Here is a 137,965-nt window from a genome sequence, read left to right as displayed (position 1 = left end):
AGGAAACACAATTCTAACAAATTTGGGAAATGTGCTTTCACATCCCCAGGTCAAAACCGATCCCCGCCCTTTGAGACTCTGAGTCTTGATTGTTCTCATACATCACAAGTCCGGCTGGGGCCAGTTCTGTTGTCTCCTAGCAGGAGGGAGTGTCTTTCTTGCTCCCATTGTGGCTCCACCAAACCTCTGCCTCTGAGCAAAAGCCCCCGTGGCCACCTTCAGGGGACACCCTGACCTCGGAGTTCCTCATGTGCAGTGTCCTGTTTTAAATAATGATGGGACTGGGGAGAGGGAAGAAAAGAGACCTAGACACACAGTTTTATAAATCACCCCATAACACAGTCGGGATGTGAAAGGCACTCAGCCAGGGCTTGTGGAAGGAAATAATTTTTGTTCCCAGCCTTGAAAATTACATGAAGTAATAAAACAAAAACTGCACTCCCCAGAGATCTGCTCAAAGTAAAACGGAGAGAAAAATGTGAAAATCACAGTAAGGGCCTAGACGGAAGCAGGGCGGAGCGCAGACTCGGGGCCCAGGCAGCTTCCGCACTGCTTCCCGCCTGCGCTGCCGCGGGTGCAGGAGCGCCTCCTGCAGCGGAGAGGGTCCGAAACGGTCTCCCAGGCCTGCGGTGTGGGGACAGCGGGTGGAGAAGTCTCTGTGGACTACTCTGCACTCAGTGTCGGCGAGAGAAAAAAAGTTATATATATATTAAAGAAAATCTTAAGGGCACACAAAATTTGGTGATTCATGCTTGCTAGGACCTTTCTTGACCCCAGAGGCATTAACTTTCAGCCCTTCCCAGAAGGGCATGGGCAGAACCTGACTGTCCTCAGCCATCCCAGGAGCAGGAGGTAAACGGAAGGAGGGAAGAGTCGAATTCCTTGTTTCATCCTACTACACAGTGACTGTGTCTTATCTCTAGAAATAGGCAGGTGTGGCCCCTAGTTCCGCAAGGGTACAGCAACCAGGATTAGACTGAGAGCAACGTGCAGAGTCAACAGATGTGGTTCTTGTCCAGACTGCACTGCCCAATGGCATGGTATCTCAGTTTCACCTGCTATAAAATGGGGTTAGTGATAGCTGCTCCACCTGCCTCACATACGTATTATTGGTGGTGGTGGTGGTGGTGATGGTGATGAGGATTCATTGAAATACAAGAGGACAGAGGTTAATGTGATACAATAATAGGAACTACTAACATTTATTGACCATCAACCACATGCCAGGCATTGGCCTTGCATGTATGTTATACACTATTTCTGCTCCGGGCAGCGACCTCGTAATAAGACAGCTCTTTCCAGATACTTGACAGATAAGAAAACAGAAACTCAGTGATATTCAGTGGCCTGAGACCACAACACTGGTGCTGGTGAATAGCTTAAGCAAGACACATGCTGTCCTGTGTTATTACAACATCAAAGAAGGCAGGATAGCCTGTAAGTATGGACCTTGGAGCCAGATACCAGGTTTAAATCCTGGCTCTACCATTTACTAGATTGTGAGTTTGAAACAGTTGCTTAACATCTCTGTGCCTCAGTGTCCCCTTTGTAAAATGGGGCTGATCAGGGGACCTGCCTCATAGGGGTGTCATGGGGATCACAAAGAGCTACCAACACTCAGTAAGCCCTCTTTAAATGCCAGCAATTTTAATTTTTTTAGATGCTCCTATTAAGCAGTCTCCCTGCTAAACCAGTCAGGAAAGATGATCCAGTTCACAATTCTTGTGACTTTCTCTGTATGCTTTCCTTCAGAATCCTTCGCTTTAGGTCAGTTGTGAGTGAGAACCCAGCCCAGGACTATGAGCCTTGTTAAGTGGTAGCATTGCCCAAGAGATGAAGACCAGAACAATTGTTTGGTGGAGTGACAGCTTTTTGTGTTGTTTTTGGAAGAAGGGCAGGAACCTGGGGCCTCAGCTCCTGGCCGTTGGCTTGCTTTGCTTCCTTGGCCTCGGTAGGATATGCCAGTTTAGTGCTCAGCCATACCTCCAGTTGCCAGAAATTGTGAAGCAGGTGCCTATTCCTAGTTGAAAATGGAGAAGAGTTCGTTCAATGTTTACTATGATTGTAATAACCATTTCCCACTATAAATGAATGACTGCATCCTGCACTTGGTATCCCCCTGGAGCCAACTATTTACTTTGGAGTGAAAACACTGGTGGAGGCAAACTTCAGGTGCCCAGGAATCTAGCCAGGCTGCCAATGTGCTCTGTGAGCCCCCGGGACTCCCAGAGCCCTCAGGAGCCCCTGTGCCAAGCTGGGATCTGCAAGAGTCCACAAAGGGCAGAGCAGCTCATGATGCCTGCTCCTCTACACGCCTCTGCAAGCACTATGCTCTAACGCCAACCTCTGCTGTCTGCTTGATATCCATCAGCCAGACCTCTGGCTATCTCTCCAGAGAACACAGTTTTATTTACGAGCAGTGAACGCCTTGCTCAGTAGGAAAGGCAGAATGACTCCAGGCTGAGCCCCACTTCAGCCTTAGGATCTTCCAGGAGGGAAACCTTCCCACACCAAACACCTCTTAGGTTCATTTTACCCAGAACCCTATCTGGCTCCAGCCCCCTCAGCTCGCTCCATCCCAGGGCACAGCCCAGAGACATGGCAGACTCTGATCCAAGCAGATGGCTAGTCTGGCTTTGGACCTGGTCCAGCAGGCCAAAGGCTACTGCACACTCACAGGCCTCTAGCCCATGAAGAGAGATGGAGATTTTCATTAGTAAGAACTTGAAAACACTGTCCACCATCCTTCCCCAAAGGAGTCCAGAGCTTAATTGCATGGCATTTACAGCCAGTGCTGCCTCACCTCCCAACCTCTAACACACCAACCCTCTGGATATAGATTCATGAATGTGGGCAGAAGGGATGAGAATGTGAGGGGTCCTGTGCGTCCCCTTTTTCCTTCCTTGGTGGACATCTGAGTCTGGTTTTGAATGCTTGGGCCTGGCCAGGGGCTGGCCTCTCAGCCCTCTTCTTGGCTATGGCTGGCTCATTCTTTATAACCACCCAACTCCCCCACCTCTTCTTTTTCACCCCTTCTTCTTTTCCAGCTTTCTTTCAGCTCTAGTTGTGTGTGAGAGAAAGAAGGCAAAGCATGTGCCTGGCTGAGGAATAAGATCATATCTCTCCCTTCTCAGCGGGCTCGCTGTCTGCCGGTCAGGGTTATCGGGAGAGAGCAGGAAAGCGCCATTGCCACAGAGAGCCATCTGGCTCCACCAGGCTCACGCTAATGCTAATCTGTTGGTTTCTTTTTCTTTATTCTTCTTTGTTGGTGGTGTCGTTCCCAAGGACTACTTTATCGCAACTATAAATTCAGATCTGGTCCGTCTGAAGGCGAGGGTTCAGTTGGCAACATGCTCCCCCCCACACCCCCATCCCCTTGTAGGTGTCAGGACGTCATTGTTATCATTGGTGGGTCTATGTAGTTGTAATGTCAGGGCTGTACTTTCAAATGGAAATCAGGCAATTACGCTCCACATGGAGAAATGTGACAGATGCAGAGGTTTTACACCACTGGCCATGTCATGGGGACAAAGGCAGCCAGTGCTCCCAGGGGATGGTTACATAAATAAAATATGTTTTGAGAGCACAGAAAAATCCAGGAATAATTAGCTGCATGATGAGAGTTCATATATCCTGTGGCTGTTTAACTTCAGAATGTGATGATATGTCAATGATCCTCTTAACTCATCCTTGGAAGGCGGCATCGGAAAGCTGATTACAATGTGCATTCAAGCAGAGGTGGACGCTGCTCCTGCATCTGTTTTGCAGTTTCCAAGTGCAAAGCTTCAAAGTATTTTAATTTGTTTCACTTCCCCCACAAAAACTGGGGTGGGGGGCCCTCCAGTTGGTTTAAAGGCAGAAAGGGCTGGTCTCAGCCTGATGTCTACCTAATGGAGCAACATCCTGTCAACATTTAATGTAGAAACATAGATGATTGCACAGAAAAATATGGTAACAGGAGCATGGCTACTGCTTCGGTACTTGTCATGTGCCAAGCCCCAGCCAAGTGCTCTAGCCTGAGAGGGTATGAGAGGTAGGTACTACTATTATGCACTTTTACTGGCACTAGAAAGTAAGCTGGAGAACTGGGTTTCAGACATAGCCCTGCCTAACTCTGGTTTCAGGTCTTGGCCACGGGTTTGCTCCCAGAGGCAGAGTTAATTGTGAGTGCTCCGAGCGCGCGCCCTGGGCCCCGACTTCTGAAGGGCCCTCAAAACCCCAACTGTACACTTTTTCTTTTTTCTTTTTTTGGCAGAGACAGAGAGAGTCAGAGAGAGGGACAGACAGACAGGAAGGGAGAGAGATGAGAAACATCAATTCTTTGTTGCGGCTCCTTAGTTGTTCATTGATTGCGTTCTCATATGTGCCTTGACCGGGGCGGGGGAGGGGGGCCTACAGCAGATCTTGCTTGACTCCTTGTTTGAACCAGCGACCTTGGGCTCAAGCTGGTGAACCTTACTCAAACCAGATAATCCCACGCTCAAGCTGGTGACCCCGGGGTCTCCAACCTGGGTCCTCCACATCCCTGTCTGATGCTCTATACACTGTGCCACCACCTGGTCAGGCTACACTTTTTTTTTTTTTAATGACATCAAGTTTGGTTTCATATGTGCAATTTTAACATTAATAGTACATAATATTTTTTATTTATTTAAAAATATGGTTAACATGTATTTTTATTTTCCCAGTCTCTCTAATTTTTTTAAAGGGGCCCAATATTTTCTTATGGGCTCGGGACCTCACCCAACCTTAATTCACCTCTGCTTGCACCCTCTTTAATGTTTCAGCAGATAATAAAAAGATACATACTCACTCATGCATTCTTTATCAAGTACCTGATGTTAGACACATAGAGCTGGAGTGAACTGAATAGGAGAGACCTAAATAAAACTTAAAACTTAAGTTTTCCTTTTAAATATCCAGCTGTTCAAACAAATGTTTAACTTGGAGCCTGAAACCTGCAGTAAGATTCAACACTCAGCGTGTCCAAAAGTGGATTGCTATTACATTACATGTACAAAAGGTAAAGTGCTCCCAAATCCTGGCCGTTTTTCTCTTTTGTTCCCGAGGAAACAATGCAGAGCAGGCTTTGTCTATGGCTTTGGATCTGAGCAGTCCCTGAGTTCCTTACTCCGCTGCCTGGGACTACACTGCAGCTGATTCCGATCAGAACAGAGAAAAAAAGGGAAGACATTTTATCTCTCAGAAAAAGTATTTTTAAACTAAGCATATGACAAAATAAATAAAAAAGGTTTACATAGGAATCTCTAATGCTTTCTCAGATCAACAAGTTCCATTTGAATGTCTGTGAGGCCCTATTGTAGCTAGAATACATTCATCAAATAAAACCAGAAGTTCCAAGAGACAAAATGTCTACTAATTTGCTGCTAACTCATAGACACTGGTCACACACAGAGCACCCTCTGTTCATGACCTGTTTTACCTTATCCAAAGGTAGAAAAACATTTAAGGAGATAAGACTGCTTTAGACCATTAGCTTTGTCTTATGTTAGAGGAAAATTAAATTTCTGCTCATGGGAAAATTACCTTGTCTGTTTTCATCTCTATTCAACAAATTTTTTGAAAGTATTAGAATAATAAGCTCACATTGCAGAAGTGAATGGTATCATTAAAGTACACTCTTTATGAAAGATCTGAATTAAAAAGAATTGAAAACACTAGCGACAAGCACAAAAGAGACTGAAGTCACAGATCACTCGAGAAGGGATCACTTGGGAGCTCAACAAAAGCAACAGAAGCGTCAGCCATGGGCAGGGCCGACCAGACTGAATCACCCACCAACACAACAAGGCCTGGTTCCACAGAGACCAACGACTGACTCCCCAAGAGGAGAAAAACCAGAGCGAAGAAAATGGAAAAAACAATTAAAAATCAGAAATTTAAAAATTAAAAAATCAATAACTAAAACAGAAGTTAACAACCTCACACTATATATCATGGCTTATGTCATTCAATTAGTTAATGTTTGTGATCAGTTATTAGCATATATCTTTCCACAAAGAATTTTGTTGAACAAATTCATTCTAAGTTCTTCAACCATCAAAAAGTATTTTAAATCGAACATTTGACAAAAATAATTCATTTACAGAGAAATTTCTAACACTCTCACATACTGAAGAAGTGCTGGATTGAAAGTTCAAGATGCCCAAATTTGCAAAGATGATTTATTAACTTAACCTAAGGTGTCTATTAATTTGCCTGTGATTAACGAGCATCAGAAACACACACACAGCCTGACCAGGTGGTGCAGTGGATAGAGCTTTGGCCTGGGACGCTGACAGTTTCAACATTTTAAAATTGCATTTTAAATGGTAGTTTGACAATGAAGTAAAATAAACCCCACATTATACCCTCAAACTAGCACAAATATGACAAATAATTTGTAGGCAATTACTCTGATGGGGGTTGGTAGCTGTAACTAAACATATAACCAAACGGACCATTTTCTCGGTTGATGTTTATTATAGTGGTGGTAAAAGGTAAGATTCTTTGGAAATTGATAAAACTGTAAAAATAGGATCCGTTATTACTTTCCCAAATAGCTCCAGCACCCTGAGGAAATGAGCAAGGTTGAGCATCTTTGGATTTCTTTTTTTTAAGATCCAAGTATTTTCTTTTTCAATTCATTTCAAAAATGCTACTTTTATGACATACTTTTAGTATGCATATGGGCCTATTTGTAGTATTTTTACTATTCTTTATTTATTTAATACCACACTCAGTTTTTGTAAGTTAAAAATACATTTTAATATCTGAGATGGCTAGTGTATGCTTTGTTCTTGTTTTAAAGAATTCTTATGAATATTCTTCCTAATTAAGTTTCTCATATAAATTTTAGAATCAACTTGTTGAGTTACAAAAATGTCTTGGTAGGGCATTAATTGGAATTACACACAAGGAGATCTAATTTAGGTAGATTTAGCATCTTTGTGATATTCACTCCTTTTACCTGAAAATATGGTATGCTTTTACATTGAAGACTGCAGGATCAATTTAAAGTTTTTCTCATATAAATATAGAATATTTTTTAGGTTTATACTCAATTATTCTAGTTTTTTTGTTGTAAAAGTGTAAAAATGCCTTTTCATCTTTTATATCTTCTAACTACTTGTTTGAATGTATTAAAGCTTTTGAAAATATATACTGACTTTTATATTAAGCCACCTTACTGACTTCTTATCTTTATAATCTTTTCAGGTGATACTCTTGGGTTATTGAAGTATTCAAGTATATAATTTACAAAGAATGATAATTTTTTTCAATTTCAGTTTGTTCAATTTCTCTCTTTTCTGTTTATAACATTTACACTTTATCCCTGACTTAGTAAGAATGCTATTGGTATTTCTCCTTTAAACATAATGTTGACTTTCAATTAGGTTTATTAGGGAAGTATGAATCTATCCTTTGTGTGTGTGTGTGTGTGTGTAACAGACAGAAAGAGAGAGAGAGACAGATAGGGACAGACAGACAAGAAGGGAGAGAGATGAGAAGCATCAATTCTTTTTTGCGGCACCTTAGTTGTTCATTGATTGCTTTCTCATGTGTGCCTTGACCGTGGGTCTACTGCAGACTGAGTAACCCCTTGCTTGAGCTAGCGACCTTGGGCTCAAGCTGGTAACCTTAGGGTCTCGAAACTGTGTCCTCCAGGTCCCAGTCCAACACTCTATCCACTGCACCACCACCTGGTCAGGCGAATCTATTCTTATTTCATTAATTTTTTTTAGATCAATAATGAAAATTCATTTTACTAGGCATTTTTAGGCATCTAAAAAGATAGATACATATTTTTTCTTAGTCATTAATATGGTGAATTCACATAAATAGACCTCCTAAAATTGAATCATCTTTGAATTGAAAATTTAACATTGTCACATTGTATAAATCTTTTAATAAGTTGCTTGAGTCTATTTTTTAATATTTTGTTTCATATTTTTGCTTCAGTATTTTAAAAGTAACTGATTTTTTAAATGTCACAATTATTACCACGTTTTCCTATCAATATCATGCTCACTTTTTATGTCCCATTTAATAAATCTTTCTTATATCCATTTTATTTTGTTTGGTTTTCTTGTTTTCATCCTCTCAGCTCCTTCCTGTCCTTTTATTATTATTGTCTGTTTTCCCTTTAGATTTACCCTTATTTCTTTGATGTTTTGTATTTTCTCCCATTTTTACCCAATCTCACCAGTTCATACATTGTGTGTTCTCACTCTCACTATCAATGGCCTGCATCTTTGCTTTTGCACCTAGGCTTCATAGAGGTAACTGCTTCATTAAATATTTTACATTTGCAGTAAAATACTTTTTGCTATTTTCATCTGCTCTTTGGCAACATTTTATCTGCCACTCACTTTTCCTGTTTTATTTCTTGAATCCTTCCAATAACTTGAGTTGGTTCTGTTGGATGCCTCACCTTTGAGGCAGATGAGTTTGTCTTGGACTAAATATTTATAAGGCCACATCCCAGCCCAGTAGGAATCTTCTTTATGAAGCAGGTTTTTTTGTGCATGAGTTTTAGATCAATTTTCCCCAGCCAATAAAGTCAGGCAGCTATGGTTTTTTTTCCAAACCCGCTTTCCTCTCTCTTGTTTGCAGATGGGGCATTCCCTGCAAATATGTGACTTTTTAAGCTCTGTAATGACTACTTTTCACAACTACATTGGGTTCAGGAGAATCCTGCTTCTCTATTTGTTTGTTGTTTCTTCTGCAGTAAACACTTAGATTCTGTTCCTCGCCTCAGCTCTCCCCTTTAAGACAGTACCTCACTGACTCACTGATTTCTGCAACCGTGTGCTCTTCTCGGCTCTGACTCCGCTACGCTGCCTGGCTTTTTGCAGCCCTTCCATCTATTTTGTTCTCCGTGGTTTCAACTCCCTTCTCATTTTGCTGAAAATGGACATTTTATTTTCATTTCTTATTTTTCTTTTTGCTTTCCACACTTCACAGAAGAGAAGAGAGAGACAGACTTCTTACCTTCTTCAAATAAAAGAAATACATGGACATCAATATTTCATATTTCAGTGTTAAAAGTCTAAAGGATTGAAGTAGCTAATATTGGAAATACGGTAAAGAAAACCAATATGGGGTTCACTCTCTGGAGCATATAGATATTTTGAAGCTTCAACGTGAAATTAAAGTATTCAGCTTATTTTCTTAGTTTTCATTTGGGCAAGTCATCTTATCTCTCTGGACCTCATTTTTTCCATTGAGGGGAAAGGATCTCTAAAGCCTTAAGACAGAGTAGATAACCAAACATTCAACTCCAAGAAACAAATCGAAACTGGAAAAATAATCAGCAGGTCCGACTGCCTGCTGACGAACACTCAATACTGTAATTGCAGGACCTGGGCTGATGCAAAGGAAAGGTGTATCCAAGTGCTGGCCACCTGAGGAGATGGGGGAGCTCGTGTCCACAGAAACCCTCCTCCCTCTTTCGGTGCAGGGTGGTGGATTTCTATAAGGAGGGACAATGAACAAAAATAGCACATGGGATTAAAAGGAAGGGATCGCAAGCCCTTTGCGAGGGGACTCAGGCCCAGAGTACTCAGGTAAGTGATCAGAGTTCCCACATCTCTCAGGGCCAGCACATCTGAAGTTCAGGGCCGGTTCTGGCGGTCGCAACAGGAACTGAAGCTAGTCAGTAACTTGTAAATTAGGGGTTTTGTGTCTACAGATCCCCACCGTCAGGCTGTCCTCTTGGCCTTGAGGGAGAAGCAGAGCGGCAGCCTCCGCGTGGGGGGAGCAGGCGAAGGGGGCGAGGCCCAGGCGCATGCGTGTCAGCTGGGGGGAACAGGCCTGTTAACTGCAAGGAGAGCTTGGCCGGAGTGAAAGTACAGGACTGCTTATACACTTGTGATTTGTATGTTATAGAATACGTAACTGTGGTCACTAAACTGGTAACATTGTGTCATGGCTATACGGGCCACAAACTGGATTTACCATGTTACAGAAATTCTTTCATATGCTTACTGTGTTAGTGCATTCTTTTAAGCTCTATTTTTTGGTTAGTGAGACTAGTATCAGTAAATTAGTAATATAGCATATTGATCCCCGGGTTACAAAATCGCTGGTGCTGGAATTTAGGCTCGAGGATACTTGGTCGGGAGCCAAGCATGGCCCGTGCCTCCTGCTTTCCTTCTCATCACCTTGGCAATTAATTAAAAACCAGGCTGCTTTTTATTTTATTTATTTATTAATTATTATTTTTTAAAGACTTTATTTATTCATTTTAGAGAGGAGAGAGAGAGAGAGAAGGGAGAGGAGCAGGAAGCATCAACTCCCAGATGTGCCTTGACCCGGCAAGCCCGGGGTTTTGAACCGGCGACCTCAGTGTTCCAAGTCGACACTCTATCCACTGCACCATCACAGGTCAGGCCAGGCTTCTTGTTAAAAAAACATTTATTTTTCAATTACAGTTTACATTCAATATTATTTTGTATTAGTTTCAGGTGTACAGCAGAGTGGTTAGAGAATCACATACGTGACCGCCCTCTGATATTTCCAGCACCTACCTGGCACCACACATATTACATAGTTATTACGATATTGACTATTATTGACTTAGTCTCTAAGCATGAAGGCAGCCAAAATAACTAAATCCACTCTGCTGTTAGTCTCCTGAGGACCAAGCCCAGGCTGAATGAAGGTAACCATATTCTACCTGTTCAGGCTTGAGCTCTGGAAACTACTCTCTAAACAGCAGGTTATTCATTTACTAAAATTGAAATACAATAATTTTAGGCAAATCATCCGTTTAAAAAATAGGTCAAATATCTTTGAAGACCCAAAGTATCTTTTACCCAGATCATTTCTTAAAAACAAGACAAAACAAACAAAAAACCCACTGGTGTTTTTCTTCACATTAAAAAAAAACCCCAGATACTGCATTTTGATCATTTTCCACTGTTCATCAATGAAATCAATGCAAATAACCTTCATATTTGCTAAAAGAAAAAAACAGGCAAACAATTCAATTCCTAAAATTATATTTTCTTAGACATTCTTTTACGTTATGAACCTCCTTGGCCTTATAAACCTGTCAGCAGAGCAAACTAGGAGCTAGTTTCCTGTAGCCATAAACCCCACCGCCCTTTTCACAAGTCTTTATTCTTTGGAAGTGTTTGGAAGTGTAAACACTGGTGTTGAAAAGCATTCACTAGGAAGATAAATGAGCAGCAAAATGATTTGTGTCCATTTAGTGATTAGTTACCTCTGGTTTGGCTTGTTAACGATGAAAAGTGACGTAGTGGGCTTTGAAAGCTGTCGTCTTTCCTCACACCTGGGTAGCGCAGGTCTCCTGACTGCTCCCGCCCTGCCTGGGCCTGCCCAGCAGCAGGGCCTTGGGACGGGCCAAGCCCTGGTAGGCCTGTTAGTCAGCCCTGGTGGGGCCAGTGTCCTTGGAGCAGAGGTTCTAATCATAATTTCTCTTAGCATTTCTGCGCCAAGGCCACAGCACTGGGCAGCGAAAAAGTAAAATTCTATCCCAGAGATTCTGCAACCCTGTTAGAGCCTCCTCCTCCTTCTCCTCCTTCTCAGTCTGCGAAGGGCCAGTGGGCGCCCGGCAGGTGCCTGTGCTGTCAGTTCCCTCGACCCCCTGGACTACACCTGCCTAAATCCCAGTTATTCTTGCTCAGGCCGACCTCCTCCAGGAGGCACACGCTTCTATACTTGGCAACCTGATTCTCTCTCTCTCTTTTTATGGCTTTTCTATTCTGTTTGAGAACCAAACATTTCCATCCACTTCAAAGTCCCCAAATAACCTCACCTCACCCAATTTATTATCCACTGCTCCTGCACTCCCTGAGCGGGCACAAGAGGTGCTACAAAGGAAAGTTAGATCACAGCTCTGCCAATTAACAGCTGATGAATCTCAGTCCTGTCTTCCCCAGAGAAGTTACAAGTGGATATAGATGTGTTTACACTTAGTGGCGGGGAAAACGTCCCCAAGACAGTAGATGACACATGCATCCTCATCACTGTTAATGAGCTCTTACCAAATATTCAAAATAAAATGAACAAACTTCATCTTATATACAAAGTGAAGTGTATATTGGGGTGGAGGTGGGGTGGTGCTAAGTGAGGTATAGACCAGTGGTCCCCAACCCCCGGGCCGGGACCGGTACCGGTCCGTGGGCCATTTGGTACTGGTCCATAGAGAAAGAATAAATAAGTTACATTATTTCCGTTTTATTTATATTTAAGTCTGAACGATGTTTTATTTTTTAAAAATGTTCAGATTCCCTCTGTTACATCCATCTAAGACTCATTCTTGACGCTTGTCTCAGTCACCTGATACATTTATCCGTCCCACCCTAAAGGCTGGTCCGTGAAAATATTTTCTGACATTAAACCGGTCCGTGACCCAAAAAAGGTTGGGGACCACTGGTATAGACCAGTGGTTTTCAACCTTTTTATCTTTGGGGACTAGTAAAAATAGAATGATTTTGGGAGCTGCTAAAGCAGAAATCACCCTGAGAATAAGTAAATTCAATTAAGATCACTGGGACTATAATCCTCATACAACATCAGGGTGGTTAACTCTTTCACAGAACGGTAGGAAATTTCTGACAGTTGGTCCATGGACTGGAGGTTGAAAAACACCGGACTGCTGGTCATTGTTAAAAATAACATTCTCATGAATGACTTTGTTCTGCACTACAGGAATGTTCTTACCAGCTGCCTACTCTGAAATCGACTTGATGTTTAGTTTTGAGTCTTTCCACTGCCTTGTCCCGTGCTCCCTGCTTCTTATGCTGTTCAGACACACGGTGTCCCTTCCTCCTGTTAGTGTGCCTGCCTGTCAGCTGTGGACCAGGAAACCAGAGTGGGAGTCTGTGAAATACAATTGTCAAAGACAGGGATGGGGAGGGGAGAGGAGAGGGGAAAGTGGGTGGGGTGTCAGCAGGGGCTGCACACTGACATCCCTGTGCCCAGACCACTTATATCAGAATCTCTAGGCCTGAGGCTCGACGTCAGTGTTTTTTTGAAGAGCTCCCAGATGATTTCCAATGTGCAGCCAGGTGGAGAAGCACGCACTGCTCCGATCCCAGGCAAACTCTACAGGATGGGCTTGGCCAACACTGCAGCCACGTGGTGGGGAGGGGAGGGACAAGAAAGCCGGGGACCTCCCGTGGGGCAGAGTGAAGGTCCTGGCCCACAGCTCGCCACCCCTCCTCCAGTTCAGAAGCAGGAAATTCATCTTCATGAAAAAAAAATTCTCATGGGTTTGGACCTACTAGATTTCCTGAAATTATTCCTTACTTTATTCTGCCTTTCTCAGAAGAATGTACATTCTTTATTTGGGTCATTAGGAAGTAGTTGATAAATTATAAGAATTTCCATGGGATATATTTAGCCTTAGTCCTCTGAGGTCATTTTCATTTCAAAAACTAAATAATAAAGCACTTATTAAATGTCAAATACTGAGCATGGTTCTGGGGATACAATGGTGTGCTGAGGGTCCCATGTTGGAATGCCTGCTATACAAGATCATGTGAGTCAGCACATAGTTGTGTTCACTGCTAAGATTTACCTACTGCAGTGGCCTAGTCAGGACACACAGACGAATCATGCAGGAAAAGGATACCAGTGGAGTCCGGAGAAATCACGGGCAGGCTTCCTTCTGCTCCCTCCCTCCCGCCAGCGGTCACAGAGTACACCCCAGCAGCAAAATGCAGCAGCATGCATGCAATGTTTCTGCCCAGGAAAGCCCACTAGAAACTCTGGCCAAGGATTTTATTGGGGCCTGGTCACACAAGCTCCCTCTGCCTAGCATGTCCCGAATTTCCAGATCCCCCGGAGGAAAGCAGGCATTCAATTAGACACAGTGGGCCACTTAGATCATATTGGTGTAAGGAGGTGTTACTAGCCAAGTTCTCAGATATCATCCAAGGGCCAACCTTGCAGGAAGGCAACAGCAGTCTCAGCCCTGCTATCTTAACTCCTTTGCACACGATAAGCTAAAACGATCTCTGCCTCCTTGGAGCTCTGCCCTGTGTAACTGGGGAGAGAAACGTTCATCTAATCACTACACCTGCGAACATAAACACATCTCTGTGATAGTTGCAGGAAGGAGAGGCACAGAGCACCGTGAGAGCTCACACAGGGTCTGCCCCAGCCGCAAAGCTCAGGGAAGGCTCCCTAAGAGTTCCAGATGGCGAACGAGGGAGATCTGAACTGAGGGGAGAGCAGGGCTGCAGGAATAAGAGAGGGGCTTGCTGAGCAGTGAGGAAACAGTGCGTCTAGAAGCCATGTAGCCAGAGTAAGCAGAGTGCCACGGATGGTCTGAAAAGTTAGTCTGGCTGTAACAAATGACAAGATTGGAGCTGTGCACAGCTCGTAAAGCCTTGAGATCACCGGGAGGACTGGGGGCTTCATCCTAAGAGCAATGAGAAACAACTGAAAGGTTTTAAGTGAAGCTGTGTGTGTGTGTGTGTGTGTGTGTGTGTGTTTGCGCGGCGCGCACACGTGTGCGTTGGGGGGGGTTACTACTGTAAAGTTAAACAATTTAGTCACAATCTGCTAGAAAAAAACAACGCAGCAAAAGCTGTATATTAACAAAGGTGAGACATTATTCTCTGCTCTCTTCCTTTAGTCGTGTTTTTGTCTTACCTTAGTTTTATAGACAGGAATAGTATTCTCAGAGATGGTAGGGAAATACCCAGAGCATTTATTTGCAATGATCTCTAAGGCTTTTAGTAAATCTTCACAGCAGAATTAGTTTCACCATCCATACTCATGTGAAAACACATACAGTTTAAAGCAGTGGTAGTCAACCTGGTCCCTACCGCCTACTAGAGGGCGTTCCAGCTTTCATGGTGGGCGGTAGCTGAGCAACCAAAGTATAAATAAAAAGATAGATTTAACTATAGTAAGTTGTTTTATAAAAATTTATTCTGCTAAACTTAGCGAAAACCCGACATAAAGTTCTTGGTAATTATTATTATTATTATATACTTTGACTTGCTGTAACTCTGCTTTATAAATTTTATAAAGTAAAGTGACTTCCCTACTTTATAAATCACCATTACTGTGGAACCGGTGGGCAGTTAGAAAATTTTACTACTAACAGAGATACAAAAGTGGGCGGTAGGTATAAAAAGGTTGACTACCCCTGATTTAAAGCAAAACACATATTTTTGACCAGGTAAGGGAAGCCTAGGAATTAAGAGCAGGGATCTAAAACCTTTCAAGTTTTGTAGATAGACTAACAATTACTTGACTACTTTTGGTATTTGGTAAGCAGCCACTTGAATACTAAATACAGAACAGTTAAACATAGGTTCTTCCTCTAAGAAACTTACTAAATTAGATGTTAAGATTTTTTAAAAATTATAATTTTGAGAAATTTTAAGAAACTAATGGTATAAATTAACTGGGTATTTTTATGGTTATTGTATTAATATAATAGTAGTATGTTTTTATCATAGAAGAATTCTGACATAAGATAGGCAGCCAGAGAGCCAAGGACACAGTTGATAAATGGAGTTTGTAGAAGATGCGGAGCTGTTCCAACAAGCCTTTCTCAAAGCGGGGAGCCTCACACCTGTGGGAGCATGGTGCTCCCTGAGGGGAGTGCTTCTGGAGGAGGGAGAGAGAGAGGACAGCTGTCACCCTGGCCAGTGCTCTTGCCTGAGATGTGGTCCTGAAAGGTTAACCAGTTTGCTTAAGGATACACAGCAAACTCAGAAGGAAAACGCCAATGTCGGCAGCTGCTTTGGGCCAGAATATACTGTGAGCTGAAATGGCAGTATTTGGGACTGGGCAAGGACAGGACAGAATAGGCCAAATTTTGATGCCATAACTGAATGCTAAACAATGGGCCAGGTTCTTGATTCTCACCCAAACCCAAAACAGCCTGGATTGGAACAGGTAATGTCCTCTTGAAGGCCTGTAATAGATCCCGAATTCCACAACTGCCTTCCTAGAATGGGGTTTTCGGAGCAAATTCATTCACCAGCTACAGAAGCAGGGAATGTTAAAAGTCTCTCCAGATTAACAAAAATTTCTATGTGTGAAAGGAGGTATGTCAAAAATTTAGAGTACTTTCCAGAACCAGGTTCTACTTACCTGATGGCGTTAGAGAATCAGAAACAATTATTTCCTGTAGGAGAGGTTTGGGATCCCATGTGAATGCAGGAAGAGCACCTGAGTGGCTTCAGCCGTATTCCTCTTGTGTGGTCAGTAGACAACTCAGCTCAAACGCCTGGGCATACCTGCACAAAGCCCCCACGACCCCTAAAACACGCTCACTACGTATCAGAATTCCCCACACTAACTTCCTTTTTGGCATCAACTTCCAATTTTCCCCCATGTCTTATGCCCTCACTCTAAAAAAAGTAATAATACACATACTGGACAAATCTTTTAAAAATGAAGCAATGTTTATAACTCCAGCAGATTATAAAATGCACATGTTCAGATATTGTTATGAATTAGAAGCATCCATTAAAAAAAATAAGTAACGTTAGAAAGCTGGTTCATCAAAAAGCTTTTAGTGTCGAATCCAAGATTACAATCACCACATATGCATGATCACCACATACCTAACACATACTTGCCTAAGTCCAGGAAAGCAGAACAGGAGAACTTGGTCCGGCTTCCGGAATGACCTGGATGTCACAGTGAGCCTTCTTCCCCCCATGCTTTGAAATCTGAAGCACTCTTTACTGTGAAGACCCAGCGTTCTATGGGGCTAGGCCTGGGGCAGAGGGGTGATGTGGCTTGAACCCCTAAGAGGACAGACAGGTTCACACTCGGGGGTGGCGTTCAAGTTCCATGAGGGACTCTCCTCCCAGGGATATGCCAGTGGTCTTCACACCAGTGCAACTGACCAGAGAAAGAGGACGTTGTGTGTAGTTCTTTAACCTACTTCTTTTGGCATTTGGTGATTTTCTAGAAAATGCAGAAGTGAAAGCCGTAGCCCCTGGGGAGAAGCAGCCCAGCCTTGAGTGGACCTGCTGTCACTTGCCCCTTTTCTGTCTCTGTGCTGCAACCTAAAGAGAAAAGGAAAACATGTTGTATCCTACAGAAGAAGGAGCTGCCCGAAGCCCCAGGCGCAGGCGCAGCGGCACCGTCTGGAACAGGAGGGCGGCGGCTGGCGCAGTGCTCTAAGGATGTGCAGGTTTGCTCCTGAGAGGCCTCGGGGAAGGAAGGCTGCGGCCGCCTGCGCCTCATTCTCCGGCTCTGGGAGCGCGGATGGGTATGAAGCATATTTTCTTTCCAATGTTCAAAGGGAGTGAGATACAAAATAATGTGACGGTTGCCCAAATTTATGGAGCAGACACCATCATTTTAGAAAAAATAATACATGAAACATACAAAAACAAGATTCTAACATAATTCTTAAAGCATTTCTTTTCCCTTTGTTCCTATTTTTAAAAGTACAAAGTTTTATGTAGAATTCTAATGTATAAAAAAATAGATAGATAGAGACTTGCTTGTGGAAGTGGTAGTCCCAAACCTCCCTCTGAACAATGCCGCTGAGCGAGGTTATCACTATAGCTGGTTTCTTACTGAGGACAAAGTCAACCATGCTTGATTCTGGAGCTGGAAGCCCACAAAAACAAAAGTTGATGGAAATCAGATTTCTACACCATAATGTGAGTAAGATGTCACAGGGATTAGACCTTCCCTGACTACCACACTTCCAGGACCCTGCCCACCTTCCCAGCCCTGCCTTCCCCACAGCCCCCAGCCTTCCCCACAGCCCCCAGCCTTCCCCACAGCCTCCAGCCTTCCCCACAGCCCCCAGCTTTTCCCACAACCTCCAGCTTTTCCCACAGCCCCCAGCTTTTCCCACAGCCTCCAGCTTTTCCCACAGCTCCCAGCCTTCCCCACAGCCCCCAGTTTTTCCCACAGCCCCCAGCTTTTCCCACAGCCTCCAGCTTTTCCCACAGCCCCCAGCCTTCCCCACAGCCCCCAGCTTTTCCCACAGCCCCAGCCTTCCCCACAGCTCCCAGCTTTTCCCACAGCCCCCAGCCTTCCCCACAGCCTCCAGCACTCCCTGATGTGTGCAGCTATCTGATCCCTTAAACAGAAACTTCTTGAAGGCAAGTATTTTGTCTGCCATGTTGGCTGCATTTCCAGTGCCCACAACAACATTTGGCACATAGCAGGTGTTCTTAAAGGAATAAATGAACCTAAGCTTATTCCTTGGCTTATATTTCCTTTTGAAAAAAACTACTAATATAACTAACTATAATTTTACACATATTCTGATTAAAACATATAAAGTAACAGTTCTTTTAGTGTCTGTGAAGTTGAATCCTCTGTAAATCACATTTGGTGCTATTACCCTTCTCGAAGAGGCCTGATGAGTATGAGGCCATTGAAATAACATTTATTAATTAAAGTACAGTAAATCCTAAAAAGCTGACAGCTGAATTAAAGGTTTGCCATTCAAATACACTAGCCAAGTAAAAGCTTTACTTAAGTTCTGGCTCACCACTGCTGCAGTGAAACTGACCTGCAGAGTTCACTATGAATAGGGCAAACTGAAGCAGAATAAATCTGATTCTTTCTTCCTTAAAATACAAGTCACAACGAAACCAGACTCCTGAAGGGCACAAGGCCATAAAGCCACACAAAGCATGGTATGGAGGAGAATCTCAGGGAGGCAAAAAGAGGCCTGGGCCTGAGGAGGACAGGCACACCGCCAAGCCACCTTCGGCGTGTGTGGCCTCGCTCGGACCATCCAGGAAACGGAGAGCCCCTCTCTGGCCTGCCTGCAGGGTTGTTGTGAAGATTAATTACACTGCTGATGTGGGCTGGCTGTAGACACGGTAAAGTGCTATTAAACACAAGGTGGGAAACCTTTCGTCAGTCTAATACCCCTGAGGAGTGCATAAATCTCTGTATAAATCTAATCGTTTCTTCAGACAGGCTCAAAACCTGTGGCCATCTTCCCAGGACACTAAGGAAACTCTCCTGCACTCTCTGCCTTCCGAGACGGGGCTCCTTGTCCGCTGCGGAGGGCTGATGCAGCTTCCTGTCTGGAGATCTCCAAATTCTGGATTCAGTCCAGAAGAAAGGGCTGTTTGGGAGAAAATATGTGGTACATAGTGGCAAGAAAAGTGAGATAAACTTTAAGAACAGAGGAACTCAACCCTAACCTGTGGGAAGAGGCTGTCTTTCCAATCTGTTGATGGGTAGCTCCCCAGATGTAACCGAAGCCTCTGAGGAAAGGCAATTTGGTGCAGAGAGGCTAGAGGTCCCGAGGGCCTGAGTCTAAGTTCTGGCTCAGTTCCTTATTAGCTGTGTAATTCACGTGAAAAATGCTTAAAAGTTGCAAAGCACTTTTTCAGTGTTTATTTCTTTCCAATAATTGTGCTCTTTGCATTTTTTTTCCACTGCAAAGTCACAGAATCCATGGAAAATGAAGAAAAAAGTACATATGACCTGACAACCCCCCAGAGCCAGTATAAACATGTTGGTGCATGCACTTCCTTCAGAGCAGCAGCTGAGATAGGTAATCCATCTAGAGTTAGAGGCACGCCTGATGCACAGGGCGGGGTGCTGGCTCTCAGGGTCTCCTCCGCATGGCTGTGAAGGAGGCGAGGCTCCCTGAGCAGCAGAGCGCGGGCGGACACAGATACTCACGGGTCTAGTCTCGGCTCACACAGAAGGCAGGGCTGGTGGCAAAGCCGGCCGTTTGTCCATGCGTCACAGAAGTGAGGCGATGGGACTGCCACCAGGGATGCTCCAGCTACTGGACTGTATTGGTCTTTTTAGAAAAATGACTTCTACTTTTTAAAAGCAAATTTTTAGTTTGGTTTGAAACATGGTTGGTCATTTTTCATTCCATTTACATTTTGAGATTAGAATTCCTATTAATTTGCCAGTTTGCATATAATATGGACAACACTATACACTTAGAAAATAAACAGTACATTTGAGTTTCTCACTGCGGACTGCCCTTGTGCTCTGCTAAGGCTGGAGCACCAGAAATACAATCCTGGGAGTAGACTGCAGAGCACTAGAAGTAGACCCAACCAATAGAACACAAGCCCACTCGACATTGACACCAAGTCTGGTGGAGGAGCATGTCCTTGGGAGTGCGAAAGTGTAGATCTTTGAAGATAAAAGAGCCTGAGCCATAGTACAAGTTAAACTGAAACTGAAGATAAACCAGACATAAAAAAGAAAAGAATATTGGTAATCTCAGATCAGTTTGAGAAATATGTACAGTTTGATGAAAAAAAATGGGGGCTCTTATATGTGCACAGTGACTTTATAGTGTGCAGATGGTTCTTAAAGCTTTCTGCAAACTCAGCACACCAATAATAATAATAATAAATAATAAATGATTTAAGTAAGAGAATCAAAAGGCAAAGTATTTAAGCTCAAGTATACTAATATTTAGTATAACAAAATCTAAAAGGTTTTAGTTTAAAATTCTTTAAAGAATTTGAAAACACAGACATATATGTGCCTGTGTACATGTGTGTTTAAATGTTTGTGCATATGTGTGTCTATGTGCATATAAGTGCATAATGTATATATAAGCCTGTATTGATTTGTTCCTGATATTGTTCCCCCAAGAAGCACTTGGCATGTGTAACAGCTAAGTTGTTCATTCTTCAATTACTATTCAACTCCCAGTAATGCTGTACATTGCAAGTGAGATTAGAATCTTCATCTTGGCATCAAAAGTAAAGTCAAAGATGAAAGAAAACAAAGTTGCTGATTTCCCAAATTCCCATTTAATCTATAGCTAGGGCCTAATGTGAGTTCTCATTTAAGGCTCCTGGGAGCTAACATACAGCATGATGACTACAGTTAATAATACTGAATATGCACTTCATGTTTACTGAAGTGCACTTTTTGTTTACACAAACAAAAAAAGTAACTATGTGAGGTGATATGTTAGTTAGCTGCTTGATTGTGGTAATTATTTCACAATGTAAACGTCTATCAAAAATCATGTTGTATACTGTAAATACATAAAGTTTTTGTCAATTATACCTCAATAAAGCTGGGAGCAAAAATAGAGCTCCTGGGAAGACAAGGAGTTTATATAACCACAATATATTCTAAAACGCAGTTCAGGTTGTGGACTTGATATAATAATCTCTGAATGTCACATAAAGCTTATTAACATTAGCAGGGCAATACAGATATAAACAATGTATGCTAACTTCAGATCCTAAGATACAGATAAAAAGACTAGAGCAGGTACAGTTCAAACCACTGACAAGAAATTCACAGCTCTTTATTTACAGAGATTAAAGATTGTATCTATTTCTATTTAAGTTTCAGTCTATATAGAGCTTAAAAATAAGTTTATGAATATGTCCTTGGACATCAAATTCTGCAGCATCAAAGAAAACCTACTCTCAGAATGAAAGCTGAGTTTCTACTTTCAACCATAGGTTTATCAAGTACCCCAGTTGTACTGCATAATGTTTGTCTGAAGTATCCTTTACAGATTACTTGCTTGACTATCTCATGCAATAAATATTTATTAAAGGTCTACTTTGTGCTGCCCCATGTAGGTGCTGTGAACATAACCGTGCACCAGTCAGACAAGGTTCTGGGAAGAGGGTAGGTAGGAAATGGGATGAAGGTACGCCAGTCGTACAAAGGCACCAATGTAAGAACAACCTGGCGTAGCCGAGGACCAAAGAGAAAGCCAGATAAAAACTTAGACATTTTAAAAAATTGAACTTATTGGGGTGACACCGGTTAGTAAAATTACCTAGGTTTCAGGTATACAGTTCCATGACACATCATCTGTACAGTGTCCTGTGTGTTCACCACCCAAGTCAAGGCTCCTTCCATCACCATTTACTCCTCCTTTACCGTCTTTACCTCCCTCCTCCCACCTTTTCCCTCTGGTAATTACCATACTGTTGTTTGTGTCTATGAGTTTTATGATTATGTTTTTAATTAAATTATTTTTTTTTCTTAAGCCCTTCACATTTTGAAAAACAAAGGTAGATCAAGATTCTGACTTTGACCCTTGGAAGAAAAGTCAAGTCTCACTAGTGAGGACATTGGTTAGACTCTTCAACCTATCTGCCTAGCATGTATCACTTTACCAACTGCACAGTCTATGCCCAGCACTGGGCAGGACCCAGACTTGAACAGTACCGAGTTCCTGCTGTTAGGTAGCTCACCTTCAACAGAGGTGAAATTAGAATGTTTCAATAGCTGTTCTTTTCATCCTTTGCCCTCTGGGTTGGGTGTCACTGTCCTGGCTCCTATGGCACAGTGCCCTATAACTATAGCTGTTTTGGAAAGTAAATGTTATTTTATATAAAGTGCTCATAATTGTGCCAAACACATAAATGCTATACAGTGTTTGTTGTTAATAGTATCATTAGTAATTGATATGAAATCATCACGTGAAAATAAGGAAATTAACATAGTTTCAAAGTATCTCAAAAACTAAGGCATTTTATAAAATAAATTATCTATACTCTCTAAAATGTCAAGGTCTCTGAAAACCAAAGAAAGATTAAAGGACTCTTGCACATTAGAAAAAACAGAGGAGATACGACAAATAAATGCAATACAGGGTATAGTAATGAATTAGACTTTGCAACAGAAAAACACAATTAGTGTAAAAACAGGTGACAAATAAGGTGGTAAATTAATTAAAAGCATTATATTATTGTAAACTTCCTAGTTTTGATAATTGTGCTGTGGTTAGGTAAAGTGTTAATGCTAGAGGAAGCTAGATAAATGGTAAATGAAAGTTCTATATTGTTTTTGCAGCTTTCCTATAAGTCTAAAAATATTTCAAAATAAATAAGTAAAGAAAAAAGAAGAGAGAAATAGGTCTAGAAATGACAGGACATTTAAGCAGCTACTGTAGCTCTACTGAAGTATTTAAAAGAAAACATGAGTATAATCAGGAAAAAAATGGGAAGACATAAAAAAGAACCAACAGAACATCTAGAACTAAAAATTACAATTTTTGAAATAAAATTCACTGAGATTAACAGAAGATAAAACACTACAAAACAAATTAACCTAAGTATCCATGCACAGATGAATAAAGATGTAGTATTAGAAATATACAATGAAATACTACTCAGTCATAAAAAATAATTAAATATTGCCAAATGTCACAATCTAAATGGATCTTAAGGGTATTATGCTAAGTGAAATAAGTCAGACAGAAAAAGACCAAAAGAAAGTATGATTTCACTCATATGTAGAGTAGCAAACAAAAAGTAACAAATGCACTAACAAAATAAACAAAACAAACTTACAGGATGGTGATTACCAGAGGAAAACAGGGCTGGAGAAGCATGAATTGGGGTCAAATATGTGGTGAAAAAAGGAGACTAGATTTTTGGTCGTGAGCATACACTAGAGTAGACTATAGAACAGGGGTCCCCAAACTTTTTACACAGGGGGCCGGTTCACCGTCCCTCAGACCATTGGAGGGCCTGACTATAAAAAAAAACTATGAACAAATCCCTATGCACACTGCACATATCTTATTTTAAAGTAAAAAAACAAAACGGAAACAAATACAATATTTAAAATAAAGAACAAGTAAATTTAAATCAACAAACTGACCAGTATTTCAATGGGAACAATGCTCCTCTCACTGACAACTAATGAAAGAGGTGCCCCTTCTGGAAGTGCGGCGGGGGCCGGATAAATGGCCTCAGGGGGCCGCATGTGGCCCGCGGGCCGTATTTTGGGGACCTCTGCTATAGAAGATACTGAAATAAATGTACACCTGAAATTTATGATGTTATTAACCACTGTTTCCTCAATAAATTTAATAAAAAAACCAAAGCAAAAATAAGACATCAATGATAAAAATAAACTTGAAAATATAGCAAGAGAAACTGTTGCTAGACATTTTAACAGAATATTAAAAAAAGGACAAAATCAGTAAAAATGACCTGCACAACAATATCAAGTGGTCTAGTGCAGTGGTCCCCAACCATTTTTGGGCCACGGACTGGTTTAATGTCAGAAAATATTTTCACGGACCAGCCTTTAGGGTGGGACAGATAAATGCACAAAATAAAATTATGCGACCGGCGTAAAAACTGCGGTACTTTTAAATATAATTGTCAAATTTACGAGACAAGTGTCAAGAGTGAGACTTAGACGGATATAACAGAGGGAATCTGGTCATTTTTTAAAAATAAAACATCGTTCAGACTTAAATATAAATAAAACGGAAATAATGTAAGTTATTTATTCTTTCTCTGCGGACCGGTACCAAATGGCCCAGGGACCCGTACTGGTCCGCGGCCTGGGGGTTGGGGACCACTGGTCTAGTAAACATGTAAGTGAAGTCTCAGAAACTAAGGGGGTGTGAGAATAAAAGATGGGGGTGGTGTGGAAGGACGGGAAATGTTTGAAGAAATACCGACCAGAAAGTTTCCAAATTTGATACAAATTATAAACTCAAAATTCAAGAGTCTCAATGGATGCACAAACTAGATAAACACAAAGAAAACCACATAAACAAATTATAATCAACTTGCTGGAAATTAATAATAAAGAAAGAAAAACTTGAAAAGAAGCCAGGGAAGGAAGGTGACACATTTTACGAAGTAGAAGAAATACAAGAATTATCACAGATATCTCATTAAACATTATACCAGCCAGAAGACATTGATTCTTTAAAAGGATCAAAGAAATTAATAATCTGACAACCTTTCAAGAAAAGGCACATTTCTTAAAAGATATAAATTACAAAACTGGCACAAGAAAAAGGAGAAAATTAGAATAACTCTATCTAAATTAAAATTGATTTATTAATTAAAAACTTTCTCAGAAAGAAAATTCCAGGCTCAAATGGCTTCACTGGTGAATTTTGTCCAACTTAAAAGGAAGAAACAACACCAATCTCACACAATTGTTCCTTCAGAAAACAGGTGATGATGGAATATTCCCCAAGTCAATTTATAAGGTCAATTTTACTGATACCAAAACTAGACAAAATCGTTAAAAAATAAAGAAAACTACAGACCAAAATCCCTCATGAACAGAGATATGACAACCCTTAACAAAATATTAGGAAATCAAACACAACACTACATACAAAAATAACAATACACCATGACTAAGTAAGGTTTATTTCAGTAATGTAAAGTTTAACACTCAAAATCAATCATTATCCTGCACATATGAAAAGATATTCCTTTATTTAAAAAGCTACATGATTATCTCAGAGGATACAGAAAAATGGTTTTTACAAAATTCAATATTTATTCATGATATCTTAGTGAACTGGGAATAGAACTTCTTCAACATGAAAAAGTAAATCCATAAAACCCTCACACATATAGATCCATAATAGCAATGAGCATACCTAGACCTTGGTTTCTATACTCCAAGGACCCTAGCTAATTCTATAAGAGGACCCTGACATAGCCAGTCCCAGAACAAGTGAGGGAGTATGAAAGAATGATAAGAACATAGCAAAAAGATACAAGTGCAACTTGAAGAGGCTCCCAAGGCCCTTCTGGGACAATAAAAGCATTAGAATAAATTTTAAGATAATATAACCCACTAGATAAAATAAAATCTTCAGGTCCATACTGGTAGAAGTTCATATATGAATGAATAAGTGGAGAAGGAAAAGCTCTTCCTTATAGAAAAAGTTGACAAATTATCAGCAAAAGTGAATATACAAGAAATAAAAAAATATTAGAAATGATGGAGTCAGAAAAATCATGAGTAGAATCTAAAACTTGTATGTGAATGTTTGATAATATTAACCACTGTTGCCTCAATAAATTTAATAAGAAAACCAAAGCAAGGAGACGACATTAATGAAAAAAATAAACTCCAAAATATGGCGAGAAACTGTCGTTAGACATTTTAACAGAATATTAAAAAAAAGAACAAAATCAGCAAAATGACCTGCAGAACAATATCTAGTGGTCTAGTGTGCATATGAATGTTTAATGTTTTCCAGATTAAAAGCTGTAACATCATCAACAAAAAAGGCAAGGTTCAGTGCTAGACAGTTTCACCACTTAAATTCTTTATAACTTTCCAGAAATAGATGATTATTATGTGATGTTATTCCCTCCAGAACAATGGGAAAGATGAGAAGCTAGAATAGTTCTGATATTAAAACATAACAGCAATACTGCTTTACAATACAGATGAAAAAAATCCTAAATAAAAGCCTTGCAAACAAGATTTGACAACGGCTAAACCAGATAGGGAACATTAATGCTGTCCTTTTTCTACTGTCAAGTAGGAACCTAACACAGTTTCATAGTGATAAATACTCCGTAGGTCTAGATGCCAAAGACATGGTTGAAGCAAGACACACGAATTACTGAGTTAAACTTTAAAGAAACTTTAAGTATGAAAGTAAATATAAAAAAATTGATATTTTATCATCTTAACAGCTAGTGTCAGAATTAATGGTCAGGTACATTAATAAAATCATAAATTAGACAAAGATGACTACTATTATTACTCTACAACACTAATCTAGATAGTCTTGTCCATGGTAATATGATACGAAACCTATAAAAGAGGCAGAACCATTAGAAGGAATTGCACACAATTTTTTCAGAGTAAGATTATATACTTTATTATGTATTGCAAAACTCAATATGAACATGAAAAGAAATTTAGGTTAATAGTTTAGTAAATTGGTTATTTAAAATATAAATATATAAAAATGTAACACTTTACCACAAAATAGCCAGTTAGTAGAAAAAAAAAAGATTTCAATTATAGCAACACAAATACCCACAAGAAAGAAGTAAACAGAGCTTATGTGAAAATGAAGAACCAAATGTTAGTGAAAGGTATGATTAGGGTTTTAGTAAATACAGAGAAATACTATATTCCTGAATGAGAACACTGAATTTAGCAAAGATGTCTGTTTTCCCCAAAATTTTATAGGTCTAACAAAAATATCAATAAAAATCCCAGTGGAACTTTCTCATAAAACCTGACAAAATAATCCTGCAGAACTAATGGAAAAATAAACAGGTGAGAAAATAATAAAATTAGAGCTTTTCTCATAGGATATTTAAATATAAATTCTCTAGGTAATTTGAGTTAATTAAATATAAAGCAAAAGGTAACTGTTAAAAAATTAAAAGAAAGTTAAGTGACTAGTAAATGTCCCTGTAAGGGAAACATCTAAGTATAAAATTATAGAATAGTCTTAAGAGTCAATTAGAAAAATACTGACATTCAAACAGTTTAACACAGGGCATAAAAGGATAATTCTCTCTATAAGATGACAAATAATCAGTAAATGTGAAAAAATGTTCGATATCATTACTAATCAGGAAAATGTGAATTAAAATGACAATAAAATGCCTTTTTCCACTTATTTGCAAAGACAGCATTTAAAGCTAACAAGGCGGTACTGAATAAGATGAGAATTCACACCACCATTTGTTAGAATACAAGATACTATAAACTTTCTGCAAAATATATCCCCACAAATATGTATCTGGAGGACTCAGTTATAAACCAGTAAGCCTGCATCTAAAAATCCACTCTAAGGAAACAATGAAAGTTGTGGACAAATATCTCATATAATCTGGTTCTACAAATAGTGAATAGCTAAAAATAATCTAAATACCCAAAACAGAAAGTGGGTTACGGTTACTAAATAATCAAATATCCAAATAATTGAAAGTTACTATCATTTAAAAAGCATATTGATAGCCTAAAAAATGCTCCCAAAATGGTGTTTTAGAGGAAAAGATTATAAAATTATAATTCCTTTTAAAAATTATAAAATATACCATATTATCTTTGTGTAATAAAAGTTGGGAAACTATAATTTTTGTTTTATACTTTTCTCTATTTTCTATAAGGAACATGTATTCATAAAACAGAAAATACTATTAAACAAAAGCCAAAAACTAAAGAATTATAAGAAGTAGTAGTTTATCAGTTTTGCTATCTGATTTCACTCAGTATATTGAAAACCATATTGCTATAGCTATTTGACAAAATTGCATTAATAAAATAACAGGCATACACTCAAACATTGTCACATGTCATTTTATTAAGGAAATTGAGATCTAGAGGTTAATTCTAGTCACTTGATTACTTTTCAGTATGTCAAAGAAGACTCCAAAGTCCATAAGCCATTAGGTACACAATTACTTTCCCATATTTTGTTTAGGAACATAAAATTCAAATACAAAGAAATGTTCAAGTGACACTAAAAACTGCTCTTTTTCAAAGGGTGGTGATTAAGGGTAAGGAATACAGCGACATGGAGGAAAGACAAAAATGCAACATGTTAAAGACAAATATTTTTGCTAGATTTCATTTTCAAAGTTTCAAATTTTTCCAGCTTTTTTTTTAGGTTTTGCACCGAAAAAGGAGTCAATACTTTTCATTCCAGTCTTGTCAACTTTAGCCAAAGCCTTTTGAGCTGCGGTCATTTTGCTATTTTTCTGTTAATGAAAATAAGAGAGAAAAATTGTTTCAAATGCAACAGTTGTAAGTCACACATGCAAATCAAACCAGACCATGCACGCCTCAGGTTCATTAAAGAAGGTAAGCATTTGCTAACATGCTTCATAAGGGAGTGATTATTTTTTTAAGTTCTGATTTCTATTCAGAATTCAGACCTGAGAGATAAAATATTTTAAAAGAGGCATGAAACAAACTGATGCTTCTAAGAAATAGAATGCTCCTATAGCTTACTTCAGGGAGGAATAATTCTAGACAGTGCATTAATTAACTACAGTAACACAAACAACAGAACAGATACAGACAGCAGTTGTCAGAGGGAGGAATTAGTCTTGTATGAATATATATACATATTTACCGTTTGATTTTATTCAGAGGCTCTATGGGAAAACTGAAGACAATGCTATTATATTCAAAGATAACCTGTATTGCAAAGGATCTCAGACCAGCTACCTGGCCCACTTTCCCTTCAAAAACCAAAATACTTTCCAAAAGGCTGACTCCAAATATCTCTGCCCTGTAAATGGCTTTTTTTTTTTTTTTTTTGCCAAATCCTAGCAGAATGTAAATAGCAGCTGATTTGATTTGGATGTATCACAACTTGTTCAGCAGAAGCATAAAAAATGGGAATCAGCAAAGAAAAAACTCAGTGGCCTCCCTGGGAACTGTGGGACAGTCATTGCCAAAGTATCTTCTAAGGGCACAGCATGTGATTCCTGAAATTTTCTTCTCACATACTGTCACTTATAATTTAGTAGGCTTATTTTTTGACTGGATAATAAAAAGTGACAGTCTCTCAGATAAGTCATCCCTGCATTTAACTGACATCCTGGTCCACCCCTTATCTCACTGGTGCCAGGCCCAAGGGGACATAATGGGCAGTTAGAAGAATGGGGAAGAAATAATTCTCACGAGAAACTTAAAAACGCCCAGCTTACAGAAACCCTGGAGAAAACTAGCCATCTAGCCTATCTCCAAATGGATTATTCCCTGACATCACATGCCCAGATAAATTACATACAGATTTAAGAATAAAATTTACTTTAAAACTTTAAACTATAAGGGAAGTAAATGCCGTTAAAATCTAAGTGGAACTTAACTCATTTGGGATGGCCAAGGTCTTACCTTCTAAGCATAAAAATAATGAGAAAATCATAAAGAAGAGTCATTTCTATATTTAATCCTCAGGAAAACTTAAAGCTATTTAAAAATTAAATAAAAAAGCTAAACACATATTGGGAAATTCTTTGTACCTGATATGTCATGAAAAGTGTTAATAGCCTTAATTTAGAATGAGCTCTTACATATCAACAAGGAAAACATTACTATCCCAATATAAAAATGGGTAGGAGGCATGAACTGACATTTTGCAAAATTGCAATTAGCCAATAAACATTTGAAAAATCAACTAGCTTTCTAGTTAAAGAAATATAGCTTCATCACACAGGCAAACATTTTCAAGAATAAAAATAATATCTGACATTGTCAAAAATGCAAGATGAATACTTATCAGAAATAATGGTTGGGAGCACAAATTCCTACTACATTTTTGAAAAGCATTTCATATGTATACCTCATTAATTATGGGAAGAGCTCAGGTTTCCTAAGCTCTTACTCTTAGTTCTAAATTGTGTTTAATGTGATAAGCAGAGATACAGTCTATAAATAAGAATGTATACCACTACATAAAAACAAAATATAAAAAAAGAAGTTAAAACTATGTATCCAAAAATAGGGGAATAATTAAATAAATTATATTTCATATGGAGAAATAAAATAACATACATGAGTGAATATGATAAAAAAAACTAATACATTTTCAAAGAATGTTTAATGATATGAACAGTTTCATAATATGATGATCAATGAAAAGGGCAGAACTCCAAACTATAATATATATTATATATATATTATAATGCCAATTTAAAAACATGGATATAAATTCCTAACACATATATAAGATAAAACTTAGTAAGAAATGTTACAAAAATATTTGTCAGAGTGATTACTGAATGGCGGGGTTATTGACAATTTTTGTCATCATAATAATTTCTGGGAAGCTTCTGGGCAGTAGAGTTAAGAAAATATTACCTTTGGCAGCTCCTGCCCTCTGCCCCATCCTATCACTCTAAATACACGCAAAATTTAGGCATGTTCTTGCTAAGTATACTGCATTTCTTTAGTTCCTAAGGCTTCCTTGCTTGACATTTTCATTGCCACTCACAATTATGAGTTGCTGATTAACTCATATAAATAAACTTAAGTCACTAGTTAATAATTCTTTGTGGCTAACATTATAAGATCACAATCAAGCATGCAATCATTCCCGATGTCCCCATGTGGCATCCCCCACTGGGTCTAAGAGGATGCCATGACATCAGGACACACATACCTTTTCAGTCTTCAAATCTTTAGTATTAAACTTAGTGTAATCTTCTTTTGCTTCTACAGGCCCATCTGATAACTTTACTTTCTGCAATGTTAGAGCAGTGAAGTGAAGTAGTGTAAAATGTCACCTTGACTCATCAATTAAAAGGAACCAATGTGCAATTTGGTTCCTCTATTTAAAAGGAACCAATGTGCAATTTGGACCCACACCGAGGCCAAACGAAGTAGCTGGCCCTGCAAAGGGCTGTTTTTCCAAGCCCCTTTACACTTTGATGATTATCTAGGGAACTAAACCACACAGCCCTTCTGGGGAGCAGTTTTGGTCACAGAGAATATAATTAGGCAAGTCCCAGCCCCAGCCTAGGCAGTTGAGCAGTCTGAGCACACACTTTGCATGTATCAGGGACATGCTGACTTCTAGGACAATTTAAGGGGGGGTGTTGAATTCAGGCACAAAAGCAAAGATGAGAATTCCCTTTAAGGGAACCAGGTGTGCAGGGCTCATGTAATGTTCATTTAGGAGTAGCGCTTATTATCATCTTTGTATAGCTCTGTGTTGTTACCTTCTTTCCATTCAATAATTTCATTTAATCCACATAACAGCTTTGCAAAGCAAGCAGCCAGCAAAAGAAGGAAGCACAGAGAGGTTAAACAGATAACTTAAAGCCACTAGTAGAGGACTTAGATCTCATGTCTGTACCAGTGCTCTTTCCATAGGCCCAACACAACGAAGTCAGCCTTTACTTCACGTTTTCACCTTTCACACGAGTATTTTGCACCAACAAATGTGAGAACCTTGTCAAGAGCTAGACTAAGCCATGATGTTCACATTAGGGAAGGAACCCTGTCACATTTATTATGCAAAGGGCACAGAGCAGGGCAGATAAGTCTTTAGTGTGGAACACTGACTACACAGTGATCACAAGTCAGAATTCTGCAGATCTGTAAGCTCTTTGTGGACAGCAGGTTGACAGGACCAGCCTGGATCCAACCTAGGAAACACAGACTGTTCCCACCTTCACTAGTCACAGCCCAGCTCTTTCTAAACGAAGAACTGGTAGAACTGGTGCTAAAAGATGCCACAGTGCAGGTGTAACAGGGGATAAAACAACATGTCTTGAAATTCTTCACTGGAACAAGCAGAGGGCTGTCTGGGAATGTATTACATCCTTCTCTTGGCTACACTGCAACTCTAGCAAGTGAATCTTCAAAAGAAAAAGACTGTTCATGTATGAGTTACATACCAGCAAATGTAGGTGAACAAGCAACTTTCCTAAGAATCCATGTTTCTACTAAAATTAAGAGGATTAGGTGACACATTTTTTACCAGGAAAGTTACTTCACCCAGGAGAGTAGAACTCACAGGTAATGATGAAGGCTATAATAGTTTCACAATGCACAAGTTTATTAAAACTATAAAGATGCTTCCTTCTCCCCTGTAGCAAATGTTCTAATACAGGTGTCGTCATAAACACGTGGGCATATTCACTTTTCACTGATGGGTCAAATAAAAAATATTAATGGCAAGAGCTTCAGATGAAAGACGCTTCCTCATAAATAGTAAACATGTAATAAGATGACTGACTTGTTCAAGTGCTTTTAACAGCTCACCATCAAACAAGACACGAGTTATAAGTACTTACATAAAAGAAAATGATTGTGGCTTAATGTTATTCAACACTGTTGAATATGTTGGGGGGAAAAAACCTTAATTGTTATATTTACTAATATTTTTTGTTATTTAAAAGACTGAATCACTATGGATTTGGAGAAACGTTTCAGAAGAAATAGAAACTTGGCTCAGAAAGACAGTAACAAAGAGTATGACTGAAGGGGTGTAGTTTTGGAAAGAGAAGAGGAAAAGGCAGATCACCGCAGGAATTAATGCTCAGATGGATTGGTCTTATTATCATTCTTACAAATGATTTCCAAGGAAGAACTCAGGAACATCTCCAAAACCACTGCCTGCATTCAGCTCTGCTAGCTGACAGTGATACATTCAAAAGATGGAAGGGGTGAAGGACGGAAGCTGAGTTTCGATATAGGCAAACATATGAAAATTAAGCAAAACATATTTAGGATTACAGGCTCTATGCTATCAATTACAACACAGATGCCTAAGAGCCACTGGTACGTTGTTTCCTAAAAACAATCAACTAGATTACTGAAAAAAAATATCAATCAAATTCTGGACACAAACAGGAAAGCTAGCAGAAGACATTGTCCTACATTTGTTTAAACTGTAGTACATCAGTTTCAGTGTGAATACTGGAGCCTCAGGAAGACAAAATAGAGTAGGAGGCCTTGAAAAGCAACTAAAATAATCTAGGAGGCAAGGCTGAGATTTAGGAGAAACCAGATGCCACGATCTAAACCAGGGCTTGGCAAACTGCTGTCTGTGGGTCAAACCCAGCTGACGCCTGCTTTCACAAATGAAGTTTTTCTGGAACGCGGCAGCGCTGGCTCATTTACGAACTGTTTGAGACTGTCTTTGCCCCACCACAGCAGAGCGGAGTAGTTGCGACAGAGACCATCTGCTTCACGAAGCCTAAAATGTTTACTCTGGCCTTCCCAGAGTAAGTTTGCTGAACCCTCATCTAAGTCATAAATGAAGACATCACAAACAATTTAAAATTTTTGAAATCAAAATAAAAAAACAGAAACCTGGGTCCAAAAATAAATAAATAAACATAAAACGTATCACTCCAGATAGAATCAAACGCTAAAACCATCAAGAAGAGTTTCAGATTCTTTCATGAACAATCTCTAAGTTACCAAGGTAGACAGATATTTGGGAGAAAGAGATATGCTTAGTTTTTGGAGTGAGAGAAATAAAAAAGACACAAATACACCTCTCCTCTCGGACAATTCTCTGTCCCCTAGTGCCACCGTCAGAGACAGTGACTGCTGGCCTGGGAGAAGTGTGGTCTGACTCCTACCCAGCGCTACTCCTCCAGAGTGAGAGGTGACCCTCCCCTGACAATCAGCCGACAGTGGTCCCCAGCTCCCACTGAGGCATGGTACATTTTCCATTCTTTCCTAATAAATACTTTGGGAGCTACCATCACTTCCAAACAGGACATGTTAGAGAAACATCTTGAGAATCTTGGCCACCTTGAGGATAGGGCAGAGAGGAAGTTGTTTAACATCCAAAACATGTCCACTTCACATTCTAGGGCTCCTGTCACTTTGCTGGCAGGAGAAAGACCTCACCAATGAGCTGGTGCTTGCTTATTTCCTGTCTCAGGGGTCAGGCCTGGATGGAGGGGCACTACTGTGTGCCACCAGGTGTGGCTGGTGACTGGTTTCTCTACTCTCCCAGTCTGGGGGACAAACACCAGCTGCAGCCCCCTGGTGCAGAGGGGCTGGGGCAGTTTAAGAACGTCTGAAAGAGGAAAAGGTTTTCCACTAACAGATAAATACATATTATACATTTATTGTGCTCGATCACTTCAAGAACAGAAAAAAAAGTACAGATATCCTTGCTCAAAGGATTCTTTTTTACAAAAATCATGCTCCATTCATCTCTGTGCCAGTGACAACTAGTTTAGCAAAATGTAGTATTCCTGGTAATTATAAAGTTAATTACAGGATCTGGCTAACAAGAATAGTGAATTATAATTCTATACTATTTCTTATATAGGTATATGGTTAACTAACTCTTATTGGGTTTTGAGAGTACTTTATTATTCAGGTAACATATACAATAAAAAAATCTAAAATAAAAATAAATACCGATGGAGAGAGAGCCCAGTGCAATCTTTCTTCCACATGATATTACTCCATGCAAGGTGGATTTAATACCCTTTCTACACTACAACAAACGAAAGTTATATGGTAAAAGTTTTACATTTTTCCAGGTCCCCCAAGATATCTTAGCCACAGCTTCTTACCTTTGATGGAGGGTTTGGCAATGAAGCTGGAGATTCTGGAAGCCTAAGGAGTGAAAAATAAGAATTGTAGTCACAGTTTTTCATAGACAAGCCGACAGAAAGGCTGGACCAGCTTAAGGTTCGGTAAGCCTTACTTTCTTCTGACAGCTTCACCACCATGTATCTTATTGTCAAGCACCTTAGTGTAAAGAATGAAATTTATCAAGTGAATAAACCCTCATCTCACTACTTAATTCCTTGTATTGGAGTTGTCTAAACTAAAAAATAAAATTAGAACTAATTTGCTGAGATTGAATTGCTTTTATTTAGCCTTCATAAATTTGAGTCTTGGCATTGTAGTATTTTTTTCTTGATAAAACAATGAATCTAGCATCTATTTAAAAGTTAAAGTTATATTAACTGTTAACAAAAAGCCACACAAAATTTACCTTTGTTCCACTAGAGAAGTTTAACTGACATATCTTTCTCCCCATCTTTAACCAAAACTTAAAAATTTTCAGTGGAAAGAGAAGAAACTAAAAGAAATAATGAAATACAAAGACACAAGGTCTCTGTTATAGATAAGCAGTGACTAAGTAATCTAGGGAAATAATAAACAGAAGGGTGTGGCTATCAATTTAAAGCTGGTGTTCAACACACTTTAACTACCACAGGAACCAGTTTCTGCTAATTGTTTTTTAAAGTAGGACCTACGCATTTGCTAAAAACAGCAACTATATCTATTAAAAGGTCATTTTATCTACATATGTCAGAGGAAAAAGTTATTACAAAAATAAGGAAAAGCTATTAAATTATCACACACATAAAATCTGAACAGTTACTAAAATCTAGAAAAACATTTTTTCAGCCCCTCATAAAGTCTTTATATTGTATCAAAGATCTTTACGAAGGAACACAAATCATGTCATTCTTCAATCCTCTGCCCTCAAAGACACAGACTGTGTTTTTCCTTTTCTGAATTCCAAATGCTGGGTATAATAAAGGTACTTAGTGAATATCTAATGACAGTGAAAACAGTAAAAAATCTGTAACTGTAACTTTCAAATATATTCTACACTCATCTACTTTTTCCTTCCCACCTTTATTTCTATTAAAATGATCTCAAAGAACCAAATTTGTTAAGTCTAACTGAGGATAAAATTTTAACATAGTTTACTATCTAAAATCATACCAACTCATAATTCCAATCCTAACACAGTTCCCATAGTCAGTATTCACTAAATCAATTCGTTTCTATCAATAAATGTCCATTAAAAATTACCTCCAAACCACAGTCTATGACATAACTCAAGAATCTCTTATCAGAAACAGTGCTGTGATAAGCCTTACAGAAACACCGTTGCTGGAACACCAAGAAATGAAAACATACTTAATCATGACTGAAGAAGAACAATACTCACTTTAAATATTTAGATAAGTCATCACTTAATTCTTTAGGGATGTAATCAGATAACAGACCATGGGCATAACGAACATAGTCCTCTGAAATAAATAAAGAGTGAAAGAAAAAAAATTGGTAACAATTCTAATAGATTTAAAGTCAAACTAACCAGAGTTCAGATTATGGCTCTATTTGGCCTTAGGAACTCAAGCTCTTCACCAGTTTCCTCATTTGTAAAATGGGGATGCTAGTGTCTATCTGTCAGAGTAGTGAGATGATATGATAGATGAGATAAAAGATATCAAAGGTATGATCATATAATACAACACAATAGATGCCCATTAAGTGACAGTTAAAACCAAAATTTAGGGTGGTTTCCTTAGTTGAGGCCCTTGAATACAAACAAATAAAAACAAAATCAGCTGTACCAATATGAAATACTCATGTCTTTTGAAAAAGACTAATTGTTTTTAGGTCTGTTTTAGTATAGAATAAATCTAATTGAACAGTAATGAGTATGCTTATTTAAGAGAAATAATATCTCTATTAAGTTCTTGCTATATAAGTGTACTAAACATTATAAATACTTTAAAACTAATAAAATGCTTTAAATATGTAAAAACTAAACTAAGCACAGTACATAATTATTAATTCTAAAACATTTGGATCCTTAGTACTGAGGATTAATTAAACACAGTTACATAAGATAATACAATCTGTTTTAAACCCTGTTAAATATTTTTATGTAGAATACTAGGGGACAAATTTAATAATACAATGGGATAATCACACAGGGATATAAGCTATCAATAACAATAACCCAGGTCTGTTGCTGGGATATTTATTCTCTTCTTTTTTTTTTCTGCCTTTCAGTTAAAATAACACTTTTCCTGAGTATTAGTTAGAAAGTATCTGCTTTTTGGACACAGTCTCAAGAATCTCATTCTAAACTGAGATTTACAGGGGTCAAGGGAGATCATTTGTTTACACTGGCTACTCAGTAAAAGGCTTGGCACACAATACACCCTCAATAAATGAAAGCTAGAACAGTTATGGTTATTATTATTAGTGCAAAATACATATTTTCTGAATGAATGATATAAGTATCAATTAGTGACAGAGGCAACCTTTGGCAGAAACATTACTTGGTTCTGCAGCAAAATGCACAACTGCTACAAGAGGAGAAGACAATGACAGGAACACGAACCTTCTGACATTAAGACTTTAAAACTGTAAGAGAGGCATTCCAGAAAAAAAAGTCCTTTTTTAGCAAATTATTTACTTACCTTCCTTGTCCCTGGAAATCTGGTGACCAGGGAAAAATGCAGTTGACTGCACCCGGGCACCAACATTTACGTGGTTGGTTTTTAATGCTGCCACAGTCCGGTTAACCTGTGAAATAAGCAAAAGAGGAATACTAGGGCATTCTGAACTAACTCTAGAAATCCACAGCTTTCCAGATAGTTCCCTATCCATTTAAGAGTAGGAAGGAGTATTTCTTCAGCAGATATCAGACAATGAGAAAAGGCTGTGCATCTGGAAAAAGGCTGAGCAGCTGCTACCACATTTTCGGATGATCTCAGCACATGGACTTCGGGATGACCTCAATATGAGAGCACTGATGCCAGAATCAGGCTGTGGGGCTTTGCTCTGTGACCATGGGCTAATTACTTAACCCCTCTGTGAAATGGGGATAAAAATAGTACCTACCTCATAAGATTTTTATGAAGATTAAATGAGCTAGTGTACAGGATGGGGCAAAAGTAGGTTTATAGTTGTTCATATGGAAAATAATATAAACATTAATAAATAATGATATGAAAATAAAATTTGTGTTTTGCATATTTGTAACTGTAAATCTACTATTGCCCCACCCTGTATGTAAGACCCTTAGAATAGAACCTGGCATAAAGTTTATATGTAGCAATTTTCTAAGCAAAATAAATATAAATTTCCCAGGAAAGTAAACACAATAAATATAAACTTCACTTTGCTAGTCATGTCATTATTATTTGCTACTAGCAAAACTAAATGTCAAGACTCTGTTCAGTATTTACACTCATTCTTCACCTACACAGACTAATATTAAGGCAAATGAAAAGTAAACATGAGGCCCTTTTAAAATCTTTTCACTACCCTGTAGAGTAGGTGCCTGATTAATTCCACAAAGTTCAGTTCCATGCCCAGTAACATATGATGCACAAACATGTTTTTCACAAGACGAAAGACAGGAGATACAAGAGAGAAGAGAATCCTGGGAATCAGTACTGTGACTACTAGTATCACTGACTTGCAAACACTTTGTCAGCAATAGAGCTCCTCTGGTGAGATTCATAATCAACAGGAAAGCACACCACCTCCTTACCAATGGCTTCAAAGTAGTTTTTGTGCTGTTGCTTTTTTTTTAGCCACAACCCACAGTATGAAATATATAGCAAACCAATAGTGAAATGCATATACAGTATAAATGTTGCATAGCTATACTTCCTACTTGCTCTTACTCTGTTAAATTTTAATTAACATCCTACCCTACCCTACTCTATTCCTATCCTATCCTATCCCATTCCAAGAGAAATACTGGTTGTCATTTATAAATCAATTTGAAAACACTGCCAGACTTTTTATGCAGTCTACTTCTTAAGATCACTAAGGTACAGGGTATGTCTGGAAGAGGACTCTTCTTCAGCATCCAGACACAGGTTGGGACACACTTCCTCTAAGCCTGAATCCAGTGTGCCCCAGGCCCCGCTTGGCTGTGTGCGAGCAACACTTCCCCCTGAGGCACTGTGGACTGGCTGCAGCACATGCACATTGGACAAGGTATCGTCTACCTTGGAAGACTCAAATTTACACCAACACAGAGCAAGAACTTCTTTCATTAAGTGGTGAAAATCAGGGGGAGATGGAGATGCAGGTCAAAAAAAAAAAATCCAGTGAAGTCCAGAGACACACAAGTTAGGAAGGATGGAAAGTAAAAGATTTCTTTTCACACTGGATATTTTTATACAGTTTTCCTCTCTCAGTTGGAAATTCAAGATGGTCTTTGGATGAAGACTTACCACATTCTCTAGACTTTTAAAAAGGTGCATTGAATTTTTCTGCCATACTGGAGAGGTACTATACCTTTTTTTCCAGCCACTTTAATGTCTTCTCTTTGCTGTACTTGTAATATTTTTTTTGGTCTATTTCTGGATTAAATTAAAAAAAAAAAGATTGAGTACAGTAGATTTAAAAATAAAACTCATAAGGTTATATGATGTACAACAGTGCTCCCCAACCTTTTTTGAGCCATGGACTGGTTTAATGTCAGAAAATATTTTCAGGGACCGGCCTTTAGAGTGGGACGGATAAATGTATCACGTGACCGAGACAAGCATCAAGAGTGAGTCATAGACGAATGTAACAGAGGGAATCTGGTCATTTTTAAAAAATAAAACATCATTCAGACTTAAATATAAATAAAACAAAAATAATGTAAGTTATTTATTCTTTCTTTGCGGACCCGTGCCAAATGGCCCATGGACCGGTACTGGTCCACGGCCCGGGGGTTGGGGACCACTGATGTACAAGATTATTTAAAAATACTTCCTAATAATGTATATTTTTGAAAAACTCAATTGCAAACCTGAGAGTACACTTGGGACATTCAAAAGATTCCTAAACAGAATTCAAGTATTTCAGCTTTCATGCGACCATTAAATAAATGGGAATTTATGTAACTCCTCAGATTAATCAAGCAAATCTGTAGAAGGTAATTTTTAAAACAAAATTAAAAGTGAAGAAAACTTCATTTTTTTGCATACTTTTAAATTCATCTCAATGTTTTCAATGAACGATTACTTTTCTAAAATAAAAACAAAATCCCCCCAAAGAAAATTAAGACTAAAAGCAGATGTCTGTGAACTTCATTCCATACCAATACACATAGATAGCTACTCAGTACTGTTGTGGTGGGATGAGTGGAGAAAAAAAAAAAGATATAGCTCTTTCTCCGTAGTACACTATTATCCATTGCTGTTTCAGGGGCGTTTAGATTTATGATATGCTCGACCTGGTCATTTTAAAGGGATAAAAGTTTCATGTCTTATAAATTACACTTCCTGTCCTCAAGATCCACAGGGCATTATCTACTGTGTCACTGAACCACTACTTCCTAGTCACACTTCATTCACGGGCTTCTCGGTTTGCATGCATTCAGCAGAAGTAGCACTTCCACTCGTAGCTTCCTGCTCCCCAGGGAACCTGATCTGTGACCACTGGGAGCCCTAAAGGCAGAGGGAAACGCCTGCGTGTGACCCTGCGAGAGTCGTCCCAGGTGGTTACATAAAATGACATTTTCTCTCTCTCTTCTCTATAACCATAGTGGGAAGTGCAAACTGCCTATTCAGGGACTGGATTTTTTTTGCAGTTTGTTAAATTGCTTGAGTTATTCCAAACGGCTTGCATGGGGGTGGGGATGGCAGGTGGGCGATAGGAGGTGGGCTAGAGTGGGATCTGGACCTATGCACCCCTCTTCTCACGACTTGTCACCGAATAACAAAGAGGAGGCACTGTTGCAAATGATACCATCAGAAGTTTGAGAATTCCAAGATGCAAGGTCTGCTATCCCAGGAGCCACAACTACCTGGACCAACAGGTGCCGCAGAACCACGGCGGAGGAAACCAGACTTGATTTCCCTGAAGATGATGGCCCAGACCATGTACATTAGGGGACTTCTAAGAGCATACAGCAGTCATTCAAGAAATTGTACTCTGTTCAACGTATTTTAGAAGTGCTGTTCATTGCCTGAGACAAAACATCTCCAAAAAGCTCAGGGCTCAGGTCTCTCCTAAGACCCTGACTAGTCACTCTCCTCTTGTCTCTACATCCAAATTCCCTGAAAGAACATTCTACAACCTGTCAGTTTCCTTCTTCTCTCCCACTCACTATGCCCCCTGCAGTCTACTCCGTTCCTTTTTGAAAATACTCTCTCAGGAGACACAGGCCCTGAACCAATCTTCCTGGGTTCCCATACATGTAGCTCACGATGTCACCTTGGGGAGTCACCTATTAAGTTGGACAACCCATATAAATTCAAGAGCATAACACCTGGCACATAATGAATACTTAATATTAGTTAAGACCAAATGAGAACTGACAACCTGTTCACTTTAACAGCATCAGGAACTAATGTGCATTCAGGCCTCTGCTACATTCTTTTTTTTTTTTTTTTTTTCATTTCTCTGAAGCTGGAAACCGGGAGGCAGTCAGACAGACTCCCGCATGCGCCCGGCTGGGATCCACCCGGCATGCCCACCAGGGGGCGATGCTCTGCCCATCTGGGGCGTCGCTCTGTTGCATCCAGAGCCCATTCTAGCGCCTGAAGCAGAGGCCACAGAGCCATCCCCAGCGCCCGAGCCATCTTTGCTCCAATGGAGCCTCAGCTGCGGGAGGGGAAGAGAGAGACAAAGAGGAAGGGAGGAGGAGGGGTGGAGAAGCAGATGGGCGCTTCTCCTGTGTGCCCTGGCCGGGAATCGAACCCAGGACTCCTGCACGCCAGGCCGACGCTCTACCGCTGAGCCAACCTGCCAGGGCCTCTGCTACATTCTTTATACACATTTTCTCACCGAATGCTCAGAATGAATGGCCAGTGAAAAGCATTATTTGGTCCCATCTTAAAGGAATGGGTATGGGTAAGTTCAATGAATTGTCCAGTCACTGAGCGGGAGCACCGGGACTGCTCAAGCTGACTGCAAAGCTGTGGACCTGATGTTCATTTTACCGAAATCAATGAGATTTTCACTCGCCTCAGTACTCCTGAACCTCGTTTTGCGTGGGTAAAACCTCTCCCACGTGGTTCTATAAAACCTCTCTCTCAGTTTTTTGACATCTCCGATGATTCTTCCTCTGATTCTTTTCTAGTGTTACTTCTTCCTCCTCTGAGGGCAATTGTACCTTCCTCTTGGTGTGACTTCAGCTTATCTCAACAAGGCTGAACAAACCCAACCAGGAAGCCCACAGCCCTGAGATGAGACCTTTTAGGCCTAAAGCCAAACTGTCCACCTTCCTCCCAAACCACCCTCCTGAATGGCCAGGCTCGACTCTCAGAGCCATTACTCACTCCTGCCTGTCTCCCCACATCCTCACTGGACTCCATGGGAGATGGGAAAGAGCCAACATTATCTTTAGGGGACAGTGGGGGAGGAAAAAGCAAGCAAACAAACAAAAAAACTCAGAAATCTAGAGGCTTAGCTTCTTATGCTGGATCAGCAACCACTTCATTTTTTAAAACCAATTGTATTTAGCAAGAATATTCATATGATAAATACACTCATTTTAAGTGTACAATTTGAGAGTATAGACAAATGTATACAACCAGCCATGTAACCATCACCCAGAAAGTTCCTCTGCGCCCTTTTGCCATTAATTCTCTCACCCCTGCCCAGACCTCAGGTGACCACTGATCTGCTATCATTATAGATTAGCTTTCACTTTATTCCAGAACTTCACAGAAATGAAATCACATGATGAGTCCTCTTTCGTGACTTTTTTTTGCTCAACATAGTTTCTTTGAGGTTCCTCCGCTTTTTTGCAGTCAGTAGTGGTTCTTTCCTTTGCATTATGGAGGGCATCCTGGGTATGCTTTGCCACATTTTGTTATCTACTCACCTACTAAAGGATATTTAGGTTGTTTCCAGTTTTGGGCTATTTTGAAAAACTTGCTCTAAAATCAAAAGGCTGCTCTGAACATTCTTGCATAAATCTTTGCATAGATCTATGTTGTCTTATATCTTGGGTAAATATCTAGGGAGAAAATTACTGAGTCATAAGAAATTTCCAAGTGGTTATACCATTCTATGCCTCCACTGGCTAGATAGGGGAGTTTCAATTGTCCACAACTTACTGTCTGCTCTTTGTGTTTTACTCACTCTTGTGGATACTAATGATATTTCCTCCTGGTTTTAATTTCCATTTTTCCACTGACTAATGATATTGAACATCTTTTCATGTACCTAATGGGTTATTTATAAATCTTCTTTTCTGAAGTGTCTGTTCAAACTGCTTGCTAAATTTTTCTGGGTTGTATATCATTCTACTATTGTGTTAAAAGAGTTTATATATTTGAGGTATAGTTATCAGATATATGCTATGTAAACATTTTCTTCCAACTGTGGTTATATGTTCTTGTTTTCTCAATGTTGTCTTTCAAAAAACAGAAGTGATTAACTTTGATGAAATGTATTTATAATATTTTCACTTTATTTTGTATTGGTTTCAGGTGTATGCCTAGTGGTTAGATAATCATATAGTTTACTTTACATAGTGTTCCCCTCGATATTTCCAGTACCCCAACTGGTGCCATAGATAGTTATTACAATATTATTGACTATATAATTATTTTATGGTTAGTGGATTTTGTGTCCTAAGAAATTTTCCTATCCAGAGAAAGGTTTTCTATGTTGTTTTCATTTTTGCATTAAAGTTAGTGATCCATTTTGAATTAATTCTTCTATATGACAGTGAAGTAAGAGTAATGTGAATTGTTTTTCCTATGGAGGTCCAGTTTTTCCGGGTCATTTGTTGAAAAGACTATCCTTTTGCCCACTGAATTATGATGATACCAGTAAAAATGATCAACTGACTCTAAGTGTAGCTCTACTTCTTACAGTAATGACACACTTGTCATAATTATTTTAGCTTATAGTAAGTCTTAAAATCAAGTATGTAAATTCTCCAACCTTTTTCTTCTTCAAAATTGTTTAGGCTATTGTGGTCTTTTGCATATATAAATTCTAGAATCATATCAATTTCTGCTAGGAGAACTGGGTATCTTAACAATATTGAGTCTTCTAATTCATGAGCATGGTATATCTCTCCATTTATTTAATTCTTCTTTAATTTCTCTCACCAATGTTTTGTAATGTTCAGTATACTGGTCTTATGCATATTGTGTTACATTTATTCCTGGGACATTGTGATTTTTAATGATATTATAAAGGGTATGTTTTTATTCCATTGTCCATTATTTACTGCTAGTATACAGAAATACAATTAATTCTTATATATTGACCTTGTATCCTGAGACTTTATTATTCCTAATGATATCTTTTTTTTTTTTTTCTTTTCATTTTTCTGAAGCTGGAAATAGGGAGAGACAGTCAGACAGACTCCCGCATGCGCCCGACCGGGATCCACCCGGCACGCCCACCAGGGGCGAAGCTCTGCCCACCAGGGGGCGATGCTCTGCCCATCCTGGGCGTCGCCATGTTGCGACCAGAGCCACTCTAGCGCCTGGGGCAGAGGCCACAGAGCCATCCCCAGCGCCCGGGCCATCTTTGCTCCTTTGGAGCCTTGGCTGCGGGAGGGGACGAGAGAGACAGAGAGGAAAGCGCGGCGGAGGGGTGGAGAAGCAAATGGGCGCTTCTCCTGTGTGCCCTGGCCGGGAATCGAACCCGGGTCCTCCGCACGCTAGGCCGACGCTCTACCGCTGAGCCAACCGGCCAGGGCCCCAATGATATTTTTTGTAGATTCTTTCATATGCAAGACCATATTGTTTATGTGTAAACTGTGTTACTATTTACTTTCCAAACTGTACACCTTTTATGTTCTTCTTATCTTAATGAAACTATTAGGACTTCCAATTCAATGGCGAATAGAAGTGGTGAAAGTGGACACTCTTATCTTGTATCTTATTTATCTTAAGAGAAAAGTGTACTGTCTCTTACAAAGAAATATGACGTTAAGTTAGGTTTGTCACTGATGCTCTTTACCATACTGCGGAAGCTCCCTTCCATTTCTTAGTTGCTGAGAATTGATAGTATGACTGATTTTGCCAAATGCTTTTTTGGCATCTACTGAGATGACCATACAGTTTTCTTATATAATATGTAAATATGGTGAATTATTTACTGATAGATTTTATAATGTTTAACCAACTTTGCAATACTGTGGTAAACCTCACTTTTTCCTTTTTCTTTTTTTAATAACATTCTAGGTATATAGGTGAAGATATGAACACATAAAACAGACACAACACAAGCGGACACTGCTCCTCCCCACGTTTCCACACCGGCGGACTCTGCATGGCTTGAGGTAGGGAATCTCATTTGGCAGGCAAGGGACTCCCAGTCTCAGAGGCCAGTGCCTGCTGCCACCTGCCCCGTCACCTTCCACAGGAGCATGAGCAGAGCTTAAAATTCAATGATAGTGAGTTTCCCAGCAGTTGGGCCCAAGCTTGGTTATAATGTATTAACCCTTTTTATATATTTCATTTGCTAATATTTTGTTAAATTTTTTTCCTGTCTATTATCATAAGGGATATTGGTCTAGTTTTCTTTGTATAATAATTTTGATTTTGCTGTGGGGTAATTCTGGCTTCATAAAATTAGTTGGGAAATATTCCTGTTTCATCTATTTCTAGAAGAGTTTGAGTATCTTTTTTTTTTTTTTTTTGAGCACTATTTCTTTCTCAACAAATGGTAAAATTCACAAATGAAACCAGCTGTGGCTGGAATTTATTTTCTAGGAAGTTTTTAATTAAAATTTATTTAAAATGGAACATTCCCCGGACATGATGGTCATTAAGAAATATTAAGCCTGAATATCCCATAATGTTACAGAAGAACCAAGTGCATAAACTACTGATTAACTTTAAAATTTACAAATTTTTATAAGCAAGGGGGTTTAAAATACTCACAAAAGTCACAGATCACCCATAATTATGAAAAATACCACAACACATTCGTTCATGCCCTAGATTTAATATTTGTGAGCATTAGTGAGTTAGATAATCTGCACATATGCTGGAAAGATTTCTCTCCTTAATGTGTCTGGTGCCTATAAAACTGGTCTCAAACATCTGGAAAGATTGGGTTTACAAAATAAAGATGGAATGAAAGTGAGTCCACAATTAAATAACATGTTCAGCAATTGGGTAATCTGTTCGCAAACCTGAATTTCCCTGATGGATTGTTGAACAAACTGCCTAGAGCACATTTTCACATCTACTTTCTCAATGTTTTCCACACCTGAGAAACTCATATGGTCTCTTTTTCTCCCTGCCTCCAGGGGATAGGAACTTGGCAACTGTACTCAGGGCATTTTAATCAGGTAAGTTTTCCTGGCTCTTCCTGTTAATCACATTGGACAGCACAGTGCAGCTTTTGCCTGCAATATGAAACAGTGTTACACTCAAGATGAAGTTCATAACCTTTTATTAGTCCTTGCCCCTGTCATCTCTCCACTGAATGTGAGCTTCTCTGGCAAGAAACGTACTGAGCCCCAGAGCTAGCAAACAGACACATCATTTCCTTTGCTAATAAAGCCGGCTGTGCTAACTAAGGTCACTGCCATCATCATTCAGGATACAAACAACCATGGCTGGGTTTATTTGGCAGGGAGAAGGCAAGGGGGACGGGGAGGTTTTCATAAGCTTAGCAGGCTTAACCTGATTTGTAATGCCACAGACTTTTAAGAAAGCATCTGGAGTCTAATATCAAAATAGCTCGCTGGGGAATTTGAGTATTTGAGGTTTTACTCTATCTGTACAGTGCCTGTGGTGAGGGTGGACGTTAAAAAATAGCAGCTTTCTTCTTCATCTGTGCTCCCACCATGGGTACTACCTGACTACTCTTTAGCAATCTTCTTTGTTTCTTATTTAAAAATCCTAGCAATTAAATACAGAGAATGGAACCAAATTCTAACTTATAAATGGACAATAACCCCAAACAAATCGCAGCCAGCATCCACGGAGATCACTGAAAGAGGGCAACACAGTGCCTCAAAAACAGAACGCTCACAGCTAGGGTCAGAAACACTGCCTGCTCCTTAAACTGCTGAAGCTCTCCCTGTCTCCTTTCCTGTCCCCCTCTTCTTGCCTCACAAAGGGAAATTATCAAGAGGTGATACAAGATATAAGAAACTTTAAAAAGTTTCTATTTTTACATGACAGCACCTGAACACTCTGAGTATTGGGGAAGTGTTACACAGTTATAAGGAAGAGAAAGAGTTGCTGTCAGACAGAGAGACAGGAGTTCAAATCTTGATTCTACCACTTCAAGTTCTATGATGTTAGTCAACTTACTTAAACTCTTCCAGCTTCAGCTTCCTCATTTATAAAAATGTAGGTTATAATAACAATGAAAAGGAATTACTGCAAGGATTCAATAATATATGTAAAACAATAAATATAGAGATGGTATAGAATAATTTCTCAATACATGTAAGATATTTTATTCCCTGTTATCCCTAGTCTCCTATTTAAACCACTAGTATATATATTAATAAACAGACCATCAAACAAATGTGTATTGGTCACCTACTGTGCGCCTAATACTTAAATATCACAAAGAATTAAAAATGTCTAATTTGGCTGACCAGGCGGTGGCACAGTGGATAGAGCGTCAGACTGGGATGCAGAGGACCGGGGTTCAAGACTCCGAGGTTGCCAGCTTGAGCGCGAGCTCATCTGGTTTGAGCAAAAAGTCCACCAGCTTGAACCCAAGGTCACTGGCTCAAGCAAGGGGTTACTCGGTTTGCTAAAGGCCTGCAGTCAAGGCACATATGAGAAAGCAATCAATAAACAACTAAGGTGTTGCAACGTGCAATGAAAAACTAATGATTGATGCTTCTCATCTCTTTGTTCCTGTCTGTCTGTCCCTGTCTATCGCTCTCTCTGACTCACTCTCTGAATCTGTAAAAAAAAAAAAAAAATCTAATTTAAAAGCCTTAATAGCACAAACATTTATTGAGCATTTACTACATTCCCAGCACTTTCTGAACATCTATTTACATGTTATTTCCATTAACTCATGAAGCATCTCTTTGTGGTAGATACTACATACTATTAACTGCAATACTTAAATAATATTCAGATGTTGATCATTCAGAAATCTCAACACTATAAAGCTAAGAGAATGAAAGTTTTATTTTATGATTTTGAACAACTTTGCAGAATACTAATTATAATGTGTGACAGAATATAGGTGATACTTTCAAACCTTCAAACTCTTCATCTGACAGATACAGGATGCTGAAAAGATTGAATTATTTGCTCAAAACCACATACAAAATATATTTTTAATATTCCTTGTAGATAATCAGGTCCTGATCAAATTATCAGATTGTTCTTAAAGAAATTATTTCCTCAAAAGAGATATGAAGCAAATATAACAAAATATTAACATTTTTTTATTATTGAGGTTGGTACAAATATTTGTAGTTTTTTCCTCCAAGTTTTTCTGGACGTTTAAAATTTTTTAAAAATTGCTTCATCTGCTTATATAAGCAGATATATTATCAACCTTTATATAAACCAGATTTCTAACAACTCTAGGCCTCAAATTTTTCTTTCTTTTTTAATGACACTATGGCAAAGCACAAACTAACTGAGATTAAATTTCACGCCGTAGAAGGTATGTAATTCTCTAAAAGTCCTGGCAGTTTTCTTCACAAATTCTTCCCCTAATGATTTGGTCTATAAATCTCAAAATAATTGAAGGTTTAGAAACAAAATCAAAACAAGAAAAAAAAAGAAGAGAAATAACCTTTTCATCAAAATACATAAGCAATCCCACATTACTTGCTTTGTCTCCAGACCCAAAACAAATCTGTACGGTAGTTTTCTTTATGTGGGTTCTATGTACAAGAACAGTGGGAAGCTCCAAAGTGTACAACTGGTTACTCAGAGCTGGGCAAACAAGGTAAGTGTAGTGCACGCACTTCTTGTCCGGGACTTCCAAAAGCTGGGCAATGTTTTCAAGTGAAAGAGATTAGGACAGGAGCTCAGATGATTCAATAAGAGGTCAGGGGGTTGGTATGCAAGAAGGAAGGAATTGGAGAGGGGAAGCTCTTGTTCTGAAACACAGGCTGTAAGCTGTGCATGAACAAAGGCCAATGCATGAACACCCGCTCTGAATCTGGGTTTCTGGGTTTGGGTTTAATAGTTCTTATACAGCTAATGTAACAATTTTAAATAATGAGTTAATTGCATTTTCAACTGTATTAACTTGACAAAATTAAAATGAATTGCAATTATTTCCCCATTACCTTAGCTTTCAGTAATGGTTATGAGCTACTCATTTGTCACCAGAGAAGGACTGCTGTCTCCCGCTGGGCTCAGCATTAGGGGATGTCTTTAATGGACTGCTTTGATAAAACCTTGGCCCCACATACCCCTCAGGTACAAAACGGAGCATTAAGTCTAGCCAAGTGTGAATTTAGTAGACCCCTCAAATGTAAAATGCAATCAGTGAGGTTCTCCCCTTTCCCACTGTAGGCTTACACTTCTTGGAATCACTTTTTTTGGTTCCCGAAGTGTAATCGTTGGCCAAGCTGACTGTGACACCAAACAATAACAACAACTTATCAGTTTATTGCTTGGATTCCCACCCTGCTTGCACCCTGAAACTAGCTGGATGATTACTTGAAAGATGGATACTAAGTTTGCATAGTGCTTTTGACTAGTAAAAACACATCCACACACACTGCCTCCCTTCCTCCTCTCAAAATTCATCTGTTTGTCACCCAGCCAGCTCCTCCCCCCACCTCTTCTGACTGTGGGATGCTACCACTACATACCCCTTGGTCAAGGTGCAAACCCAGAAGTCATCCTGACTCCTCTTCTCTTTGATTACCATCTAATCACCAAATGAGGTTGGTTCTACCTCCAAATCGCTGCTTCCTTCTAGTTTCCTCTCTCTCCTGGCGTCAGGTGCCATCATTTCCTGCTTAGACCACTGCTGCAATCTTTGTGAATCTGGCCTCAGCTTCTCCAATATTATCCACACTGCTTAAATCTTCGCTGACACTCCAGGACCATTCGGTAAAGTCCAGACAAACATATGCTCTTTACCACCTGAACCCTTGCCCTGCATTCCCACCCCATTTCTCCCTTACCAACTTCAATCCGTCCCTGGCATGCTATACTCTGGCCACACTGGGCTCTTTGGCATTGCTTGAATGTGACAGACTTTTCCATACATCCATGCCTCTGTCATGCTGCTACTCTGACATAGCCTTCAGATCTCCGGTTAGAGGTCATTTCCCTTTTGAGAGCAGCACAATACACACTGAGCTGCACTCCCACCCAACATAGTCTGTGCATCCCCAGAAAACCCAGAGTTCACCTCCATTAGTCCCTGCTGTTTGCCCTACTTGTCATCTGCTCCTATCAGACTCGAAGCTGAGTGAGAAAGAATAATGTCTTACAAGTACCGCTAGAGCCTACCACCAGTGCTCAACATAGATGCTCAATAACTGCTTCTTGAATCAGAGGTATAGGTTTTATGGAATATTAAAAATGAGAACTATGAGGCAGAAAGCAGTTAAAAGTCAAGGGCTAATTCAAAGAAGAGCTAAGGCCCAAGCCTTGTGAAACCTGGCCCTTAGGACACACGGCACCACATTTCACCAGTTGGAAGGTCAAATACTGAACAATCCAAAGCAACAGAGGACTAGAATTGACAAGTGGGAGCAAAATTTGAATGACATCTTCTGCTCCAATCCACACAGAATAGCATTACATTCAGTGGGTCTTCAAGCAGCTCTATTCTCAGACAGACGCCCACCTGTTAGCAGCCACCAGCCTGATTTCAAAGGCTATATTTACCTTTTTCCTCTGTCACATGTCGAAGTAACTTCTCAAGTTCAAGAAATTTCAGTAGCAAGATGCAATTTGGAAACATGTCATCCACCACAACTTGATCTAGAGGCTGAAACTTTCCCTGAAAAAAGACTTTAGTCAGTTAGAATGCAAACGTGACAGTCAACAAACACACATTTAAAGAGAGAGAGAGAGAAAAAAAAAAGATACATCACTGTGTAGCTGGACTTCCAAACTAAGTTCAAAGCCACTTCTTCCACCTAAGGAATCCCTAACCTGGGACAGGCTCCAGAACAGACTCTCAGTTTCCCTTTAGGAAACTCTTGTGAGGGTTCCAATCTTAGTACAACCACTGGAAAAGAGGGCGGCAAAATCCTGGAGAAGTATGGAAGCTTGCAAAGACGGCAGAGATTGCCTAGAGCGGGTTCAACCCATTCATTTGAAAAAGAACCAGCTGAGGTCACAGAGCAGGAGTCCTGACAATCATCCAGGAATCAGCCTGGATCAAGGCCGGAGTGTGCCTTTCCCCACCCATCCTCACTTCTCCAGGGCCTTAAACATCACAAGCAAAAGAAAAATACCCCAAGTCAACCTATTCCTGTCAGTGGTCAGACAGTGTTTACAAATTTAGACCATAATAAAAGAAAAGATAGTTAGAGGGGTAAGTACAGTGAAGCTGCAGGCATTAAATCAGGCTCAGCTAGATAAGTGTATCTGGCCTGGTGGCCAATGGGCCAGAATGCAAAACACAGAAATTCAGAACCATTTTCTTCTCAATTAGGTTTAATTTTTCTTACAGCCCTGGCCAGCTGGCTCAGCGGTAGAGCATCTACTTGGCATGTGGATATCCTGGGTTCTATTCCTGGTCAGGGCACACAGGACAAAAGACCATCTGCTTCTCCACCCCTCCCCCTCTCGCTTCTCTCTTTCTATCTCTCTCTTCTCCTCCTGTAGCCATGGCTCAGTTGGAGCAAGTTGGCCTCAGGTGCTGAGAATGACTTCATGGCCTCGCCTCAGGTGCTAAAATAGCTCAGTTGCTGAGCAATGAAGCAACGACTCCAGACGGACAGAGCATTGCCCCATAGGTGTTTGCTGGGTAGATCCCAGTCAGGGTGCATACGGGAGTCTGTATCTCTGCCCACTCCCCGACTTCTCACTTAAAAAAAATAAATAAAAAATAGGTTTAGTTTTTCTTAACTTTACTAGTGGTATGCAGAGAAGTTTGTCTAAATTATTAGTCTCCTGACTTGGGGATTATCAGACTTTTGTATGGTTTTGCCCGTGGCCATTTCTGGCTCACTCTACTTTTCTGTTAGTGACAATTCCATTTGTAGACAGAAAAAACTGAGTCTGATCAGTTTTCTTTCTGAAAATACAGCTTTCTTTGTTTTAAGGGGGTCATTTTCTCATTCATTTGGTAGCATATCTGATAGTTTGTCATACTGTCTGTTAGCTTAACAAGTGGCAAAAAATGCCTCAATTAAAATGTTCTCTTTGCCCTCAGACAGTAAAAATAGTTCACAGATTTCCCAAGTCTTACTGTTTTTAGATTTCTACCTTAATTAATAGTCTTCTATGATCAACTAATATTTTAAATATATAACTATTTTAAAACAATATTGTACATATATATAATGGAGCATTTGGTCATAATATAATTTCATAATTAATGTTTCATTGTTTTTATCATATATATATGAAAAGGAAATGCAATAAGCAACTTGCTTTAATATAATTAATAACAGTTGGAAGAACTAGAATAAAGAATTATTTCTTCTGATGTTAAAATAAATCTTATAATTAAAAATGAGTAGTCGCCTGACCAGGCGGTGGCGCAGTGGATAGAGTGTTGAACTGGGACAAGGAGAACCCAGGTTCGAGACCCCAAGGTTGCTAGTTTGAGCGCGGACTCATCTGGTTTGAGCAAAGCTCATCAGCTTGGGCCCAAGGTCACTGGTTTGAGCAAGGGGTTACTTGATCTGCTGTAGCCCCCCTACCCCATCAAGGCACATGTGAGAAAGTAATCAGTGAACAACTAAAGTGCCGCAAAGAAAAATTGATGCTTCTCATCTCTCTCCCTTCCTGTCTGTCTGTCCCTATCTGTCCCTCTCTCTGACTCCCTGTCTCTATAAAAAAAAAAAAAATTAGTAAGTCAACAGTTAAAAAGTGTGAGCCAATATTTTTTTTTCAACCACATAGGAAAACATCATGTCTAAAACATAGGGAAGGAAATACCTAAATATCTCATTGTTTACTTTAAAGGGCATTTTTAGTATTTAGAAGAGAAAGATGGTTTACAATGAAAGCCAACCACCACCTTAAGCAGGATTTCTGCTTCATTCTGCATCTGTCAATTCAAATGAGCCATAACATCCCCAGAGATTCCAGAATGGCAGGGTCAGGATTAACCCACCAATTGTGGTCTTAATGCAAAATAGGGAAAGGCTCCCAAATATATGAGGGTGGGGGACTTTAAATGTTCATCAACGCAGGTACTAAGGCTTGTTCGTGGCTTTCTTTCTGTTAATGTAGCCTAGAAAACAAATGGGAACCAACTGAAGTTTACAACCTCCTTCCTGAACACTGCCAGCCCTTCCTGGGGGTGAATGGACCATTTGCATTCATTAGAGATCCATGGCTCACTAACCTCACTGCTGGTCTGCTCAAATTACACTATCAGGGTAGCTTCCAGATAACGGGAAATATGATTAAACTAAGGGATAAAACTTCACTAACCCATACAAAAGGACAGAGGATATAGAAAAGGATAAAAATAAAAGAAGCTAAGCTGCACTATGAGAAAGCATGACTTAAAGTTTTAATTCAGTTTTATTATATCAATATTTATAGCAAACTCAAAGTGACAGTCCCACAAAATAGAAGTTTTGGAATTTGGTCTAAGAATTAAATGAGACAAAACCGTAAGCATTTAAACTATATGCAAACAGTAGAATGCAAAAGAACAGATTCTTCTAAGCAGTTTAAATAACATTATTTGTTGAAGTTGTTTAAAGGTTTTCAAACTGTGGTTGGCAGATCCCTGGGAGTCCCCAATATCTTTTCGGGGGGCCCACAAGCCCCTCATATTCTTGATCAAAAGTAGGAGCAATTACTTTTATTTAAATTCTTGAATCTTAAGTGCAAATCTCTTAAATTTTAAATGCTCTGTGTGATAACAGTAATGTTGGGAAAGTGCGTCTGCAGGGCTGTCTCAAGGAACACCCGGGGCTAGCAGAGAGCTGCACCGGCTGCTCTTCTCAAGCATACCATTTTTACCTAAAACACCCCAGAACCCCACTATGAACTATGGTGACTCAAACTTGGGTATCTGGCAGAACCTGTCACAGCACAAAGGGACTGACAAGACTTGTAGTCAATGATAAAATTTTAACTTTCAAGCAAAAATTAGAAATCTAGAATATCTATCTGCCTCTGCCATTACGACAGCTCCCCAATAGTTAAGAGTTTTCTGGTAAGATCAGTGCTGATATCAACAAAAGTGAGTGTGCATGTGTGTGTGTGTAAAATGAGATGTGTCACCATTTGGAAAATCAACATAATTCAGTGATGCAATACTTTCCAAAGTTATGTATGGGCGAAAGATCCATTCTCAGTGTAAAATAGACGACAGATTTTTTTTTTTTGTATTTTTCTGAAGTTGGAAACAGGGAGGCAGTCAGACAGACTCCCTCATGCGCCCGACCAGGATCCACCTGGCATGCCCACCAGGGGGCGATGCTCTGCCCATCTGGGGCATCACTCTGTTGTAACCAGAGCCATTCTAGTGCCTGAGGCAGAGGCCATAGAGCCATCCCCAGGGCCCGGGCCAACTTTGCTCCAGTGGAGCCTTGGCTGCGGGAGGGGAAGAGAGAGACAGAGAGGAAGGAGGGGTGGAGCGGTGGAGAAGCAGATGGGTGCTTCTCCTGTGTGCCCTGGCCGGAACCGAACCCGGGACTCCTGCACGCCAGGCCGACGCTCTATCACTGAGCCAACCGGCCAGGGCCTGGACAACAGATTTTAATGTAACAGAGCAGGGAAAGTTCATTGACAGGGTCTCAGATTCCACATTGCAGCTAACTGTTAAGAAACTATGCCTTGTTGACTTTTGGAGTAGTGTCAAAGAATATCCACAATTGTCTGAAAAGGCTGTCATACTACTCCTCCCTTTCTGACTACACGTCTGGGCCAGGCTATTCTTCATATACGTCCATCACAACAATGTATGGAAGCAGACTGAACACAGAGGCAGATAGGAGAGACCTGTTGTTGTCTCTTAAGCTACACATCAAAGAGACTTACAATAATCTAAAACAGTGCCACACTCATCACTGAATTTTACTGTTTATTTAATTAAAAATGTATTATTTATGTTAATGTGTACTGGGTTTATTTTTATTTTAAAATAAATTAATAAAATTATTTTTAAAAATTTCTGAATCTTAATTTCTAATGTAGTAAATATTGATAGATAAGATTCACAGGAACAAAAAGCTCTATGGGATCTAAGAATTTTCAGTAGTGTAGAGGTATCCTGAGACCAAATGTTTCAGACCCTCTGGCTAAAACTATTACTATTAATTAACCTTGTCTTCGTATCATAAAGGTAATTTTATCTATCTGGAATTCCTTAAGTCTTAACTAGAGCTTCCCCATTAATGAGCTTTTTACTAGACAATCCCTAGTTTACCTATTTCACGATCTCTCCCAAATAAGAAAATGAGAAACGATAGTATCTTCTTTCTTCTCTTAAGACCTGAAATCAATTTCTTAACATTTGTATTACATTTCAAAGCTAATGAGTACTTAATGATAACACCTTTCCTTGCTAGGCTGTGTCAAACAAGCAAAGTGCACAGCACAGCGGGTTAGGAGACTCTTGGAAGTCCCGGGTAAGCCAGGTCAAGGTTCATGTGCTGGTTCTCAGGTCTCACTAGTCCACACCGGCACATACGGTACACGTGTTCTATACCAACCGATCTAACTCTGAGTTGTGAGGAATCTATATTTGGATCATGAAAAGGAGAGAGAGGAGATCAAGCAATAAAACAATCTATTCTGGTTCCTCACTGTTATTATCCCAAACTGGGAAACTCACCTCTTTGTCAGCCTTTATAAGGTAGTGGAGGAGCAGAAATAAAGGGTCCATGGGTGTGGCAAAGTGAAGGAGACCTCCTACAGAGTAGAAAGAGAACAAAGAGAATTAACGTCTGAACAGAAAACTTAGGCATTTCATTCTAATCCCAAAGTGGAAAGAATTCATTGAAAACTCTATGTGAAATTCCAAATACAGAAGCTCTCCTGACAGGCCCAAAGGTCTAGGTGATTCTCTCAAAAGGCAGAATGTGGTCAAGATTTTACTCCAAAGAGCTTCAAATACCTGTGTGCAGTCAAGACTCAGACACTGAAATTAATCTTTAACTTTCCATTTCTCTTTAGAAATAATTTTTAACAGAAGTCCTCCCCACTGCCCCCAAAACACAGGGTCAGAGAAAAATATGTACAGAATGTGAACCAGGCAAACAGGAAACTTATGTAAGTCTATCTGTAAACTGCAGTAAAATGGAATGTCCTGTGTTTTTGAAGACAAAGCCATGAGAAAGCAGTATTACTCTCTCGGCACATAGCTCCTACTATGGTACGTGGGCTCACAACTTTGAATTACTGGTGACTCAAAGCTCAGAAAACTGTTTGACACCCCAGGCCCTATCCCAAACCCCAACCCCAAAGAAAAAGGCAAGAGGGCAGAAGTCTATCTAATAAGACTGCACATAAGAAACTGGACACTCTGCTGTAAAGGTGATGGTGCTTTCCAGGCTAAAAGGAAAAAGACAATTCAAACAAACTAGCCTAACTGCACTCTGCTTTACTTTCCTATATCACATTCCCCTCCAAGCTTCCCAGACCTCCTCTTCAACAGAAATCAATCAGAAGAGGTATTTCAAATGGAACAATAATTCATTTAGCACCATGTTTACTATTTTCAGGAAATATGTGTTCTTACTTTTATTCTCTAGTAGAGCAATCTACCTATAGAGCTAAGAAATTCTAACCCTGAATTATATATAAATCCATTTCATAGTAAGAAAAATAAATTAAGGAAGTAGTTTCGTATTATAATATTAGTTGTATATTTTTTCCAAGTAGAAGAGAAGTTTATTTATTTTTTTTTTAAATTTATTTTTATTTTATTTATTCATTTTAGAAAGGAGAGAGAGAGAGAGAGAGAAAGAGAGAGAGAGAGATGGGGGGAGGAGCAGGAAGCATCAACTCCCATATGTGCCTTGACCAGGCAAGCCCAGGGTTTCGAACCGGCGACCTCAGCATTTCCAGGTCGATGCTTTATCCACTGCGCCACCACAGGTCAGGCAAGAAGAGAAGTTTATAAAACAACCTATCAGATTCTCTGATTCATTTTTTATAAGGCACCCATTCTATTAGGAATAGGAATAGGAATAGGTTTGTAGGTTTGAAAACAAAATCCTAGCAGCCATTCTTAAAAACAGATCCTTAAGATTAAGTTTAAAATAAGACAATCATGAAAAAAGCAGGAACTTTTGCTGTGAACCTAAAACTACTCTACTTAAGGGGGGGGGGGGGGGCAGATACTGACTCAGTCCAGGAGAGACGATCGATATTTTCCAGTTCCATCTGGATATTACTGTGCTTATCTAGCTAGACCCAACTGCAAGTGTACGTCTTATGTCACACGTTGGAACTCTCACATGCTGCCAAATGAACAAGCAGAGCAGCAACACCAGAAGGGAATTCCTGTGTTCCAGCTACCAGAGTATGCATAGACTACCACTGCATTTTGGCAACTCAAAAGCACTTTAATTCTTCTCAAACACATAGGTATATGAAATTTATCAGCAGCATGAAACTATTCTTCTGGAATGCTCTAGAAGAAAGGCAAAATGACCTTTCTATCTTAGCACAAAGTAGCCTCATACACAGGCAACAGAAAGCAGCGCTCTCTGGAAACAGTACGGACAGGCAGAGGGAATGCAGAGCGCGTCAACTACCCTATAACTCCCTATCCCCAACCCCACCCCTGCCTCACAGAACCATCAGAAAAACGTGAGGTACCCTTTTTCCTGCTGAGTCAACGCTACTCCAAATGAAAGGAACATGAAAAAAATTAGAACTTTGGTATTGAGGGTGTGTGTTCAGGGGAGGGGGGGAAATGGCAATAGTAATTTATATAACAAAGCATTAAAAAATCTGTTATATTCTATTCTTTTTTAGAAGCTATGTCAGTATCCATTTTCAAGGAAATAAGATGTGTAAAACTTGAAAATCCTCAAATGTGGCTAATAGAAGAACAAAGAGCTTCTAGACCAAGGGTCCCCAAACTGCGGCCCCCTGAGGCCATTTATCCGGCCCCCGCAGCACTTCCGGAAGGGGCACCTCTTTCATTGGTGGTCAGTGAGAGGAGCATAGTTCCCATTGAAATACTGGTCAGTTTGTTGATTTAAATTTACTTGTTTTTTATTTTAAATATTGTATTTGTTCCCGTTTTGTTTTTTACTTTAAAATAAGATATATGCAGTGTGCATAGGGATTTGTTCAAGTTTTTTTTATAGTCTGGCCCTCCAACAGTCTGAGGGACAGTGAACTGGCCCCCTGTGTAAAAAGTTTGGGAACCCCTGTTCTAGACAAAACAAAGTGCACTCCCTGGTACAAAAGTCCTCTACCTTTTGAAAAGGATGTCAGGGTTTTAAAGTTGTTAGGTAAAAATTTCCTACCATCTAAGATACATAGGTATTGAGATAAACTTGCTCAAATTATCTTTCCTTTCTTCTGATTAACTCTACTCTGACGCCAGTGAAGAAAAGCACATCGACCAGACTCCAACCCAAGAGGGCAGACCCATGTGCCCGTGAAGGATGGAGAAGCTGGAGCATGCTGTTTAGTTAATGGAATATACACACTAGTCACTTACCTGATTGAACTGATTGATTTATAAACCAAGAATGGTGTTTTTCCTTGAAAACTTTTATTTCAAACAGCTGCTGTAGACACATATTGAGCAAGTAAAGGGCTCCTTCCCCTGTTAAGAGAAATCTGTTTTTTATTTGTAAGTTTTCACACACACACACACACACACACACACACACACAAAATCAAAAGACTATCCAATAGTTCTGAGGAATGTTCCTAATATAAACATAAACATACATAGATATACATTCTAAACAAACTGACTCCAAGGAAAGCTTATAGCTATTATATACAGATGCTTGTTTTCCAGTTCTATAATCTTCACTGAACTTAAACCAATAAATAATAAAAGGCAAATTACTTAACTATTACAAAGCCTCTTATTGAATCCACCATCAGACCAAGAGGAAAAAGCCTTTCTTAAACCACCCAAACCTAATGATTCAGCCAGATGAGCTGAGCTGGCAAGTTTGTCCCAGAACCCAGGATGGCTGCATGCCACCCCTCCCCCACCCCAAGATAAGGACTGAGCCTGTAGACTATGAAGGCCAGCTCCTGAGTGAGAAAGGCAAGGGCCCTTTAACGCATGACATTTTCTTCTATACACAGAGAAATCAAGGACTTCGAATCTATCTCTACCACATGCTAGGTATGTGCCTTTGGAGAAGTTATGTGAACTTTTCTGCACTTCTGTTTCCATATCAGTGAAATGGGAGCAATCATGAACATACCTCACTGGGTTTTTATAAGGATTAGAAAGAGAATACATGCAAACTTCTTAAAACAATACTTGGAACAGAATAAATGCACAGCAATATTGGCCTTTTATTTTTTCCATTGTCAGTGTAGCAAATACAAACATTTGTTCAAAGTTCTGTGGTCTATGGACATTTAGATAAAAAAGAAATTTTATAAGAAGCCCGACATTTTTATACCTTTACTTGTGTAAAGGCTTTAGAACTTTTGCTGCTATCTAAAACTTCTCTTCAAAAAATATTTCTCACCTCAACCTAGTCTTATGCATAAGAATGAGCTCCAGATAATGTTGTGGACAAATTATACTTAATTTCATATTGAAAAAAGAAAACTGGAGGAAGCCAAAACTATTTTTCTCTTGCTGCTTCTATTTTATAGTTTTCCAACAACAATAAGGCACACCCACTGGCTTCCCTTGCTTTTACTCTTCAGTATTACAGTCGCCAGGAGAATGCGCTAATTTACTAAGTAGCCAGTATCTACCTACAACCTTATAAAATTAATAATAATCTTTTAACATAAATCTTATAAAATAAGTTAATGGAAAAACAATTCCATATAGAGATAAATAATATCATTAATATTACTACCTATTTATGGTATATTTTAATATTTTTGCCTAAAAATTAAAAGACAAAAATGGAAAATACATTGAAATATTTTACTTCTGATAAAATATGTATCTCTTTAATATACAATGTTTTTAATACAAAAATAAATCACCCCTTGACAGGAAAAAGATATGCTACTTTCTGGTCAGCTACAAGGTACACCCAAAAACAAAACCATGCCTGATCTTGGCATGTCAGGTAAAAAGCCTTTTTTTTTAGCCCTGGATGATGGTTTATTACTGTACAGGAGGCTAAGTATTCTAAGAAAAGTTGGCTTAAGAAGAGAAAATTATTCTGTTTTCAGAGAGAAATCAAACATGTCACTTTGTTTTGCCATCATTTCTGAAGAATGAATAGGTCTATGGACTGAAATTATAAGAATGAATAACAAATGTCTACCTAGGTCCAGCGAATCATCTGAGAAGACTAGTAATACCATTAACTTACTTCTGTCACCCTGCAATGCCACTTTACATTTAAAAACTATTCAGTTAGAGCATACAAAGGAAAATAAGTACATACACACTTTATAGCCACAACATTCAAAAACCATTCCAGTTACATTAAAAAAAAAGTCATTACTATTATCGGAGGGGAGGGGAGAAGTGAGGATGGGAGAGAAAGAGAGCTTACCTGAACATGGATTAACCAATTTTACAAACATAAGCCCACTTTTCATCTTCTTTGAAGCATCTTTTAAATATTCTGAAAAGAAATAGTGAGTTTGTAAAATTAAGACATTTACTTTATTGCTCTTCTAATATACTTTACCCTGATTTTCTTCTATTTACATGATTTTTCTTCCTAAAAATTTCAATTCAATTCTACTGCTTAGTTGCTGTGTGACCTTGAGCAAATTATCAATTTCTCTGTCAAGTGCAGGAGGCTTTTAGGCCATTTTAATTTACTTCTTTGAGAAATGATGAGAAACAGGACTTGAAGTCAGATGGCTTGAATTATAACCTGGGCTCAACTACTTGATAGTTTTGTCATCTTGGGCAAGATTCTTCTTGTCCTGTCTCAGTTGTCACATCAATAAAATGATAAAAATATATATACTTGCCTTTCAAAGAATTAAATTAGCTAATCTTCTGAAAGTTCTTAACATATCGGACAAACAGAAACATGATCTAGTTTTAATTACTAGTATTATTATTTTATTGTTATTATTATGAAATAGAATCCCTTAAAAATAAATATTTCCTGAACATTTATATTTTTTGCCCCTAATTGTAATTACATAGCCTTGTCCTCTGCCCATTTTTCAAGGGGGGTATTCATCTTTCTTTTACTACTTTATGAGTAGTTTTTATACAGTAAAAATATGAATTATTTGTGTCATACTTAGAAAGACCTTCTCTTTCTCTAGATTATATTTTCTTCCTTATATCTGTAACCTATCTGACATATATGTGGGTATAAAATATGGGGAGGAGGTTCAACTTTAATTATTTGACAATGGGTTGTCCAATTGTATCAACACCACCTACTGAATGATCCATCATTAAAATAATTTCTTAATGCTCAATGTTTAAAATACATTTATAAGTCTGTCAATAGACATTCTATTTTAATCCATTAATTTGTGTCTATATTAACATTAGTACTTTAATATTTTAATTATCATAGCTTCAAAATACATTTTAATACCATGAGAGGTAGGTCCCCTCATTATTATTTCTTCTATAATATTTCACTGTCAAAGTTTTAATCATATAGCTTAAAAATCAAGACCATGACAATGTTATTTTTAACATCCTCTATACATTTTGAATGGCATATTCATGGAACTCATTGAAAGAGCTCTCTCTCCTGAAGGAACCAGAGGGCTTTTAATAAGGAAGAACAACAACCTACCAAAGGGCAAAACAGAAAGCTTCAAGGAAAGAAGGGAACTTTCAGTCACTTTTATTTTTTATGGTCCCTGCTCCCTTTACCCCACTTCAGATCTTCATAAACTTATATATAGTAAGCATGTTTAGAAATCAGCTTCCTCATGAATGGTTAAAATACAACTTTTTTTTCCTGAAAGTAATAGTGACATTAAATATATAAAGAAAAATACCCTAATTTTAAGATTCCTACTTGCAATCAAGTGGAACAATAGAAACTCAATTACCCTCTCACCTGGTGTAACCCCTAAAAAGACAAAAATATACAAAACAACTATTTCTTTTTTTTTTTTTTTTGTATTTTTCCAAAGCTGGAAACGGGGAGAGACAGTCAGACAGACTCCCGTATGCGCCCGACCGGGATCCACCCGGAACACCCACCAGGGGCGAAGCTCTGCCCACCAGGGGGCGATGCTCTGCCCCTCCAGGGCGTCGCTCTGTTGCGACCAGAGCCACTCCAGCGTCTGGGGCAGAGGCCAAGGAGCCATCCCCAGCGCCCGGGTCATCTTTGCTCCAATGGAGCTTTGCTGCGGGAGGGGAAGAAAGAGACAGAAAGGAAGGAGAGGGGAAGGGGTGGAGAAGCAGATGGGCGCTTCTACTGTGTGCCCTGGCCGGGAATCGAACCCGGGACTTCTGCACGCCAGGCCGACGCTCTACCACTGAGCCAACCGGCCAGGGCCCAAAACAACTATTTCTAAGACAATGGAGGCTGAGCCAAGCAGAACGGTGATCTCTGAGAGATGGGAAACAAGGTGAGCCCTGGGATCACCCCAGTTTACTGCCTTGAGAGTTTCCAGACCATGGAGCAGACTGGGAGAACTGAAGTAAGCCTGGAAGATCCCCGGAGTTGAACAGAGGAAGCTGAGGGTGCTGGAGACACCACAGCTATAGTTCTCAGGTCAGTAAACAGAAAATGAGAGAGTTAACAAAGAAAGAAAACCTCAGAGGTCTGCAAAGGGCACCGGTCAGTCAGTGAATGCATATGATGTAACTATCTGAGGGCTAGGAGAAAAATCATCTGAACAGGTTAGATGGAACAGTACCTCACACTCACTCAGGGCCTTAAATCTGGTCTATTCCCAGACAGAATGGAAAAACCTCACAATTCAGAGGGCACTGGATAGAGTAATCAAAGGGTCTTCCCTCAGCAGTAGGGAACAAATAACTGTAGATTAAAAGCTGCCCTGGTTCCCCTGAACTAACTTTACAAGTGAAAAAACCTAAAAGGATCAAACTGTTTCCAAGGCCCTTCACTGTATCCCAGAGTGAAGTTCAAGATTATTTATAGGAATACAGAAATATTCATCAGCCAAAAAAGGAAAAGTCACAATGTCTGGCTTATAATCAAATATTACTAGGCAGTTAAAGAAGCAGAAAAAGATGGCCTATAATAGGAAAAATAAGTATATTATTGAGAAATTGGTATTAATATGAAACACATATCTTACAACAAACAGATAAGAGCATTAAAAAGAGTGTTCCTCACATACAAAAAGTTAAGTAGAAACAGAGCATTTTTTCAAAAGACCCAAGTTGGGATGAGATTAATGGCAGAAGAAAAGATTAATGAATTTAAAGACTGCAATAGAAACTCTCTAAAATAAAAACACATTTAAATTAAAAATAATAAAAAAAATCAGTTAACTCTGGGACAAGCATCCTAATAATAGATATGTAACTAGAGCTTCTAAAAGGCAGGGGCAGGGACAGAAAAAATATTTAAAGAAAGTATGGTTGAATATTTTCAAATTTGATGAAAGCTATAAACTCACAATTCCAAAAAAGTTTAATAAACTCAAAGAAAAAAAGAATAAAACCATACATAAAAAATAGTTCAAAACCAGTAATGAAGAGGAAATCTTAAAAGCAGAGAAGAAAAAAGACATTATGTACCGAGACACTAAAAATGACAATAAATTTCTTGTTGGAAACAGTGCAAGCCAGAAAACTATGGAAAAACATCTGTAAAGTACTAAAGAAAACATGATAAACACAGAGAAAATATCCTTGAAAAATGAAGGTGATAAATAGACTTTTTCATACATACAAGAGCGGAAAACAATAATCGCCAACAGACCCATGCCATAAGGAGTGGCAGACAAAATAAGACACCAGATGAAAATATGAATCTCAACAAAGGAATGACCAACAACAGTAATGGTGACTGCAGCGATAAATAAAAAATAATTTTATTATTATTTAAATCACTGACTAAACAAAAATAACAGTAATTTAGTGCAGGGTTTATAGCATATGCATAAAGGAAATGTATGACAACAGCAGCATAAAGGCCAGGAGGAGAGAAATGAAAGCATACCATTGTCAGTTTCTTAGGCAAATGTGAAGTGGTAGAATATCACTTAAGTGGATGATTTAAATGTGTACAACAAACCCTACAGCAGCCACTAAAATTACAAAACAAAAAATGCTGTCACTAATAAGGTAACAAAAGAGGTAAAGTAGAATCATAAACCAAAAGGTAGCAGAAAGGGGACAACAGAAGAACAAAGAATTGATGAGACAAATGGAAACAACCAGCAAGATGACAGACTCAAACCTAACCATGTCAACAAGCACATTCAATGTAAATGGCTGTTCACCGGTTCAACTGCAGTGACTGTCAGACTGGATAAAAAAGTAAATAAAACTACAGGGTGGGGCAAGTTGTTTAGAGTTGTTTGTATGAAAGGCAACACAATGATTAATAAATAATAATACAAGAATAAACTGTTTCATGTACTCACAACTGTACACCTACTTTTGCCCCACCCTGTATATTCTGCCTATAAGAAACACACTTTAAAGATATATAAAGACACAGTAGATTAAAGGAAAAAGTCATAGTATGCTTATCATGCTAACAGTAATTAAAAGAGAGATGAAATGGTTCTGTAAATAACAAAGATTATTTACAGGGATGAAGAAGGTCATTTCATAATCCTAAATGTTCATGCTCACGAATACAGAGCTTCAAGATGAGCAAAGTGAGAATGGACAGAGGCCCTCTGCCCCTTCTCTCACCCCTGGCAAACACCAGTCTGTTCTCCATCTCTGTAATTGTCATCTTGAAAATGTTACACAAATGAACCATACAGACTCAATTTTAAGAATCTTTTAAGACTTTCATTTCTGCAACTTATAAAAATGTAAGCACGAAGTTTAGCACTGTTAACAACTTTCACAAGAAACGAACACAGGCTACGGCTTTCTCTCCTCTCCCTCGCTGCTTCTCACTTTTCCAGTATCACATAATCTTCATCTTAAGGCACAGAAAGGGGACTTCTTTCTTCTTCGCATACACCCTTTATTTTATTTCAGTACTACTGTAAATCTTTTAACTTTAAATTGGTAAATTATTGATTTTTCTGTTTCCTTTTTTTTACTTCAGTAGAACACTTTAGTTCTAGTGATCCTTGCTAGTTCTCCTTCAGCATTCCTAGTCCTCCAGAACTTAAAATAATTAAAATTTGCAAATGCCAAGTCTAAAAAGATACGTTTAATAACTACACAAGGAAAGCAGTGTTTCCATTTTTCCCAGGAAGAGCAGTAAATCCAGAGGATTAGCTATAGCTTAAAACGTCAAATTATAAGACCTTTGGAATTACTAAGTATTAATAAATACTGACATTAATGTGTTCTATTGCAAAATGCCAGTGTTCCCTGAAATAAGCTTTGAGATATGTTAGTGTAGATAAGACTGAAATGTCTACTTAGTAGGGGGGAAAAGTCATTTTTCTCACTGTGCCGACAAGACCTTGCTGTGGGACTGAATCTTTCACAGAATTCCTCTGCTTGTTTTTGCCTCTCTTTTACAGTAGAATGCATTTCCAAATTAATCTCTCCTGCCCACTTTATTCATTTGTTAATTACTGATTTAGCAAATACAGATCCAGCCCTTATTCATGAGGAGTTTGGGGATGTTCTGTGGTAGAGACAAATACTGATTCAAATAATCACATGAATGTAGACTGCAAATGTAACAACTGCTGTGAGGAAGAAATACATGGGATAGGAGACCTTGACAGAGGATGCAAGCATACACGAGGAAGTCTGGGAAGGCTCCCTGTGCCTAGCTTGGTTAAGTTCTTTGCTTTGATGGTTAAGGAGTAAACGGAATTATGCATTTGTTTTGTTCCTGAGCCAAACTCAGTCCACAGAAGGGCTGATACGCACTTTTTGAAACTTTGAGATAGGTGCCAATATTTGAAAATCAGGTGATTTTACATAAAGTGCAGACTTCAAGCATATTTTCCTAAATATAAAAAACAATTAGGGGCCCTGGCCAGTTGGCTCAGTGGTAGAGCGTCGGCCTGACGTGCAGAAGTCCCGGGTTCGATTCCCGGCCAGGGCACACAGGAGAAGCGCCCATCTACTTCTCCACCCCTCCCCCTCTCCTTCCTCTCTGTCTCTCTCTTCCCCTCCCGAAGCCAAGGCTCCATTGGAGCAAAGATGGCCCGGGCGCTGGGGATGGCCCCTTGGCCTCTGCCCCAGGCACTAGAGTGGCTCTGGTGGCAACAGAGCGACGCCCTGGAGGGACAGAGCATCGCCCCCTGGTGGGCAGAGCGTCACCCCTGGTGGATGACGCATGCGGGACTCTGTCTGTCTCTCCCCGTTTCCAGCTTCAGAAAAATACACACACACACACACAAAACAAACAAACAAACAAAAAAACAATTAGGCAAAGATTTTGCCTTGCACAATTAAAAACCTGTCAGATGGCAACTACCACTCTCTGGGTGCCCTTAGTCTTTCCTCTACAGCAGGGGTCTCAAACTCGCGGCCCGCCAAACAATTTTGTGTGGCCCGCAGACTAATCCACGAAGTTCAAAATATTTTGGATAAAATTAAGTAAGCCTAGGGGCCTACTTGTATTTTTCATTTCTCTAGCATCCTAGCTAGATATTTGCTTAGTTAACAGCAGTTGTGATGCGAACTACAGTTTCTGGTCGTTTTGTGACACTGAAAAGTGTTGCGTAACAGTTGCCTTTTGTAGACCTAGTGCGGCCCGCCAAACGGCTGTGATCTTGCTCTGCGGCCCACATGCTGAGTTGAGTTTGAGACCCCTGCTCTACAGCACCTTTTACACTCATCTTATGGTTGGATGACCAGCAACTGCCATGTCTTTCCTTCCTAAATAAACTGCCTTCTCATTGGTTAGATTCTATCAACCCACAGCAGGACCTAGGAAATATCTGGTGCTAAACAAATAACAATTTAGTAATAACACCACTCTTTTATCAAATCTTTTTATATTACCAATTTTCTCTTACTAATTTAGGCACTATTTTTTGCACTGAGAATATAGTTGTGAATTAAACAACACTCCTGCCCTCATAGAAAGACTGCCTTCAAATCCCTTTCTCTTCCCCTTCCCCTGCCTACTTCCTTCTCCATGCCAGTCCATCAGTCCCAAGCTCTGCCCTCACCCTTCAATCATCTAGTCTTACAAGGCAGAAATAAGATCCAGATCGTCTGGAACCGGAAGGCCCTGGGTCCAGAACTGTGTTGTTAAACAGAAATAAAATGCATTATATAAGTGTGGGCCACATATGTGATTTGAAATTTTCTAGAAGCCACATTATAAATGGGTCAAATAAATTTCAGTGATATATTTCTAAAACCAATGATATAGTTCTTGAGTCTTCTCTCTTTTATTTATGGTCTAAAGCAGGGGTAGTCAACCTTTTTATACCTACCGCTCATTTTTGTATCTCTGTTAGTAGTAAAATTTTCTAACTACCCACCAATTCCACAGTAGTGGTGATTAATAAAGTAGGGAAGTAACTTTACTTTATAAAATTTATAAAGCAGAGTTACAGCAAGTTATTTTTTTTTTTAGCAAGTTAAAGCATATAATAATAATTACTTACCAAGTACTTTATGTTGGATTTTCGCTAAGTCTGGCAGAATAAATCTTTATAAAACAACTTACTATAGTTAAACCTATCTTTTTATTTACACTTTGGTTGCTCCGCTACTGCCCACCATGAAAGCTGGAACATCCACTAGTGGGCGGTAGGGACCAGGTTGACCACCACTGGTCTAATGCTTTATCAAATTTGTTGATCTTTTCAAAAGGGTTAACTTTGGTTTTGTTAATTTTTCTTGGTTGTTTTACTATTCTCTACTTTATTTCTCCTGTAATCTTTATTTCCTTCCTTCCACTTGCTTTGTTCTTTTTCTAGTTTCCTAAGGTAAAGTTTAGTTTATTAATTTAGGATCTTTCTTCTATTTTAATGTAAGCATGTATAGTTGTATATGATGCTCTAAACACTGCTTTACCTGTACCCCTTATGCTTTTGATGTATGTTTCATTTTCTTTAATTTCAAAGAACTTTGTTCTTTGATCCATTGGTTATTTAGGAGAGTATCCACATATCCATGAATTCCCCAAATACCCTTCTGTTATTGTCTTCTATTTTTATTTCACTATTTTGGGAGAGCATATTTTGTATATTTCATTACTTTTAAATTTATTGAGGTTTGTTTTATGGCCTAGAACAGGGGTCATCAAACTTTTTCTAAAAACCACCCACCTTGCAGTGCTGGTCAACCTGGTCCCTACTGCCCACTAGTGGGCGGTCCAGCTTTCATGGTGGGCCAATCTTGGCGCTGTTTGGTTGTTCTGCTACCGCCCACCATGAAAGCTGAAATGCCCACTAGTGGGCAGTAGGGACGTTGACCAGCACTGCAAAAGTGGGCGGTTTTTATAAAAAGTTTGACAACCCCTGGCCTAGAATATGGTCTGTTCTGGAGAATGTTTCATGTTCCCTTGAGAAGATTGTGTAGCCTACTGTTGTTGAGAGGAATGTTCTATAGATTAGTGGTTTTCAACCACCAGTCCACCAGAAATTTTGTGCTGGTCTGCAAAGAGTTAACCACCCTGATGTTGAAGATTACAGTCTATAACCACTGGGTCTACAATCTTCATACAACACCGGGGTGGTTAACTCTTATATGGACCAGCACCAGCCCATCAAGGGTCTATAATCTTCATAAAACATCGGGTGGTTAACTTTTACATGGACCAGCACTAGTCCATCAAGGGTCTATATTCATACAACATCAGGGTGGTTAACACTTTCATTGACCACCATGAAATTTCTGGTGGACTGACAGTGAAAAACACTGCTATAAATGTCTCATAGGTTTAGCTGGTTTACAGACAGTGGTACCTTGACACATGAGTTTAATTCGTTTCATGGCCAAGCTTATGACTCAATTTGCTCATGTGTCAAATCAAATTTCCCCATTTACTTTTAAAAAATGAATGGGTCAAAGAAGAAATAAGTGCAGAGATCAAAAGATATATACAGACTAATGAAAATGACAATACGACATATCAGAATCTATGGGATGCAGCAAAAGCAGTGATAAGATGGAAGTTCATATCGCTTCAGGCATATATGAACAAACAAGAGAGAGCCCAAGTGAACCACTTAACTTCCCACCTTAAGGAACTAGAAAAAGAAGAACAAAGACAACCCAAAACCAGCCGAAGAAAGGAGATAATAAAAATCAGAGCAGAAATAAATGAAATAGAGAACAGAAAAACTATAGAAAAAATTAATAGAACAAGGAGCTGGTTCTTTGAAAAGATCAACAAAATTGACAAACCCTTGGCAAGACTTACCAAGGAAAAAAGAGAAAGAACTCATATAAACAAAATCCAAAATGAAAGAGGAGAAATCACCACGGACACTGTAGATATACAAAGAATTATTGTAGAATACTATGAAAAACTTTATGCCACTAAATTCAACAACCTAGAAGAAATGGATAAATTCCTAGAAAAATACAACCTTCCTAGACTGAGTCAAGAAGAAGCAGAAAGCCTAAACAGACCTATCAGTAGAGAAGAAATAGAAAAAACCATTAAAAACCTCCCCAAAAATAAAAGTCCAGGCCCTGACGGCTATACCAGCGAATTTTATCAAACATTCAAAGAAGACTTGGTTCCTATTCTACTCAAAGTCTTCCAAAAAATTGAAGAAGAAGCAATACTTCCAAACACATTTTATGAGGCCAACATAACCCTCATCCCAAAACCAGGCAAGGATGGCACAAAAAAAGAAAACTACAGACCAATATCTCTAATGAATACAGATGCTAAAATACTAAACAAAATACTAGCAAATCGAATACAACAACATATTAAAAAAATAATACATCATGATCAAGTGGGATTCATCCCAGAATCTCAAGGATGGTTCAACATACGTAAAACGGTTAACGTAATACACCATATCAACAAAACAAAGAACAAAAACCACATGATCTTATCAATAGATGCAGAAAAGGCTTTTGATAAAATACAACACAATTTTATGTTTAAGACTCTCAACAAAATGGGTATAGAAGGAAAATATCTCAACATGATAAAGGCCATATATGATAAACCATCAGCTAACATCATATTAAATGGCACTAAACTGAAGGCTTTCCCCCTTAAATCAGGAACAAGACAGGGTTGTCCACTCTCTCCACTCTTATTTAATGTGGTACTAGAGGTTCTCGCCACAGCAATCAGACAAGACAAAGAAATAAAAGGCATCCATATCGGAAAAGAAGAAGTAAAGGTATCACTTTTTGCAGATGATATGATCCTATACATCGAAAACCCCAAAGAATCCACAAAAAGACTACTAGAAACAATAAACCAATACAGTAAGGTCGCAGGATACAAAATTAACATACAGAAGTCAATAGCCTTTCTATATGCCAACAATGAAACAACTGAGAAGGAACTCAAAAGAATAATCCCCTTCACGATTGCAACAAAAAAAATAAAATACTTAGGAATAAACATAACAAAGAATGTAAAGGACTTATATAATGAAAACTATAAACCATTGTTAAGGGAAATCGAAAAAGATATAATGAGATGGAAGAATATACCTTGTTCTTGGCTAGGAAGAATAAATATAATCAAGATGGCTATATTACCCAAAGCAATATACAAATTTAATGCAATTCCCATCAAACTTCCAATGACGTTTTTTAAAGAAATAGAGCAAAAAATCATCAGATTTATATGGAACTATAAAAAACCCCGAATAGCCAAAGCAATCCTAAAGAAAAAGAATGAAGCTGGGGGCATAATAATACCTGACTTCAAACTCTATTATAGGGCCACAACAATCAAAACAGCATGGTATTGGCAGAAAAATAGACACTCAGACCAATGGAACAGAATAGAAAGTCCAGAAATAAAACCACATATATATAGTCAAATAATTTTTGATAAAGGGGCCAACAACACACAATGGAGAAAAGAAAGCCTCTTCAATAAATGGTGCTGGGAAAACTGGAAAGCCACATGCAAAAGAATGAAACTGGACTACAGTCTCTCTCCCTGTACAAAAATTAACTCAAAATGGATCAAAGATCTAAACATAAGACCTGAAACAATTAAGTACATCGAAGAAGACATAGGTACTCAACTCATGGACCTGGGTTTTAAAGAGCATTTTATGAATTTGACTCCAATGGCAAGAGAAGTGAAGGCAAAAATTAATGAATGGGACTACATCAGACTAAGAAGTTTTTGCTCAGCAAGAGAAACTGATAGCAAAATAAACAGAAAGCCAACTAAATGGGAAATGATATTTTCAAACAACAGCTCAGATAAGGGCCTAATATCCAAAATATACAAAGAACTCATAAAACTCAACAACAAACAAACAAACAATCCAATAAGAAAATGGGAAGAGGATATGAATAGACACTTCTCCCAGGAAGAAATACAAATGGCCAACAGATATATGAAAAGATGCTCATCTTCTTTAGCTATTAGAGAAATGCAAATCAAAACGGCAATGAGATACCACCTCACACCTGTTCGATTAGCTGTTATTAGCAAGTCAGGTAATAGCAAATGTTGGAGAGGCTGTGGAGAAAAAGGAACCCTCATACACTGTTGGTGGGAATGTAAAGTAGTACAACCATTATGGAAGAAAGTATGGTGGTTCCTCAAAAAACTGCAAATAGAACTACCTTATGACCCAGCAATCCCTCTACTGGGTATATATCCCCAAAACTCAGAAACATTGATACGTAAAGACACATGCAGCCCCATGTTTATTGCAGCATTGTTCACAGTGGCCAGGACATGGAAACAACCAAAAAGCCCATCAATAGATGACTGGATAAAGAAGATGTGGCACATATACACTATGGAATACTACTCAGCCATAAGAAATGATGACATCGGAACATTTACAGCAAAATGGTGGGATCTTGATAACATGATACGAAGCGAAATAAGTAAATCAGAAAAAACCAGGAACTGTATTATTCCATACGTAGGTGGGACATAATACTGAAACTAAGAGACATTGACAAGAGTGTGGTGGTTACGGGGGGGGGGGGAATGGGAGAGGGATAGGGGGTGGGGAGGGGCACAAAGAAAACAAGATAGAAGGTGACAGAGGACAATCTGACTTTGGGTGGTGGGTATGCAACATAATTGAACGACAAGATAACCTGGACTTGTTATCTTTGAATATATGTATCCTGATTTATTGATGTCACCCCATTAAAAAAATAAAATTATAAAAAAAAAAAAAAAAAATTTCCCCATTTAAATTAATGGGGATGCAATTAATCTGTTCTGGCCCCCAAAAACCATATGGATATTTTGTTTTATATGCTTTTAAATAAGAAAATGTACTTTATAAATAACAAATACATATACACACACACACAATAAAAGAGAATGTAAAGAAATAAACTGGTTTATAAAGTATATTTACCTTCAAGGTCGGGTGAAAATGCTGGCAGAGAGGGTTTTCATTTTGTGTGCTTTTGCTTAACATAACTTACTCTCTACACACTTAATGCTACATTTAATGCAAAATTGAACTTACACACTACATATGATATGTAACTTTATCGCTAAACTTAATTGCTATTTTTTTACTTTGCCTAATCATCATCATTTTCTTCACTGACTTTTGGCTTTTTCACTACACTTTCCTCGCTTTCAATTAGAGGCCATTTCAACAAAAACCTTTCCATGGAAGTTTGTTTCTTCCTCTCTTTCAGAACGTTTGCAGGCCATCTAGTGGAGGGTGGTAGAAGCTCATGATTCAAATATCCACTTGTGACTTAAAGCAAAAAATCCTGCAAGTGACTGCTCGTCTCTCAAATTGCTTGTGATTTAAAGTGCTCATGTGTCAAGGTACCACTGTATTGGTCAACTTTTCAATTTCCTTGATGATACTTCTCCTAATTGTTTTATCCATATCAAAATAGGTTATTAACACCCCCCAATGTTACTGTTCAATTTTCTATATCTTCCTAAAAAACTAGTCTTGTGATCATTATAAATACAACATGTATTATGCCCAGTAACAATTTTTGTCTTCAGGTCTATTTCATACGATATTTGCCACTCCAGCTCTCCTTTGACTACTGTTTGCATGGTATCTCTTTTTCCATCTGTTTATTTCGAACCTATTTGTGTCTTTAAATCTAAAGTGTTTGTCTTATAGGTAGCACATGGTTGGATCATGTTCCCTACCACCACCATTCTGCCAATTTCTGCACTTAATAGGAATGTTTAATACATTTACATTTAATGTCATTACTGATAAGGTAGACTCTTCATCTGCCATTTAACAATTTGTTTTCTATATATCATAAGTTTTTGTTCCTCTAGTTCTCTATTAATACCTTCTTTTGTATTAAAAAGATATATTCTAGTGTGCCATTTTAATTCTTTTTCTTTTACTATATTTTTGGGAAAGTTATTTTCTTAGTGGTTGTCCTAGGAATTACTATTAGAATCTTAATTTACAGATTAACACTAACTTGAAATTTTCAACAATATATAGAAACTTACCTCCAATATATTCCTTTTCCTCTTCCCCTTTTGTGTTACTATTATTAAATTATATCTTTTTATAAGCCTATTAACAGTTTTATTGTTCTTGACTTATGGAGTTGTATTTTAAAACAGATAGGAGAAAAGAGTTACAACAAAAATACACTGTACTGATTTTTATATTTATCTATGCATTTACCTTTACCAGTGCTCTGTATTCTTCATGTGCATTAAAGTACCATCTAGTGCCTTTTCCTTTATATCTGAAGGGCTTCCTTTATTATTTTTATGGGTCAGGTCTACTAGTGATGAATTCTCTGTTTCTTTATCTGAAAATGTCTTCATTTCTCTATCAGTTTTGAAGGAGAGTTTTCATATGTAGAATTCTTGGTTAAGTGTGTTTTTCTTTCAGCATTTGAATATGTCATAACACTAACTTCTGGCTGCTGTGGTTTCAATGAAAAGTCAGCTGTTCCTTTGACTGAGCATTCTTTACTTGATAGGCCGTTTTCTGCTGTTTTCAAGATTCTCTTTCTTGTCTTTGGTTATTGTCAGTTTGGATATGTGTGTATGCATGGATCTCCTTTAGTTTATCCTACTTTGGATAAACTAATATAGGTTTATCCATTTATATATATGCTGGTATGCTTGATGGTGCACTACACATCTCTAAACTGTGTTCACTTTTGTTAGTTCTTTCTGTTTCTCAGACTAGACAATCTCAACTTATCGACCCTCAAGTTTGCTGTTTCTTTCTCTGCTAGCTCTTGAGCATAACAGTAAAATTTTCATTTCAATTACTGTATTTTTCAACTCCAGAATTTATATATTCTTTCATAATTTTTCATTATTGATATACTCTATTTTGATAGACTTCATTGTCATATTTCCCTTTAATTCTTTAAGACATGGTTTCCTTTAGTTCTTTGAGTACATCCATAATATCTGATTAAAATTTTTGTAGAATAAGGCCAATACTTAGGGCTCTTTAAGAACAGTTTCTATGGGTTCTTTTCTCTCCTGTGTATGAGCCATACTTTTCTGTTTCTTCGTGTATCTCATATTTCTTATTTGAAAACTGTACAGTTTAGATGGCATAATAATTAATGTGATAATCCTGGATATTAGATTCCCCTCCCCCAACTCACCAATATTTGTTGTTGTTGCTGCTTTTTGTCATCATTGTAGTTGCTGTTTGGTTAGTGACTTTCCTGGACTAATCCCATAAAGTCTGTATTTCTTTCTAGTAGTATGCAACCACTGATATCTCAGTTAACTTAGTGGTTATCTAATGATAGAGCTGAGATTTCCTTAAGTGTTTTGAAGCAGTAAGTCTCCCAACATTTACTGAGGTGTTCTGCCTATGTGTTGGGGCATACCTTCAACATCCAAGCACTTAAAACTTCTGTCTTAGCTTTCAATTACTGCTCACCTAGGGCATGGGAGTCTATCAGAAGTAAGAAATTATGGCCCTCTTAAGTCTTTCCTGGGCATGCACACAGCCCTGCATAAGGTGCATAGCCTTCTAATTTGCTAGGAATATGTCAGAACTCTTAAAAGCCTCTTACGAGTATTTTATTGCTTTATCTTCCTTTGAAGTACTATCCCCTCGGCAGCTGATATGTTAAACAATTGCCACTGATTGTTTTTAACAAAGGCCCTGGGGATACAGCTTTTCCTGCAGAGCAAGTTCTGAGTTTCACAGGGCCAAGTGCCTTGTGAATGGGGTTTTTCCAGGGAGCTGCAAGACAGGTCAAATAGGGACAATGTTCTGAGAATGGGACTTTTCTGAGGCGTTCCAAACAAGGCTTGCCCCATCCAGTGGTTGCAAGGCAGCTGATTTTCACAAGTACAATGTTTTCAAGACTGCTGGTTTTCAAGGCAACTGCAGACCTGAAGCAGAGGGAGATGAGAACAGTTCAAGTTACAATGCCACAAACCCTGCTTAATTCAGCAGTTTTTCTGGAATAAACACTCCTCAAATTGTTGGAAGCTGTTGGCTAATTTCAAGAGTTCTGAAAAAGTTGATTTTGGCCATCTTTGTCAATGTTTTCATTACTTTTATGAATTTACTCCCACCAAGTTTTGAAAGCTTAGTAAAGAAAAAAGAACTCATGCTGCTATAATACTTCTGATAAATTTCTTAGTCTATGCCTAGCATTAGGCACAGAAAATTACCTGTATCTATAAATTAAAGGTTCTATAAATGTTAAAGAGTTTTTAACTTTCATTTAAATTTGGAAAACCCTGAGTCATCCAATGGGCTAGTTCCTCACCCATCAGACTTGGAAGCTCCATCTTTTTTTTTCTTTTACTTGCATCTAATACAGCTGAAGGATAGTTAGGTTAATTAAGGAAGACAAAAATATGCTTTTAGAATAATGGGAAAGAACCAGAAATGGAAGAGAGCGGGAGTGTGAAAAGGGCTCTCTATAAACCTGTTTTTAGCTAATGCCTATTCCTTCGATAGGAAGTACACGAGATATGGATTGAGACAGATGCACAATCCAATCCCAGCTCTTCTCCTTACTCGGCAGTCTGTCCTTGAGCAAGATATTCAACCTTCCCATGCCTCAGTTGTTTCCTTTATAAAATGGTTATAACAATAATCATCTCACACGTTTTTGTTAGGCTTAAATATATATGAAAGAGCCCTGAATATGTAGTAAGCACTCAATTAAGAATCAGTTTTTTCTCTCAACTACATGGAAACATTAAGAATAAGTAGAGATTACTAAAATCAAAATGTAAAAGTAAAAAATCCCACATACAGAATTACCTACAGGCCTAACAGCTTGTGAATAAATGATGTTAGGATCAGTCTATAATTTCTAAAAAGCCAGAACACAATGCACTTTATATGCAAAAATTAAAGTAACTTACAGTAAAGTACCCAGCAGAGTTTCTCAGTAAATGTTATATGAATGTGTTGTTCAATTTTAGAAAAAGCTGAATAAGAAATGGTAAAAGAAGGTTTTGATATATAATGAACAGAACTTCGTTTATCTAGAAAAATTACTCATATGAAACACTATTTCTAAAAGTCTTCTGAATAAAATAAGACTTCATGTTATATTTTTTAAAGAGTAAGTTTTACACTTCCTTTTTTTTACTGTTTTCTCTTACATAACAGATGACATAAGCCATGCTAGCTAAAAGAGTGTTTTTAAAAAAACAGAAGAAATTCAGACAAATCAGAAGCAGGCACTCTATCTTTGGACCCACTTCGGATTCAATATCTCCAACTTCCCAATTCCTCAAGCCCTGCCACTCTAGTTTATGTCAAACCAGTTCCACACCGTTTTCTGATAGTCTCTGTGTTCTCTGTAAAGATCAAATTTTGTGTCCCACCCGTCGCCATTAACACTAGCAACAAATCTCACATCTGTTTATTATCCTGAGCCATACCTCAACCAAACTGATTGCCACTTTCCTGATATTTGGATGTGAGATAACGTGCCATGACAAAGACATAACTGTGTCTAATGAATGTAAAATAACAAACAATAGATAATATGTATCAGACATTTACTATATACCAAGCAATGTCCAGTATATGTTACATAATGCAAACCATATAATATATCTATGAGGTAAGTATCATTTTAATTCCCATATTTTTGGATGAGAAATTTGTCCAAAGTAAATAAACCTCTCTAAGGTCACAGAGCTATTCAAATATATATATTTGAATATTTATATATAATATAAACATTTTAAACCATGACACTTGAGAGAAACTCAATCTCAAGTCTCATCCTTTTTAACTCGGAAAACACAAACTGCAGTTCCAGTTCTGAAGCACAATAACCGTCTTGGTCTGACTGTCTCCTATAACACAAATGTCTTGAACTCATCTATCCTCCGTGTTCTGTCCTCCTCAGCCTGGAGGACCAGAGCGTCATCTACTCCGCTAGAGGCGCAGCAGAAGGAAAAGGAAAGAGCAGGGCTTTGGGGAAAGTGAGACAAAGGAGGATCAAAAACTACAAAAGGGATGAGAGAAATTTGGTGTGGAACACAAGAAACATCTAGTGATAAAAGCAGATAAAGTTGAGTTTGACCGATGACAAAAAAACCTCATCTTCCTTTTAGAGAGTACAATACCCTATACATAGCTGCATAGACCCCCAAAGTTATCTGTGACATTTTACTAGTTCAAAATTAAGAGTACATAGCATGTATCAGCATATAGACTTCATGACCTAATAATTTTGAAGAGTTAGTCATGAAGCATAAGCCAAATTTAGAATGTGTGAAAAGGGATCATGTTGCATATTTTTCACTTAGACTATATAATATGGGGTGTTGTACAGCTGATATAAAGTAATTTATCAACCCGTTTTTGAACTTAGCAGCTCTTCCTTTTCCTTCTCTGGGTTAAGACAAGTTTCTCTATTTCATTTAAAAATTTAAAGACATGAGACAGGAGAGAGAGAGCCACACTTTTGCCAAGTGTTCTTATGACTTGGAAGCCATGGACATGGGTTCATGACCCTGTCTGATTTTTGGCACACAGCAGATAAGCTCTGAGAACATAACCCACATGGAGAGGAAACAAACCAAACAAAACACCAGACACCAAAGCACCACTCACTTTCTTTTTAGATACCATATCAAGGCTGCTCAGGTTTCTTAAGAAGATCTAATGGGAAAAAATATAATGAGTAGCACTCTCATGCTCTGTGTTCTAAACAGGCCTCAGTTCATTTTCTGTAGACATCTGCCATTAACATCTATTCAGAATTCATGGTTCCTTTTTGCCTGATCACCAGAGATATTCCTTGGAACCACTTTGCTAGGACACAAATATAATGTGTACAAGACAATCCAGCAGAATGTTTAAGTTCTTTGCCACTTCTGGGAATTCTAATTTCAGTCATAACTGTAAGCCCTGTCATCCCGAGATGTTAGCACTCCCATATGGTCCGAGTCATTTTTCTGATGTTGAAGAGGTCTGGGTCATTTTCTTGACTTTGAAGCTCTCATCTTCCTCCAACATTAGAGGAGGCAAACCAAGAAGGGAAATACTGGACAGGCAGAAAGGACAGACCAGACTGGGATGTCAGTAACTGGCTCCAGGAAAGGGTTACCTGGCCTCTGGTCATCAGAGGGAACCCTAGCCCTCCCAGGTCTCAGCTCTCCAAAATGGTAGCAACTACCACCATTCAGTCAGCAGTGGCCACAGGAGAGCCAGCAGTCTATGCCTCCTAATTCCTATTGAGTGTTAGGTAGATTATTTAACTTCTCTAAGTACTGTAGAACGGTGATAATAAAACTTGCCTTGACTACTTTACAAGTTCATTGTGAGGGTCAAATACTGTACAATAACATACCATAGTTCCCCGTGTATAAACGCACCCTTTTTCAAAAAATTTGGGGTCTAAAAACTGGGTGCACTTCATACAGTGCTTGTAGATATATTACTTGCATTTCCCACCTGTTTTTAGGCTCATTGTTGTAGTTTTTTTACTTTCATTTCTCGCTTTTTCATACTTGTCTTTGCGCTCATTGTTTCACACTTGTTACAGGTACATGACAGTAGGTTATGTTTCACCATGTTCTGCCCAGAAATGGCTCAGAAAAGATTTTCGTACAGCGTTGAATTCAAGTTAAAAGTGATCCAGTTTGCAAAAGTGAATGGAAATCGTGCTGCTGAACGTAAGTTTGGTCCTCCTCCAACTGAGAAATCCATCTGAGTCTGGCTACAGGAAGAAGAAACCCTACTGAAAACGCCACAGCCGAAGAAGGCCAGGAGAGGCAAGTCAGCAAAGTGGCCTGATTTAGAGAGGGAATTGAAGATTCGGATTGAAGAGCAAAGGGTAATTGGAATTCCTGTGTCCACAAAGATGGTTCAGCATGAGGGAAGAAGAATTGCTGATGAAAAAGAAGTTACTGATTTCAAAGGAGGACACAATTGGTGCTTCAAGTTCATGAAACGGAATGGACTAAGCATGCGTACATGCACACTTGCCCAAAAGAGGCCTGAAAGCAGTGTCATTCAAAGTTTTGTCATTCAATGTCGGAAAACACATCAGTTTGAGTTGGGACAGATTACAAATATGGATGAAGTCCCCTTCAATTTGATGTTCCAAGTAACAGAACTGTTGATAAGAAGGGGTTGAAACTGTAACTGTGAAGACAAGTGGACATGAAAAGAGCCATTATACACTTGTTCTAGCTTGTTGTGCCGACAGAACCAAGCTGCCTCCTATGCTAATTTTCAAATGCAAATAATGCCGAAAGAAGACATTCCTCAAGGAGTGATTGTCCATGTTCATGCAAGGGTTGAATGGATCAGGATGGGATGAAGATCTGGTTTGAGAAAGTTTAGAGAAGATCAGGTGGGTTCTTACACAAACCTGCCGTATTGGTGCTTGATCAGTTCAGGGCACACATAACAAAAAACACAAAGAAGATTGCTGCAGAGCAAAAAACAAAAGTTGCCATCATACCTGGAGGCTTGACATCCCAGCTCCAACCACTTGCTATCAGCATTAACAAACCCTTCAAAGCTGCCAGAGAGATGAATGGAACCAATGGATGAAGTCTTCTGGGGACAATTTGACACCAGCAGGAAGAGTGAAAAAACCAATTAAAGGTTAAATTTGTACCTGCATGAGAAGGTCCTGGGATAATATCAAGATTGAGATAGTTGTCAAGTCATTTAAGAAGTGTGACATTTCAAATGCCATAGATGGAGCTGAGGATGAGGCAATATATGAAGACAGTGATTCGTCATCAGACACAGATGAGGACAAGCTAATGGATGGGAGTTTTGACAGTGATGAGAAGTTGTATGAATTTTATGATGAATAAAACTTGAGTTCAATAACTTTAATACATTTTTTTTTAAAACTTCGGGCCCTAAAATTAAGGTGCATCTTATACATGGGAGTGTCTTATACATGGGGAAATATGGTACATCAAAGTGTACTGTAAAAGTGTAAGAGCCAGAGGATGGACTTCCTAAAACTTACATAAACCTTGGCTAAATGTAGGAGAGTATAAATTGCAACCAAAATCAAACTCCCCACACATATAAATGTCTGCCATAACTGTATGCTATTCAGTTAAAGAAACCACCAATAACAGAGAAACTCAGAATGCTTGACTCACACAGGCCCGGTCACAAGTGGTTCAGGCTTTTGACCGGAGCTTAGTCACACTGGTGAGTGATGGCAGTGGCTGGGTCTTGTGCTGTGTATCCTCACTCTTTCCTTTTCCCAAGTGCTTTCTCTACTCTCCAGTACAGCTTCGTCCACCCTCTCACCTTGTGTTTGTAGAAGCACCTGCCCCTCCCTGGCTACTGATAACAGGGGGTACAGGCTGGGTTTCATGGGATCATAGCAGGGCCAGTCAGAAGGCTATTTTGAAAAGTTTAAAACTAGAACTAAAAGAAGAGAGGAAGCTTCTCTCAGCAGACACCAGGAGGTTTGAGGTTTGGGTGCAGAGTGCAGCCAGTTTTCCACTAAACAGAGGAAGCTGGTTTGGGAACTGAGGCCCTTGCAGGGAGATCAGCTCTGGCTAGAGAGACCTCAGCCAGCCAGCCTGGACCCTCCTCATTTCAGAGGCAGAGAACAAAACAGGCGCCCGAACATGCACATCTGACCACTTCACCAGGGAGCCCATTCCACCTTAGCGGACAGACATATCTAGAAAAGAGAGCTACTTATAAAGATATTTAAAAAAATTTTTTAAGATAAATGCATCTTTTTTTTAATGTTTATTTTATTGATTTTAAAGAGAGGAAGGGAGAGAAAGAAAGACAGGAACATCATTCTGTTCCCATATGTGCCCTGATCGGGGATCAAACTGGCAACCTCTGTGTTTCGGGGTGATGCTAACCAACTGAGCTATCTGGCCAGGGCTATAAAAATATTTTAAAAACAAATATAAATAAAAAGGACTACATAAGCAAAGGCTATTGCAGGAAGAAATAAAATGTGAGACATTTATTCTTTCCATAAATGTTTATTAAATGCCTCCTCTGTCCCAGATTCAGGTTAAGAACTTGGAATGCAAAAGGGAGCTTCCATGTAACTAATTCAAACCAACAGACAGAAACCCCGTGAGACTGGTACTGCTCTCCCAGGGTAGGGGTGAGGAAATTGAGGCTTGGCAATGAGGACACAATTTCTCCAAGAGCACAAAGCTAGTGAACAGCACCAATCCAGTTTTAAGTGTGTTTTATTGTAGTCAGACTTCAGAACACTGGTGAGTTGTTTGTTTCTTAACATTGTGGTTAAAGCTCAGAGGACATGGGGGAAACCCATGTAGCTCCTATTCTGCTATTCAAATAAAAAGTTATGAATACTGCTTATGTTCCTTTTGTGAGTTCTTTTTTCTGCCCTGGAGAATAAATATGCAGGACTCATGAGTTCTTATTTATAAAATGTCCCAGGTCTTTGGAACAATTACTACTAGTAGGACAAGAAGATCAGGCTCCGGAAACAGCCTAATTACAACTGGCAATTAAGTCAATCCACTTCAGAACGTGCTCAAATCGCAAGGGGAGCAGATCCAGTGGCCATCTGAGAAAGGTCAGTCTGGTTCCCACCAAAAAATGTTTCATAAAGACAAAGCCAGACTCAGGATTTGTGTGGAAAATGTTACATATGCTCCGTGTTAGAAAACTCAGAGACTCCCACAGCTGCTGAAGGCCTATGGAGGACCATTCAGTAAATGACATATCTTCCCAGAAGCTGAGCTTAATTATTCAGAGGTTGTCTAAAATCAGCACTTGAAATGGCCCCGCCTCCTGAGCCCCCTCAACCTCCTGCCCCATGGCTGGCCAAGCTACGCACAGGTTCCTCCCATGTGAATAAGCTCTCCTGGAACTAAGGAAGCTTTCAGCTCACAAAGTGTATTTTTAAACACAGACATACATGCAAACAGTTTGACAAAGAACAAAAAAATCTGCCTAAATATTCCTTCTGAGATTAACCATGTGCACTTAAGGAGGAAAAACTTCTTTAGTTTTTTAGGGTCACTGAAAAGTCATTTAGGTCTACAGTAATTCTTCTTTTGCCACATAGTTTTACTTTTGTCAAACAAGGTGTTCTTGGGGTCTTATTAAAAAGCTACAAATCAGTAATAGCACTGATATAAATTTTTTCCATCATTAAATAGGAAAATTAGTTTTTCCTTTTAAACTTTATTTCTCTTTAATTCTTTAATTAGAACATAGTTTGAAACTTACATTCATACAATGCTTTCAAATTCACTTTTGCATTCCATCTGAAGAGGCTCTAATATCATTATTTGTGACCGTCACGGCGCCTCACATAAAAGGCTCGTTACTGTATTTGCAGTGGCAACGTTAGGCAGAAAGGCCTGGGATTCTCAACTCCCAAAAAGTAACAAACACATCCTCTACTCCAGCCAGCTGGGTGGAGGGAAATACAACCCTTCCTAAAATAGTGTTAAACATGTATTTGTATGAAATAAAGTTGAATTACTTTATTGCAAAACTTGTCTATAGTTGAAGATTTACTCTGAAGTCCAGTTTGATCAGAGGACTGAATGGTCATTTTCAGCCTAAATGAACCCAAATGAGTTTTTTTTTAATGGTCCTGAGATCATTTCTATCTTTGCTTTTTCCCCTCACACAGCATTAGGGTTTCCTTATGTTGAACATTTCCTTGGAGATGGCTAAGAAACAGGGTTCAGCCACATTAACAATCGACGCAGTCTTCTAACCGACACTTAGTAAATTTGTTCCCAGCTGGCCTTCCACATTACAGTCCACTCCAATTTAGCAGAACTGACAAGTGTACAAAACTTGGACTACAGAAAATATTTAAAATATGACTTACACATTTACTTTTAGGGCAGCAAAGAGGAATGGAAACTTCTACAATATTCCAAAAAGTAGAGATGTTAATGGCCTCTTATAGTAACTAAAACTGCAAATAGGTTAGTATTCCCAGGCCTTTCATTTAATTTCCACTCATGCGGGGGGGGGGGGGGGGGAGCATCAACTCATTATTCTACTTAGTTGTTCCATTTTGTTGTGCACTCAGTGTTTGCTTCTCATATGAGCCCTGAACTGGGGATCAAACCCGTGACCTCAACACACTGGAACAATGCTCTAACCACTGACCCAACCAGCCAGGGCCTCTCAGGTCATTTTTAAGGAACATTTCAGACTGTCCTAACCCATGAGAAATGATTACCTTACTAAAAAGGAAGGTAGGTGTGTTTCTGCTGGCCCATGAGAATCAAGGCCCCAAGTCTGACCACCTCACAAATATCCTTGCAAGTTCCAACTTTTATTTTTCTGGGATATTTGATTTCTTCAGACAAAGGGAAAAAATTAAGAGACTTACACAGTACTTTTAATTTACTCTTCAAGCTATAACAGTGCTAATGCAGGCAACTTGATAAAGTTAAATATTGGGAAAAAGGTGCTATCTCAAGGTTTGGTAGCTTCATGGATAAATCTCTAAAGATCTTCTGGTTTGTTAGTTAATGTGCTCCCTTTTCAGTATATACAGTAAGCTCTTCAGATTCTTCTGCCAGAAGTTTTTGAAAACCAAGCACAGACTGCTTCCATCAAATACTTTTGAAAAAAATCTCATGTAATCTTTGTTTCCTTTACTAAGGGCCCAACTTTCTGTAGCTATGGTGCTCACTCAGCTGAGGGTAGTCTCCTCTTCTCAAATGCATAACTTACTGGAGCGGATTTCCTAACAAACACATGTGCACACCTCAGACCCTGTGCATACAAGCACTCCCCTGACCATGTCCGTCTGGCCTACCACACAGAGAGCCAAACCTCAGGACGGCCACTCCTAACACCCAGTCCAGCCCTCGCGGGCTGGTCGCACTGCCGTGGCTTTCAGTGTGCTCCCCAGACCAGCAGTGTCAGCATCACCAAGGAACTTGTTAGAAATGCACATTGTCAGGCCCACCCCAGACCCACTAAATTAGAAACTCTTGGGCTGGAGCCCTGCTCCCCAGGTGACTCACACCCTCAAGTGTGAGGAGCACTGTTGCACTGCAGTATCAAAGCACCAGCGTTTGTACCCTGAGCCTGCAGGTGGCACTAAAGGCCGGCTAGAAGAAACTACAGAAGCAGGAAGCTTAAGGCTGTTACAGAACCTGCCTCCCTGTTTTCTGTCAGTTCTTCAGCAGCTGCCTCAGCCTCCTCCAGCGAAGCCAAACGTCATGCTGCATCTCAGTTTTGAACAGGAACTGGGCTGAAACTGTTCTTACAGCCCCAACTGAAGAAATAATAACCCCCTAATTTTACAGGATGCAATCAATATTTAATTTTTTGAAGGTTTTGTGTTTAATATAATGAGGATACAAACACACTTTAAGAATTAATGTTAAGAAACTTAAATTATTCTCAGCCATTGTAGGTATCTGAATAATAATAATGTACTTGATCTGAAAGAATAAACAGAGTTCCTACCCTTAAAATCTCATTGAATTGGCCTGGCCGGTTGGCTCAGCAGTAGAGCGTCGGCCTGGCATGCGGGGGACCCGGATTCAATTCCCGGCCAGGGCACATAGGAGAAGCGCCCATTTGCTTCTCCACCCCCTCCTCCTTCCTCTCTGTCTCTCTCTTCCCCTCCGGCAGCCAAGGCTCCATTGGAGCAAAGATGGCCCGGGCTCTGGGGATGGCTCTGTGGCCTCTGCCCCAGGCGCTAGAGTGGCTCTGGTCTCGACAGAGCGACACCCTGGAGGGGCAGAGCATTGCCCCCTGGTGGGCAGAGCGTAGCCCCTGGTGGGCGTGCCGGGTGGATCCCAGTCGGGCGCATGCGGGAGTCTGTCTGACTGTCTCTCCCCGTTTCCAGCTTCAGAAATAAAGAAAAAAAAAATAAAATAAAATCTCATTGAATTGATGGAACAAAAGTGAGACAAAGATATTTCTAATATAAAGTATATACACAAGTAGCCCTTTACAAGATTCTGTCAAGACCATGAATTGTGCATTAACTGTTTTACTATACAAACATCTCTAGTGAGGATGTGGAGCGACAGGAACTCACACACTGCCAGTCTGAGAGGAAATCAGTACAACCACTTTGGAAAACTGTTCCGCAGAGTCTACTAAAGCCCATCACACAAGTACCTAGGATAAGCATTTCCACTCTCCGGTATGCACACTAAAGAAATTAGTTTCTCTGTCTATCCTAGAAGTGTAATTCAAAATAATTACCAACTGGAAATGTCCATCCACAGTGGAGAAGATAAATATTATGGGTATTCATACAATAAAATATACACAGAAATGAAAACACAAACCAACCAACAAACAGCTACACTTAGCCTAGATCAGGGGTTCCCAAACTTTTTACACAGGGGGCCAGTTCACTGTCCCTCAGACCGTTGGAGGGCCGGACTATAAAAAAAACTATGAACAGCCCTGGCCGGTTGGCTCAGCGGTAGAGCGTCGGCCTAGCGTGCGGAGGACCCGGGTTCGATTCCTGGCCAGGGCACACAGGAGAAGCGCCCATTTGCTTCTCCACCCCTCCGCCGCGCTTTCCCTCTCTGTCTCTCTCTTCCCCTCCCGCAGCCAAGGCTCCATTGGAGCAGAGATGGCCCGGGCGCTGGGGATGGCTCCTTGGCCTCTGCCCCAGGTGCTAGAGTGGCTCTGGTCGCAACATGGCGACGCCCAGGATGGGCAGAGCATCGCCCCCTGGTGGGCGGAGCGTCGCCCCTGGTGGGCGTGCCGGGTGGATCCCGGTCGGGCGCATGCGGGAGTCTGTCTGACTGTCTCTCCCTGTTTCCAGCTTCAGAAAAAAAAAAAAAAAAAAACAAAAACAAACAAAAAAAAAAACCTATGAACAAATCCCTATGCACACTGCACATATCTTATTTTAAAGTAAAAAAACAAAAAAGGAACAAATACAATATTTAAAATAAAGAACAAGTAAATTTAAATCAACAAACTGACCAGTATTTCAATGGGAACTATGTCCTCTCACTGACCACCAATGAAAGAGGTGCCCCTTCCAGAAGTGCAGCGAGGGCCGGATAAATGGCTTCAGGGGCCGCATGTGGCCCGCGGGCCATAGTTTGGGGACCCCTGGCCTAGATGAATCTCACAGGCATAATGCTGAGTGACAAAAGCCGGACACAAAGGAGCACACACCAACCCAAAGAAGAGGCAAAATCAATCTCCGTAGACAGAGGTCAGCAGGGAGGTTACCAGGCTATCTACCAAACAGGCATGAGAAGCTTGCTAGAAAAGTTCTACATCTTGACCTGGTTACAGAGGTATACACATATGAAAAGTTCAGAGTTTCACACTTAAATGTGTATATTGTGTGTACGTTATATCTCTTTGGACGACTGAACAGGTTAAAAACACAACAAGGCCCTAGCAGGTTAGCTCAGTGGTAGAGCACTGGCCTGGCATGTGGATATCCCAGGTTCAGTTCCTGGTTAAGGCACACAGGAGAAGCGCCCATCTGCTTCTCCACCCCTCCCCCTCTTGCTTCTCTCTCTCTCTCTCTTTCTCTTTCCCTCCTGCAGCCATGGTCCAATTGGAGCTAGCTGGCCTCAGTCTCTGACGATGGCTCCATGGCGTCAACCTTAAGCGCTAAGAAGAGCTCTATTGCTGAGCAACAGAACAACACCCCAGATGGGCAAAGCATGCCCCCTAGAGGGTTTACCAGGTGGATCCCCCGTCCATGTGCATGTGGGACTCTGTCTCTGCCTTGCCTCCTCTCACTAAATAAAAAAAGAAAAAAATACACACAAAAATATTAACAAACTGACATGTAACAACGTTGGTCAAATAAGTTTATAAAATGTGATTTTTATGTTTGCTTGCTTATACTTTGCAATGGGGGCTGAGTAGTGCCAGGTAAGTCTGTGGAATTACAAATTACCTTCCTGCTTGGAAAGGGCCATTGTCTTGCTAATGTTTGCTGGAGGAGAAGTTTTTGTGCCAGAAAGTTTAGAAGAGAGAGAAGAGGGCAGAAGGAAGCCATGTTTGCAGAGTAAGAGAAGAGGGAATGCAGAGTGCTGAAGAAGAAGCCAGTTTGTGGAGAGAGAGAGAAGGTGTGCAGATGGGAAACCAAAGCCGAGGGGCTTTTGTGAGCTCCGCTGAGTATGGCGGGGCCTTTAATTCTAGGAGAAACCAGAGAAGATTGTCTGGGTTGTGGAACCAGAGAATGTGTCAGGGCTTTGAGAGCCCTGTGTGTTGCTCCTCGGCTGAGAGGCTTTAATAAAGGAATGGCCCACCATTGTTTGGCTCCACTTTTTTTACTGTCTCTCCGAATTCAATGAGAACCTGCATGTTCATGGCCACAACAGCAGCAGCTACTGGCCATACAAACAATTTTCAATATCCATCATAAAATCTATGTTACTGGGTAACTATATCCTCATCAGCAAATACTTCATTTCAGCATTTGCTGAGCTAAATCTCATCAAATACAGAGAGCATCAGACTTTCCTCATTTCCAATGTCCTGCCGTCATATCAACGTATCATTCTACACAAGGACCAAACCTTCCTGGCTTTCACTCCCTGGTCCCAAACTCCTTTTATTCTTCCACTTAACGGGGCCCATCACGTGTGGTAACTGTTCATCATCCCAAGTCCCTGCAGGCTCTGGATGGCTGATTATCTGGGTAGGGGTTGGGGTATGAAAGACCTTCCTCCAGCATTCCTGTCATTACCTACCCCCCTGAATCTCTTTGAGCCACCCCTGTCCTACCCCCTACCACCATCCAGCTTCCACCAGCCTCGCCATCCAGGGCTTGTCTCAGGGCAGGGGACTCTTTCCGAGGCCATTCCGGGCCTACTTGATTCTAGCTTCCGATCCAGTACGGGCCCAGACGTGGGGCCACCCGCTGAGTGGGGCAAACTAAATTACATCCCGAGGGCAAGTCACCCCCAGGCGCATAGTGCACCCAGAACCGGAGACCTGGAATCCACACTGCTTTCAGCAGGCCCCGGCCACCCCCAACAGCGCACAGAATCCACAAAGAATGCGAGCGGGGGACGGGGTGCACTGCCGGCTTCGGATCTGAACACCGCAGGTGGCCGTAACGTGTGACCCAGATGAGGGACAATGTGTTCGTGGGGAGAACAGGGCCCAGCAGCGGGGCCCAGGAGCACGCTGAACCTGTGCGGGCTGCGCCCGGGGCTCAGCGCCGACTGGGGCCCGTAGGAGTGCGCGCCGGCGCCGGGAGCCGAGGGCCGGCGGGGGGCGCTCCCGGCCGTGGCAGACGGGAGCCCGCACGGCGCCTCCCCGGGCCCGCTCTGCGCGCTCCCGGGCCGGCCGCACGCCTTGGGACCGGAGTGTTTACCTGGAAGCAGGAACACATGCTGCCGGGCGCCCGCGCCGTCACCACAGTCCGCGCGACCCGCCATGCCGCCCGCCTCCTCCCGAGCTGAGCGCGGCGCCTGAAACCCGGCGGCGGCGGCGGCGGCCTAGACCCTCGGAGCGCGGCCCGGCTGGGCCTGCCTGGAGCCCGGCGGGAAACGGCGGGGGAGGGTCTGTTCCGGGTGGCGCGGCGCGCTGAGGCCTGGCAGGGCCGGGAGGCGGCCCGCGGGACGAGTTTGGTTTCGTTTCCGGAGCCAGAGGGCTGCCCGGGTTAACTTTTTAAATTTAGCGGCAGGCGACCGGCCGGCAGGGGGAGGGTCGCGGCCTGTCCCCTCCTCACTCCGCCAGAAGTAGGTGCTCACCCAGGGCGCCGAGTGACGCTGCGCCTCGGGGCCGCACGGGGACACGGGGGCGGACGGGTCGCCTCGGCCTGCGGCGCCAGGTCAGCCCACCCCGCGGCCCTTCCAGCGAGGTGGTGGCGCGGCTGAGGGACCCCCAAGCGCGGGAGCCGGCCAGACAGGGCCGGGGAGCTGATGGGGGCCCCAGGACGGAAGTGTGCAAGGCTGGAGCACTTGCACACAGCTGGCTGGGAGGAAGAGCATGCGCCCAGTCCACGTTAATTCTGTCCGAATCCTTGTGGACCCTTAGCTGTCGATTATCAGTTGCATTATGCGTAGGAATTAAGAATAGTGTGGGTTTTGTGGTTCATAACGCTTGTAATCCGTCCTCAAATTGGGCTGAGTCCTTATCACTAAAAAGAAGTTTCACAATTTAAGGCACAACATATGAATTTGCTATTTTGGAAGACTTTGTAATGAGTTAAAAACGACATTTTTAAAAGCAGTGTTTAAAAAGTCAGGCTCATGAAATTGGAGGAATTAAACTTCTAAAAATAAAATTTTAATTGAAAAGGGAATGCTTTGTGTACATAGTTTTTAAAAAGATAATAAATAATTCTCTCATACTTGAAAGAAAAGTATGTCTCCCTCCTACCCCAGATCCCCAGTCCCCAACCCCAGGGCAATTTCTGTTTACAATTTCTTTTTTATTCTTCCAGAAATTTTCCATGCACTTTAAAATTCTTAGGTCTTGCTTTTTTGCACAAATGGAACAATAATATACGTTTTGCACAAATGGAACAATGATATACATAACTCTTGATGCCCTTTGCTTTTCTTGTTTAATCCTGAAGATAAATTCGGCAGCACTAGGTCTATCTCAGTCGTCTGAAAAGAAATTTAGTTTCAGTCCAGTTCACAGTGAAGAGAAAGACCTTCTGGCTGAGGAGCGGCACCCAGATGCCAACTCTGGGGCAAAGAGCAGATTGATCTTGCTCTTTCTCTTCCCTCCCCAAGGTTATACTTGGGTAAAGCTCTGGTGTGTAGGCCAAATCCCCAGGCACGCCCTAATCATGAATAACAGCTACAAGAGAAGTATTGCACACAGTTCCCAAGCTCTAGCATACAGAGCTGTTTTTATTTTTCTCTGATCCTTTCCAGCCGTTAGCTGTATGAATATGTATTTTTTACATATTGTTTACACAGGGTAAAGATAATTTTGTCTAGTTTTCTCCCTTTACATTGCCATAAAAACGTTTGCTATGGCATCCAGAGCTATCATTGTTAATGGAGGCATATCACTTCATAATGCTAATGTACCAGAATTACTTAACCACTCCCTATTGTATAGTAATTAGGTTATTTCAAAGTATTATTATAAACTGCTAGAAAGTATACTGTATGTGGACTATGCAGCAGTTAAAAGCAATGAACTAATGTATACATAATGAACCAGATGTACCTGTAGCAACCTGGGTCCTTTATAGCAAGAGAAAAAATAGACATAAGAAGAGATTTATAGCAGAATAACATGTAGATAAATTAAAAACACACATGAAAAACATGTTTTATAAGGATACATGCACACTTACGACCATGTATCAAACATAAGAAATGGATGTCTTTAAATTTGGAGGAGAATGGAATACAAGATGAATAAGGAATTGAGGGGGAAAGAAAATCCAATCAGAGAGGGGCCAGGACACATGGATAGTTGTCACTATGTCCTATTAATGAGAGTATTATTAACTTTTTCATGTATAGATCCAAGAGCAAAAATATATATTTTTAAATGTGCTGCAGGCTCTGGCCAGTTGGCCGGAGTGTTGGCCTTGCATGAGGACGTCAGGTTCAGTCCCCAGTCAGGGCACGCATGAGAAGCGACCATCTGATTGTCTTCCCCTTCCTCCCCCTCCCCCTCCCTCTTCTCTCTCTTTTCCTCTCTCACAGCCAGTGGCTCAGTTGGTTCAAGAGTCAGTCTCAGGTACTGAGGATAGCTCGGTTGATTCGACCATCGGCCCCAGATGGCTTGCCAGGTGGATCTCAGTCTGGGCACATGCTGCATGTGGGAGTCTGTCTATTCCCCCTCCTCTCACTTAATAATAAATAAGTAAATAAATAATTAAAATGTGCTACAACAAGCATTTCTAAACAATTTTTTTATCCACATAAAAAGAAAAAAGTACCTTCTTGGAAGAGGGACTAGTGATATTAGACACTGACTCCGGATCCCTAGTGTCCTCAGGGTAAAGTCCAAGGCATTATGCTTTGAACACATGGTCCTTGAAGTCTGGTCCTCACTTGCCCCTCCGACCACAGCTCCCACCACCTTTCACTCCCCGCTCTGTCCACAGTCTGACCATGAAGTGGTTCCGTCACATCACTGCTGGACTCTGTGCTTCCAAGCTGGGACTGCTCTGCTCTCCACTAGGCTCATTCCACTCCCTTCTCCCATCACCCTCCACCACTGCCTGGACAACTTTTACTCATCTTTTAGCTCTTCCTTAGACAATACCTTCTCCATAGCACTTCTCTTCTTGCCTCCCTCCACCCTCCCCAAGAATGAGTGAGATGCTTCCAACCTTCCCAATTATCTCACCAGGCAGTGGAGCCTCTGATTCTCTTCAGTTCCTTGAGGAAGGATAGCATCTAGTAATTCACCACATTAACCTGAAAAAATTACAATGGCTTTCTCTGAGTACTGAGACAAGCTCTTCTAGTCCTCCAGTAGCCTAAAGGGGAAGTATTAGTATGATACCCGCATTTTATTGAGGATGTCTATAAATTTAGAGAAATCAAGTAATTGCTCACCATGCACAACCAGCAAATGCCAGAGCAGGAACCCCAACCCAGAGATTGGGCTCTTAAGCCCCCCTGCCTCCTTCCCTAGAGTCTCAATGCCTAGGACAAAACTGTGTGCACACATCATGGGCTCAGCAAATATTTTCTGAATAAACATATGAGGATAGATAGGTAGTAATGGTAATAGTATGGCTTGTAGTATTCGAAGTTTTATAAATAAGAACAACTTGATTACATCTAGTATATCATAAAATATCCTATAAGTTAATTTTTAGTCCCACTAATATGCAAAGAGACATCAAGTCAGTCTGGAAAAACAAAAAGAAGAAAGGAATAGCAACCTTAATACCTGTAAGTACAGAATCATAGAAACTTTTCTAAAGACAGAAGCAAGAGATGTTCATTTTCTAGTAAAAAACAAAAAAGGATCTGGGAAAAACCAGCTCAGAGTCAAGCGACCTTTAACAATGCTAACTGATCAGACCAGAGAACCCTTGAACAAAAGGTAGTGGAATTTATTTTTCTCTTCTAGATTATTAAAAACATATGAGAATGCATCTCTAGTAACAAAATAAAAATGAAAATCTACGCTTATCATCACTTTTATCCTGAGAAAAGGTTGTTGTCTTGTTTTTGTCTTGCTTCCAAATGCTCATCTTGGAACAACAGAGGAGGCCAAACGGTACTCACGCATAAGCTGGGAAGCAGCAAAGGGCCAGCTATGAAAGGGCCAGTACTTTAGAAAAGAGACCAATGGGTGGTACTGAACCATCCTTTCCAGGAGAGCATTTCTCTTATAGTCACTCCTTTATTAAGCTCAGCCTAAGATTGGATTGTGCTTATTGCAAAAGGGGCAGTGTGACACATACCCACATTTAAAAATGAAATGATCTGCCAGTTATAGAATAAGAATGACTGGAGCTTTTGAGAAAGAAAGAATAGCCCCTGACAGTGAGAAGCTGGCCCACAGCTCACAGCCAAACCCTGTCTTTCCCAATAGACATAAACAATTATCCAGAATACCAGCTTCAGACAAGGCTGCTCTGAGACCACAAAAAAATGAGACAAAGCAAGTGCACTCCGTGATTTTGGCAAAGCACACACACACACACACAAAAAAGGGTCACTGTGTCACCTGTATATCAGGTACCCATTCTCTTGACCAAAATAAGTGACTGCTACTTCTTTATCAAGCTTTATCCTCATTCCAGCTTCGCCTCCCTGCAGACAAGATTTATTGAACTATCCAACCACAGAATTGCCCAGTTTCTAAGAGCACCCAATCTAGAATGGATCCTCCCTTCCTTGCATCCTCCTCCAGTCACCCAACTAAAGCCCATACCCTCTGATGTTTCCTTCTAGCATGATTTCCCATGGCCTGTGTGAGGAACAAACCCAACTTGTTCAACTACAGGTGTGTTCCAGGCATTCTTTGGCTGAAGCATATTCACGCTGTGTTTGCACATTTCCGTGTGTGTGTGTGTGTGTGTGTGTGTAAACCTAACATACATTTTTATAAAATCAAGTAGCAAGAAAATTCAGGCTCCAAAATATACTTTTTGCTTGCACTCTCTGTAGAGATGACCATGATCAAATGAATCAGATAATCAGATAATTGCATATTTTTTTGCATGGTAGCTGAGCAATAACTATACACTTCATTTAATTTGCAATTTACAGTTGAATTTACGTTCAAATTTAAGTACAGATTGGAATGAAGTAGGTATAAATTTGGAGATGAAAAAATATTGCTTTTATTTTCTAGCACAATTCTAACAGTATGTTAAATAATAAGCACAGATTAAGACAATGATTGAAAGAAGAGGCCACATCCTTAAGCATTTCTTGCCAAGTTCTTGTGAGTTTTTGTTTTGTGACTCTTTTCTTTTTCTATTTATATGATGTCAATCTATTTGAAGTTTCTTTCTTTTGTTATTTCTACCATCAGATATGACTTCAGCCAGCCCACTTATGGCATTCTTACAGCAATCATGTACAACTCAAAAGTAATATTTCTGCCGTTTCTTCCAGAAATTATTTATTTCACAATTATCTAGCTTTTTAAAAATAGAAACTACTTTATATACACTCCTTAGATAAATAGATCAAGGAATCTTTTTAGAAATAATGATAGAACAGCATTGCTGACTTCATTAGGTGCAAGTAGTAGCCCCTCCTTCTATGTTGGAAAATTTGAGGTTGGAAATAAATGAAATGTATCAAATATGTAATCCTCCTACGGGGTGACAGAGCCAGCTCCACTAGGGACCTATATTCCTTAAATTGGATCACTCCAGAAACAAAATATCAGGACCCATCACATTGATCTTGTTACTTTCCCCAAGGTTTAATGTTAAAAACAAACTGTGTTATTTATTTTCTGACCTCGGCTACTATTTCATTTTTCATATTGAGTAAATAAGTTCTGCAGTGGCACGTTTTAATGATCTTGCCCAGCTGTCTTAAATCTATAAGTTACCAAAGGCTCATTTGTTAACCTGTGCTATACTCTTCTGGAATGGCTTCCTAGAAGTTCGTGGAAGCTTTTTCTCTGACATAGCAACCAGAGGAGGAATAGCCCCTTTAAGGAGAAAATGTAAAATAGACTAGCTGCTTCTGGGAAGTTAGAAGTTTTTTGTTGTTGTTGTTGTTTTTAATAAAAGGCAAGATATAATCTCAAAATGTAATAACAACATCCAGGTAACTTCATATTTGATGCTTGATCTTTCTTTCTCTCTCTCTCTCTGACATACTCTCTTTCTCACACAAACACATACACACACACACACACACGCATGTGCAATGTGATCCAATCTAATATTTATTGACACCTACTCTGTGCCAGAAACTGTTCTGGATGCTTAGGTTTTATCAGTAAATAAAACATATAAAAATACCTATATGTTTATATGTGTTTATATCTAGCAGAGGAAGATAAGCAATACACAGAATAAATAAGTTCTATAGTATAATATAAAGTGGCTAGTTCTATGGAGGAAAAAAATGCAGCAGGGAAAGGGACTTGCAAATATGAGAAAGGCCACAGTTTTAAAAAAAGCAGTCTGGATGGACTCCATCAGGAAGGTAACATTTGAGCATATACTTAAAGGAAGATAGGGAGTTAGGTGGGTACTATCTTCATGACATGGGTTCCAGGTACAGAGAACAGCCAGTGCAAATACTCCACGGCTTGGCACATTCAAGGACAGCAAAGGAGGCTGCGGGGTTTGAATGTAGTGAGCAATGAGGGAAAGTAATAGGAGAAGAGGTTGGAGAAGTGAGGACTTTCCATGCCCTTAAAGGGGGTAAAATGGAATTCCCCCAAGGGCTGACCAAGCAGTGCTAATAGAGTGTAATAATGCATAATAAAAGAAATTTGATCAATATATGGCCAAGAGAAAAAAAATAGAGCAACCAAGAGTATTGCAGCTAAAAACTTGAAAGAAGCCCAGTACTGTATTACACAAAATATTTTCACTGTAATCCACAGTGAAATCCACAGTAAGAAATACATTTTACAGCATGACCCAGCAGTCATGCAAAAGACATGCCAATAACATTGATAAATTGATTTCAGAGCCTAGTAGTAAATTGTGATCTATAGTTGAAAAAGCATTGCTATTAGTAATGTGATCATTTTGGCTACACCTTAACATGTGGATAACATAATCAACACATTGTCAACTCTGACCTTGCTTTGGCTAAATACCACATAGGACTTAATGACTTTAAACAGGGAACCACCATTAGCTCATTAATCAAAATAGAATGTATATATAAGATATTCTGCTTCCATGACAACTGTCATCATATAAAAATATTGTGTGAGCTGGGTCACTATTAGGAAATTTAAAACGTGAAATTTGGGTGCATCATTTTTGACAGGCAATCCATATTTATGGTAGTTGGTTAAATAAATTTTATGTCAAATAAATCAATATTTAATGTTTCCACTAAAAGATTTTACCCTAATTAGTAAATTTGCTAATAGTATTTTGTTCCTTATCTCCAAACCAATCTTTCGATATATTTGTTTTTAGAGAACAATAAAAATTGTAAATCTGTACCTCAAAATGTTTGAGAATAACTTGATTTTATAAGTATATAGACAGTGGTACTTTTCTGAACTGTTAAATCTCCCTTTCAAAACTCAAAATTCATTTTCAACTATATTATGATTTTAAATATTTTTTTTCAACTCAAAAAGTTTTTAGATTTGCCACTGGATACATTTAAGTTTTATAGCACATGGGTTTGTCTCCAGTGACCCACTTAATGTACAGTTGAGTGTCCATTTTTTTTTCAACAGTGTTATCCAAGGGATCTTTCTTCAGTGATGGAAATGCTCTCTGTGCCGCCATTAACTTGAATTAATCAGGTGCTCTCCTTGGCAATCAGACAGTAGTCAAATCCCCGGAGATGTATGGAAGAGTGGTAGGTTTCTGAAAAGTACTTTAGTTAGATAAGGTACTAATGAATATTCTGCAGGCATCACTATCTTCCATGACTGACCTAGTATCTAGGGAGATGGGGAGAACAGAACATGTCCTAGCAAGTAAAAATATTATTTGGAGGCACCAGAAGACAGGGGTTGTTGACAAGTATGGGTGTGATATTTTTATGAGTTCAAGTTAAGATCCTCAATTTAATACTATCCAATCTATTTGGTATATATATTTTTTAATATGAACTGAGTTTCTCATTCACTGCTGTGGTTTGGGTGGAAATCACAGGTTCTATGCAGTTGGAAGAAAGTTGCCTAAGATAAATTATCAAATATGTATGAGAATGGGAGGCTATTCCTGATGTACAGTTAATGAACCTGCAGCCTAGGATTTGGGATAAGTGAAAATTCAAGGAATGCTTAAACCTTTGGAAATTTGGCTACAGTAGAGAATAAAAGATATTTCTAAAAAATTTTTTTTCTCGATTCTTGGTATAATTATACTTTGAATCATGAATGCAGCCTATTTCTTGATAGGTAGGTTTAAACTGCAGAAATTCTAGTTCAGCTTTGACCTCTACTACTGGCACCGTTTTAATGTTAGTGCCAGTTGATATGTGCCTCCTTTCTTAAGCAATAAGAACATTAAGTGTCCTTGAGTTTATTAGAGGAGCTGTGTTTCTACCTCTTTCAATGCATCCATTTTGGATGTTAATGGGGAGGTTGAACTGTGGCCAAACTGAATTTCTAAGCATATCAGTGTGGTTCCTGGTAAAAAAAATGAAACCCTTTCTCCATGTCATTATGAGATGTATGTTAATTTTTTCTAACTGTGCATCTGACACACACCGAACAATCTCATTTCTACTTCATAGAGGGAAAAGGTTAAATTTATGTTACATGCCTGTAGGGTATTTTAAAGTGAATTGGGCCCTTTGTGTCTAATTTAATTTGTGTAAGATTGCTGTTGATGATTACAATAACTATTTAAGATTTTTGTTAACAGTCTGTTACGTGGACTCAATGGAAACACTCCAAAAGCAGTCTGTTCACTTTCCCCTGTCAAATTCGGGGTACACAGCCTTCACAGATGTTGTAAGTAGACATTGATATGAAAAGAGGATAGAACACAAATTAAAATCATAAGTGTACTCGAACTGCCAACATTGAACTTTGGTTAAAAACATCTGTCACATAAAAGCAAACCTTCGGAGCTATTGCGTCTCATAATACTTGTCTTTATTTTTCATATCTTTGGCATTTTCATTATTTTATGTTACTGTTCCCTTTGGAATTCTTTTTTAACAAATGATTGCTCCTCCTCCTTCTCCTTCTTCTTTTAACATCGCTGACTTTTCTACGAGAACTGCATTTGTAAGGCATTGGTACTGATTCTCAAGCATGGCTGGAATCCTGATGGTCTCATAGAATGAAAAGGGCAGCTGACTCCTGCAGAGGACTGGAAGGAAGCACATGTGTTTAACCTATACAGTCCAATAGCAAATCAGATCGACTCTTTGACTCTTTCTACAAAGTTATTTTGCACCATTAAAAAATTTACAGTTACCATCTTTCAGACATGAAGCTTCCATGAAAAGCACTTTGGTTCAGTATTCCTTTTTGTGCATTCGAGATTTCGGGATGTTCTTGAGTCAGTCTCCTGATAGTTGTTATAAATCACACTTTTTTCAGATTTAAGATTTTATTTCTCTCATCACTTTGTTTCATAGCTTTATAATTTTTATCCCTTTGTTCTGTTTTTATTTTCTTTTGTCTAGGCTTTGTATTTCAAAACCACACCCCTCTTGTTCATTTTCCCTCACCTTGTTTTTCTCCTCCATCTCCCCTTCCACCTTCTTTTACTCTTTTTTCTTTATAGAGCGAGAGGTTTGCCTGAGAAAATAAGTGTCCTACGAGCTGCAGTTAAGTGTCTACACCCCAACAGCACAGGCTCCTTAGCACCGCAGTCCACTGCCCAGGAACACTCCTTGTCTACGTGGCAAGTGAGGCCAGGGCGGGCACACCAGCACAGATGCTGAGGATTGGAGGCAAATATTTTTAAAAGAGTCAAGTCATTTATTGAGTAGTAAATGGCGGCAACCCTTATTTAGTCTTGATTTACTCTTAAGAGTGATACTGTAATTCATACATTATAATCAATCAGGTGATTGAGGACTTAAAATTTAAGTGGAGAACATTACCTTGATAGACATTTAGCTGGAAGTTTACCATAAAGCAACCTTACTCAAAACTGATTTTTAAAAGTGTATTTAAGTGGCCTTGGCCAGGTTGCTCGGTAGGTAGAGCATCTTCCCTGAGTGCCGAGGTGGTGAGCTGGATCCCCAGTCAGGCCACATGTAAGAAGCTACCAGGGAGTGCACAACTAAATGGAACAACTAAGTGGAACAGTGAGTTAATGCTTCTCTCTCTCTTCCTCTCTCTCTGCCTAAATCAATGGAAAAAATCTTAAAGAGTATTTATGCATAAAACTTGAACATAAGACAGTTGTCCCTCATCATATTGCGATTCACTTTTTGCAGTCTCACTGTATCGTGGATTTTTAAATTGTATATATATAATTTTGTATCATGGATTTCTCGCTATATCGCGGGATTTTACATAGTTTTAAGTGTGTAGAAAGTGTTTAAGAGCATAGGAAGTGTTTATAAAAGTGTGAGAAAGGTTAATAACTGTGGGAAAGGTTTATAAGAGTGTGGGTAGGGTTTATAAAGCCTTAAAATTTATATAACTAATAAATAAATATAAGATTGCTACTTCGCGGATTTTTGCCTATCACGGGGGATTTTTGCCTATCCTAGGGCTCTGGAACCTAACGCCGTGGTAGATGAGGGACCACTGTATTAACCCTATTTATTAATTTAGAAATCTCTATTGTATAGTATTTTTTGTTTACTTGTTTTTTCTTTTTTTAAAATTTATTTATTATATTTAATGCAGTGACATTAATAAATCAGGGTACATATGTTGAGAGAAAACATCTCTAGATTATTTTGACATTTGATTGTGCTGTATACCCCTCCCCCAAAGTTAAATTGTCTTCTGTCACCTTCTATCTGGTTTTCTTTGTGCCCCTCCCCTCCCCCAACCCCTCTCTCCTTCTTCACCCCCTCCCCCCTCCCCCCCACCCCCACCCCTGTTGCCATCACATTCTTGTTCATGTCTCTGAGTCTCATTTTTATGTCCCTTCTATGTATGGATTCATATAGTTCTTAGTTTTTTTTCTGATTTACTTATTTCACTCCTTATAATGTTATCAAGGCCCATCCATGTTATTGTAAATGATCCGATGTCATCATTTCTTATGGCTGAGTAGTATTCCATAGTATATATGTACCAGAGCTTTTTAATCCACTCGTCCTCTGACGGACACTTGGGCTGTTTCCAGATCTTCGCTATTGTGAACAATGCTGCCACAAACATGGGGGTGCATTTCTCCTTTTGGAGCTGTTCTATGGTGTCCTTGGGGTATATTCCTAAAAGCGGGATAGCTGGGTTAAAAGGCAGTTTGATTTTCAGTTTTTTGAGGAATCTCCATACTGTTTTCCACAGTGGCTGCACAAGTCTGCATTCCCACCAGCAATGCAGGAGGGTTCCCTTTTCTCCTTATCCTCGCCAACACTTATTCTATGTTGTTTTGTTGATGAGCACCATTCTGGCTGGTGTGAGGTGATATCTCATTGTGGTTTTTTTTTTTTTTTTTTCTTTTTCATTTTTCTGAAGCTGGAAACAGGGAGAGACAGTCAGACTCCCGCATGCGCCCCACCGGGATCCACCCGGCACGCCCACCAGGGGCGGTGCTCTGCCCCCCAGGGGGCGATGCTCTGCCCATCCTGGGCGTCGCCATATTGCGACCAGAGCCACTCTAGCGCCTGAGGCAGAGGCCACAGAGCCATGCCCAGCGCCCGGGCCATCTTTGCTCCAATGGAGCCTTGGCTGCGGGAGGGGAAGAGAGAGACAGAGAGGAAAGCGCGGCGGAGGGGTGGAGAAGCAAATGGGCGCTTCTCCTATGTGCCCTGGCCGGGAATCGAACCCGGATCCTCCGCACGCTAGGCCGACGCTCTACCGCTGAGCCAACCGGCCAGGGCTTCATTGTGGTTTTAATTTGCATTTCTCTAATGATTAGTGATGTTGAGCATTTTTCCATATGCCTATTGGCCATCTGTATGTCCTCTTTGGAGAAGTGTCTATTCATCTCTTTTGCCCATTTTTGGATTGGATTGTTTGTCTTCCTGGTGTTGAGATTTACAAGTTCTTTATAAATTTTAGTTATTAACCCCTTATCAGACGTATTGTCAAATATGTTCTCCCATTGTGTAGTTTGTCTTTTTATTCTGTTCTTATTGTCTTTAGCTGTGCAAAAGCTTTTTAGTTTGATATAGTCCCATTTGTTTATCCTGTCTTTTATTTCACTTCCCCGTGGAGATAAATCAGCAAATAAATTGCTCCAAGAGATGTCCGAGAGCTTACTGCCTATGTTTTCTTCAAAGATGCTTATGGTTTCCCGGCTTATATTTAAGTATTTTATCCATTTTGAGTTTATTTTTGTGAGTGGTGTAAGCTAGTGATCTAGTTTCATTTTTTTGCAGGTAGCTGTCCAATTTTCCCAACACCATTTGTTAAAGAGGCTGTCTTTACTCCATTGTATTTCCTTACCTCCTTTGTCAAATATCAGTTGTCCATAGAACTGTGGGTTTATTTCTGGGTTCTCTGTTCTGTTCCATTGATCTATATGCCTGTTCTTATGCCAGTACCAGGCTGTTTTGAGTTCAATGGCCTTGTAGTATAACTTGATATCAGGAAGTGTGATACCTCCCACTTTCTTCTTCTTTTTTAAGATTGCTGAGGCTATTCGTGTTCTCTTTTGGTTCCATGGGTTTTTTTTTACTTATTTTTTCTTTTTGTATTTTTTTGACATGAGAAGTGGGGAGGCAGAGTGACAGACTCCCACATGTGTCCCATTGGGATTCACCTGGCATGTCCACCAGGGGACGATGCTCTGCCCATCTGGGGTATTGTTCTTTTGCAACCGGAGCCATTCTAGCACCTGAGGCAGAGGCCATAGAGCTATCCTCAGCACCTGGGCCAACTTTGCTCCAGTGGAGCCTTGGCTGCGAGAGGGGAAGAGAGAGATAGAGAGAAAGGAGCAGGGGAAGGGTGGAGAAGCAGATGGGCACTTCTCCTGTGTGTCCTGGCCGGGAATCACATCCAGGACTTCCACACACTGAGCTGATACTCTACCACTGAGCCAGCCAGCCAGGGCCTTATATAATGCTTTATTTACTAGATAATTGACATTTTAAAAAAGTAATTTAAAAAACTAATACAAAAGTTTGTGGATCATCCCACCTCAACCCTTTTCTTCCTGGTCACCTCACGTTAGTTATTGCCCTCCTTCCATAGGCTGCCATTTGTACTATGAGATTATATCATCTCTGAGTTCTTTATCCCTGAAAACAAAATTTCTTTTATACTAAAGTGGAAAATACGTCAATGTCATAAATGCTGAGACTCAAATCAAAGACCCTGCAATCCTATTTCTCCCCATAACTCATTCTGTAATATTAAAGTTTGATCAAGCCTTTTTAATTTCTTCACAAATACATTTTTAAAGATTTTTTTCCAACTAACCTTTCAATTTTATGTGCCTGACAGTAACGATCAAAACACCCTTATCTCCGCCATTCCTGCAACTCTATCGCATGTTCAACACTTGACCAAAACAAGAGAACCATATGATTAAAGTAGACAGATATGGTGGTCTTTTCACAATTACTTAAATTGTGAGGATCTCATTTGAGAGTGGGAACTCTTTAAAAAGCTTGATTCTCCCTCCTGCATGGAGCTTTGTCTGTTGTGACTTCACCTTAGCTGCTGTGTTGACTTCTCTCTTGCAGACCTTCCTTATATCTGCCTCAGTGTGTGATGTGCTCTTAAATGTTAATAGCTGCCTCTGTGTGTATTTGCGAGGACGGGGGTCTGGGGACAGAGGATGATTTATAGCACTGCCAATTTTAAAGCTACCAACTTGACATCACTGAACCCAAAAATGAGAAGTGATATGCACAACAGACTCTTGGGAGCAGGTAAAAGCTGGCTCATAGATTATTAAACTACTGTTAAAAACAATACAGCAGGCCTTAAAATGGAGTCACTTATGAACAAAAAACCAATGTCACCAAACCAAGACTTAACTAGGTTCATCTCTTCCAGAAGTGGAATCTTACACCAATTAATTAGTTGCCAAATCAACACTAGTCAGGCAATCAGTCTGATAGTACTTGGAACGTATCCCCCGGCGCTGAGGATAGCTCAGTTGGTCTGAGTGCATCAGCCTCTAGTGCTAAAAATAGCTCTGTACTGGAGCATTGGCCACAAACAGAGTTGCCAGGTGGAACCTGGTCGGGGCAGCATGTGGGAGTCAGCCTCACTATTTCCCTTCCTCTCACCTAAAAAAAAAAATATCTATCTATCTATCTATCTATCTATCTATCTATCTATCTATCTATATCTGTCACTACTGAAAAAATTACACACAAAGAAGAGCATAATCTCTTTATGAGCCTGATACCTTAGGGCATGCCTAAATATGCACAGAGGCTCCAAATACCCAACTTCCCATGTGGAGCTCTGACTTTGCTGAAAGAAGTCTAGAAAATGATGTAGTCAGGCAACTCTCTGCGGGCCACACATCTGTACAGAACTCAGAAGCATTGTTTATTTCAGCAGAAATATGGAATAAATTATCTTCAATAATTTGGCTTCTGAAATCACTATTTCAAATGTTAGACTATGGTAAAGTTACATATGGTGGAGGGCTCACATCAAAATCACGATTCTTTTATTTCTGCAGAAGTCCACTGGAAGGTAAACCCCATGGCCACTTGTATTCTGTATCTCAAGTACTCAGGATAAATGGTCCTTAACACAAGTCCTTGGTACACAAGTGAATATTTGTTGAATAAATTTATTATATGAATTTCATCAAAATCTGGATGATACTAGAAGGCATTTTTCAGACCAAGTAAGTTTAAGTTCCTCACATTTAATATGGATGTTGAACTTTGAGACTTGAAAGTATTGTTTAGCCATATTTAAAACATGTGTCTATGTGTATATTTAAGGTAAATCAAATTTTAAAAAAATCTCAGGTCCATCCATGCTGCTGCAAAAAGTAAGATTTTCTTCTTTTTTATGGTTGTTTAGTATTCCATTGTGTAAATGTACTACAGCTTTTTAATTCACTCATCCACTGACGGACATGTGGGCTGTTTCCAGATCTTAGCTGGTACAAACAATGCTTCAGTGAACATGGGGGTGCCTATCTTCTTTTGAATTAGTGTGTTCGGATTTTTAGGATATATTTCTAGAAGTGAGATAGCTGGGTCATAAGGCAGTTCCACTTTAATTTTTTGAGGGAACTCCATACTGTTTTCCACAGTGGCTGCACCAGTCTGCATCCCACTAACAGTGCAGGAGGGTTCCCTTTTCTCCACATCCTCGCCATCACCACCACTTGTTTGTTAATTTGTTAATGAAAGCCATTCAGGCAGGTATAAGGTGATATCTCATTGTGATTTTAATTTGCATTTCTCTGATGATTAGTGATGAGCATTTTTCATATGTCCATTGACCATCTGTATGTCTTCTTTGGAGAAATGTCTATTCAGGTCCTTTGCCCATTTTTTTAAATGAGTCTTTTTAAAGATTTTATTTATTCATTTTAGAGAGCAGAAAGAGAAATGGAGAGAAAGAAAAAGAGAGCGAGAATGAGGTGAGGAGCAGGAAGCATCAACTCCTATATGTGCCTTGACCGGGCAAGCCCAGAGTTTTGAACTGGCGACGTCAGTGTTCCAGGTCGACCCTTTATCCAATGCTCCACCACAGGTCAGGCGTCCATTTTTTAATTGGATTGTTTAGCTTTCTGATGTTGAGTTTTAGAAGTTCTTTATAAATTTTGGTTATTAACTCCTTATCAGATGTATCGGCAAGTATGTTCTCCCATACAATGGGATGTCTTTTTGTTTTGGTAATGGTATCTTTTGCTGAGTAAAACCTTTTAGCTTGATATAGTCTCGTTTGTTTATTTTGTCCTTTATTTCCCTTGCCTGAGGAAATATATCTGCAAAAAAAATTGTTTTGAGAGATATCTGAGAGTCTACTGACTATGTTTTCTTTAAGCATTCTTAGGGTTTCACAACTTAAATTTTGAGTATATTTTTGTGAATGGTTTAAGTTGGTGATCTAGTTTCATCTTTTTGCATGTACCTATCCAATTTTCCCAACACCATTTATTTTGTAATTTTACTATTTTTTTAAGGTGGGAGGAAGGGAGAAAATAAGACAGACTCCTGCATGTGACCTAACTGGGATCCACCCAGCAACCCTGTCTGGGGCTGATTCTCTGCCCATTTGGGCCATGCTCGGGCACCAAGCTATTTTTGGCTCCTGAGACTGATGGGCTCAGACCAACTGAGCTATCCTCAGCACCCAGGGCCACTTGATCTAACTGAGCCACTGGCTGCAAGAGGGGAATAAAGAGAGAGAGAAGGGGAGGCAGAAAGGGATAGAAACAGAAGGTTACTTCTTTTGTGTGCCCTGTCTGGGAATCAAACCTGGGACCATGTTCTATCCACTGAGCCACTGGCCAGGCCCCAATTTTTTCTCTATGATGTATACATACTGTATCTTGTTTGAAATGACTTCCTCATTTAGTGACTATAAACGTATACAACTGTATTTTCTTCTAATATTTTTATAGTTTTGATATTTTACACTTAACACTTTAGTCCATCTGTTATGTATACTTACACATGATATTTTCAACCAAATGGATAGCCAATTGTCATATCACTAATATTGTCATCACTGATTTGAGAAATTATATATATACTCAGCAGTTGGGGCAGGGAACTTGGGGCCCACCTGGGGCCACCTGATTATGGAACAGGAATGCAGGAGAAGCTCAAGTCCTCTGGAACTCCTTCCTCTAACATAAATCAGCTTTCTGCTCCAGCGGACGGCCCTTTCCATAGGTGCAGCTTCTGGTAAGTGTATACCCAGCTGGTTTTGAGTGTATTGACTTCTCTGTCCATTGTACCACCGTTATCCCACTTTTAAAACTGGTATAGCTTATAGTATATTTTGATATATGGTATAGAAACCCTCAACTAATTGCTTTTATTTTAAATTTTTTTTAGTTATTTTGATGCTTTCTTTTCTAGATGAACTTGAGAATGATTTTGCTTAGTTTTATAAAAGTCATATTGATGTTTTATTGGGATTGCATTGAATTTCAAGATTAATTTAGAGAAAATTAAAACTGTAAATTAGGACGGCTCAACAGAAAGGGAGTATTTTTCTCCATTTATTTAGATCTCTTTATCGCTCTCAGTAATTTTGTTTTACATAGTTTTTTATATCGTTTCTTAAAAATGTTTGTTTAATTTATTTCCAGCTATTTTGTAGGTTTGTTGTTATTAAATGAGTCAGTTTTTGTATATTGACTGTATATATCTGAAGTAAGCTCTCATTTGTTCTCATAGTTTTCCGTTGATTTTTCTGGATTCTCCAAGCAGATGTTTCTGCTATCCACAAGAGCCCAATCTGTTAGTCTCCATACTGCCTCATTTCCTCCATGAGTGTTAAATTTTGGAATTTAAAATATTAGTATGAAAATTTAAGGGAAATAAAATTGTTTTAATAAATTTTGATATATAAAATAAGAGATTTCAAGGTATACTTTTTACGCATATATAAAATACATATTTCATATTTTACCTTGGCTTTGAAATAATAGTTATGTAAAATTTTTAAAAAGTCACTGTTAAATAGAGTTATATATTAAAATTAGCATTCACTTAGAAAGTATTAGGTTTTTCTCTTAGCTAAAATGGATAGGACATTAAGAATTCCTTCAATGTTTTTTAAACAAATTATCTAACATTTTCTAGGAATGATCCATTAAAGCTTCTGAGAAAGCTTAGAGATTTAAACTGAGGAGTTAAAGATTCTACTGAATGTGGTTTAAATTTTCAAATGAGAATTATAGACCAAATAAAATTTATAAATTATTTCTTTTTCTTTTCTATTTTTTCTTTTTTCCTTTTTTTGCAAGACAGAGAGAGGGAAAGAGAGAAGACAGACAGGGACAGACAGACAGGAAGGGTGAGAGATGAGAAGCATCAACTCATAGTTGCAGCACCTTGTTGTTCATTGATTGCTTTCTCATAGGTGCCTTGACCAGGGGGCTTCAGCTGAGCCAGTGATCCCTTGTTCAAGCCAGTAACCTTGAGCTCAAGCCAGAGACCTTGGGCTCAAGCCAGTGACCATGGGTTCATGTCTATGATCCGATGCTCAAGTCAGCGACCTCAGAGTTTTGAACTTGAGTCCTCAGCATTCCAGACCAATGCTCTATCTATTGTGCCACTGCCTGGTCAGGCTACATATGATTTTCTTGATTAAATACTTGAAATTTGATCATTTGTATAAGCCATTTGAATTTTATGGTCAAATTAGCATCTACAAAACCTCACTTGCGAATTAACAGTGGACTGTCAGAGAAACAGATGATGGAAATTTTAAAAAATAGACATTCTTTATGTTAAAATATGCAATCCCATATTTTTATGTAAACATGTTTGCAAATATTTTACATCTTTTCCTCTGAGGAAAAATAGGGATATTTCAATTATATTCAACAAACCTTTATTTTTGAAATGGATGTTACCTTATTTCAACTCTTCTAACCATTCTCAATAATATTTTGAAACAAAAATGAAGAAAATGACCAAACAAATAAAAGAAGCTGGTCTGTTGGCCTCTCTTGTTTTCCTAGCATAGAGAGCCAATGCGGGAAGGCACTAATCCAGTTCTAGAAACTGGTTGAGCTCTTTCTTGCTGCACTCAGGGTTTAAGAGTTAGAGACTAACAATACATCTATTGAATCTCCTGGTATGAAAGTTTGACTTCATGGAAACATATGCACAGTTATCCTTTAGCAAAAGCTAAACAAAAGAACCCACTTCCCCACCCCTTTTGCCACAGGAAAGGGAACTCTGGAAATATCCAAGGAAGAGAAGAGTAAAAGAGAGGGTGGGTAAAACCCCAATGTCTATTCAACTATAAATCCTAACAAAAGAGACATTGGAGAACAAGAGTAGAATAGATTTGGAAAGATTGCTTTTTCTTAGTTTTAAATATGTCAACCCAAATAGAGCATTTGTTTTTATCATATTCAAAGGACACCTACTTGAACTTAGAAATACACACAAAGTGATCATAGAAAATGATGAGGGTGACCCCATTTTTTTCCCCACTATGATTAAAGATCCTGGAATACAGTTGCATCAAAATACTTTCACATTTATTTCTTTCCCATTTTATTACTATTATTCTCCCCCTCAATACTTCAATATTATAAGCCATATCTACACAGATCATTAGCTCAGAAAATCAAGCAGCTTTTTAATTTTTCCCTTAGAGGGAAAGGATGTTCTTCAGAGGTTACATTTCGTGATCAGAAATGGAGGGGCGAACTCAGCAAGGTTGTCTTGTTGAAATTATGTGCAGGCAGCATAAAAATGCATGGCCATCCGTCCTGCTTAAAAACCAATTATCTACCGAAGCTATACTAATTAGGAAAATTACATCTACTTTTTAAAAACCCATTATTGTTTTTTTTTTTTTGCCAACGTTAAGAATTCCTCCTAGAAATAAACTAATTATTAAGAGGAAGTTCAGTAATTATATGTTCAAGAAAAGTGTTATTTTGTGTTGAGGAGATGAGTTGCACATCAGATTATATTGGAACAGGCAGGTGGGATTCAATATTTTTCCTTTTTTCTTTCCTTTATTAGACTTCCCTTTTTTGGTGCACTTAGTTTTATAGGCTTCACTTTGCTTCACCAGCTTAATCAGGTCTGGGCAGGCAGAGCATATATGATGTCCCGAAAACACATTGCCCTATGTAAACAGTTGTTTTTGGCAATTCAGAGGTTTTATGGCAGGAATGCATCTTTTCCTCCCTCAAAATGAAATGTGTAGGCCAAAGTTAGAATTGCATGTCCATTTTTATGAATTGGCACATTCAAACGTTACAATTTGGGTGTTTAAAAGGGGAATTTGATCTTTTTTGCTCTTTCTTCATTAGGCCTCTATCTTTTCCTATATCCATTGTTTTCTCTTTTACAGAACATTTTCATATCTTTGTATACTAGTCAGCATCTGTTTATCCTCAATAATAACTTTCATTCAAGAATAATAACTCTTTGGCCTCTTTGGATATGTTTTGTTTTGCCCCCACCTATGAAGTTCACTAGGGTGTGTTGAAGGTTAACAGCTCCATTTCTGGAATTCTCTTGGATCCTTTTTGGGGAAAAATGCCAAAGTATATAAGGAGGGCTCAAATGTATCTGGGTCTGCCAAGTCCTTGGAGGAAGACTCACACAGCTGCACCTCTGCCAGCTCCCCTCTATTCTCACTGGGCCCAATCTCTTCATGATTCCACAGAAGCGCTTATATGTTTTTGTTCATGGAAGAAAAGAACTTTTGGATTACTAGAAGCAAGAGAATCCTTATCTATACAACAATGCTCTAATTTGTCCATTAACAGGTAGAAAATTGTTTCTTACCTCACTAGGGTTTCTTTCTTTTCTTTTCTTTTAGGTGTTTGATAACTCTTAAATTTATTTTTAATTTGTACTTAATTTTATAAATACTTAAAATTTACAAGATTAATATAAAGACTGCCCAGATTCCATTAACTAGATTCCTTTACTGTTCTTTTTTTAAATTTAATTAATTAATTAATTAATTAATTTATTTACAGAGACAGAGAGTGAGTCAGAGAGAGGGATAGACAGGGATAGACAGGAACGGAGAGAGATGAGAAGCATCAATCATTAGTTTTTCGTTGCGCGTTGCGACACCTTAGTTGTTCATTGATTGCTTTCTCATATGTGCCTTGACCGTGGGCCTTCAGCAGACCGACTAACTCCTTGCTGGAGCCAGTGACCTTGGGTTCAAGCTGGTGGGCTTTTGCTCACACCAGATGAGCCCGCACTCAAGCTGGCAACCTCGGGGTCTTGAACCTGGGTCCTCTGCATCCCAGTCCGATGCTCTATCCACTGCACCACCACCTGGTCAGGCTCCTTTACTGTTCTTTATGTGCATAAATTGTACATTTACTATTGTAAAATAATCTCCTTTATTACCTTTTAATTTCAGTATAATCCAGATATGTCAATAATAATTATGTTATTAATTCTAAGATGAAATATTTTTGTTATTGTTCACATGAAGTGCTTTCTTTCATTTTCTTATTAATTGAACTTATTGTGATGACTGGTTCACAAACCCATACAGGTTTCAAGTGCACAAATCAATGAAACACCATCTGCACACCGCATCGTGCATCCCCTCCCCCTGGCAGAGTCTCTGTCTGTTCTCATTTCCCCCTCCTTTGCCCACCTCCACCAAGCCCTCATCCTCTTACCCTCTAGCCATCACCACCCTGTCGTCTGTGTCTATGTCTTATGAATATATGTTTTTTTGACTAACCCCTTCACCTTCTTTCATCTAGTCTCCCCTGATAGCTGTCAATCTGTTCCATGCCTCTGTTTCTATTTTGTTCATTAGTTTATTGTGTTCATTAGATTCCACATATAAGTGAGATCATATACTATTTGTTTTTCTCTGACTGGCTATTTCTCCAGGTCTATATATATACTAATGAAAAAGGTAAGTTTGTCTTTTTTATTTTCACAGCCAGAGAGTATTCCATTCTTTTTCATTCACTCATCTACCGATGGACACTTGGGCTGTTTACAGATCTTAGTTATTGTAAACAACACTGCAACTTAAATGTAAATTGGGAAACCATAAAAATGTTAAGAAAACGTAGACAGTAAAATCTCAGGCTTCTCTCAGCAATATTTTTGCCTGTATATTTCCTCAGGAAAGGGAAACAAAGGAAAAAAATAAAATGGGACTACATCAAACTAAAAAGTTTTTTGTACAGCAAAAGAAACCACCAACAAAATGAAAAGACAACCCACTGAGTGGGAGAACATATTTGCTATGATACATCTGATAATGGGTTAATATCCAAAATTTATAAAAAACTAATAAAACTCAACACCAGGAAGACAAACAATCAATTAAAAATGGGCAAAGGACCAAAATAGACACTTCTCCAAAGAGGACATACAGATAGCCAATGGACATATGAAAAAATGCTTAATGTCACTAATCATCAGAGAAAGGCAAATAAAAACCACAATAAGATATCACTTAACTCCTGTCAGAATGACTATAATCAATAAATCAACAAACAAGTGCTGGAAAGGACATGAAGAAAAGGGGACCTCTATGCTCTGTTGATGGGAATGGTGCAGCCATTTCACCGAGTTTCAACCCTCTCTTTTCTGTCCCACATCATGCAGGATCATGAGTGTTTCCATTAACCATATCCCACAATTGCTGAAATAGTAGGAAGATTAAGTGAATGACAAATGTATTGCTGGAAATGGTTAGAGGGCCTGAAGGTCACTGGGTCACAAGGGTCACTTCATTCATTAACATCTTGCCTATCCTATTAGATTTGTTACACAGTTTGCTTCCACTGTGACTTTCTGTGGCAAGAAGCAGGAAACTCAACCCAAAGTGGCTTGAGCAGAAAGAGGTTTCGGTGGCTTGCATAAATGGACAGCTCAGAGGTGCGGACATCTTCCTGTGTAGCTAAATGTGGGGCTTAGATGATGTTATAAGGCCACCGATTTCTCTCTATAAACCTCTTGTCTTTTTTCTCTTTAGTGTTGGCTCTTCACAGGCAGGCTCTCCTTTGGACTCACAAGATGGTGGCTGTAGAAGCTGCAGAACTTCGATCTTCTCAGTTTTTCATCCTTAAGAGTCTCCGCAGACATACATCTGATGGCAGAGGAGCTAGCCCCTTAAAAGTAGGTCTCCAGTATATCTGGAAAAAGGAGCTCTCCTGGAGATGAACAACCCAGAGTCATCCCACTTTAGGACGTGTGATCTGAGACAAGAAGATATTCTTACTACTTAAACTATTTTATATTAAGTTTTATTGTTAAAAGGGAAATCACCTTTTTTTTTGCTCTTTCATCTTTTAGCCTATCTTTTCTTGTAGTTTTGGTGTTTTCTCTTATTTGGTGCACTCGGCTGAAGACATCCTAAATGATAGTGACTCTAACTGGGTCATGTGTCCGTCCCTGACCATTCCCAATGGGAATATGATGTGTAATGGCCTCAGCCTCGATACCCCAGTCCACCTGGGCAGTGGGATGGGTTCATCCTACCTGACTACAGGGGCTGAGAATGGAGAAAGGGGAGGAGTAGCCACTGGAACATGAGGACATGGTTCCTACAACATAGTGGAATAGATACTGTGAAGCAAAAGTATTATGTTTCTAGTACTTCATCCTTTGAAATGTGCTTTTTATTACACAGTGGCTTGAAATCATCAGTATAATAAAAAAGGGAGTTGTAATTTGTTACTTGGCCTGGTAGCTCAGAATATATAACTTTGGAGGTGTTTTAAATCAAAGTAGATCTGCTGTGCTATTGAATCATCTCAATAGCCTATGAGTACGTGTCCTCAGTTAGGGCCTCATATTTCCAGTTTTGGAACAGCAGCCATATCAAAGTAATGACAGAGGGAAGTGTGACCCATGGCCAAGACAGACAAAGCCGAGTCGCTGGATAATCGAGTGTTCTCTAAAGGATCCTGAAAAACCGAGGCCGCTATTTAAGCTGCATGCATCATCCCAAAGGCCCCATGTATTTTCTGGCCCCCTTCTCTCGCACCCCCTGAAGTTCAGTTGTTCTCATGGTTCTCAGAGTCAGCCTGTTATGTAGAACAGTGGAGCCTCAGGTCAGGCTGTGTCTTTTGATTTCAATTCTGCTGTTGGCTGGAATTCCACCTGTCAAGAAGGTTTGCAGTCAGCCATTCAACAGTAGAAGAGTTAGTACGTGAAACTGGATTTCCTGCATATCTGGAAACAGGAGCACCCCTGGAGATCCAACGGGCTCTGTGAAAATCAGGGTTAGTTTTTGCTATTCCCGGTTAGTTTTTGCTGACGGTTTAGTTGTTTTGTATTTCAACATTTGGGGATAAAACACACACTCATGTGTATGCACACATACAGAAGACTTTACTTTTTATTTTGAATTTAAGTAACTTCATGGCAAGAGAATCTAACCAACATTAAACTATTTACTTCTCTTCAAATAATTTCCTCTTTGTCAATGCACAGACATGCATTTTTACTTACTTAAAATTAGTGCGAACATACTCGTTGTTAAAGAAGGGTTTTCTTTATCTTGGCATTCTGGTTTGTTTTCACAGGCGAAGAAAACACTGAGAACAAGAAGGAATCATCACTGGGGAATTGGGAGGATTATGTGGGGTCATCCTATCCCAGAGTTAAAAGTAGCCTTAAAGAACCCTGAACCATCCTGTATGTACCTCCCATAACCGCCTTTCTAGACTAGTAATCACTGGAGCAGCTCTCCCATGCAAACAAGCGCCTCTCCACGTCTCACTCCACAGCGCCAAGGGTGGACCCTTCCTTTTAAAGGAAGAATGGAATCCCATCCTTCGGATGTGCTGGGGTCCACTTGTCTGTCACCTGCACCCTTGCCCCCCATTTCACTGTGTTGTTAGGTTATCAGAACGGTTTCCCACGCAGGAAGGAAGTGGAAAGGATGATACTCTGAGACAGGCCTCCAAACCATTTCTCAAATGTCTTTTTTTTTTTTTAGTGTAATTACACACCAATAGTTTCCAATCTATCAAAGCATAAATTTGCCAGTCCTTTTTTCTAACTTAAGGAAGTAGCAAAGTTAGGTTTAATTAAAACCGGCAACTATTTGTACAGCTGCCCCTGGATTCATGGCTCCTAAAAGGATTTAGCTTCAAACTCTGCTCCCTTGGGCGCTTCACACAAAACCAGTTATGCTCCTCATCAGGGCAGCGTCTGGCCCAGCTCCCTGAGTCACTTCGGGCACAGGTCTCGAGGTCTGCGACCTGATGTGATTTCCGCGGTCAGGCTCTCTGGGCACATGTGGCAGGGGGCAACGCAGAGAACTGCAGAACTTCCAGGGACACAAGTCCCCTTCTTTTGTTTAGGGGTTAGAGACCATAAGGATACTCCAAGTTCCTAAAAAGTCCCTTAAGGCTGAGAAAGGGAGGGAGGAGGAGCAGACACAATCTTCTTTCCTGAGCGTTTCTCTGTTACTTCACACTCCAGGGAGGGTCGTTTATGCTCACCCCAACTCCAGCCCCTTGGGCGTGAATGGTCACTGGCAGGCATCTTTCAGAGGAGATGGGGGCAGGGTAATGCTACAGACAGATGCGTCTACACAGAGCAGCACATTTTTCCAGCAAAACCCTGGAGAGGAGGAAGAACCAAGGCTAAACTTTTGGCTGGTTTTCAAGTGCACGAGGGGCAGTACTTCAAGCAGCCTTGGGTCTGAACAAGGTGATTCAGACTTTAAGCGAATTCACTGGCCAGGGCAGGTCACCGACTGCGGGCCAGGGGCGGGGCCGGCCTCACACATCGAGAAGCAGGGAGGCTCAGGAGTCTTGGGTTAGGAAATGTGACCCTGGCGACCCCAAGCACACCCCGCCCCCGCCTCCTCAGCTCGCTGCTCCACCTGCGCGCGGAGGGCGCAGAGCCGGCTGCGGAGGCGATGGCCAGTTCCGCGCCCTTAGTGGCCTCCATTAGCCACCAAATGGTGGCTTTGCAGACCCTGCAACTGCTGCAGAAGGAGTGGGGTTGGGGGGACGGTCCGGGCGCCCCTGGGAGTTCGCGTAACCCCGACCGCGTGGCAGTCGCCCCATCACATCGCTCAGGACCGCAGCGGGCCCAGGCGGGGCTGGGACCCGGGCTGGGGTGGGAGGAGGAGGGTAGTGGGGGCAGAGGGTTTAGGAATAAGGGGTCCCGGGTCAGCTCCCCCGAGGTGGAGGCCATGCGGGGCGCTGAGGGGGGCGCGGAGCTGCTGCCCTTCTCCCAAGACCGCAGACCCTGCACCCTGGCCCAGATGGCGATGCGCAGCGCACTGGCCCGCGTGGTGGACTCGACCTCAGAGCTGGTCAGCGTGGAGCTGACGCTGCTGGGCCCCCTGCAGCAGGGTCGGGCCTTCCCCATCCACCTGAAGGTGAGTCTGGCCTCCAGCATTACCCTCGGGTGCAGGGTCCCCCTGCAGGCCAGGGTTGCGGGCCCGGGTGGAGAAGGGGTGCGGTCACAAGATCCGAAGCTGGGCTGCCCACTGCGATTCAGCCCTAGGGAGAGTGAAGGGGCTGGGGACATGCCTTGGACTCCGCACTTGGGGCAGGGGACTCCGGGGTGGGGTAGAGGTTGCCCACCTGGGGCGGGCTAACTATGGGACAGAGAAGCCTTTGCTTCTGGAATTCCTTCCTTAACTCCTGCTCCTGCTGAAAGCCTTTTCCGCAGGTGCAGTTTCTAGGAATGCAGGACAGCTCCTCCTACTCCCCCTTCCCAATTCATAACCTTTCTTCCAGAGCCTTAAATACCAGTATTAAGTCCCCACTGCTCTTTGTATGACAAAAATCACTTACAGTAATTTAAAGTTCTTTCAAATTTATGAATCACAGTTATTTTTGTATAAATACAGTTCCCCACAGAGCTTAGGGACCTTACAGAGTTCATCTAAATTCTCATAAAGTAGGGTGAGAGCCGGCTGGGTCTCTGGTGTTGAAATGTGAATACCATTGCTAACCTCCTGCTAAGTCAGGCAGTTCATTTTTTTTTCTTTAAAATTTTATTTATTGATTTTACAGAGAGGGGGGGGGCAAGATGTATCAACTCATAGTTGCTTCACTTTACTTGTTCATTGCTTGCTTGTTGCTTTTCCTATGTGCTTTGACACGCGGGATTTCCAACCGAGGACCCCAGCATTGCAGGTCACCGCTCTACTCATTGTGCCACCGCAGGTCAGGCAGGCAGCTCATATTTGTAGGGTGCATTTTTCTCTAAAGGTACCCACTGTGTTAACCAAGTTAGCCAGAAAACAGACAGCTGCCTCCCAGGCTGAGAGGAATCAAGAACATCTGGGGGTCTGGGTTTAAGTCTTGGTCTTAGTCTTGGTTTTGCCATTAATTAACCCTGACTGGTTTAAGGTCATAATCTCTCAGAGGCCTTCTGGCTTTCCAGTTTTGACCTGGGACACTGCTTCATTCATTCGCCTTGAGAGTCTAGCAGAAGGAAATGAGGAGGAGTGATGAAGAAAGCCTAGAGCACTTCTCAAGAATTGCTATTCTTGCTTTATAAGCCAAAGTTGAAAAAAATTGCTATGTATTCGATTGCATATACACTATAAAAGACTGATTTAAAAACCAAACACATGTCATACATACAAATATGCAGTGTTACTCTACCCCAGAGTTTCTAAACCTCTGCATTACTGACATTTTGTGTTGGACAGTTGTTGTAGAGGGGTTGTCCTGAGCATTATGGGATGTTTAGCAACATCCCTGGCCTCAACCCACTAGACACCAGCATATATCTCCTACCCCCAAAGTTGATAAAACCAAATATTGCCAAATATGTGCATAGGATAGGGAAACTAGAATGCCTCCAGATGCGAAGCACTGCTCCACTCGTTTCAGAAATTTAAAAAATAACCATGTTTCACCAATGCTCTTGGATGTAAAATGCACTTCTATTATACTTCCAAGAAATAATAAAAAAAATTCTGTCAATTATATTATGATAGACCTTCAACTGTAAGATAAAGTCTCACATCAGAGATTTTTTGTTTGTTTGTTTTCTTTTTTTTTTATTTCTCTGAAGTTGGAAACTGGGGAGGCAGTCAGACAGACTCCCGCATGCGCCCGACCGGGATCCACCTGGCATGCCCACCAGGGGGCGATGCTCTGCCCATCTTGGGGCATCGCTCTGCCACAATCAGAGCCATTCTAGCTCCTGAGGCAGAGGCCACAGAGCCATCCTCAGCGCCTGGGCAAACGCTGCTCCAATGGAGCCTTGGCTGTAGGAGGGGAAGAGAGAAACAGAGAGGAAGGAGAGGGGGAGGGGTGGAGAAGCAGATGGGCGCTTCTCCTATGTGCCCTGGCCGGAAATCGAACCCGGGACTCATGCACGCCAGGCCGACGCTCTACCACTGAGCCAACCGGCCAGGGCCAGAGATTTTTGAAATATGAAAAAATATGCATCTTAGAATTGATGAAATAGGAGGTGTTATATGATATTAGGAGCCTATACAGGATTGAGTTGCTAGCATATTTGTTTTCTGGTGAGGGCTCTCTGCCTGGCTTGTAGATAGCCATCTTCTCACTGTGTCCTCATATGTTCTTTCCTCTGTGCCTGTGGAGAAGGTGAGATCTCGATGTCTCTTCCACTTCTTATAGGGACACCAATCCTATTGAATCTGGCCCCCACTCTCTGACATCATTTAACATTATCTCTCTAAAGGCCCTATCTCAAAATACAGTCACAAGGGGGTTAGATTTCCAACATATGCATGGGGGGGCAGGGGCACAATTGAGTCCATAACACTGGGTGATTTGTGTATATCCTTCCATGATGCCCGCTTCACATAGTGACAAAAAGTATCAGGTAAATGTAGGAAATCCTTGTCAAACTAGTAATACTAGCAAGAATGCTTTAGATACCTGCCATCCAAAGGGAGCATAGAAATGTGTGGGACACCAGAAGGAAGCCAAGCTAGGATTTTAAAAACTATCAAAATGACCAACTCAAATAGATACTATTAACCAGCCAATTATGAAGTCACTGATTGAGCTTTGTCTGCTTTCCTTTGAGAATTAAAATATTTATACTTGCCAATTTTCTGCTCTAAAGCATGTTTTATGGAAACTATGGCCAATAATATTTGCCAATTTTCTGTTCTAAAGCAAGTTTCATGGAAACTATGGCCAATCCAAGCTTTCAGTGGCAGAAGAACTTTCCTGACATTGCAGATTTAACTTGCTTGTGAGGTCGCCCGTTTTAATTAGCTAATTCTGGTACCAATCATTCCATCCTGTTCAGTAGTCCTCACTGTTTTTGTTTGTTTGTTTTTATTCTACAAAGCAAGAGCAGTGGTTTGAAAACTTGCCTTTGGTTGCACAGTCATTGTAATGCTTTTTGCAAAATGCAAGTCACTCAGAGAAGACATTGACGATGAGTGCTTTTCTCCACTCACTGAAGCCAGTTTCTGCAAAATTTGAAATTGTGTCTTCAAATATTGTTCACACACTACTGAAGAAAAAACCCCGCTCATATTCATATGATTAATAGCCAAAGCAAAGGGAGTTATATTGACTTGAGACAAAATTGGGCTTATATATTAGAAAAAGGCTCAGTGACTGCTCTGGAAATAGCTTAATTATAGTTTGTAATTCCTTGAATGATATGAGAACCAGGACATATAAGCTTTCTGAAATGAAAATTTTGCAAAAGATATTACAGAAAGTCCCTAAAACAAAACTACTTATGTTTGACATCTTGGTGGAAATGCTGCCTATGCCTTGTAAACATATCTGAATCAAGTGCTTGTATCCATCACAAAGTGCTTTTCACGGACTTTTCTAATGAAAATGGTGACGTACCCAAAGCAAATGCATAAGGACCCTTAGTTATTGTACTTGTGAGTGTGGATGCTGGGTAGAGCACAAGTAAAAAATGTTTAATTTCCTGTGGAGATAGACGTTTTATGGTGAATAGCAGATACTTTGTTTCTTCATTGGGTGTTTTATTAATGTGCAGTTGCATATCTATTTGAGACTGATCTGGGTTTCAGGTAACGTGACTGCACTGGGCCCTGTGAATTTGTAGTTCAAAGCCAGATGTTGATGAACCAAGTGAAGTTGGGCCAATGTGAAGCATACTGTTCCTGATAGTATGATTTTTCACAATATCCTTCTAAATAGAGAAACAACATTCTCATTGTATGTATACATCCAGTGTGTGAGGGTTTCGGGGGGAGGATTTGTGTTCCTTTGTAGAGCCCAGCGTTGTGTGGCTTTAGTGCAGAATGTTCTGCTGGCCATACTGAAGCTCATTAAGGCTGGGGAAAGCTCTGTTCTTTCTGCTCTCTGCAGAGGACTTTAGAGAGAGTGAAGGGGCAAACGTGAGAAGAAACAAGTTTGTGGAAGCCATTGTAAGAGAATGTAGCTCAAGGCATGACTATTTTTGAAAAGAACCAACTTATTTTAAAGCCAGTGGTTTATGAACTGATTTATAGTTCGTGTAGATCTAGGAGTGATTTTGAAGGTGATGTAATAGGAAACAACAACTTTCCTTGTGGATTGTTTAAAAGTTGTCTGCATTTTGGAGCCTATAAAGTCATATTATATTTTGAATTTATTATCCATCGGTATTTGTTGTTCAGAAAACCAGCTTTGAAACTGACTTCTGCTGCCAGATTCATTTTGCCTTCAAGCCTTCAGTTTGATGGGAGTGTTTATTTTCAGTAGGAATCTAAAAAAAGCCTAACTTTTATTCCTCTTTTTGACTTTGCAGGTGCATTTTCAGTTGCTCAAGGATTCCAGATGTGTGTATTCCTAATCAACACAACGCATAATCTAAAAGAGGACAAGTGTGCTGGTTTTTCTAAGAGACCTCCCTTTTACTAGGTGGGAGAGAAGAGGGCAGAGGAAGGGAGAGCTAGGTCTTTGATTAGCTAGGAGTTGGCTTTACATGGGGTGCAGAAGGTTTCATGCCTTGAATGTTTTCCAGATGGCCAACCCCTCTCAATTATGTTACAGGAAAGAGGGATGGACCAACAGGCCAATATTCAATTTAGATGTGACCAAAGCTAACCTGAGCTTTGTAACACGCGCAGCACTCAGTTAACCTAAAAAACAAAACAAATAAAAAAACAAAATAAGACAACAGTATGAATATGGCCAAAAAAGAAACCTGTAACAACTCAGTGTAAACATTTTTGTTCCATTCCCTAAACTACTTTGGTGCCTCCCCTGCTTGTTCCCATGGTGTCCCTGTTCAGCCTACTGGGGCATCTACACCTGCCTTTCCTGCTTGCCAGTCTGTCTCCCACACTGGACGGTGAGCTCTGCTCTCTGAGTCACTGGGGCACCTGGCCTACTTTCTGATTTGGCTCAGGTCTTTGAAGAACATGAGTTTTGAAAGAGAGGTTGATTCCAGCCCTGTCAGTCATTTGCTGAGTGATTTAGGTATATCATTTAAAGTTACCAAGCTGCAATTCTTTTCACATCTCGTTCATGGGCTCTTGAGAGCATTGGGGGAGACAAGGTGCATAAGGCGCCTTTGAAGCCTGGTGCCTTCTAGGAGCTCAGGCTCTTGCATCAGACCAGTGTTCTCAAGTGCTGGTTTGCTGTGTTACTCTCATGCTCAGAAGTCTCCAGGGAATTTACTCACGGCTTTTCACACTAGCTTATATCCTGGTTCACAACACCAAGCTCTGTTCTTTTCAGGCTGGTTTCCTCCTAGTCCCAGCCCCTAGTTGACATCAGGCCTTTGCTTGTCATTTTAATTGCAGGGACCATCTCTTTTCCCTGTGAGTCAAATACTGCTTTCCCAACACTACCCGTCTTGTAGTCTCTGCAATTCTCCCTACCTACCATTTCTCTGATGCCTCATCCAAACCTCCATGCCTTTCTGCAAAGGTTGCCAATACCATGATGACCTCAACTGCATTTAAAAAACTTTTTTGTTATGTTAAAAAATATATAACATAAAATTTACCATTTTAAGTATATAGTTCACTAGTGTCAAGTATATTAGCATTGTTGTATAACCAATCTCTACAACTTTTTCATCTTGCAAATCTGAAACTCTATACCCATTAAACAATAACTCCCCATTTTCTCCTCCACACAGTCCCTGGCAGCCATCTTTCCACTTTCTGTTTCTATGTATTTGACTACTCCAGATACCACATGTAAGTGGAATCGTATAGTATTTGTCTTTTTTTTAAAGAAAGAGAGAGACAGACAGACAGATAGGAAGGGAGAGAGATGAGAAGTATCAACTCGTAGTTGTGGCACTTTAGTTATTCACTGATTGCTTCTCATACATGAGTTGACTGGGAGGCTCCAGCTAAGTCAGTAACCCATTGCTCAAGCCAATGATCTTGGACCTAAGCCAGCAACCTTGGGCCTCAAGCCAGAGACCTTTGGGCTCAAACCAGCGACCATGGGGTCAAGTCTATGATCCCATGCTCAAGCTGGAAACCCTGTACTCAAGCTGGTGAGACTGCACTCAAGCCAGAGACCTCTAGGTTTCAAACCTGGGTCCCAGGTCTATTCTCTGAACCACCACCTGGCTAGGTAGTGTTTGTCTTTTTTGTGTGTGGTTTCATTTAACATAAATCCTCAAGCTTCATCCATGTTTAGTATATGTCAGAATGGCTTTTTTAAAAGCTGAATAGTATTCTACTGTCGCTGTATCCTAAATTGTTTATCCATTCATCTGATAATGGACACTTGACTTGCTTCCACCTCTTGGCTATTGGAGTAGTGCCGCTGTGAACAGGGTTTGCAAATATCTCTTAGATATCCTGCTTTTAGTCCTTTTGGATATATATGCAGAAGTGGGATTGTTGGACCATATGTTAACCTCAGTTTTACTTTTATTGTTGGCTGCATGTTGTTTATTTTCTACTTGGTTTAAGGCACACAGTTATGGGGTGTCAGGAAGGCTCATGTTTGGTTTGAGTAGGAAAGAACAAGGCTCTCTCAACTTCCTTTTGGGTGTTTTGCTGTTTTGATACAAAAGAGCCCAACTGCGTCTGTTTGCTGCAGCCTACCTCGTCTATGGGGTGGGTGAAAGGGGGAGAAGAGGTGGAGGAGGGCTAACCCCATACTGCCTTCTAGAGTGGCTGCATGGTCCTACAGTCTTACCAGCAGCATACAAAGGTTCCATTTTTTTCACATGCTCACCAAAATTTATTTTGTTTTTTGTTTGTCTTGGGTTGTTGTTTTTTTTTACAGTAGCCAGCCTAATGGATATGAGGTGAGCCCAATCATTCATTTTAGCCATAATCTTATACTGCGTGACATCTCTACCAAACAGTTTGAATAGTTTCATATCACCAATTAGATTCCAAGTTTCTGTGGACATTTTTTTTTTAATTTTTATTTTATTTATTCATTTTAGAGAGGAGAGAGAGAGAGGAGAGAGAGAGAGAGAAGGGGGGAGGAGCTGGAAGCATCAACTCCCATATGTGTCTTGACCAGGCAAGCCCAGGGTTTCGAACCGGCAACCTCAGCATTTCCAGGTCAACGCTTTATCCACTGTGCCACCACAGGTCAGGCCTCTGTGGACATTTTTTATTTTTGCTTTTCTCCTCTTCCACTCTGCTCCTTACTGACCTCCCATCTAACACAGCACTTTACTCATCACCTTAAGCTGATAGAGTGCTTTATAAATACATACAACAAGTTTGCATACCCACGAGCTCATTTGATGTTCACATTTCTCCATGCGGTAGCTATTATTGCTTCCATTTTACGGATGAGTAAACTGAATATTCCCTAGATAAAACATCTTGTCCACAGATAACCCATCAAAGGAGAAGAACCAGGGCTCTGATGGCAAGTTCAGTGCTCGAGAAGGAATGAGCTCTGCATTTCAGGGACCTTTGTAGTGACCTGGGGACTGCATGTCTGACCTAACATTTATAAAGTCCCTTTTGCCATGTAGGGTAACATGCTCCCAGATTCTGGGAATTAGGACATGGACACCGTTAGCAAACCATTAGTCTGCCTGCCACAGGAATATTTCAGCAAAAAATTTGGAAGAAATGTTCTAAAACCTAGAGCCATGGATTGCTTCCCAAGCACATGAGTTTCTCCATTGTGGCCAAGAAAATGTTGTACAACCATGCATCAACTATGCTGTAGAAAGGATTTACACATCAGAAGGAGCTTTGTGTGAGCCTACTGCCGTGCTTAGATTGAGTCTAGAAATGTCTGTTTCCATATAGGGTTGCTTTTTGTTTTGTTTTGTTTTTTCTCATAGCCCTCATCACATTTCAGTGGACATTTTGATATACACTCTGTCTCATTCCGCTTACGAGGTTATAAACTCTTTAGAGACCAGGTACCATATCTTACTGCCTTTGTTTTTTATTTTTCAATTACAGTTGACATTTAATATTATTTTATATTAGTCCCAGGTACAGCATAGTGGTTAGACTTTTGCACACCTTATGAAGTGATGCCCCCTGTCAGCCTAGTACCCACCTGGCACAATACATAATCATTACAGTATTATTGACCCCACTTCCTATGTTGCACTTTACATCGTGACTTTTTTGTAACTACTAATCTGTACTTCTTAATCCCTTCACCTTTTCCACTCATCCCCTCAACCCTCCTCCCACTAGCGACCATCAGTTTGTTTTCTGAGTTTTTTTCTGTTTGTTTGTTCACTTATTTTATTCTTTAGATTCCACATATAAGTGAAATCATATGGTATTTTTCTTTCTCTTTCTGACTTATTTCACTTAGCATAATATCCTCTAGGTCCATCTATGTTGTTACAAATGGTAAAATTTCATTTTTTTATGGCCAAGAAATATTCCATTATATGATATACACGTACAACATCTTCTTTATTAAATAGTCTATTAATGGGCAGTTAGATTGCTTCTATATCTTATCCACTGTAAATAATGCTGCAATGAACATAGGGATCCATATATTGTGTTGATTTAGTGTTTTTATCTCACACCTGTCAGAATAACTATCATCAATAAATCAACAAACAGCAAGTGTTGGTAAGGATGTGGAGAAAAGGGAATCCTTGTGCACTGTTGTTGGGAGTCAGATTGGTGCTGTGGAAAACAGTAGGGAGGTTCCTTAACCCTTTGAGTAGTGAGTTTTTTCATGCTCACTGACCCCCAGGAGTGAGTTTTTTTCAAAAAAGAAAATAGGTACAGTTACAGTTTTATTAACCTAAAATCATGTTTGTTTGATAACCAATTTATGGAAACAAAAAGAACATACATTTGCTTTTTTAAATGTTTGCCTTACACATTTTTAAAATAAAAATTTTTGTACAGTCATATTCTGGATGGTCTGGAGGCATGAGGACATACATGAATGTCCGTGCTACTCAAAGGGTTAAAAAATTAAAAATAAAACTGCCTTATGCCCAGCAATTCTAATTCTGGGTATTTATCTGAAGAAATCCATATCTTACTGGCTTTATCCAGTGTAGTCAATCAGATAGTGAAGACTTGATACATGTTTGAAATAAAATTAACTGATTTTTTAACTGTATCAAACAAGCTGAGGTCTTTATCCCAGTATATTAGTTGAATCACCATCTAACTTTAAAACGTCAATGCTGGCCATCAATTTGGACCACTCTAACAATCAATACATTTCATATCCAGACTCTGAAATTACACAAAATTTTAAAAGTTCCAAAACTGCTTTTAGATTGCTCAGTTGTAGTGTTCTAATTCTGGCAAAATGCTCAAATCCCTAGGAAGGATATTACATCATTTCTGGAAGCATCTGGGACTTGCTAAATAAAAGCTGCTGGGAGGATATGCTCTGTCATTGAATGGACAGCACATAAGTGAAATCATCATCACTATTGATCATGTGAATTTCTATTGAAAACCCATAAGCCATTTACTATACTGTTGCTTCAACCCTGTGTCTTGTGGCCCCGCATTACACAGCAGAATCAGTAAAATTTGGTTGGAAGGTCATCATGATTGGATCCATAGTTGGCCTTCAGACCTTCCAGAAAGGAAGGGAAGCAATCACTTGCTTTATTTTTCCCTTCACTGGCTTAAGAGTCCCATGGAAAGCTATGCTTATTAATTTGTTTTCTTTGACTGTTAATATATTTGAGAAAGGATTAAAAGAAAACACTGTACTAAAATAGTAAAATAAAGAGACTTTGCAAAGCTTGCCAGAGATTTGAAGTTTACCCGGGGCCTCAGGGACCAGTACAGCCCAGCAGTGGAATTTTATTATATGTATAAGTTCTCCAAAGGATGCCTTCTTTGATTCTTTACAGTAAATGTGAAATTGACTTCAGATTTTAGGCCCACAAATATATTTTTAAGGGCATTTTAATCTTCTCCAAGTGATGAATGCTTTTGCAGAATGGCTAATAAGCACATGTCCGCACATATCTTTGGGTTCTTTCTATTCTGAATTTCCCTTTGCATGTTGTCTTTGATCCTTCCACTTTGTACTTAGAATTGGATTACTTCTATAAAGCCAGTGGACAATTTCCCTTGATGTGGATCTGTGGGAAGTAGTCCAGAGTCATTTTTCCTCTGCTTTTCCATTTCCAAGCAACATGCTTCAGCAATATAGGTTTCCCCATGAACTGTGGGACATACTATCTAAGTAGCCCCTTGATACCTTCTTAGCAAAAACAAGCAACATACAAAGCCAGGGAAGCAAGAATGCTTTAAAGAGAAAAACCCCAGGAGGTACCTCGTTACTCCTTTAGTAAAGGGGCTGCAACATGTTTAGCTTTCCATCCCAGCACCTAGCTCACACTTGGCTCCTCCTGCCAATTGTTTGCTGAATTGAAAAAAAAAAAAAATAGATGTGTGTTTTGTTCCTTTTTTTTTTTTTTTTTTTTTTGTATTTTTCCGAAGCTAGAAACGGGGAGAGACAGACAGACTCCTGCATGCGCCCCACCGGGATCCACCCGGCACGCCCACCAGGGGGGGGCGCTCTGCCCCACCGGGGGGGTTGCTCTGCCCCTCCGGGGGGTCGCTCTGCCACAACCTGAGCCACTCTAGCGCCTGGGGCAGAGGCCAAGGAGCCATCCCCAGCACCCGGGCCATCTTTGCTCCAATGGAGCCGCTGCGGGAGGGGAAGAGAGAGACAGAGAGGAAGGAGAGGGGGAGGGGTGGAGAAGCAGATGGGCGCTTCTCCTGTGTGCCCTGGCCGGGAATCGAACCCGGGACTTCTGCACGCCAGGCCGACGCTCTACCACTGAGCCAATCGGCCAGGGCCTGTTTTGTTACTTGAAAGATGTTCTCTAATAAACATTGCCAGAAACCCAGGTTCTTCTCACCCCAGTGGCAGGTTTTTTTTTTTATTAGAAACAAGAATACCTTTTTGTTTTCCAATACAGAATAAGAAGAAAACTAGTTCCTCACAAAAATGTTGGTTTTTTTCCTTTTATTTTATTTTGAATTATTTATTTTTATTTTCCTAAATTATTGAGTTGAAGTCTTAGCTCATGGTTTTTCAGTGATCATCCTCTAGTTAGGTAAGCATTTCAGTCTATGCATTTCTCCCTGGGGCTGCATCCCACAAATTTTGTGATACAGTATTTTCATAATTGTTTAGTATATTTTGAAATTACAGTTGTTTTTTTTTCCACAAGTAGGCTTTTAGGTCATACATGTTTTAGAAAGGTTATCTATGTTATTGATTTCTCATTTATTTGCATTGTGACTTGTATTATACAGACTTTTTGATATTCATTGAGATTTATGACATATTATAATATAGTCAGTGTTCATAAATATTTCATATATCTTTGAGCGTTATGTATATTTGCTTATCTCCATTAGACCAATGTTGTGATTAGTGTTTCAATGTTTTCTCTCCAGGCTGATTGTTTCATTGTTTGATCTGTCAGTTTCTGAGAAAGCTGAGCTAAAATGTCTTTATGTTTATGGACTGGATGTAAATTGAGGTTATCATATTAGGCACACAAGTACATAATTGTTATATATTTTGAGGGGGAATAATCTCTTGTATTAATTGGGGTTTATTTCATACCTAATAATGATTTTTCTGACTTTATTTTGGCTTTTCTTTGCTTGGAATATATGTTAGTATTCATTTACTTTCAATTTTCAGGTATTTTTAGTTTTCAATGTGTTGCTATATATATATATATATATATATTTATGGCCAGCAAAGTGGGCTTATTTGGGAATAGCAAAAAAATTGCAATCCAGGACAAGTAAGTTATGGTGAAACACAGGCAAGTCCAAAGAACAGAGGAGAGAGTTGGAAAAGACTTTTGTAGAACTCAGGGTGGTAATGGCATCTCACTGGCTGGTCTGTAACCAGGAACCCAAACCTGAAGGCGAACAGCTAAAGAGGTCCAGGTGACAATTGACAGTGGTAGAGGTGTTTTGCTGGGCAAAAAGAAATTCTTTTTCCCTGTTTAATATCCTCCTTTTTGGTCTGGTTGGCAATGCCTGAGAGTTCCCCCTTCAGAACTTTCCGATTTCATTTTGTTTTTTAGTTTATTTTACTTATTTTATTTTTTTACAATTCTATAACACACCATCTGTAGATTGTATTGCATATTCATCACCCCAGTCAAGTCTCCTTCTATCACCACTTATCCCCTGTTACCTTCTTCTTCCTCCCCAACCCCCGTTCAGTTTGTAATCCTTGTACTGTTGTCTGTGTCTATAATTGTTTTTTTTCTTTGCTTAATTTTTTATAGATTCTTAAATCATAGATTTTTAAAATACAATCTGGTCATCACTATATTTCAAATGTGTCTTGTTTGGTGCTTTCTATTTACCTTAGTTTATGTTTGTATATTTCATTATTTCTACCTTTTATAGATAGGATCAATAAAGTTTTAATATACCTTTCCCCCTACTAATTCTGAAATTTTATGTATTTTTTCTCTACTTTAACGATAACCTTTACATTCCTCACCTGCATACTTAACAAGTCTGAATAAAGGCAGTGCCTTAAAATATCTTTCCATCTTACAAGTTACTACTGTTCAGCATTTTAGAATCATTTTGCTTTTATAAACCCTAAGTTAGTTACTATAATTTTTTTTTATTCATTTTAGAGAGGAGAGGGAGAGACAGAGGAGAGACAGAAAGGGGGGAGGAGCTGGAAGCATCAACTCCCATCTGTGCCTTGACCAGGCAAGCCCAGGGTTTCGAACCGGCGACCTCAGCATTTCCAGGTCAACGCTTTATCCACTGCGCCACCACAGGTCAGGCAGTTACTATAATTTTTGTGTTGAACAATCAATTCTTTAGATTTATACCATAGTTTTAGTTTTCTTCATTCAGTGTTGCTTCTTGTCTCTCATTCTTTCCTTCTGCATTGAATTTCCTCTTTCTAAATTATCTTTAGGAAGATCTGATAGTAAGAGTCTATTGACAGTAACTCCTTTGGCCCTTCTAAAGAAAGATATATTTATTTTGCCCTGATAGTTTACTTAGATTTTTAAAAAATTCTAAGTTGACAGTTATTTGAAGATATTATTCTCTCTCTATTTTTTTTATCTTCAATTGTTGGGCTTAGAAGTTTGCTGTCTTGTTTCATTCCTTGAAACCTATTTGTCCCCCCCTTTACTTTTAAGAAAACTTTTGCCTTAATGGGTTTAGATTTGTACCACATTTCACTTACTCTGTACAAAGTTTGTTTTACTTCCTGAATCTAAGAACTCGTGTTTTGGATCAATTTTAGATAATCTTACCCATTATTCTCATCTCTCCTGAAAATGTATTTGTACTTCATCATTCTGTAATCCATATTGCTTAATCTCTTATTTATATTTCCTATGTCTCTAACTTTTTATTTTTTATTCCAGGCAGTTTTCTCATATTTATGGTTCCATTTACTAATCCTAGCCTCTGATGTATTTATTCAAGTGTTTAAACTGTCCATTGAGTATTTAATATGTCATGACACTTGTCATTTCTAGAAGTAGTATTTGGTTCTTTTTCAAAACTGGCTTTTTAAAACATGTTTTTGACTCCTTTAATCATTTTAAGCATAGTTCATAGTTTATATCTAAAAGTTTTAGAGTTTAATATTGTCCTGAATTCTATCTGCTGTATCATAATGAACTGTATTTTAAATTTTACATTCTGAGTTTACCTTTGACAGAGCTTTATGGGAATACCACACTGGGACATGGGTTGTGAACATGTTCCGTGGAATAGGTTTTTGCTAGCTTTTGCCTTGTGTCCATGGATATTCAGCCCAGTTCTAATTTTTAGCTGATTTCTTAGCATTAGTGTTCCTAGAACATGTATATGGTGTAGAGGGCAACTCCAAACTTAAACTTCTGTGTAGGACAGGGCCACGGGTACACATTCTTGGGGCAACTTTGCCCTCATCCCAAACCCAGTTCAAGAGACACCAGTTTTCTTTTCTTGATGGGTATTGGCAGGCAGCTAAAGTAATCTATTTTTCTTTTATTTCTAGCCCTTGGGGATTTCCATTACTTTCCTGCAAATGCAGAAAGGATGTTTGTTCTATTTTATTTAGAATTCAGTAGCAAGGGGTTTTAGAGAAATTAAGCTTGCCATGTTGCCAGAACCAGAAGTCTGTGGGAAGTCATTTCCATTTATTTAAAAATAAATTATATGATGTGGAATAATTTCAGTGTACCATGTACATTCAATGTATTTTAGAATGTAAAAAATTTGGCAATTAAAAATCTGTTTAATTACTTGCTTGTTTTAAACTAGTTGGGAACTATTCTTTCTAAATTTGCCTTGGGAATTTCTTGAGACCGTGTTCATTAATGCCTAAATCCTATATTAGAATCTTAAAGACAGTGAGTATGGATTAATAGGAACAGATGCGATTAGTGTTTGTCAAAGCTCTTTTAGGAACAAGTAACAGAAACTAAACTTCAAATAGCTTAAGTAAAAAGGAATATTTATTGACTCAGATAGACAAAAAGTCCTGGGGTTTGTTAAATACTGCTTAGTTGCCATGTTCAGAAACTGTTATAATCAGTCTCTTTTAATTTCTTGGGTCTACTTTTTTTCTGTGTTGGCATCATTGTCATTTGAATTCTCCCCTTATAATACCAACATGTTTTCCAACACTCCATTAAAGAGAGCCTCTCTTTCCCAGTCTAGCAAATATTCTGAAACTGTGGTTTATTGACCTGTGTTGGGGTAACCTGTCCATCGCTGACCAATCCAAGTGGCTGAAACGTGATGTGCTTTGATCAGCCTGGTCCCTGGAGCTGTAAAGTGGGGTCAGCTTTGGTCAAACCACACAGGCTGAGAATGGAGGAAAGTAGTTCTCTTGGGAAGAAATCAGAGTGCTGTCAACAGAAGAGATGGAAATGGAAGCTGGGTACACAAAGCATAACAAATGTCCCCATAACCTGTCTCATTGCTTGTTTATGTTTGCTGTTCCTTTCAGGATAGTGTTGAGTTCAGAAACATCTGCAGTCATTTGGCTCTACAGATTGAAGGACAGCAATTTGACAGAGATTTGAATGCTGCCCACTATTGTTTGAAGACAATTGTTAAGAAGTTGATTCAGTCACTTGCTCACCTTCCTTCTGATGCTCACATGGTAGCCTGTGCTTCCTTGAGACAGATCTTACAGAATCTCCCAGACATATGAATGTTCAAGACACTGGAATCAAAACCAGAGCTAAGCAATGCTAAGTGGTTTGGGGACATTACCTTCTTAAGACACTTGATAACATATATAGCAGCCTGACCAGTGGCATCTGTACCCTTAGAGCGTGTTGGTGAATAAATTTTAAAGCAGTACTTCACTTTTTTAAATATGTTGACATATTTGACATTTTGATTGGCTTATATTTCACTTTATGGACCTGATTGGATGCTATATGTATTTATTAATTCATATTAAGTATTCATTTTAATCACATGATACATGAATCTATATTCATATTAATTTAGGCCTGTGAGATTTAATATGGTTATTTATATTATTAAAGCTTCATGGTTCTTAAAATGATTTTGAATAAATAAGATATTTGGTAAAATTGATATGTTGTACTTACTGAGCACTTTATTTTTTGTTGTGAGACTGATCTCTAGCTGTTTTTGGACCACATGTGGCAGTAATTATGCGTTCCAACCCTGGCATTAATAACTAACTGTTGGATAGGAGAAGAGCTGCTTCTAAACCTTGTGCTCTGATACACTGACTTGTGAATTTAAAATGATAATGAGCTATGAAGTATCAAGGATATATGATATGTAAGTACTAGTACAGTATTATTAAAGTCATATGGGCACATCTAGCTCTTCTTACTATTTCTAAAAATTCCAGTTGAAGTAGGAAATTCTTGTGAAAAGAATGAGGGAGTGGGTATACTGGCAGGTTTCCCTAAATATTTAGAGTTAGGAAAAGAGAGGGTGACTTTTTTCACAATAATCTGCACATGCTTAAGAAAAACTAAGTTTCCTATTGTTTAATGATAACTATGTTAAGAACCAAAGTAAATTGAAATGTCACTTTTCCCTTAAGAGAAATGGCATCAGATTTAGAAAACAATTAAAAGGAGTACAATATATATGTGTGTCTTGTTTCCTAAAGGAATGAAAAACTGGGTCTGTGTGGTGAGTGTGTATCTACTATTAAAAAATAAAGTATTAATAGTAATCAAAGCTTTTTTCTTCCTTTTTGTTTTGTTTTCTTTTTAGAGAGAGAGAGAGAGAAAAGAGAGAGAAAAGGGGGTGGGGAGAAACAGAAAGTATCAACTCATAGTAGTTGCTTCCCATATGTGCCTTGACTGGGCAAGCCCAGGGTAGTCTCAGTACTAGTCACAGCATTTTTGCACTTGTTTCTCCCTTTTGCCTAAAAGACTTTACTTTCATCTGTCTCAAGTAGGTCTCTGTCCTGATCCACCTCATTAAAAGATCCTCTCTAATCCCTTTGTTGAAAACAGCATTTCCTGTGACTTCCTTATCCTTTGTTCTTGCTATTTTCTTCATAAAGCCTGAATTTATTTATGTGTTTATTGACTACAATAATGAGTTGAATGGTTGTCCCTAAAGGTTGTGTAAGTCCTCATTAATTGAACTTGTGGATATGACCATATATGGCAAAAGTGAATGTGCCCTTAAGTAGTAACAGATATGATTACATTAGTGTTGTTGAGAAGAGATTATTGGAGATTATAAATACCATGTCTAGTGTTCTTATAAGGAAGAGCAAAAGGCAACAACATAGGCTGAAGAGGAGGTAGCAATGTGACAGACGCACAGGTTACAGTGATGTATTTACCAGTCAAGGAACGCTGACAGTGACCAGAAGCTGGAAGAGGCAAAGAATGGATCCTCCCATCCAGCCTCCAGTGAGAGGCCTGCCTGCCAAGGGTGGGATTTTGGACTTCTGGTCTCCAGAACTGTGAGAGATTAAATTTCTGTTTTTAAGACACATATTTGTGATAATGTGTTGCAGCAGCCATAAGAAACTAAATACACCTGTTTTTCCTTATTAGAATGCAAGAACTGAGACACTGTTCATGGCTGTATCATCAGGACTGTAGAAATGTCTGGCACAGAGCAGCAGCTCCATCAGTATTTGAAGAATAAAAATGTACAAGTCATGTATTTAGCCATGAAGCTTTTTCTTTTTAACTGAGGTATTTGATTCTTCTAGCATTTTCCCAAGTCTTATGTCTTTTGACAAATATCTAAATTTAAAAAAAATGTTAGACAATTTTAAAGCTTAAATTAATCAGCACATTTTGGTCAAGTATTGGATTAAAAATAATCATATAACTCTTATTTAATAAATGGTTAATAATCATGGTAACTATTATAGCAATGATTGACCCAGTCCAGGCCACTCTGAAGAGTGGTCCATTTTCTTTTCTCCCTGACCTCAGAAATTGTATATATGTACCTTTAAAAAAGAACTTTTTTTTTTTTTTTTTTTTTTTTTTTTTTTTTTTTTTAACAGAGACAGAGAGTCAGAGAGAGGGATAGATAGGGCCAGACAGGAATGGAGATAGATGAGAAGCATCAATTGTGACACCTTAGTTGTTCATTGATTGCTTTCTCATATGTGCCTTGACCATGTGGCTACAGTAGACCGAGTAACCCCTTGCTCGAGCCAGCGACCTTGGGTCCAAGCTGGTGAGCTCTGCTCAAACCAGATGAGCCCGCGCTCAAGCTGGCGACCTCGGGGTCTCGAACTTGGGTCCTCTGCATCCCAGTCCACTGTGCCACCGCCTGGTCAGGCTAAAAGAGAACATTTTAAACTTTATTATTGTGGGCTGTTTTCTTCCACAGCCATATCATCATCATCAACAACAAAAATAATGTAATAAAAATTCCAGCATTTTGTGGCTCCAGAAACGTTTGGGGTAATTTGGTCATCTTGGAGTCAGGCCATGGATTTTAAGTTAAGACCACATAGTGTCTGAAGAGTGGCATGAAGACACTCTGTAGATGTCTCTTTATAATGCTAAGAAAAAGTTGAATCGTGTAATATTTTTCTGCTGACTTCTTTGGCTATCTCACCCTCATACTCTCCTGGTCTCTTAGGTTTGGATGCTCTACAACAATGATTTCTGGATGGTGGAAGCACATTTGCTATGGAATAAAACCAGGGGCCTTGTGGGAACTTTCTAAGCAGAGCTAGACAAGCAAGTGACAAAACAGTACCTCCAGCCCTTGTCTTGTCCTTAGATGCTCCCCTCACTGCCTTCTCCACTTTCTGTAAGTCCCAAAAGCTCCCCGGTCAACCTGATCCTACATCCTTTTGACTGCATACTTTGCACTTTTTTATATACATTTTAATACATTTATTTTGCCTGTTCAGAACCAGTTCTCTCCCTCCATTCGAACGCTTTACTACATTTCTAATAGACAGTTTTCCCCCAGAGTGGATTAGCTTCCTTGGTTTAAATGAAAATCTTTGGAGAGTAGGAAACCGTTCAGATACTTACTTCATACAGAACACGGGACTTTAAGAATGAAGTCGTTCCTGTCTAAAAATTTCTTCTAAAAGTTGGAGCCTCTCCCGTTGCTCTTTGTGCCCTGGTGCCAGGTACTTATGTAGTAAATCTTTCTGAGAGGAGTATAAATTATGTGGATCCATGAGTTTTAAGACATTTAATTCTACAGAACTTCAAGTAAGTGTTTTGTATAATCTAAGTATCCTCATCAGGGATCCCAGTGTTCCATTCTATAGCCAGAAAATTACACAGTTGTGGTTTCACTTAGCTGTTGGAGCCTTGGTGTATGTTACCAGAGAGCTTACCTTTGCCTGATGTGACTTGTTCACTGCTATGCTCAATAGAACTGATATTTAAAGCAGAACCATAGTTTGTAAATGTCTCTTCTTGTAGACAAGCTTATATCTGCTCCCTGCTTACAGTCATAAGTCAGGGGACACTTTTAAGTATCAGAAATCTTTCTTTATACAGAATTAACACTAATTTGTTCCTCTTGCTTTAATGAAGACTTTGATAATTGTCATGGTTTCATTTCCTTTCTCCTTAAAGAAGCATTATAAAATGTCTATGGAGTGTAAAGAGTATCTGGTGGAAAAAGAAATTGACAATAATCCTAGAAACAAGTAGGGAACAGTGTTGGCTTAGTAGCTACAGAGAAGAGAGAGGGTTCTATAAACCACTCCCCTCCTGCATGTATCACTCTGACTCGGAATGTAGCTAAGAGTACAAGAATACAGCACAGGCTCAGAATGCTTTGTGGAGTGTGTGTGTTTGTGTGTTTAATTTCCTGTATCAATAATACATGATTTCCAGGTGTCTCCTCTCACTTCCATTTCCCGTTTCAGTAATTTGAAATGAGTTGAAAAGATTTTTAAATAGAGAGATATCTTTATTAACAATGTGGACCTCCAAAAATAAGAAATCCCAGAATGACCTGCAGTTCTAAGAAGTGCTTACATATCTAACATGTTCCTAAATGGGCTGTTGAGTCCTGACTAATTATGACACTATAATTTCCCAGGCTTTAGAAACAGTACAGCCTGACCTGTGGGGGCGCAGTGGATCAAGCGTCAACCTGGAATGCCAAGGTTGCCGGTTCAAAACCCTGGGCTTGCCCGGTAAAGGCACATATGGGAGTTGATGCTTCCTGCTCCTCCCCTTCTTCTCTCTCTCTCTCTCTCTCTCTCTCTCTCTCTGTCTCTCTCTGTCTCTATCCTCTAAAATGAATAAATAAATAAAAATAATTTTAACAAAAAGAAATAAAAAAAACCCAGTTCATTACAAATAAAGTGAGTCAATGGGAAAATGAGGGTGGCCCTTAGCAAATCAGTATCGCTAAGGAAGAATAGAGTTTGGCAAATAAATAACTCTGGCCCTTTATGTTTACCAGGTAGCTCCTTTATCTATGTATTTATTTATTTTTTGCCCTTTGATTTAGAAATCATTTATAGATTCAGGTTATTCAGAGATTACAGATTCATAGGGAATTGCAAAATATATTACATGGGGTCTTGTGATTCTCTAGTGATGACATCTTCTGTGAGTATAGTAGGACAGTGAACCAGGAAGCTGAACTTGGTACAATAATGCTAACTAGATTAATACCTTATTCAGTTTTCATCAGTTTTTACAGTACTCATGTGTGTGATTGCGTGTGTGTGGGTATGTGTGTGTGTGTGTTTGTAGTTAAATTCAATCTGATTCCATGTACAGATTTCTGTAATCATGAGCAAAATATAGAACTATTCCATCACTCCAAGCAATTCTCTTGTGCTGCCCTTTAGAGTTGAATTTATTCCACCTCCCACTCATACCTCTGTGCCTGGCAATGACTGCTCTGGTCTCCATTGCTATAGTTTTATCATTTAAGAATCGTATATAAATGAAATCATACAGAATGTAACCTTTTGAAATTGGCTTTTTTCACTAAGCATAATGCCCTTAAGATCCAGTCAAGATATGACATTCAGCAATAGTTTCTTCCTTTATATTTTTGAGCAATATTTTATATTTATTTCTTTTTAAAATCTATTATTACCACACCACATTATAAAAATGAGATTTGGGGAGGGGGCTCACCAAAACAAATACAGTACAGAAAGATAAAAATAGGTAAATTAGAAGATCAGAATCAGATGCAGAAGAATTAATATGGGTCCCAGCTGGAGGCTCAGGATAGAGCCTCGTACTGCTGAGCCAAGGTCACAGGTTCCATCTCCTGTCAAGATATATAGTATCTGAAAAGGAACCAGTGAGTGTACAACTAAATAGAACAACTTAGTGAACATTAAGTTGGTACTTCTCTCTCTTTCTCTCTGTGTCAAATCAATGGAAAAAATTTTTTTAGAAACTTAACATGAAGGCACGACTAAGGTGAGCACACAAAATATACATAAAGAGTTGTTCAAAAATCTTACTTTCAACTTCCTGGTGCTCATTACAAAGAGAAAAGCAGTCAGTAATCAGTCCTCAGAGTCTGAAGACAGAGGCAAACAAGTTGCTCAGGAGTAGAGTAGCCACTTCTAGTGGTGGAGCTGGAGGGGAGTCTTCCCCAGGACGGCTTTCAGGAGACAGTGGCTGGCTAACAATTCAGAAATGAACTGAGACTCCATGAAAGGATGAATGTTAACAACACAAGGAGTTTTCTTGCACATTTCAAGGTTCTGGTTACCTACGTTTCTCACTTTGCTACCTTAGGACAATAAGAATATAAAAACTCTGTTCTGTGTTCAGAGAAAGTCATTCATGTGATTGGAATGAGCAGAAGGGTAAAGGTATGTGACTTGAAAAGCCATTAGACTTTATTTCAAAGCCCGGTGAGTTCTTTCCTGCACTTGGAGGTATAGAATAGAGTGCCAAATGGGGCTCTGTGGGCCCAATTGGAATGTAGATGATTCAATATTCCCCTTTACTCATAAGAAACATCTTCCACTTGTTCATTTGTTACTTGCTATGTTTCAGAAATTTTATGTATGTTATAAACATCTCACTTAATTATCCTTAAAACCCTACAAAAAGAGCATTATTCTCATTTTATAGATGAGAATTGTGAGGCTTAGAGAGGTGAAGGAGCTTGCCTAAACACCTGCAAAAAGCAGTGTTGACACCAAGATACAAACCTTCATCTGCTTGGTTCCAGTGCTTGTGAGCTTTTTACTATGTCACATTGTTTTGCCCATTATGGCTCTTTGTGGTTTTTCTCCTTTCTTCTCAAGTGGGAACAGAAGAGACAGTATGGTTTCTTTCGTTTTCCTGATTTGAAGAGAGAACTAAGGAATCAAAGGGAGAAGTGGACAGCATCAGGAGTCAGGAAACCTGAGTTCTAGCTCTGATTTCAGGACTTACTACTAGTGTGACTACTACTATGTCCCTTGGCCTCCAGCTCTTCAATATGCTTGTCTGTCCAAGGAGATAATAATCTCTCCATTCTAGATCCCACTGACCTCTTGCATGGCTTAACTGAGATAAGAAGTATGAAGGGCTTTGAAAAGTTGTGATTTCTTTATATATGCTAGATATAATTCTGTTTATTATTAGTTTGTTGTAGAAATAACATAATTTTTAGGAATAAACAACATATTGATAAATATTTATTTATATGAATAAATAACATTTGAATAAATTAAGACTCAATTTAGTCATGGGAATTATAATAATTCTCCCCTAAAATAGGACTGGATGGGTGGCTGAACAGATGGGTGGTCTAGGTTGCTTAATAGTCCATCAATATCTGTCCTGACTTCTTCTAGACTGAGACTAGATTGGGTTTATAGAGGAGAACTAAGGACTCATGGACTCAACTTTCTATTTCACTTCTTGTTTTCAAAATTTGTTTCGTCAAAAAGAGTTTTGTAAAACATATTCAGAGTTCATATCTGGAAATTCTGCTAAATAGGTAAGCTTTAGGTGGCAAAAATTACTGCTATTAAAGTTTTCATTGAGATCCTTAAATGGAAAACATTCCCTTACTTTGGGTTGATAAAATAAATTTACACATGTGACTCTTTTCTCAAGCCTACATGACAAATATCATAAGCTAAATATTTCCAAGTGTGGCTCTATTCTTTTAAGTGATTTCCATACTTCTACTTCACAAGAGACCACTTAAAATATTTTGGTAGGGACAATGACTTTGCTCAAATAGATTTCCATTTCTAATGCATTTTTCTGGAGTTTAAACCAGACTGTAAAATATTGCTTATTTGATCTCCTACCAGGTGTGACTTATGGTACTACTTTGCTAATTTAAAAACTTTCCATGTTGAAATTCAATCCAATGTAAAGAATACATATTGCTTAAAATGACATTTTTGTTATTCTGGACATGAAATATGAAAGTGCAAGCTCTTTAATATAAATTGGCTATTTATTTTACAGGTCAAAATATTGCATTTGCTATTTCATTTTTAAATAAATAAGAATGCTTTAATAGAAACAAATATTGGGTTCTGGTCAAGATGGCAGAGTAGATGGGCACTGTATATACAGAGGTCTCATGACCACATCAAAATTACAACAAAATTATAAAACAGTTAGCCTGGATTACCATCTGAAGACTAGCTGAACAGAAGTCCTGACTAAGAATATAAAGAAACAGCCATGTCAAGACTTGTAGGAGGTAAATGTGAAACTGCCTGGTCTTACACTCACATATGATGGTTGAAAATCCAGAATAATATCTCAGTTGCAGAGGTCTTTTGAAGAATAAGGGGTCTCAGC

General features: G+C 39.5%; 2 protein-coding genes and 1 non-coding gene across 5 annotated transcripts; 2 read left to right on the top strand and 1 right to left on the bottom strand.

Moving 5' to 3' along the window:
• Positions 1–16,387: 16,387 nt before the first annotated feature.
• Positions 16,388–89,836, bottom strand: RNASEH2B (ribonuclease H2 subunit B). Of its 3 annotated transcripts, XM_066236024.1 has the most exons (11): positions 88,960–89,832; positions 60,599–60,670; positions 58,600–58,707; positions 55,753–55,829; positions 50,664–50,778; positions 39,199–39,263; positions 37,362–37,467; positions 36,095–36,176; positions 34,695–34,737; positions 30,806–30,886; positions 27,978–28,394 (listed from the first exon to the last, which is right to left on the bottom strand). In XM_066236024.1, exons 1-11 carry the CDS (start codon positions 89,021–89,023, stop codon positions 28,278–28,280), a joined length of 930 nt encoding a protein of 309 aa, XP_066092121.1. In that variant the 5' UTR covers positions 89,024–89,832; the 3' UTR covers positions 27,978–28,277. The 3 variants fall into 3 exon arrangements, with proteins under 3 accessions (XP_066092123.1, XP_066092121.1, XP_066092122.1); XM_066236026.1 differs by lacking the exons at positions 27,978–28,394; positions 30,806–30,886 and adding an exon at positions 16,388–17,015 and having other exon boundaries at positions 88,960–89,836; XM_066236025.1 differs by lacking the exon at positions 30,806–30,886 and having other exon boundaries at positions 88,960–89,835.
• TRNAV-GAC (transfer RNA valine (anticodon GAC)) lies at positions 66,133–66,208 on the top strand. Its single transcript has one exon. It is a non-coding gene; the product is annotated as a tRNA-Val (tRNA).
• A 24,457-nt stretch (positions 89,837–114,293) lies between the features above and the next one.
• On the top strand, positions 114,294–130,037 carry DLEU7 (deleted in lymphocytic leukemia 7). Its single transcript, XM_066234017.1, has 2 exons — positions 114,294–114,761; positions 129,721–130,037. Exons 1-2 carry the CDS (start codon positions 114,294–114,296, stop codon positions 129,925–129,927), a joined length of 675 nt encoding a protein of 224 aa, XP_066090114.1. The 3' UTR covers positions 129,928–130,037.
• The last annotated feature ends 7,928 nt before the right edge of the window (positions 130,038–137,965 follow it).

The sequence above is a fragment of the Saccopteryx bilineata genome, chromosome 6 (genome assembly GCF_036850765.1).
Source record: "Saccopteryx bilineata isolate mSacBil1 chromosome 6, mSacBil1_pri_phased_curated, whole genome shotgun sequence".
NCBI classification, from domain to species: domain Eukaryota; kingdom Metazoa; phylum Chordata; class Mammalia; order Chiroptera; family Emballonuridae; genus Saccopteryx; species Saccopteryx bilineata.
This window is presented reverse-complemented; position numbering and strand designations above follow the sequence as displayed.

What these genes read in the sequence shown, in the direction of transcription:
- DLEU7 (XM_066234017.1), top strand. Translation starts at nt 114,294, where the DNA reads ATGGCCAGTTCCGCGCCCTTAGTGGCCTCCATTAGCCACCAAATGGTG. An exon ending in CCTTCCCCATCCACCTGAAG is followed by an intron (nt 114,762 to 129,720) that starts GTGAGTCTGGCC and finishes TGTTCCTTTCAG; the next exon opens with GATAGTGTTGAGTTCAGAAA.
- RNASEH2B (XM_066236024.1), bottom strand. Translation starts at nt 89,023, where the DNA reads ATGGCGGGTCGCGCGGACTGTGGTGACGGCGCGGGCGCCCGGCAGCAT. An exon ending in ACATGTGACAGAGGAAAAAG is followed by an intron (nt 39,264 to 50,663) that starts GTAAATATAGCC and finishes AATTTAATCCAG; the next exon opens with AAATAGACCAAAAAAAATAT. An exon ending in TAAAGTGGCTGGAAAAAAAG is followed by an intron (nt 37,468 to 39,198) that starts GTATAGTACCTC and finishes CTTATTTCACAG; the next exon opens with GTTAACCGGACTGTGGCAGC.